Source organism: Macrobrachium nipponense, chromosome 32 (assembly GCF_015104395.2).
Source record: "Macrobrachium nipponense isolate FS-2020 chromosome 32, ASM1510439v2, whole genome shotgun sequence".
NCBI classification, from domain to species: domain Eukaryota; kingdom Metazoa; phylum Arthropoda; class Malacostraca; order Decapoda; family Palaemonidae; genus Macrobrachium; species Macrobrachium nipponense.
In genome coordinates this window covers 31220353-31364531 of record NC_061094.1, presented here as the reverse complement: position 1 = coordinate 31364531, position 144179 = coordinate 31220353, and the positions used below count along the sequence as shown (strand labels likewise).

At 39.9% G+C, this 144179-nt stretch overlaps 1 protein-coding gene and 1 long non-coding RNA gene across 2 annotated transcripts; one reads left to right on the top strand and one right to left on the bottom strand.

The window, feature by feature from the left end:
- Positions 1 to 29701: 29701 nt before the first annotated feature.
- LOC135207110 (uncharacterized) lies at positions 29702 to 111195 on the bottom strand. Its single transcript, XR_010312880.1, has 4 exons — positions 111139 to 111195; positions 93104 to 93243; positions 59829 to 59858; positions 29702 to 31225 (listed from the first exon to the last, which is right to left on the bottom strand). It is a non-coding gene; the product is annotated as an uncharacterized LOC135207110 (long non-coding RNA).
- On the top strand, positions 69346 to 85505 carry LOC135207312 (glutathione peroxidase 2-like). The gene is made up of 5 exons (XM_064238999.1): positions 69346 to 69506; positions 81428 to 81597; positions 83042 to 83170; positions 83778 to 83929; positions 85199 to 85505. Exons 1-5 carry the CDS (start codon positions 69458 to 69460, stop codon positions 85257 to 85259), a joined length of 561 nt encoding a protein of 186 aa, XP_064095069.1. The 5' UTR covers positions 69346 to 69457; the 3' UTR covers positions 85260 to 85505.
- Positions 111196 to 144179: the final 32984 nt, after the last annotated feature.

Genomic DNA, 144179 nt, shown 5'->3' with positions numbered 1-144179 from the left:
GTCTTGTTCATATTCACTGTCACCTTGGAAGTGTATTTTTCTGATGATCAAGAGAACAGGACTTCTACCAGTCTTCCAGTTCTAGTATCTTTAAGGACAGCAGGAAATGTTCGTCTGGCATTAGGGGATCCAATTCTGTACCCCTACCGGTGTTACACATTGCACTTTCATTTGAGGTCAAATTCAGTGGGCGCTTGCAGGTGGAATGAGCTATTCTAACATTGATAACTATGGTGCAACTATTCCAGAAGAGGCTAACACCAGAACATTCCTGTTATGCTGCATCACACTAGCTAAGAGAAGACGTGTTGCAAATGTCTATCTTCTATCATCTATTTCATCAGAGAACAGAAGACTTATACTATGTCAACCAGAATAGCGACTGTGTTGAAGAACTGAAGTTATTCTGGTACAAGCTTTTGCTCTTTCACAATTTCTCTTCATAGGTTATGATTTGTCATCGAAAATCAAGGCATACTGGTTCAAGAACCTGTTCTCTGTGACTTTTGATTTTTTATTTGATTTATATAGATTTTTGGCATTATGCCAAGCACTGGGGCAACTGAGTCCATTCAGCGCTGAAACGGAAATTGACAGTAAAAGGGTTGAAAGGTGTTACAGGAGGAAAACCTCAAAGCAGTTGCACTATAAAACATTTTTTAGGAAAGGTTGGACAGTCAGATGGAAAAAAGAGAATAAGAACGGAGGTACAGTACAAGGAATGAAATTAGTTGCGGCTAGGGGTCGAAGGGGCGCTGCAAAGAACCTAAAGTAATGCCTACATTGCACCGAACGAGGTGCACTGACGGCACTACCCCCTTACGGATGTTCTCTGTGACAAGCACTGCTTTGTTAACTACTGCTCCTGTTGTTGATTTGTTGTTACTTCTGGTCACTAGGAAAGAATTGATTAAAGGCGGCTTCATAATTCACTTTTGAAATCGACAGTTTGTGGACATGAAAGAAAATTAATAATGATAAGATTCAATGGTTCGTGTGAGTAAGGAAAACAGTAAATTCCAAACATGAACTTCGATGTCAGGATGCGAGAAAACTTCCAATCAATCAATCAATCGATCAATGAATCAATCCCAACATGAAAATATTACTTTATAAATTGAAGCAGTACACTGTAACGTGAAGAAGGCGAAATAAAAAAAAAAAAAGAAAAAAAAAAAAAGGAAGGAAGGTATAGGATAGCGTCAGAGTTCTGTGATTCAATCAACATTTAGAGTGAATCAACCCAATTCCCATCAACTTCATTAGCATATGCAATAAGGAGCATTGCAGTAAAAGTATTTAAGTTAATTTTGGCTCTAAACTCCGTGAGATTGCACAAATTGATAATTACATGTTTACCTTTTGTGGAACTAATCCGTTAGGGGAAAAGTATCACACGATTCATATAGATTTTCTCAAATTAACACGGAATTACAGACGTTCCGTGAAATCTGTGGTTACTCTCATTCCTCGCTGTAGAATATATTTAGTGATCATTTTACTCTGTCAAATTCGCTGTATTCTGACTTCTTTTTCTAAAACCAGGAAACCTTTCACACACACACACGCACATATATATGCACACACACACACACACACACACACATATATATATATATATATATATATATATGTGTGTGTGTGTGTATATATATATATATATATATATATATATATATATATATATATATATATATATCGGGGCCCCATATAAAAATGGAAACCAGCTGGGAAGAAAAAAAAAAAAAAAAAAAAATATATATATATATATAATATATATATATATATATATATATATATATATATGTACGTATGTATATATATATGTGTGTGTATCTATGTATATATGTATACAAATATATTTATTTATTATCGTTCATGATAAGAAGTGATATAAATAACGCCCACACACATAAAAACACACACACACGCACCACACACACACACACACATATATATATATATATATATATATATATAGTATCATATATATATATACATATATATATATGTATATATATATATAATTATATTAGTATATTATATATTTATGATGATGGGAGAGAGATAAAATATATGTAATTATGACGCAATCTGAACTGGATTAATTAATTAGGAAGAGTATACAAAAACGATTCTTGTTATTCTACTGCGTACACGACATTGGAAGGTTATCTCGGCTGTATACAATGCCTCATTATTCTGAGAACCTGAGCGAAAACACCGGCCCTTTTTCGTACGTGATCTAGCTGGCATCCCGGGAACTCATTACTGACACTAAATTGATTAGAGGCTGAAGCTCAACATAACGAGACGTGGGAGGCGCCGTTGCAAAGACATCTTCGGCAAACGATAAATCGACATCGATATGACCAAGGCCCTTTGAGCCGTTTCAAAGGCATATCCCACCTACTACTACTACTACTACGACTACTACTGTAAATATATTGTGAGATATGGCAATTCTCGGAAAGGCCGTCGCGTAACGTGCCTTTCAGCATATTAAGAGAGTTATACTTCGGTTGTCAAGTTATATTTCTACGATGCGCCATCGCACTGATTGACCCCATTCCACTTGGGTAGCGAAAGTGGCGGAGTCTGTCATCAGATCACTATAAAACATTCATTCTGCCCTTTTCAATACTGAATGGAAAAACCCGTAGCGAAATGGAATTTCTGAATCCTATGCATTCGAGACTGATACTGGTCAGTAAGCAGACGCTGGATTTCCAGGTGTGGCCACTAACAGGCTTTCCCTTGATGGCTCGGTCGACGCAGATACTTTGTGGTGACGATGTTCTAGATCTAGGCAGAGGAATTCGCATCTTACTTGTGTGTTTGTTATGATTTAGAGCATCATCATCTTTATCATCATTACCATAATCATTATAATTTGTCACATGATACCCCTTTTTGTTCCTTTTAGCTCGTGTGTCACTATAGTCAAGGAAGGTCAATTTGCCTAAGCCGTACTTGAGATGCTGTATCACGCTCTTGCAGAATCATGAAGCTACAAAATTCAGTCAGAGAGATCTATTTTCTTTGTTTTAATAATGCATAACGGTCAACTTGCATAATGCTGAGTGCGCAGACACTTCCTTCAAAATGTATCGACTAACCTCGATCACAGGGTTCGGACGAGATTCATTTGTACAGGACAGCTATTTCTGACTGACCAAGTGTATAATAGAGTACGGTATTCAGTCCTCTATCGGTTGAGGTTCTCCCTTGTAGGAGGAATATGCCATCCCCATCCCTCCCCTCTCCCCCCTCCATGAAAGCTAAGCTCTGATGTCAGGATGTGGGGTGTTTGTGTGCTAACATTCACACATTCCTTTCAAGTAAAAATTCATCGATATGTAATGATCGCTAATGACTATATATATAAGTATAATTCTGAAGATTATTGTTCACGTATTTCAGGGGGAAAGTCTTACAGCTTGCACACACCATAATACTTCAAAACAAGACTTGGATTTCATCTTGAACATTGAAAGGGACAATATCATTAACGTTTCGTTTTGCTGGCCCAAAAATTGAGTAAATAAATGACATACAGTTAGGGATAAGATTCGTAACGATATTTCATGATTTTTTTTTTTTATATCTCATAGGAATCACTACAGCATCGGTGATCCCAAGCGGGGCACTGCTGTCAATCTGGTGCTGATCATCGCTCCGTAGGTCTCTCATTATAGATGTTTCTCCCATTAGCATTATCCTCAGTAGATGCTCTTTATACCAAGGATTAGAACAAAAGGATATTTTTCAAAATGTTCCATAGAGTTGTGTAGATAATCCCCAGTAGGAACAACCAGTTCACTCGCAAGTAGAAGAACCAGAGAGAGAGAGAGAGAGAGAGAGAGAGAGAGAGAGAGAGAGAGAGAGAGAGAGAGAGAGAATATCTAAAACGAATGCTCACACGTTATTAAGGTTAGTAGTTGAGCATGATCATGTGATGAATCCTCATCAATGCTTAGCTACGTAAGAAGGAACAGAGTTTAACCCCATTCGGTGGAAAGAATTTCGAAGATTTCCAGAAGAAATGCAACCGGAGAGAGGAAAGACGTTACATCGATTTCAGGGACCGCGAAAGAACGTCTAATATTAATTGCCAATGGAAATTGTTTTCAGAATGTAGGTACGAAATGAGGGCATCACTTGTTTTTTTTTTCTTTTTGCTTTAAATGACTTGTCGAAGACGGGTATCTAACATAGCACATTTCTAGGTCGGTGAGTAAGGACATCGGTTGGTGAACGCCCTCCCCCGCCCAACTCTGTTCTTTCCCATCCAACTTTAACCTTAAGTCACACTGCCCCCGCATTCATAAACAGAAAAACATGCCAATATATAAAAGTAGTACGTGACGATTAACTCTTTCGGTTGCCTTCATCAGTAAGATTATACTATTAGCATGGTGTTACCAATGTGATCCCTGTTCTGCTGTATTTGCTGTTATCATATAATATCTATAAACTGCTGATATATATATATATATATATATATATATATATATATATATATATATATATATATATATATATATATACCTATATGCAGATATGTACGCTGCTCCACGAAAATCACTGCGATTCCCAGAAGTATTTTTGTATTCTTGGTAGATTTTCTATGTACACAGTAGCGTGAGTCAGAGAAATGATAGTGGCGCATGGTTATTGACCAGAAAGATGAAAATAAGTATCTGTACCTTAACATCGATGTTATGAATATATTTATTAAATGTGTATAAAAACTTTTTTCTTTTCTTTCCTTATCCTTAGTGAATGAATACATTCTTCATTATTATTATCATTATTTCTCAGCGGATGAACCCTACTGAAATGGATCAAGCCAACAAGGGCCATGACTTGTAATTACGCATCCAAAGAATATGGTGTTCATTCAAAAGAACTAACAGAGGGTAATGGGAAATGCAGAAAGAGGAGACCAGTTACTAGGAAAAAAGGTAAATTTGCAAACTAATAGATGAATAAACCAAAATTAAAGTCAAATATTAAAATACAAGTTGAATTGTATCAGGGTAGTCATGCAGCATCTTCGCTTGCCCTTCTGAAGAAGTTCCAACTGCACGACATCCTCTTAAGGGAGGCTGTTCCACATTCCAACAGTGTGAGGAATAAAGGACCCCTGGGACTGAGAACTTCGACAGGAAGACGTCTATTGCAAATAAGTGTATAGAAAAAGGTCGTGACCTTGTCTGTGTACGAGGTAATACGCGAGTTCTGTAGTCAAATCTATTTAGATCACACGTGCTGCCTTACTTCAAGAATATGTTAAAACTTTGACATTTTTGTCTTATATTTGCATAATATTGATTATTCAAAGTTCACTTACTGATATTACTGATATAATATATATATGTGTGTGTGTTTGTATATATATATATATATATATATATATATATATATATATATATACTTTTACCAATATTAAGCCACAAATATCGTTTAATATCCAATTCACTACGCATCGGGAATAAATTATACCCAAGGGGCATTATAATTAATAAACTGCTTCATTACCAGTAGAGTTCGAACCGCTGCCTGGTTTAGAAACGATGATAAACAGGAACTTTGACCCATGAAACAGTCTTAATTTCCATCAAGAGAGTCTCTCTGGTCAAAGTTACTGTTTATCATTTTTTCTAAACCAGGAATGGTGGTTTGAATCCCACCGGTGTCGGAGTACTTACCAACATCAATTCCAATTGGGTGTAGGTTATACCTAAGGCAAAGTGAAATGTTTTTTAAAAGTAAGTTATTTATAGTTTAATGTTTGTGAATATAAAAAATGTCACGGTTTGTGTGATTACACATATATATATAAATATATATATATATATATATATATAATATATATATATATATATACATGTATGTGTATAGTTTTGCCATTTATGCACGGATGACTATCTTTTTTGTCTTAACAAATATTAGGTAATATAAAATTTACTATACTTCAGAATAACTTGCACGGATAACTTACACCGGGGGGAATTATAATTAATAAATTGCATCTGCCCCGGCCAGGTGATCACCGTGTCTGAGCCAACAGTCCAGGTTCGAACCTGGAACAGATGCTCTTATCAATTAATTGTATAATTCTCCTTATGGGCGAATTGTCGAATTATACCAAAGCTAGAGTGAATTCTATATATAAATGATATTTTGATATTTGTGGTATATATATATTATATATATATATATATATATATATATATATATATATATATATATATATATATATATATATATATATGTGTGTGTGTGTGTGTGTGAGAGAGAGAGAGAGAGAGAGAGAGAGAGAGAGAGATATATGCTTATTTTTTAAAAAGAATAACAAAACTAAGGAATTACGAAAGAAAAAATTACAAGAATGCATATTAATGAATGCCACGATCTGTTATGAAGTGGAGAATCTAATATCGGCGCCAATTTTATGGTGAACCAATAATACGATAAATCGACAAAAAATTCTGAGCAATAGAATCACTCGTAAATCCCTTGACATAAACAGTACGCTAAAAGGTCTCCAAACTCTCATCCAGCAATATAGTTTATCCTTTAACTAAAAGAAAAATGTTGCAACAACAAATATCTGTAACAACGATGCAAAAAAAGTTTCGCTGATATTAAAGGATAGTTCACTGAAAATGAAAAAGATTAATAAAAAAAAAATTTTTATGCAATAGTGGAAGTGCCTTAGTTTCCAAAGGACTCAGTGAATATAAGTGGTTGGAGTTCAGGAGTGCATGACATTCCTGTCATTCTTGACATTTGCCGAAAGGAAATGGAAAACATCGGCCACAAAATAATTGAAGATGAAACATCGTTACGTTCAGAAAATAATTGCTGTGTTAAAATTCTACATTAGAAATATATATATCTAAATATATTATATATATATATATATATATATATATATATATATATATATATATGTAAGTGTTACATAATAAAAATATGGAATGTTAGTCCATATATATAAAAGTCTAAAACTAAAGAGGTCAACCAGATTGCTTGCAGGAATGTGATCAGACTAGAGACGCTAAAAATGACGTATACAATAAATATGTAAGCTAAGATAACATGCCGTCACCTGTAGTCATTCAATTGTTTATAACATTAGTCCAAGCTCCCTGCTTGAGACAACTACCCCGACCTATTATTCAAACGGCCTACGTGATCTGTAGCGTGTCTCATTCGATTGTGTGTTCGTATGAAAACTATGTCATCTGATAGTATGTTCATATGTTCGAACTACTGTCTGTTCCTTCATAACTTGTAACAGAGATGGTAGACGAGCAGAACAGAGTTAGCTATCGTCATTAGAAAGACCTGTACCTCTTTACCTAAGCTTTATCATGTAGAGGAATAGGATTAGCCATCATCATTGGCAGAAAGCGATCAAGCTATCGTCATAGAAGACTTTTTGTACGATCATACCTGATCTTCATCATGTAAAACTTCAGAAGATATACTATTTTTTATACCTTGTGTTTTTACTAAGAACCTCACCGAACCATGAGTTTAACACATCGTCGTAAAGATAATACCGACTTCGTAAGTGATCTACAAAACCCCAGACACTCCATTTGAAGATGGAAGTGCAATACCAACCGACTTAGCGTATAGATTATCGCTAGTCTAACATTACCTCATAGGGCGCCTTATCATACAAGGCACAAGCCCTAATAATTGGTGGATATATATATATATATATATATATATATATATATATATATATATATATATTAATATATTTATATATCACATATCCACAGGTGAAAACTAAGAGGCGAGGTATAGGTCCTGACCGGTTTTCGGATACACAGTATTAGAAGTCACAAATATATATACTACAGAGACAGTACTGACGAAAAAAAAAAAAAAAAAAAAATATATATATATATATATATATATATATATATATATATACTATATATATATATATATATATATATATATAGTTTTTCTCGTGATGAGTGAAGGTCACACCTTGTAACCAGAATACCTAATTGCTTTGTTATGCAATGAGGGAAGAAATTAGAAATTAAACGACATTAGGTGTACCAGCCACTGGATTAACCTTTCGGTTTTGCATTTGGCACTCGGTAGTTATCTACAGTAACTGAAACCGAATTAGTAAAAATAATATGGTCAATAAAACTCTAACTGAAACAACTCCGGTGATTTGTACGGGAAAGCGATTCCAAACAATGGTCACACAACTACTTTTAGTCGTCACGTTCACTTATACCATGTTGGAGCTATTTTCCAGCGTTGTATCGATATTCATATTAGAAGACCTAAGTTAAGTCAGTCGTTCTTCAGGGAGGAGCTGGAATCATCCATCCTGGGAAGCCTCTTTGTTCTGTAATAGCTGATAGTGTTGAACGCCATACAGAACCCAGCCATTTGTATTCAGACATCACCAGATTAATGACATTATCCGCCGGACAGCAACGAATTCCAGCGAACACAGAACAGAGCAAATCCCGAGGCACTGAATATTAGGAGACATACTCTGTCATTTCGGAGACTGATTTCCTTGTAGCCTCTTGACAAGACACATAACTGCAGATACCACCGATCCAATAAATAGTTCAAGGTTTTTGTCTGTGTTGTGGTTATTATTGCAAGACTAAAAACAAAGCCAAACTAACAATCAGAAGTCTTCTGATCTAGCCTTTTTAAGGAAAATTTTAACACGAAGGGAATCCTGAAAGATAAGTGACATCAATGTTTATCCTGTTTAATTTGAACAATAAAGTATGGGTCTTAGATTTAACATCGAATATTGAGAACTTTGGCTGTTAGATGGCATCAATTCGTAATAACCTGACGTAGGTAATCTTAAAATGGCTTATATCTTTCATGATCCTAAGGGGAATATGACGAGAAAGGCACGAGACGGTGTGGCACGGAAGTATTTCTGTAGATCTACGCAAATGTTAGGAACTCTCTCTCAACTCGGCTTTTGCCGAGTTCTGTGACGGTGAATAAAATGAAGGATGAAGTCGTATTTCTCAAATTACTGATGTTATCGTTGTATATCATATACAGCACGTGGCAACAAACGTGATCTACGATGGTTGTGAGGGATGAAAAAACCCTCTTCTTGTTTACTATGTATATATGGGCAAAACGACCACATTTTTTTTTTTTGTGGTTTGAATGCATTATCTGATTCTCCAAAGGCTCAAAATAACTAAAGTGAACAAAGATGCCCTTGGATGAACTGGTTGCAAAGCGTAACGCGCAATAACGTTACTTCAATCAAGTTACAGTATATATACATTTTTTTTTATTACCCAAGTCAAACTTGCTGTTAAATATTACGTTTCCGGAACAGGTGAACAAAAGAAAATCAATGTTCCTTGACATTTCACTTCTAGATGAACTTAATTACAGATTACAATTCCTTGAGAAGTTATAATTAGTCAATATTGTATCAAAGTTTTTCTGAAATAAAAGTCAGTTCCCATAGACAAAGACTATTTGAAGCAAGTTCTCATTATAAATTAAAGCTGATGGCTATAACCTTGAAATTCACTTGTGGTGCATTTTTGAAGCCTTATGGAGATGAATCGGCAATTTCAATTAAGATCTCTTGCAGCCATGCCTGTTTCCATTCCTCGTCTCTACTATTCTCAATTTAGTAAACATTTAATAGCTGGTCATAGATGTTGCCCAGAATTTGTCCAGTGTTAAAAAAACTAGAGTATTTGAATATCATTTACATTTTTAAAAATGCATATTGACGGATGACGCTTATAAACTTGCTACTGCATTTTCATTATGTATATTGTCACGAAGTTGTAGCTAAACAACAAGAAACAACAACAATGCCCCTGACGATTATCATCATTATTATAACTGCTGTTGCTGCCATCGCCATTGATACCAACAGAAATGCTCCCAGTGGGTTGCAATTGTCAAAGGTAAAACAATGATCAAGTCGAATGACCCATACCTCTTGTTCTACTTTTATCCACAAATCAAGTCTCCAGGGCATCAAGAGAATGGAATTCAAAGGACCTCTTAGAATGAAGAATAAACGCGACTGCCCCCCTTCTTTAATCTCTTGACTCATTTCCCGTTTCCTCAGTCAATACTCACATCCCCTAAAGGGATATGACCTAAGGAAAGTCACAGTGACCTCTCGACGCAACTAAACATCGATTTCACTGTAGAAGTGATCAAAGAGAACATCGACGCTTAGATTTACTCACAGCAAATCCTAACCACTACCCGCAGTGATATTGACAGCCTGCATAAAAAGAAATTAAAAAATTCATTCTATCTCATATGGCAAGAATCTTTAACAAACAATGACAATGCAAACATCTTCAAACCTGCCATTGTTTTCTTAAGCCCTGTTCACACTAGCAGGCACATTGTTCCCATAACCCGTTCCACTATACTGACGGACAGAGTATGGAGCCAGAGCGATGCGTTCGTACCCAGACATTTCATTACCGGACATTTCGCAACTGGACAGTTCGTTACTATAGTATAATCACATCAACCGTGCATTTGATGTCTAGGCCCTTCCCTTACGACGTTTCCTGATTGGCTGTTGACAAGCCAATCACAGGGCTGGAAACTCTCAGTCTCTCTCTAGAGAGTTCACATAGGTTGGATGTATGTTCCACCTCTCCTGAAAGACGTATACCTCAGGAGAGATGGAAAATACATCCTGCCTACGTGAACTCTCGAGTGAGACTGAGTTTCCAGCCCTCATTGGCTTATCAACAGCCAATCAGGAGCGTCGTAATGGACTGGCCTAAACATCAAAGGCACGGTTGATGTGAATCTAGTATAGGAACCTTAGCTAGTAGGACAATACGCTAACTGTATAATTATTCAAATACTGAATACCTTGTTAATGTAATTATACCAGCCATCTATCTTGTTTCATTTACGAACCACGAATTTCCCAAATTTCTTAAATAATAGATACTTTGTTATTGTCGTTATACCTTCTATCCTTATTTCATTAGGTATCCACCAAGTCCTTTTTTTAAATGTTATTGATCAAGTTAGTAGATGATTTGAATTATACAGTGGACCCCCGTATTCGCGTTCTCCAGATTCGCGGACTCACACATTTGCGGATTTCTCTCGGGAACGTTTCCCCGCATTATTCGGGGAAAATTCGCGCATTCGCAGTATTTTTCTATGATAAATATCCCCAAATTCCTGGGTTTTTTTAATGAATTTCATCATAAAATGCACTTTTTGTGATAAAACTATTAAAAAAACCAAGTATGAAAATTTTTAGTGGGTTTTTCTTGAGTTTTAACTAACAAAATAGGCTGTTTCTAGCATTTTTATAGGGGTTCCAAACATTCGCGGGTTCTAACTATTCACGGGGGCGGGGGTGGGCGGTCTCTGGTACGCATCCCCCGCGAATACGGGGGGACCACTGTATATATATATGTGATAAACAAAAGCAAAATAGTGACAGAACAAAACAACAGTGGATGTGTGAAAATCGGAGATGTAAGGCAAGAGTGCACACAAACATAGAGGAGAAAAATTACATGATAATAGAGTACCGTAACTGTGACATCGCAGGTCACGTGCTGGGCCATCTGGCTGTTGTCGCTCCATAAGAAATTAAAAGGCCCAATGAAATCGTTCATATAGGGAAGTTAGCATTTAGACCCGTATAATTTGATTGAGAAAAATAAAAATTTATAAAATGTTTATAAAATATGCTGTTTAGTTATCATTTAAATTTTTTTATAATCAACAATTATTCTTTACATACTATTGTATAAATTTATATTTTTCTCAATCACAATATCTATTGGATAAATTTGTATTTTTCTCAATCACAATATTTGGGTCTCAATGCTAACTTTTATATATTAACGATTTTCTGGCCGTTTCAAATTCGGCCCCATTAATTTCTTATGGAGCAAAAACTGACAGGTGGCCCAGGGTGCGGTGGTGATTGCGTCACACTATGGTACTCTATAAAGGTAGTAGGTGAGCATCATCTGTCAGTGCAAAATGTCCCCAAAACCGAACAAAAAAATAAATCACTTGGAACCCAGGATTCCTCTCGTATTTTGCTTGCTACTGAATTGAAGAATTGGCATGAATGTGCTGTAGCTGAACTTCCTTCTGTATCACATTTAAGCCGTTGGAAACGAAAGGAAAATGAATGTCCTCCAATCCCAAAAACACGGCATGGTTATCTGATTCCTGGAGAACGCCAGACTGAGTAAATGAATGGGTCGTTATTTCCGCAATACGTATGACAGTGGTGAAGATGATCTTGAAAGGATTTTAGTATTTGCATCTGAAGATAAGTTAAGGGATTTGAAAAATTTTAAATAATGTTTATTGCATGGCACCGAAAAGCAAGATGAACTTCGACCTGGACAAACTTCAACACCTACACCTTGAAGATGATATAATTTCTGACAACCTATCATGGTCCAGTCACAATATCCAGAATCATAATGAACTGCTGTAAACGGTCAGCATGAATACTGGGAACATTTTCAAAAGGACACATCAGTGATGTGTGTACACTACAGACGACGTTAGTTACACCGCCTAAAGACAATTACCCACTGGCATTGTCTCCCTATCCTACTAAATACATACATACACAACAACCTGAGGATGTACCACTTAGTTTCACTGATAGAAACAGGACACTTGCAAGGCCTTCCTTGTTCTTGGTAAAAACGATGAACCTAAGTAGCATCGGGCATACTCGGACGCTATAAAATATCGCAAATTTACAAAGCCAAGGAGAGCGCTTGGTCCTATATTCCCTGGCAATTCCCTCCAAACCAGAAATCTTTGCTTTTCATTAACATCTCTATCGTAGAACCGGTGTTGCCCTCAACCCCAATCTACACCACACCATAAGCCAGCCCAGATTGTTCATGATGCGCCGTATATATTCACGGACTTTGATTTGCATCTCTCTCTCTCTCTCTCTCTCTCTCTCTCTCTCTCTCTCTCTCACACACACACACACACACACACACACACTTCATTTCTTAGCTGGGAGAGTCAAGTACTAAGTAAGTATTCCATATTTCATGAATAATAACTACGTAAAGCCATATCTTAACATATTACATCGGTAAGCACAAACAAGAGCAGTTTATCCTGACACCTCGGATGGCAAAAATTTGTGAAAAGGAATAACAAACCCCGAACGTTCACAAGTAAGTGCAAACCAACTCTGTATGCAATTCTGACAGAACATTTACATTGCAGATTTATTGATCGAAGTTTTATTTTATTTATTTATTTATTTATTTTCTGGCTCGTAGGTTGGGTGTGCGCACCAGGCATCGAATCCACAAAGACTATCTTTTCTTTTCCTTTTAATCATGAAGGCCAATGAGACGAAAAATCTAAGGCCCTTTTCTAGCCCTGGCTCGAATTAAAAATTTTAAGAAACTAAAAAATCTAAAGAAAAGTGTACTCTAACCACAGAGAAAGAACGGACCTACTTCTAGAAGGAAGAAAGAACATAGAAATCAGAAAAAACAGAAACCGTTTACCAAAGCTTGGTAATGGAAGGAAATAAACACGCACCAACCATGCTGTTTTGCCGTCCATATAATGTTTTCTAATTAATATTACTAGCCTATTTCTATTAAATATGTTCGCCATTATGAAGAGAAGTCCAGGTGCATTCTCCTCTTATCAATGATTGACCATGTTTTAGGCAATTTTTGGGGTCATGGTCTTTGGGAAAGATCAAATGAACTGCACTGTTTTCCATATTCATATTTGGAAGGGAACTTGAACAGTTAGAAGTTCAACTTTTAAATCTGTTGGAGGCTTCGCAACGTACAAAGAATAACCATATTGATTTTAATTCTTCCATCCTTACAAAGCGGTTAATTTTCATAGCGTTTTCTTTATCTATAGGTTTGTTCCTTTGATAACTTTACAATGAAGCCAGTTCACTTTATCTGCCTTCACCAAAGAAATTCATCAGCTTTAAAGTCATTATAAGGATATAAGTATGAAGTTGATGTAGAAACATTGTGAGAAGAAAACTAAATGGGAAACCAGTATCAATTATCGGAATAATTTTTAAAAAATCAGGATTTTGAGATCGTGCCCATGATAACCAAGCGAAGAATAAACAGTGTCTTAATTTTGCAAGTTATGATATTTTAAAATACGAAACAAGCAAACCCAACTAAAATCACAGAATATCTTTGACACTGTAAGCTTTGTATTTTGAGATGTAATTTACTGGTCACAATCACACACTAAAAAAACAAACAAAAAAAGAAATTTTAAACGTTCCTCAGACATTTTATATACTACTACTACTACTACTACTACACTACTACTACTACTACTACTAATAATAATAATAATAATAATAATAATAATAATAATAATAATAATAATAATAATAATAATAACTGTAAACTATCAAGTGAGCAGTATATTAATCTTATCTCTAAGCTCTATAAAATAAACAAAAGATCAAATTTAAGCTCGGAGCTGATAAAAAGACTTAAAGTTTCGGAAGAAATCTTAATTTCATGGAATAAGAGTAAGAAGCCTTAATCTCACTCCATAAAAACAAAAACGAGGTTTACATTAAAAAGAAATTATTAATCTCTGCCACAGGGAGCTTAGAAATTTTTATTTCTTTAATAAACTCCGATGCATCTGAAATTACGGAATCCATGTAACTATAAGAGAACAAGAATCAGTTCTCAGATACTTTCACTCATATCCAAGAGCCGCAACTCAGTGGGTTCACGAATTAGAGTCACACGATGTTTAGATGGCATTTTGAATTAAATGAGTGAAATGATCCATATCTTGATGGTACATAATTACACAGCTGGAAAAGGATTCAGACACTTTCAAGGTAGGATAGTTCGCCCAATTCACTTATTTATCAGAGGGTGGTTTGAGGAATTCAATGTGATCCTGGAATCAATCCAATTTCGAGTACCCCATGGAAAAATGACAATAGGAATAACTTATTTTACATGAATGTGTTTGAAAGCCTTCATTCTATTTCTAGCTGAGTGCCTGTTCAGCCTTTCTGATTACCAGAAAGATTATGAATGTAGCTGAAACAAGAATGAAAAATAAATTTGATAATATTCTTGAAGCGTTGTTTCCGTTTGTTCTACGATTTGCTACAAGTCACGATGTTGATAGTGAATTCTGTAAGATAACCAGATGCGTTTTCTCTCTCTCTCTCTCTCTCTCTCTCTCTCTCTCTCTCTCTCTCTCTCTCTCTCAATTGGTTAGCTAAAAGTTATTTGTGACACAAGCTAGTAAAGGAAGGACCGAATAATGAAAATTTATTCAATCCAAAGAAAGCAAACATAAATAATATCGAAGAACCATACGGAGTTGCGTTCAGAAGTTTTTGGTCCGGGTAAAATTTCGGGGGTAAAAGCAAAAGAAAAACTACGCAATTTTAGATCCGCAAACAGCCAATCTAGGAGAGATTGTGTTAAATTTACTAAACCTTAATTTCCTTGAGAGTCGTTCTAAAATCTTAAGACGCAGGAGATGCATACATGAGCTGCAAAGTTTTATAATAAAGAAAGCCCGATTCTTAAATAAAGAAAGCCTGATGCTTAAATAAAGAAAGCCCGATGCTTAAATAAAAAAAAAGCCTGATGCTTTATTAAAGAAAGCCTGATGCTTAAATAAAGAAGCCCGGTGCTTAAATAAAAAAAAAAAAAGCCTGATACTTAAATAAAGAAAGCCCGATGCTTAAATAAAAAAAAGTCTGATGCTTTATTAAAGAGAGCCTGATGCTTAAATAAAGAAAGCCCGATGCTTAAATAAAGAAAGCCCGATGCTCAGACAAGTTCTTTTACTTCATGAACTAAAGAATCAGCAAACATACACAATGCGTAAGAATTATGATACACTTACTCAATGTGTTTTTAAAAATACTCCCCGTATTAAAAAAATAATCTGGGTTCATATAGTTTGCTGTTAGCAAACTATCCTATCATGAAAATATCCAGTGCATCGTAAGGCTCTCTGATCATTACCTTATTCACAAATCTTACATACGTAAAAAGGTTGGCATTTTACTATCATGGCTTAGTGCCGAAATCTCGTGAGTTAGCACAACTGAATAGCTTACTTCGTTTTTATATTAAAATATATTCAGTATATACAGAACATCAAATGAATGCGATATAAAATATCGTTCCTTATTAAGATATTTTTTATTACTATTACATACAAATGGTAATATATGCGTCATATATATAGTTTGTCCTAATTTCACTTGAAAATAGTACAAACTAAATTTCAAAATCAGGATAACCGTAGGGAAATCATCGAAAAGGCGCTCGAGTTTCTGCTACAGACTTCACTACCATGAAGAAGGCCATCGTTACCATTGCAAAAAAAAAAAAACAAATAAATAAATAAAAAATCTACAAGAGTTCAGGAGAAGGCACACTTAATTCATAACAATCGTAATTCATAAGTATCGTAATGTAACATATAAAAGTAAGACGTTCCAATTTGTCCTTTTGGATCAAATAAGACCTTGAAACTTTTTCAGTCTGTCTCTCTCTCCCTCCGAATAAATGGAGATATAATGGACTGGCTGATAGTATGTGTCAGCTTGAGAAAGGAAGAAACTCTCTTCTATTTAGAATACCCTACCATTATTTACTTTGGATCGCATGTAGCAAATGGAATCACGGTCACTCTCCCACCATCATCACTTCAAAATGTGTCCATAGCAATTATTTTACAAGCGCTTGACGAAAGTATATGGAAAGAAACTTTCAAAACATCGATTTTTTTTTGCCAGCGTGACCAGTTGCTCCTGGAACTAAACTGAATTAAATTGAATATAGAAGTTAGGACAAAGGCCAAGCACTGGGACTAATGATGTCATTCTGCTCTAAACGGAAGTTAAGAGTAAAATTTTGAAAGGTATAACAGGAGGAAAACCTTGCAGTTACACTACGAATCTGTTGTTAGGAGAGGGTGGAAAGTAACATGGAAGAAAGAGAATATGAACAGAGGTATAGTAAAAGGACCGAAAGAGGTTGCAGCTAAGCGTCGAAGGCATGCTGCAAATAACCTTAAGTAATGCCTACAGTGCACCGAATGAGGTGCACTGAACTCACCACCCTTCTTCGGGGAATTGTTCCTCGCATCTGACCCTAATGAGGTTTTTTTGCAAAGTTCATTAAACGATTCCTGTTAGCTAGGAAATATACCAAGTCGTTTCCATTAAATTGGGAGATATTATTATCAAGTTGTTGACTCGTTGGAACTCGGTTACAGTTAGCGAATATCACGCGAGTTTTCACAAGGAGAGGGACAGTTGTTTATAAGTATCCGACTCCTCACTGCTATCGACAAACATTTATACATTTATTGGTCACAGGAATGATGCAGGGCATACGAGGTCGCTCAACACAAAATGTTACAATGTACATTTGATACATGCCGCAAGTCATCGCTCTCGCTACATATATCTTCAGTTTTTATTTTTCCGATAAATGATTGTCACGAAAAACCGCCAAAAATGGTAAAGGTGGAATTTTTTGCAAGGAACAGAAAAAAAAAAACTTGAAATACAGTAATAGAAGATTTGTACAGAATAACTCTCTTTTCTGGTCCGTTATAGTGGCCAATAAATTTTTTTTTTTTAATATAGTTCTAGAGAGCTGAATGAAAAACAGAATTTCTAGAACTATATTTGCACTGTCTATTAAGCATTATTTGTTTTCTCTCAAAGTCTACAGACAGTAATTACCTCATTCCTATAGTTCTACGACTATCAATAGGTGTATTCTTCTATTAGCTCTAAAGTCCATTTCCTGAATCCTAATATTTTAAATGTATCGTGACTCTCAAGATTAGGATGCCTTCCCGAATAGATATATCACGTGTTGTATATATGTGGGGAATTTTGAATATAAATCTGTTATGCAACGACACAGTCGTACGTAAATATTAACACAGATGAAGTAGAATGTAAAAAGGAAAAATTCACTTTTTTTTTTCTTTTTTTGGAGAAAGGATATTTTTGTTATGGAAACATTTCGGATTCACCTTGAAATTTTTAAAACATCCATTTGAATTTTCTGCTTCACATTTGATCATTTTCAGTAATGGAGCAGCCGTTCTAGAGGCGTCCCATCACATTTTATGAAGGTTACATCTGAAAGCATCACAGACGCCAAAAGTGCATGCACTTTAGGATGCTGTAGCTAAAAGGTTCGGATTTAAACAAACGAACACTGACGTACCTGCTTCACAAGTATTTGTTCAGATGCTCTGTCGTGAGAGGAATGTAATGAGGTTTCAGATAATGAAACATACAAGCATCGCGTTGAAATACATAAGCTTCTTTCTCCACACTAGCGGCCATGCCGTCGGGCACCTGTTTACATTTACTTTCGCTTCTGTAGCAGTGTTACCACCAGACAATCGCATCGTTCTGGCTACATACTTGGTCGGTTATTATAGTGGAACAGGTTGTTTTTTTTGTTTGTATGGTGCTTTTACGTTGCATGGAACCAGTGGCTATTCAGCAACGGGACCAACGGCTTTACGTGACTTCCGAACCACGTCGAGAGTGAACTTCTATCACCAGAAATACACATCTCTCACTCCTCAATGGAATGGCCGAGAATCGACCACCGCGGTGGGACGTGTTTGCCCGTCGGGCAGCCCCTGCCAGTATGAACAGGGGTCTTATACACTGGGTGGCTCTGGAGAAGGAGTTCAGTGTATCATCTATCTATCTATCTTCTATAATAATAAATTATGAGTGTATCTTTCTCTCCAGGTTCCAGCTGGCGCCATCAAGCTCGTATATATATAATAAACAGGCATCACCATCGAAAGTTAACATAGAAAATTCGGTTTATGTTAAAGTAACGGGGCCTTGCCTTTGTAACAGCACCTCTGCCACGTTTGCATTGTTCGTCAGTTCTTTATACTGAATGCTCTAGTTCTATAAGGTGTTTGCATTCACATGTAAAAAAATGCTGGTTTTTCCTGTACTTTATCTTCAACGGAAATTAATTTTCCACTGACTTCGCAAATGTAGTCCTCGTTGGGATCAGGAATTTCTCTGTTCTCATTTCATTTTTCTGGGTAAAACCACAAATTGTAAAATATACTTTCTCACATTATATCTTCTATCTATGCTTTCAATCATAATAATTGTGTTTTTCGGACTCTAGGGAACATTAATCTCTTCTTTCAGATCCGCCATTCTTTTCAATCTATTTTAGATTTACTGTTGCCATTTCATTCTGTCTTCATCTCTGTTCCTTTTGTTGGAGTTTCAAATGTTAAGATCTTATCTTTAAATAAGGTTTTGACCGCTATTTGTATTTTCTATTTTAGACATATTTATTTGTTTGCATGGTGTTTTTACGTTGCATGGAACCAGTGGTTATTCAGCAACGGGACCAACGGCTTTACGTGACTTCCGAACCACGTCGAGAGTGAACGTCTATCACCAGAAATTTAGATATATTTAACCAGTTGTCTTTTTTAATACAGGAATAGCTTATGTCCTGTTTTATCCTACCTTTTAAATACAATAACATCATTCCCCCCTTGCCTTTTGCCAGCACTATCACCTCGTTTTTGTCAAGAGCTCGCCTTTCGCCATCACCAAGGCAACATCAGCGAAGAGTTGCCCGAGTTGTTTTCGAAACCTTCACCTTCCTCATTTATCTTCTTCATTATCATATATGTTATCAGCTTCATCACTAGACGCTTCTGTTATGTTATTTGTTCAATAACTTTCAATTTTTTCTCATGCTCGCTATAAGTGTCAGCTATTATTTCTGAAATCTTTAGATGAATTGTATACTCTTCTTTTACTTTTATTAACATTTCTTTTTTCTATGAGTCAAGTGCTGCCCTAACTTATGTTGAAGAATGTTTTTATGCATAATTCTTACTCATTGCCCTTGTGTTGAACAATGTTTGTATGTTTGTCTTTGTTCATTAACTGATGCTTGTCAATATATTTTCAGATCATCATGATATATACCTTATTTGATATATTCATGAAATATGCGATATTAGTCTGTAGAGCCGGGATGAAAAAGGAAAAGCGCAGACATAGACAAATGTCAATGTCATTCAATGAAAACGTTAATTATAGTTTTTTAGGAACGATGCAACGAGAAAACTCTTCAGAAAGTAATAACTCATTTATATCATGGGCAAGGAGGCAAATTACATACTGGAAAACTCAGTTATGAATTAGCCAAATACTGAAGGATTATACTGTATGGGTGACAACAGAACCCACGTAATTTGGACGAGTAGAAGGAGCTCAGGTATGAAAATAGGTCAAACTGATGGATGGTACCAAGAGTAGAAGAGTGTAACAAACAAAAAATAATAATCCAACTGAGGATCCGGAAATAAATATGGAAAATTCAATGCTGAAAAGGCTGAAAGCGAAAAAGCAGCAGGATCGACATGGAATGACGCCTCAGTTCTCAGAACTACAGGGCAATGGAGGTCAATACTTAAGCAAAACGGGAATTTCTGTCATTTCTGGTACCTTGGGAGTCTCCTAATACTGTCCAAGCTTCTCACTTGAGTTTCTCATAAACATTCCTGTCTAATTTTAATAACTTGTCTTCCCCTTCTCTAGCATCTCGTGCGGAAATATGGAACATAATTTCACAAGGCACTGAGGACTCTGCACTTGACACAATGCATCTTATTTTTCGCTTCCACCTCTCATTCCGTCCTGCTGCTATTTCTGGACGACCTCAGTAACTCTACATTTTCCTCTTAAATGTCCCACTTTTTCTACTTTTCTTGTATCTCAACCCAGAATTGTTCTACTTACCTTTAATGGGTTTCTGTTGAAAAATATATTCGTATTTAATATACAATTATTTATAATATCTGCCACTGTACTCTGTTTTTTCCATCTGTCCATCCGCCTGTGGTGTTTGCGCATGGTAACACTGCGTCCCGGGCTTTAAATAATATCCTATTTCGAATATTAACCGTGTAATTCGCATACAGTAATTTATTGAAACACTTTTCACTTGCAATGTCGACCCAGATATCCTTTTATTTACCTAAAACTTACACATAGAGTAACTATCTAAAGCCCGGGACGCAGTGTTACCATGCGAAAACTCCACAAGCGGATGGACAGATGGAAAAAAAACAGAGTATAGTTGTTTTTATGTATAGCAGACCCCTTTCATATACGGGGATGTCTCTCCTGTTGCATTTTTTATAAACCTTCTCCCCTTTGTTCTCTAACGAAAGTTTTCATTCCCACTGCGATATTTTTTTCCTTTACCTACCACCACAGTTCTCCATTACATTGACCCTTCCTTGGTAACCTGGCGTATCCCTTCTCTTAACAGGCTAGATTTGGCAGTATTTATATAAATTATGCTATGAAGTTATTTACTCTTTGAACATGCATAATGATTTTTCTAATTATTTCCAATTTATTTGTTTAATAATATCTACATTTGACCAGCTCTGAACGAGATTAAGGCTGCACACTTCATTCAGTAATGGCCCAGGTCACCCGACTTGTCTGCCTGACCCACTGACTTCTGCTCTTTCAGGGTCTACGAAAGCGAGGTCGTCATTAAAGTTTCCACTTTCCTCGTCTTCACTTTCTTCGAGGTTTCCTCCGACACAGCAACAACTGCACAGGTTTCCCTTTTTCTCTTCCTCGCATGTCGTTTGAATTCACTTCGCTACTTCCTCCGTGAATTTCTTTGGTGAGACATTTGTTTCTGTCCTGAGATATATACATAGATCCTCTGTTGCATCCGTTATCATGCTAATTCTGTCCATTTGTTATGTGGTTCGGATCCCACAATAAGCTGTAGGTCCCGTAGCTAGGTAACCAATGGGTTCCTAGCAACGTAAAAATATCTCATCCTTTGGGCCAGGCCTGGGAGAGCTGTTAATGAGCTCAGTGGGCTGGTTAAACTGAAATAGACTTATGCTTCTTTCTGGTTCTTCCACAAAACTAAATGAAGAATTATTCGTCTTGTTCGTCACCAGTACTCTATATACATCCAAACTTACTTTGGTAGCAAGACAGAAATAGCAAGCTGGGCCATGGATTAGATTACATGCGTTCATGCTAATGTCACCTTTAGACCTTAGTTCTCAGCAAGGCTTTGCATAGATCCCCTCTGCTCTTTCAACCATTCTGCATATTTGACTTAACGGGGTTCTTACCTCCTTTTCAATATACTTTCTTTTTATCTTATTGATCAAGTTGAACTTTCAATTTCACTGTTCTGTCGCTTTGCTTAGTTAAATTCTTGGTCCATTTTAAGACTTAGGAAATGTAAATAAACGACCAAATTCTTTACAAAACCTGAAAATATGTTCATGGATTTAGAATGCGCCACTACTGGGTCTTTTTTGTGCCTATGACACCGGTGGATTTAATATGTTGTAAATGATTTCCGAATTTACATTATAAGAAGATTTTGATTCCGTACCTTCAGTTCAGGAAAATAATCTTAACGCGAACAAGTGTACAAAACAAATATTGTAGCTAATCTTTGTTCCTCGATCGTCATGAAGCGAAAGCTTTTATCTTATTTTGTCTCGTAAATATTTTCAGCTTATATTCATGACAAGTCCATTCAGTTTCGACTGCAACTAAAATTAAATCTTACGATCAGTAAAATGGACTAGAATCCTTCAGCTCTTATCAATGGCTTTTTCATACTTTTATTTTCTTTATATACGATTGTTTTTCAAAACAAAGTACAAAATAGAGATTAATTATTTGGTGATAATTTTCATCCAAAATCATTTTCCCGTGGTTTTTATAGTTATTGAATATTTACAAGATTGATCTTAGTCGACAATTGTCTTTCACCTTCATCACTAAAATAATAGACTTGAAAAGATAAAATTATATATATAAAAAAAAACTAAAAATAATACCCTGTGCTGCATGAGAAGTAGCTAAAGAAATTCAACATTCAGCGACGGACGAAATATTCACAGAATATTCGCTATCTAGAATACTAGCATTAGTCTACAGAGAATTCAGTGGGTGGGGGTTGGGGGGGGATTACAGTGAATTTTTCTTTCGAAGAACCTCGATGCAAGTGTGAACCATTTCAAGTCAAGCGTCTTCCTCCGTCTCATCCTCTTTATTTGGGTCACGGGGCTTGCTGCTGCTTCCATTCTCTCTCTCTCTCTCTCTCTCTCTCTCTCTCTCTCTCAACTTCGTTCTCACAGGTCGTGTTTACGTATTCACAACCGGATATCGCCAAAGAGACCTCTCTTCACTTGATAGGATGTGCTTTGACAGTATTTATCCACTAAGACGAAAGAGATTGCGAATCGTCGGAACTGGAACAAGATTCCTATAATCCAACTGGTCCAACGTTCATCCCTGTGTCTGGGTTTTAGCAGGAGGAAGATGGTAAGCGAAAAGAGTCTTATATCCGTTGCTGGTAAAATGCGTAGGAGTGGAATGAACTGAAGGGATTTTAAACCACTGTGAAATGTTTTCAATTCGCAAGGATCATTTGGATTACCAGAACAGAATGCTTTTGAATATTTCTTCAAAAATGGAGTCTGACATGAAAGAGCCTCTGCGTTTAGGTCCAGAAATACGTAACAAACCAAAAAAATTAATAAATGTCGAAAACAGACTAAGAGATAGTACGGATTTATACCGTAGATATTAGATTAAGATCCCACCGCAGCGATTACTGTTTGTTTGACGCACTGCTTTCCCGAACAAAAGATGTAAATGTAAATCGTCACCATTTTTTCTGTTTTACTTTTTTGAATTTGAGGCAGAGAACAGCAAAGTTATTAATCGCACATACCGCAGCCGAGTTGCCAGAAATCTCTTCAGTAAAATGCAAAAACCAAAACAGGTACAGGTTTTTTTTTTTTTTTTTTTTTCAAAATGTCGAGTATGAATATAACTGTACTATTTAATCTTGAAGCATATGACCATTTGGCGAAGGACGTAAAACAACGCTAGAACATCGCTTAAATGGTCAAACCAAAGCTTTCAGTTGATCACACAGAAAGTAAATCGTAGATGCCGTTATAAGCGGAGAAGACGAGGAAAGAGCTCTAGCCGACCTCAGCAGAAATGAATAATGCAGAGATTCCCCCAATCCCCACTGCTTATAACAAACCTGTCTGCTATTTCTGTGACGTCATACAATCTCGGGGACAAATATTAAAGAGGAGAGTTCCGGAGTATAAAAGTGGGGAGAGAGAACAAGGACAGGTGAAACGAGAGAAAGATAGAGTCCGATTAAGGGAACAGCTCAGGTAAAAGAATCGCGATATATATATATATATACTATATTATATTGTCTATATATATATATATATATATATATATATATATATAACATATATATATATGATTTGTACCTGGGGAATGAACAACTGTTGGGGATAACCTTAATCTATCTGACAATGACCTGGACAGGGAGGTGTAATCATATAACAGATACTACTTAGGCTGGGCATATGGGTTTAATGGGGACATATGGGACCCGTAACACAGGTAATGGTCAGCATTAGATTAGATCTTTAAGTAGATGAAAAGGTGGCCGGTTTTCCGGACACGTGGCACGTAGTAGACACAAAGAAGCAAAAGTTTCTGGAGCACACAAGGCAAGAATCTAGAATCCACAGCAGCTTAATGGGACTGGAACGTTTGCGTAATTATCATGGAGAGAACTTATACCATACAACGGTAACACAATACAATTAGGACACAACACAGGAATTGCTCAAGAAGATGAAAGGGAAATTAAGTCAGAGTGAGATAAACTGACTGCTATAACCTTGCTCCTTACATATTACCTTTATCGGAGTTTAGAGTTCGTCTTCCTCAGGGACGAAGACAGGGAGGGAATATTAATTCACGACAAAAGTGCATGTGGACTTAGTAGCAGCCTGTCTCAAATGGGACAGTGGCTTAGGAAGGAGCGTATGTAAGACCAGCTTGTCTGAAGTTGTGAAAGTCTAAGATCGTCCAAAGCATGCACGCACCTTTTATCAGATTGGAGAAATTTCGCCGTGTGTGTATGTGTGTGTATGTGTGGATACATACATACATACATTATATATATTAATATATATATTTTTATGATTTCCTTATTCCTTTAACCATTCAGTAGAGTAAAAATAGGCCCAAGACATGCCTTCTCACTCTCTCTGCAAGTTTCCGATTCACATTTTCCTCTCTCCATTTTCTGTTCTGCCGTTTCTCTTGTTTTTACAGAGAACGCCCCATCGGCCCTCTAATCCAAAAATCGCCCAAAGGAACGACCGAGGCAACAAAAGCATTGTCTCACTAACTCATCTTGCCACTTGCCCAACTCAGTCCCTAGAGCGCGGCCCCAATACGTTTCCTTTGTCATGCCCCTATGCTAAAGTCACACATTCACATATCAATGCACACACGCCCACGCATGAGCAGAAATTGGTAGTTGGCAACATCTTACGACAGTAAACCGTAAATGTTCCATAAAACATATGTAAAATTGTGGACATACGGTGACAGGTCATCTGGGCCCTAAGCTCCGCCCACTGGGGCGTCGTAGCCCACTCCAGTTTTGAAAAGTTCAAAACAAGCCATGGGTGGTCACACCAAATGTCACCTGACGTAGCTCCAGGCAATGCACGTGGGACCCACGGTGACTGCAACAGGGTAGGCACTGGGGTCACCAGCATTGTCTGCCACCGCTGTTTTCTTCCTGCCACAAAGCACGTGGGCCTCCTAATTGCGCTGTAGCCTACGGGGAAACCGATTCGCACATTTACAACCCTGTATGATGTGGCAGCGCTTGTAGTGGGGTATAAAAGTTCAGGTCGGTGCCCTCAGGACAGCTGTTGTTTCCGTCTCCGAGACTAGCAGTCTCCTCCAAGTCCTCTCCACAATTCCCTTCAAGATGCCAAACCTCACAAAACGACCAAGGAAGGAACCATCAACGTCACATCTTTTTGCAGGACATTCTTTCGGCCCGGAGAAGACTCCTACAGCCACTCCTGCAGACACTAAGGATGAGGGAAATGTCATCTTCCACCTACAGGAGTCGGAATTGGGTGAGATACAGAGTGATGACAGCGACACAGAAACTCTCCATGAAGCTACCCCCATTGACGACGGACAGAACGTTCCCTTGATCGAGACGGAGAACAGCCAAGACGTCAAAGACAACATCCCACCGGGCGTAAGAAGAACCTCTGTGTCATCCTGTTGGACGAAAATGAGAGGTTGGTGAGGTGAGTGGCTTGATCATGAGGCCCAATTCATATACAACAAGGGGATGACTGCCTACAAGGACAAAGCCAATGGGTGGAAGGCCTTTGATGACAAGGGTAAGTCACTTAGGCCACCAGTGACTGGCAACGAGCTCCGGACGTGGTTCACGTCCTTTAGGAGCTGCTTCAGATGCCTCACCGCCGAAAAGAGTGGCCAAGGGGTGAGCAGACGACTGATGGACCAGGAGAAGTGGATATTGAACATATTCCATTTCCTCAAGCCCCACATTCGTCCTTAAAAAGAAGCCCAAGATGTTGGGACTACCAATGGTATGTATATTATAATGTCTGACTTAATTTTTTTTCTATCTGTTGAAAATATACATTATTTTATGGTACATGCAGAATTCTATCAATGTCAATTTACAACCTTGATTTTCAGAAGTGCAATGTTTTTACATTCTCTCATATATGTTCCATTACTTTACAGTCTGCTCTGTTTACAGGCCGGCCCTTTTGTACCCTATGGCCCCACAACGGTGGGCATGGTACTGACATGAAGTTGACGTACATAGAACGTTACACTATCGGCGTAAGTTAGTGCGCCGTGCTTTGCAACGCAAAATCTTGGGGATGTGTAGGACTTTGCCGGGCCAGTTCCAGGTAGGCGTCCGATCATGTTTGCATTGCGCGTACATTTGCGGCACAATTTACGGTGCTGGCTTTACGTCCGTCAGCCCGTGTCCTGTTTACCAGCGTTCAAGGTCATTTCACCGCGATGATGCCCACGATCCACATACATGGGCATACGCCGTCGTGACGTGTGAATGTGTGACCCCAGCATTAGTCTCACACGAGCTGCCCTGGACCATCGCCGACCGATTTAGACAAAGACCCCCTATTGGCACCCTTGAGAAGTGCGATCCTACGATCAAATGTTAAGGTAAAGTGCGGGTTTAGCGGCAGTCCCTGTATCCTCCTTCCGTATTTCTTTCTGTTATTTTCCTGTCTCTGGGCTTGTGCGATCGTTCATTGTTACTCCTCGTCAATCCCCCCACAGCTGTGCTCCCCTGTTCTATAAGCTACTCTGATTTAAGAGCTGTGGTTCCCTTGAATGTGGTGTAATGGGGCTTATTGTTTGATTGACCTTCTGATATTACAAATGCTAGGAGAATTTACTGAGGGAGATAAGTCTGTGTCTATGTTCACATCCTCCCCCTCAGTAATGTCCTGAGTAATAATTCATTCATTCCTTACCCACAGAGGAAATTCTGAGGACGTAAGATTTATATTAAGCAAGTCTAAAGTGTTGGCGGCATCACCTCACATGTTCAACCCCTTGTTTGTTGCATACGTGTTTAAAGAACATCCTGTGTTACAGATACCCAGCCTTATCCATCACTGCTGTGTAAGGTGGACCTCTTATTCGTTGCAAGAAGCTCTGGCTTATATTTCGCACTGGAATCCCATCATGTGTCGGCCCCTCCGAACACATGTGCCAGTGCTACAAGCATCTGTTTTCAGTACTAAGTCAGACCAGGAGGGTCATTAGCACCCTTGCTGACGCCTTGTATACGTAGAGTAACTAGAGGGTAAATATATCCCCTGTAAATTTGATCCTTAGAGTTTTCCTTACACTTTTCCCTTGAGTTTTCATCTTGGCCCTCAGCCGTATAACTTCTATTTATAAATTGAGCTCGAAAGCGGTCTTGTGAGTAGTCGCTTGCATTTTTTTACCCGTTGTGCCAGCCCCTAGAGTCTCAGAATTGTAAAAATATACACATTTGTACATATATACATACATATATATATATATATATATATATTATATATATATATATATATATATATATACATAATAATGATATATATATATATACATATATATATATATATATATCATATATAATATATATATCTATATATATATAATATATATCATATACTATATATATATATATATATATATATATATATATACATATTAATATTATTAATACTATTATATATATATTATATATACATATATATATATATATATATATATATATATATATATATATATTATATTATAAATATACAAAGGATTTTTTTAGTGCCACACAGATCTTCATAAACTGCTAACACTGCTGAAAGTACTGTAACAACAGAAAAAATAAATCGAAACCAAAACGTTTACTTCAAAGAAAAAATAGTTTTGTAATGACACCACAGCCTTGAACGAAAAAAAAAGTGAGTAAACAACTTCAGTAATCTAGCCAAATCGAAGTGAAGTGTTAGTTGGTAGTGTGCAATTTTAATTTCTTAAGAGCCTCCGTACATGGACTTACACGGACTATCGATTGCTATTCAGAGTCCTCAATGCATCGAATGGCTCTCTTTGACTGATTAACGATCAAAAGAAATCCAAACTCAGACAAATAAAATCACAGTATCTGATAAGGAACATGAACGGGAGTCACTGGTTTACTGAAGACATCATCACCCGAGTGAGAAATAACGTGAAAATGAAATCAGTGAAAAAGCAAAGAAATGAAACAAACAGGAAGAACAATCTTTAAGGGAAACCTTCATTAAACCCAGCAGGGAAGGAATAAATGAAGAGAGAGAACTTCAGTACACGGTCCGAGATGGCAATTTCCATATTCATAAGATCTGTTCAAAGATTAATCATTCTGGCCAAAGTCTTCGCTTCCAGGATGAAAGGCCTGCTCTAGCGACCTCCTGCTCTACAAGGAAAAGCGTAGGTAAATATTTTTCTCTCAGAATCAAAATTGAAAACTAAAGTAGTGTATTTCATATTAATGACAATATTAGATTCTGGTACGAAATTTCCTACTCGTAGATCTACATTTAGAGGAAATTTTTTATCCCTTTTTTTTAAACTTTTTTTTTTCTTTTGTAAGTGTAAGCGGCCAGCTTCATTTGAAGATCCACAATGAAATACCACTGTAGTATATAAACGCTGGAATGGATGGCACTCTTCACTATAATGGGGGAAAAAAGAAATTATAAGTCTTACAAGATTTAAAGCCTCTACCTTTTACGTACAGAGCTTTATACAACAGATATCTATAACATCATAAATATACAGCTAATGCAATCTGGAGAAACAATCTTAGTGTTTAGCGCAAGACCCTTGTAATGAGTGAATGTGAGTGTCACAAAAATCCCAACACTAAAACACGTTAACGAATCTTAGTTCAGTGGAAACTTGAATGGACAGCAAAGACGTTGGGGTAAATGCAGAGGCTTAGATACCTAGAAACATTGGCGTAGCTGGCATTCCATCAGACGGGTGGTGGTGGTCGTGTGTGGGGGAGGGGGGCGGCTAGGGGTGGGAAGAAACTTGCACAAAACTAATGCACCAATTCTGTAATTAGTAAAATATACCATTCTCGAATGTATATATCCCTATGAACGAAGGAAAATAACAGTATAAGTAATTAGTAAACCTGTATTTGAAATTATAGTGCTCAATTTTCCATTAATTTTCATTTCAACTTTACTATATGCGAATGTATCAAATACTGTAATGGAAATGTCCTCACAACCTTACATTCAACTCTAGCCCCATTACTATTATCAAGTTTTATTAATTTTCAACTACAGTATAATACCCTTGTTAAGTAAATATATCAATATAGCGAATATCATCAATAACACAAAAACTTATGACCCTCCAAAATCTCAACCTATCCCATTCCCTCTTCTTCTTCTCCTCTCCCTGGAAATTAACTCGAAGCAGCATTAGCAAATTGCATTGCACTTATTCAAAAGTGTAACTATAGTTTTGATCATTTCGTACATAAGTTGATAACATTAAGTTGGAGCAAAATATCAAGAATAAAAAAGTCAATTGTGTTAAAATCCTATAATTATAGCAATGAATTTCTCAGCTCTATATAGTAAGTTGTAAAGGTAACAAGAACCAAAATAAAGTTGTTAGATATATAGTACAATTGCAAAAAAACAAAAATATTTCAAATACTTTCTCAGCTAAAACATTCCAATGGCATGTAAGTAGATCAAATAGAGAATATTAATACCATTAGAATGGTTCAGATCCGATCAAAATAATTAGCAGCAGCACGTGTCAATTGTGATAAAAAAAAAATGAGATCGCTAGGCCGAGAACATATGCTTTTGACCACTAGAAGGTTAAGTAAAGGTATAAAGGGACTTTCAACTAGGGGGGCCCCAAGCATCTGACTGGGAAGGCCAGGGCCCCTCCATAACAACCCCATGCCTAGAAACTGCCATTCGGTTCTACCATCTAGTCCCGCGTTGCAGAGATGGTTGGACGAGGGGAGACTCGTACCCGGACAAGATCTCTGCTCTTCACAGATCTATAATCACTCATATAAGTTCTTGGATGTCACTGGGCATAAAGCTGAATTCCATCCAACCCCTCTCTGGACAACGGGTCAGTTTAACATATGGCCAGTTTCGCACTCTCAGACCTGTCATCCACAAAGGGGGTGAAATGGAAATCTCTCTCAAACTCCCGAACATCCATGAACTTATATGAGTGACTGTACATCCTAGATTCTCAATAGGGCTATCTTACTCTTGGGTGGATAATGGGAACCTAATTCCTAGGGTACTTGGGACTTGATATTTGGACAGGTCAAAAATTGTGTTGAGACTTGTTTGTTTATCTTGCTGTAACATTATTTGTTTATCTTGCTGAACACTGTCTTATAATGCTAAACAGAGGAATCAAAGTTGCGTTACATACAGGTTTAGGTACCATTTGTTAGCAATTTCACTATTTTCCACCAACAAAATAAGATAAAATCGTTGTGATTCTGATTCTGGTTCTAGTTATCCATACAGAAATATTACCAAGCTGTTGACATCCCCTGCCGTTTTTTCTAGCGCATTGTAAGTTGAATTTTACAATATGTCGAAGTGGGTAGAAGTGCATCATGGGGCAATCCATCAGGGTCTGGAAAAGGAGAGAAGGCAAGAAACATTATCACACGCAATGCATTTTTTTTTTTTTTTCATATTTCGCGTAAGTAAGTGAGAGAAGCCTTGCAAAAATAAGCGGAAACTCGAAACAGAACACTGCAGTCATATTTCTTTACCATTCCTGTAAAACGCCACGATGCACTTTCCCCTAATAGTGTTGCTTTTTTTATGCAACCACCCGCTAATGGGACAGCAACTTGAAACGTTGTCTGTCCCGAACATGAAGGAAAATAAAAATGAGGGGAGACGGAGAAGCAGTTGGACCTAAAATGGAGGATATACTTCACATACAAAAGGGGTAATGTTACATAAACAGCCGGAGGGAGGGAGGGGGAGGATGAAAGGATGAGGAGGGCCTCTGCCATTCTGTCTGAGGAACAGTAACCAACACAGAACCTGAAGAAATGCTAAGACTTTGCCCACTGTAACAAAGAGTAAGTCGAACCAGAAAGGCTGCGAAGACACGAAGCAAACTGTCACTGATTCAATCTGGTCAAGGTGGAAAAGGCAAATGTCTCACATGTGAGAAACTACTCCTTACAAAAACTGTTCTAAACAATATAGAATTTTAGTAATTTGGATAAAGAAAAACCTTTCATAATCGATATCACAAGAAAAATAATGTATAGTTTAGAGCAATTTGAGAACGCAGACCGTTGACAGAGGAGGTTAGTTTATGCTGTCGTCAAATAAGATAAGGAAATAGGATGGAAGAACAGAGAAAGAAATAAATATGGTGTTTTAGAGGCTTTCAAGTTCTCCAAATAAAAAGCTTTCCATTAACGTACACTCTAAGATCAAAGACAATATAAAAAATAAGGGTAACTCGGACTGAACGTGGAATATGCACGACTGTAAGGTGAGTGGGGTGGCTGTGAATAATCTACATTAGCATTTAGATTATAACAGAATTTATAATGAGGACTGAAAAAGCTCGGTGACAAAGAGGAAGGAAAGAGAGAGTAAACACAAAAAGCTAAGAAATACAACTAAAAATACCCTATAAGCAGATGCTGCAGTGCCAGCAACCAAATATAAATAAATAAATAAATAAAAACTATACATGACTTTGTCTAAGAAAAGAGTAAAACCATAACCACGTAATTTGGTTAATACAAAAGCCTGATTCTCTTGAATACTAAAGTTAGTAAAAGATGAAATAGATAAATGGGTTCCCATAGACGTTATCTTAATTAGTAAGAGAGGAAACATCTGCTAAATAGATAATAAGGTTCTCCGTAAAAGTTGCCCTAGGAAGTTTTACTTGTAGTCTGGAAAAGTTAGAAAAAAAATTACTTAAGAAAATAAGAAATGAATTAAGATTGATGTGCTTCATTAATATCAGAAATTAAATTAAGAGGATACAATTTTGAAACGGATGAATTAGCAAATGTCTCCAAAACATTAATATATTCACAACACAAATATGCATTGCTTTTCTGTCGATGAATTTCAGAGAAAGGTATTTTCCATGACTTTGGAAAGCGACGAAACGGAAAAAACTATGAATATTTAATAGCTGAAACACCAAAGGAATACGAAAGACTATTTTCCCTGCCGTATCTTTGATAATAATAATAATAATAATAATAATAATAATAATAATAATAATAATAATAATAATAATAATAAAATAATAATAATAATAATAATAATGAAACATGCTCCCCAAAAACAAGAACACAAGGCATTTTCTGAAAAAAAAAATAAGACGAAACACTTTCTTGTAAACATGTTGGTCTTGAAGAGAGAGGCAATTACCGTCTCCTGAGAACTTTGCTAATTAAATTCAAAACTGATTTGACCTGAGGCTTTCCTTACAAGATCGAAATTGGCTTGCACATTAGAACGTCAGCAAGCTCTCGAAATACTTCAAACAACGAGCCTCTTTGATACTTATTCTTGCAGATGCCCCTTGTAAAGCATATTAGAGAAGATGCAATGAATGAATTAAAAAAAAACGCATTTATTGGATCGTATATGAGAGTACATAAAACGGATGGTGGTTTAGGAAAGAGGTCAGCCACAAGATAGTTGAAGGAAGTACGGTAGTAAAATCTCAGAAAAGGGTTTGGTGGTCAGAGGAATGTCTGTGGAAGCACGAGACAGAATGACCAAAGGGACTGTTGATTCTCTTTTATGAAAGTGAAGCGTGGGTGTTGAAACTGAATGAAAATAGCTACGTGTGGGATGTTGAAATGGATTTCTTTGCATTGCAAATAACGAGGAGGAGGAGGGAGAAGGGGAGGAGGATAGGAATGAAGGAGGAAGGAGGAAGGAGAGGAGGAGGAGGAGGAGGAGGAGAAGGGAGGATGGGAAGGAGAAGGAGAAGGAGAAGGAGGAGGAGAAGGAGAAGGAGAGGAGGAGGAAGGAGAAGGAGGAAGAAGGAGGAGGAAGGAGGAGGAGGAGGAAGGAGAGGAATTAGGAGAAGGAGAAGAGAAGGAGGAGGAGGAGGAGGAGGAGAGGAGAAGGAGGATGGGAAGGAGAAGGAGAAGGAGAAGGAGGAAGGAGAAGGAGGAGGAGGAGGAGAAGGAGGCTGGGAGGAGAAGGAGGAATGGGAAGGAGAAGGAGGAGGAAGGAGAGGAGGAGGAGGAGGGAAAGGAGGAAGGAGGAGGAGAGGAGGAGGAGGAGGAGAGGAAGGGAGAAGGAGAAGGAGAAGGGGAGGAGGGGAGGAGGAGAGGAGGATGAGGCGAAGGAGGATGGGAAGGGAAGGAGAATTATGTGGATGGGAAGGAGAAAGGCGAGGAGAAGAAGGAGAAGGAGAAGGAGAAGAAGAAGGAGAAGAAGGAGAAGGAGGATTGTAAGGGCGAGAAATGAAGGTGTATGAAGAACTGCTAAGGATTTTAGCAGCGTAGTTAAAATGGATCAATGTTCTGGTTTGCTTGGTTTGGTAACAGGCATTAGCTTGGTGAAAATATATTATTCGGAATGTATCATTCAGAACTTGTTTGAAGGCCTGAAAGAAGTGAGAGGAGACTGAACAAGAGCTAATTAGCAGACTTGGCGTTAGACTGGGATGCAATATGTAGAATGCACAAGAGACTGGGAAAAGTAAAGTTGAGGAGCATAATGAATGTCGAGTTGGCCAATGTACTGCTAATGGCCCCTCTGCTTAGTTGTACGAAGTGGTTAATATGAAGGATGTTTTGCTAAAAAGGTTCAACCTCGAAGAGGCACCTGAAAGGAGAAATATGGCAGTAATATATATATATATATATATATATATATATATATATATATATATATATATATATATGTATATGTATGTATATTATATATATATATATATATATATATTATATATATATAATGTGATGAAGTGCCAAGTATCTGATTACTACACTTACCATTCCTTAACTGTTACCTCACAACAGCCAGACACCTGAACCTTCATTACTAAACGACTGAATACTCTAAAGGTAACAGTGATCCTTAAACAACTTACCAGTATTGCATAAAATCAGACTAAGTTAATTAAAACAGGTGTGAGGTAATCTTGTAAGAAATTAAATTAATTAAAGGGCATCACTCCATCAACAACTTTAAAAGTCTAAGTATTTCCTTGATTTAAAAAGTCTAAGTACTTCCTTGGTTCTAACTCACTTCAAGTTTAATAATCATATAAATGAATGTATACAGGTGAAAAAAAAAACACTTATAAAAATTTTAAATACAAACATTTATTATTAAACTCAAAAATTTATAAGTGAAATTTACAATATCAGGGAAAATTACTGTTACTTGAAAACAAAGCAAATTTTAATTAATTCTTGAATTAATGAAGTAAAATTAAATCAAAATTAATTTATCACAAAATTCAAGAAAATTGATTCAATCAAAATTCAAACGTGTTAGGCAATAATTAAAATTTGAAAATTAATTCACAAGTGCTAAACAACAATGAAACTTGAAAAGAATTCTAAGTAAATGCAAATTAATTCGCAAGTGTTAAATTCAATTAAATGTGCAACGATTAATTAATGAAAACAACTAAGTTAATTAAATTGTGAATGCAAATGAAAACAGAGAAAAATGTGTAAAATACCAAAATTGCAAAAAGCACTAATCACACACTTCAATAAAAAAAATAAATGAATAAATGCACACATACAAAAATCACTTCAAATGAAACAAACAAAACATAAAAATTTGCAATGTGTAAAAATTTTAATTGTTTCACTCAAACCATTGTAACTATTAGTTGCAACTAATAAACTTTCGGTAATACACATTACCCTGGTACCAATTTCTTTCTGCTGCAGCTTGTTTCACAATTTCACCACACAATATTTCAAAATTAAAATGGTGCCATTACACACTTGTATAATGTTTGTTCAGATTCCACAAAAAGCACTAAATAAGACTAAATAACTCTAAGAAATCCAAAATCTAAAAGTTACGAGTGACTACTTTACGTTACGTTAATATGAACTCAAAAGTGGCGAGAGAGAGAGAGAGAGAGAGAGAGAGAGAGAGAGAGAGAGAGAGAGAGAGGGAAGATCTAAACGCCAGGAAATCAAAGTCGGTAATGAAATGCTCTCTTTCTCCCTGTATGGGCACTTCAAGAGACTGACGGGCTCAAAACGTTTTGGACACGTGAAAGATGGTGCAATCATCCTAGAAGCTTCTAATATGACGTAACTTCACAGAAAAATCATGAAATCTACATGTGTTTTCGGCAAAGACGTACGCGTATGAAACCAGTCTTGAGTAAGTAAGTATGATTGACATGTTATGAAAACAACACGGAGACTTCAAGGTCTTTAATCTCGAGGCGATGAAAAGTTGTGGAAACAATTCTATCTTGGAACGGACAAAGTTAAAATCTCTCTTTTCACATTCTACGTTTTGTACTTTTAAATCATGTTATGTGAAATCTGTACACACATTTTAAGATATCCTGTAACTCTAAACTAGCTAAGGAATCTGAAAAATTTTGCAAAACTCTGTATATAACATTTCATACAGTCTAGGAGAAGATATATGCATTATTGAAATACCAGCATATAATAATATATATATTGTTCAAGATTTTAAGCCAGAACCAAGGAAAGTGAAGATTTCTTATAACAAGATTCATTCATCCTTGTCTATTTGCAAGTTGCCCCGTTGAACTGAAAGCCTCTGTTCTCTAGAAAAGCTATCTTTGCTCCCATTGGCTGTCCTGAATTTACCCCCCACAGGGAAAATCCGGATTGGGGGCGGCGCTTACCGGGAGAAATTTTAAAAGGGGAGGGACCCGTTGGCTTGCCCTCAGAAGCACCTCAGATCTAGGAGAGGTCAGAAGCTCCTGTTACCTCGCCCTCCAGACACCACTTCACCCCTTTCTGCTCCCCCTGCCTCCTCTGGGGAAATCCCAAGTATTTTTATACTTCTATAGTGCACAGAAATATCAGCAGATAAGAAGACTACCAAGCCCAGGATTTCCAGGTACTGTGAGAGTAAATTCCATTTCAGTCAGGGAATTGTTTTGCCTTTTGTCTGTATTTCATTTCCATTCTTCCAAGGCGACTTTCCCCCTCCTTTGTTTAGCTTCTCACTCCCCCAATCTTGGTTCAATGCTGTGATTACTTCTTTGTGATACTAGTAAAAATACCCTAGTTAGTTCAAACAATGTAATAGTTCCTTCTGTAAACTCGCAGTCATTTCCCTCTGAGTGGTTTGTAAATTTTTTTTTTATTGAAAGCAAGTAGTGTACAACACTCGCCCACGTGTTCCCCTGCCTCAGTACTTATGCTAGGATACAATCTCTTTGCAGGCAAACACAGTGCCTGATTGTGGGAGACTTTGGGAACCCTTTGAATAAGCCTTGCATTTCAATAAACCATTTGCACAAAATTCTGAACTCCTTGTCTGGTTGCCCCAGCCATGTGTTTCTGGTGGATCGACAATCAACCACCTTATTAGTTCCTGGACCTATGTAAATTAATGTAAATATATTGCATTTCAAACTAAAGTCCAGCTTTTATGTAAATTCCTCCTTCCTCAGTAATATCGCCCTTCTGCCATAGTTTTTTTCTCTTTTCTTTGTTGTGATCTCTTGTTCCTCCATTCAAGGCCAATTGTTTTTAGGGTTAGATTACATTTTTCAGGAGTGAACGAGAAGTTCAGAACAATATATATATGTGTGTGTGTGTATTATATATATATATATATATATATATATATATATATAATATATATATATATATATATATATATATATATATATATATATATATATATATATATATATATATACTAGCTTTAAACAATATAAGCTGGTGACTATGAGTCTCTTCCAGCTCTTGCAAAATGTATCTGAATTCGACAGATACATGTTTGAACGGCAAGAGACTCAAATCGTTTTATGTGGCCAAGGACATCAACTTAGTCTCAGCCCAACACAAAGTGCAGCAAGTGCAGTTCTCCTCAAACGAAGTTGAGGTTTCTTAATTTCAGATTTAGGGCTTTGAAGTGACATATGTAATGAAAAAGTTTGCAGCAATTTAGAAGTTGAACGGTAAGTGTGGCTATTGAAAATACACACACACACACATACATATACTATATATGTGTGTGTTTGTTTGTTTGTTTGTACGGTGTTTTAACGTTGCATGGAACCAGTGGTTATTCAGCAACGGGACCAACGGCTTTACGTGACTTCCGAACCACGTCGAGAGTGAACTTTTATAACGAGAAATACACATCTCTCATACCTCAATGGAATACCCGAGAATCGAACTCGCGGCCACCGAGGTGGTACGCCAACACCATACCGACCACGCCACTGAGGCGCTGTGTGTTTGTGGGTATGTATGTTTGTGTGTGTGTATGATAGTACCAGCTGGGTAAAACCTACCAATTTCTAAGCATGCCTTTTCTCGACCCCACCAGATGCTGGTTCCAGTTCACAGCTGGGCGGACTATAGTGGGTAGTAAGCCTGGAGCAAACCAGTGACCAAGCAAACGTGAGCCGACATTTTTCACTCATTTGCTTTTCCCATAGACTCTCCTTCCCTAAGTTTGTTAGCGACCATAAAACTTTTGAAACTCACAAGGCTGGCGAATCAAAAAGTTCTTTAAAAAGCATTTTTACAGACCTCACAGAGGGGATGTTGTTACTTCTAAAACTCCATTTCTGACAGGCTGAACGGCCAGACGAGTGAACAGCTGATCGAGATATTTTTCTCCCTGCCAGCTTCTCACTGACGTACTGGTGTCCTGAGTATTACCGTGGTTAGTACTTTGGCTTTATTTTTGTTGTTCTTGTATCTTTTGTTAGTTGCTGTTGTTGGATGTCATTAAAATTTTCCATTTGATATCAGAAAGCAATGTGTATTCTGAGGACTTTTGTGCTCTGATTAGTGACTTTTGTCGAGCAACCCTGTAACAGCCTCCATGATTAAGATATTCCAATCTTGCCTCTTGGGTAATGGTTTTGGTTCTACCTCAAGTCATCGGTGGTGTGACTTCAGCGTGTTAGAAATGACATCTTTAAAACCTTACCACATTACACAAAGGCAGCGGCCACCTTTGGACAAAGGTCCGTGATGTCACAAAGCCGGCTTTATCTAAACCAGCAAACCAATCAGGCTCGTTTCATTTTGTTTTTTTCTTTCTGTGAAAGCGCTTTTATTCTTCATCGTCAGGAATGGCATCAGCTCGGTCACAAGAAGCGATAATTTTTGCAATTATTGTCTTTACTGCATCCGTTTTCTCCTTCGCTTCTCGGTAAATATGAAAACTTATGCGTATTCTCTTTTTCCTACGAGGATTTTTTCAAATGATGGCATTTTGTGTTTGCTTTCGAGTATCACTGAACATCAAAGGATTGACGTTGTAATTCTTGGTATAATGACAAAAGAATCTCGTCTCTAAAAGCTCCTTCATACTACGATAAAAGTCTTAAACCTGATCGATTTACCTCGTCACGTGCGGACCTTTGCCATGTCGATAATGGCAGGGATCTGGCTAAATCTAATATCCTTCTCAGAAGGCCTCCTTTCCATCTTGCATCTACCTCTGGGAACTTAATTTCTTATGTCCAGTTTCCTCGAAGCGCCGGAGGAGTGCGTTCGTCTGCCAGTCATCCGCCGCGGATAGTGTCCCCTTCCGGGATCGAATATAGAACGGAAAGTGTACCACGCGTACTTGCTCAGATGCAATAACCTCTCGGAAGATGGTGTGGCAGAAGAGGTCTTCTCTCGAATCTTAACGGACTATCCTGGCGAATAACAGCTTTTGATTTCTCACCAAACTTTCCTTTATTATTTTTCTGTATAGAAAACTATTGAGATGGTTTTTTTCGGCACTTTTTCTGTCCGCCCTCAGGCCTTAAAAACTATGGAGGCTAGATGGCTGCAAATATGGTATGCTGACCATCCAACCTCCAATCATCAGACATCCAAATATCATCCCTCTAGCTTCGGTAGTTTTTATTTTATTAAAGGTTAAAGTCAGCCATGATCGTGCCTCTGGCTACGCAACAACACAGGCCACCACGGACAGCCGAGAGTTTCATGGGCCGCGGATCATACAGCATTATACGGCGACAGCCGAGAGATAGCTCTAATTGCGGTGCCCTTGATCATAAGCTGTACAGAAAACTCGATTCGAAGAAACTTCAGCGCATTTTTTACTTGTTCTTTCTTGTCCTGGAAAGACACTTCTCTCCTGATCATATTATTATCATTATTATTGTTTTCCGCGTGGCAGACTCTTCATGTCACTGCACGTGCGTGTCACATTTTAGGATCATGGTTTGACATCAGTATTTGCCGTTAACCTTAAAGCCATCTAAATGTACGTTTGACGTTAAATGTGATGATCGAAATCACCATTAGCGAGGGAAGTAACTAAAGGAAAAGTTCTCTCTCTCTCTCTCTCTCTCTCTCTCTCTCTCTCTCTCTCTCTCTCTCTCACACACACACACACACATACACATACACACACACTCACACAATGCCGCTGACCTTTAATTTTGCGACGCCAATTTTACCTAATCCTCTAGCTACGAAAGGCTGAGACTTTCCTACAGTTAGTGGCTTTGACACGTTTCCCATCTTGCCAAAGGAGGTATTTAATCCTAATCCAAAAAGGTGCATCTTCAGGATTAACCTCCTCGATGTTAAGGTTAATCCCGAGAGTGGACATATTCGAGCGTACTGTCCAGCTATTTGCTTTCATTCACACGTGGTTTCGTTTTAAAGTAATATATGCCTTGTATATGCATGCTTCCGTTAACGTACCTATACCTACTAATTTACATCAGCAAGGTCCAAGTAGCATAATGTTTTGATCTCCGTGTTTTGCTTTTGTACCAAAGTATGGAGGGAGGTGACAGACAATCCTCTTATACTGTGACCCTTGGCGGTCACCTCCCTAAATTAATCATCCATACACGAGGAAATGGCAGCGCCGCTCAAAAATCTGCCAAATCCACCAAATTGTCACCCTTTTTTCTGAAAAGTTTGAACGAATTTAAGAAAATATGGCACAGTGTTAATCACCCTCGAATCTCAACCTTTCGTGGCCAGAGTTATAGACACCCAATCTTTTCCGCTTTTCTCTCTTTCGTTGATCTTCTTTAAGATTTTTATTGATTGATTGATTTTGAAATTTAGGTCTTGATGACCAAGCGCCGAAACCCATCAGGATTATACAGCGCCTTAAGATTTTTATTGAACTTGAGTTATTCTCAATTAAAATGTTGAAGAATGAAAAAGACAAAAAAGTTTCTTCAATGCAGCCTTGTCATCCTGAGTTGTCAGGTCATAATGCATGGCACATTTGAAACTGCTTGTGGTGGTGTTTAGATTCAGCTGAAAATTAGGGAACTGTACGGAAAGTAGAAGAATAATTGTTGCTTTGTATAATGGCAAAGGTGATCCTAGTGACTGTAAGAAATAAAAAGAAACAATATTATCTAGTATAACTGAAAGTAAGAGACAGCTTACCGATGGATTGACGGGGGATAGAACAGAAACAGTTTTAGACTGGGAAGACAGTGTTGGATAAAGTATATGAGAGAACGATGGGATTAAGATCAACAGTCTAACCCAGAGGTAGGAAGAAAATCACCAAAATTTTGTCCATTGCTAGACAGACAAATCAATCTCTTTCGTCTACAACAGGGGATAACTAAACGTTTCTCAGCTCCCCAATAGAGGAGTTCAAGAGGAAGTTCAAGTCACATGCATATCATAACTAAAGTTCGACAGATCTAAACTGATAGATTGTTTTCGTCTTTGGGTAAAAACCCTGTTGCCACATTTACCAGTATCCAGTTTTAAATACCTTACTTTATAACACATGAGTCAATAAATCGGTAGTTTAAAGTTTCTAGCATGTTTTGTTGGACTTAAGCGTTCACATATTGTGATTATAATTTTATTTTTAAATAAAATGAGAAATCGCATTTATAAACGTGACAGATGTTTCAAAAAACGTTGCCACTTTTCCTGTTACCTTTGACAGGTGATATGCAGGTGGGCCAAGCCTATTAAACCATGAAATTTAAAGGAATTATCTCTTAAGCTACCCTTTGTATAAGCCCCACCGGCCCGGTCTAGTGAGAACTCTAGCGCCAAAAAGAAATGACTTCTTGCTTTAACAATAGTCAGTAGGAAAATGAATTTACTCCTACAGAAAGCACGCTGGGAAACGGGCAAATGCAGTTAAGCATTCCGAAAACTTGCAAACAGGCGATGCAGCAAAAAGGATAGCTGTTATTAAAGTAAGATCATCTGACGACGAAGATTCTTCGTAATTTACATTTTGTATAGAATCATATTATTACAATTCTTGCGATAATTATTGTAAATAATTTTTTTTCTCCCAATAATGAGTTTATGTGCAACAACCTTATTAAAAGTAAAAATTGTTACACGCATTAGACCGTGAGTGAAAAGGAAATGAAATTCAAGTAAATCATAACTTGATGAATTAGAATGAGGGGGAAACCTAAAATGAAGAGCAATGAAATTCAAAATATTACAAACTTGTTTAGGAAATGGATAGTATGGCAGACGGAAAATTCAAATAATAAAAAAGAATAAATAGAAGTAATCTACTGGCAAGATTATAATAAAATGTCATAATACATACATACTGAATGGCAATTGGCGAATTTTATTACTTTTAATGAAAAACATCATCATATACAATATGTAATATAATAAGCAAAAGTATAAGTGTATTAGTCATAACAAATATAAAAAATAAATAGTCTTAAAAGTAATAACCAAATAGAATAGGGATCGAGTTTACGGATTAGGATTTATACGGTCAGTTTCATTAGGTACTGTCCCAAATATTGCCTCCCTGGGAGATGGGTGAGGACTCAAGAAGGGGATGATTTAAAGGTTAAGAGAGAACTGGCAACAGGGTTTTTCTCAAGGAAGTAAACAATCTATCAGTTTAAATCTGTCGGACTATAACACTAAAACTTTGAGAAAAGGGATAAACTTTAAAAGGACTGATTCCCTTCACCAACTCGATACCTGAAGGAAGCTGACCAAGTGAAATCTATGGTGCTAAATCTCTGTAAGCTTTCATTTCAGTATTTTTTCTTTAAGACGTTTTCAGATATCACTTGCCACCATTATCAAATGATTTCGTCCGGTTTAAGGTTGGGTTGTAGACCCTTCAATTATCACCCAACATCCAGCAGCCACTGTTAATTTAATACCATGATGATTCAATGTGAGATAATCAGCAAACCCTACCATTTCCCTCTTTTAATCTAAACTGTCCTTGAGACATCTACCCGAAGGTGGGGTCAGATGGTCTGACAGTCTGACTATATAAGCTAATTTAAAAATTTACAGTGGCTTGTTTATTGTCTAACAAGACACATATTGGAGTAAGGAAAAGAAAAATCTTTAGTATATTTTAGAAACTGCAGAAGATGGAAGAAAGGTGAGGATGTGGTACATTTTACAATAAAGGCCGAGTCTAAGTTGGTACTATGAATTCAGGAGGTCTGGTTGCTATGCTACCCTAAGGCTCATGACTGAAGAATATAAATTGATGAACTTGGGTTGTGAGCAAAACACCGGTCAAGGGCAACCAAAATTGTGGGATCCAGACGTAGATGACCTTATGGGTCTTAATTTAGCAAGTCTTAACTTAGTACTATCTCTGGCTGACATGTCCCTTCTAAGCCTGGCCACAGAAATGTACGAAGGTTTTGTGGGCTGTAGCTTTATTAAATCATCCAAACCAAGAGGGAAAGTTTACACGAGTTCCCCATATTATCAACACCACATTCATTGTCTCGTTAATTTGGTGTGATGGGATACTATAGGATTCTGTGAATACTCCTTTTCATTGCATCACCTCAAACAAACCCTCTCTAAGTGAAATTTAAAAAAAAAAAAATGTGCCAGATTTACTCTGTGCTGGGAAACATTTGTGTAACTGTTCTTAAAGCACCAGACTCCAACTTGAAGCTTGAAGTACATTAGATAACACAGTGATTTGGAGGCTTGTACCTTATTGCTGCAGAAAGGTAACTAAGCATCACTCAGCTTGTTGCATATTACCTTAAGAAATTTAACAAGCATCAGCCTAACTACACTAGTTGACTACTGTAAAAGACATTAGCTGTAGTTCTTTATGTCAAATTTTGCACGTATACGTATACACAAGGTAATAAATCCTTTATGTTCAAACTGACCATAATCCACCAGTATTATTTGAATGAATGCATACTGGTCTGTGGTAGGTCCTGAACTATGACTTCCCTTGTTGCATCCAGTATATTCCTAGAGATCAGTTACCAACTTATCGCCTACACAAAGGAAACATGAGTGGAGTCTTTACGTCAACCCCTTCAGTTCCTCAGGTTTTTCATCTTATTAAGAAGATAGCCTCCTTTCCATTGTTCTGAAAATCATTTCCTTGTTAGGAAGAGCTAGGGGACTGACAGCTACACTCAATAACCATGGGAACATTTCTCCTTGTCCTTCTTGCACTCGAGTATTATTTTAAATTTTTAAAAATTCACAAGCAGTAAGAGTTGTTAGCAAGTCCATCTGTAAATCTAATACTTTCATAGAACATATTACATAATTCCCTCTTTCCATCTTTATTGTATTGGAATTAAACTAGGACTTGACTATCCACAAGCACTCGACAACTGCCTATTCATGTAAATTTCTCCCTCTTTTTCTTTTTGTAGGCTCCTGTGTAACTGATGGTTTTGAGCTGACCTCACAGCAACTTGCTTAGTCATGAAAGGGATGTCATTTGGTGAGCAATTGCTGCCTCCCAAGGGTCACAAGTCACACCTCTGACCTGCTGACCCCTAATGGCTTGAGATATACGTGAAGGTCGACCACCTTTCGGATGTTTTACATGTCCTGGACACCGTCTCCATGCTGCATCCGTGACCCTAAACAAACTAATGCCCTTTATTTTTGCCCGTCTCCCTGTGCTATTGCCCGATATCAGGGGTGAGACTGCATCCACATTTCCAGCCAACAATGCACTAAGAGACTATGTAATCTTCACATATCTTGATGTCCTACTTCACTACTATATGATTAGACTGCTGCATTTGAGAAACACAATTATTTACGAAAGAATTCACAGAGCCATCAAATTTGGATCCTCGCCCGCTATACCTGACGTAGGGAACCAACGTAAGTAGCAAGAACTTGTTCAAAGAGTGGAAGTCGAACAGGGTCATTAAAGTTGAGCTACTGAGGCTGCAAGCAATTACTTTCCTTGGATAGTCGTTGTCACTATAATAAGACTACTGGTTTCACTTCAGAGTTCCTTTGCTAGCGTCGATGTTTTTTCTAAACTTTCAGTAAATTGGGAAAAAGTTATTTAATTTATTGATTTAATGGTTAACACATCAATGTCAAGCTTCTTATTGAGAAATTAATTTTTTGAAGGTTAAATACTCAATTCTTTATCAAAACCATAAGCCACTGTAGTAGAGCTACTGGTATTTAGCGGCATTCTTGACCCTTTATTTACATGTAAGGTCTGTCATATAATTAACGTTATGTATGAACTTTCACGGGTAAAACAGACATCCAAGAAATAATATGCCTCCCTGCGATGCACTCTAGGCTCACTTTGGATGCAATTGTGATGATTCAGAATATTGTTCATTGATATTGCTCAAGATGATATATGAACAGTGTTAGAGAGTGATTAGCAACATGATCCTTTCGCATAAAAACTATTATTCATTATGAACTGTGCTGATGTGATCTGGCTACAAAAACAATCAGAAAATGTTAATCAAGTACAAACATATGAACGCCAAGAGAAAATGTGCGATTTTTGTGACATACTTGGAAAACGAGGGAACTGGATGAATAATTATAGTTCAAGGTACTGCCTCGAAAATACAGATTTCATGCAACAACAAAATGCTGGCTTAGTAGAACTGGCAAAATTTATTCCATTGTATTCATAATCAATATGTGAGCTGTAATCTAATATAGTAAATTTTGCTCGGTTTTACTGTCCCTGATCTTTCATTTTTGAAGGCTTACGTATCAATCTTCATTCAATTTGCTTTTGCTTGTCATGATGGATTTTTCTTTAAATTTTTTATTCTATTATTGACTTTAGTTTTATTTTTATTTCATTTTGTATTATTCAAAATGTTCTCAAGTCATTGTATGAAACCATTTTTAATTTCTTTCGTGTTAAATTCGTTACATAAAGTATATTTTCGTTGTTCCTTAGGACTGCTTTCGTGCATGATTGGAAACGTTGTTATTGCATATAGTGAAGATACTGAGCAATGAATTTTGAGGACAGTTTTTATTAAAGTGATGGAATTCAGAAACAACACAAGAGTATGCAAACTTTAGTAAGTTACTAAGCTCAGGTTTTGACAATGACTGGTAAAAATAGATTCTGTGAAGAAGGTAAATGTAAACTTAATCTACACTCATCTACGTGACTGAGTAGCAAGATGCACTTCACTAATTCTGTCCACACGTTTTATACATAAAAGAAGCTGTGAGAGTCTTAAGATACAGGAACCAAAATAATAATCACAATATTATATGAAAAGTCACGTGTCAGTAAGTGACAAAACTGTAGTAAATATCAAGGTGTTATAGACGTATCAATTAGCAATCATGGTGGAGATGGGCTGATTACAATGCTAAGTGCAGGATGGAATATGAAATTTAGGCACTACGACCCATAGGGTCATTCAGCTTAATTTTGTAAGACTGAGTAGCAAGATGCACTTCACTTTTTGCTGTCCACACGTTTTATACATAAAAGAAGCTGTGAGAGTCTTAAGATACAGAAGCCAAAATAATAATCACAATATTATATGAAAAGTCACGTGTCAGTAAGTGACAAAACTGTAGTAAATATCAAGGTGTTATAGACGTATCAATTAGCAATCATGGTGGAGATGGGCTGATTACAATGCTAAGTGCAGGATGGAATATGAAATTTAGGCACAAAACTAATCACTACGACCCACAGGGTCATTCAGCTTAATTTTGTAAGCTTAGAGCCTGGATTCGACAGGAAAAAGTAGAGCAGTGTAAATCAACCTACATCTTTGTTGATAGCTGAAAGGATAAGACCCGTTCTCCTCTCTAGAAACCTTAAAGGTTCACTTATTATATGTCTTTCTATGGAGTCACACCCCCCCAAAAAAAATATATGACGTTCGACTTCTGGGGTACTGTAGGAGGATGGGCACCAAAACCACATGGTAATACTATTATATATATATTATATATATATATATATCATATATATATACATACACATATGTATACACACATTATATATATATATACTATATATATATATATATATATATATATATATATATATATATAATATAGAGATAATATATATATATATAATATATATATATATAGATGAATAAGAGAGATAAAGAGAAAGTTTGACAGACAATTACAGGAAACGCCAAAGTTCCAATTAGCTTTGGGAAGGCATATCTTCGCTGCCACGCATAGAATCTAAAGGAGATTCCCCTAATCTCACCTGTCAGACACTGATTGGGAGGCGAGAGCCGATATTGACAACAAATTGAAGCGGGGAAGGAAAAAAAAAAAAGTGTTGAAACGGAGAGGATGGAGCCAAAAAAGAATTATAACGGAGGAAAACTTGAATGTGATTACAAAAGAAGTAAGGATACAAAGTAATTACGAAAGAGATTTGGTACATGCACGCATATAAAAGTACAGGAAGATATGGAATGTGATAAGAAGTAATACTGCATTACTGGTCATATTATTCAGAGAATTCCGTCACAGCTAATCAAGCGCTCATCAAGGGAAAATAACTTCGCATATTTCAGGTAAACAGCAAACAACCTTGAGGTAGAGATCTCGAATGAATGAACCATTTGTCCCCTCTAATGAATTAAACGATAACGAAATCCTAGATATTAGTAAAACACTTATCAATTCCAAGCTAATCAAGGAAAGTACATAAATATCAGACCGTCCTCTTCCAAAACGGACTGAGGAATGTGAGGCTATTCCGAAAAGGAAGTGGGCCATGAACGTCACTTCTCATATGGCGCAGAACAGGAGTCTATGAAATCAACATCCTTCACTTCTGTCACCTGGAGCCTAATCTGGCCAGGACTCGTGGAGGAACTGTCACATTTTCCCCGGAAGTAGTGACTATTGATTCCCCACTCGAAATGAAGTTGCCTCCTCCAACTTCTCAGAAATGGCAGAAAACGAGGGAGGAGAAGATAACGATGATGATGAGGATGGGAAAATGGGGGGTGGGAGGGGGGAAGGGGTGATGGAGCAGCAGCCCCGAACGAAGGGGGGAAAAGACGGCGAAATCGGAAAATCACATCACAATTTACCAAAGACTAAAAAATGAACAAGAGTAAAGGGAGGAGTAAGCACAAGAGATGAACGGGGAAAACATCACCATCTTCTTCAAACTGACCAGTAGGTGCATGGAAATCAAGAGTGGAAATAAAGTAAAATAAGGAAGTAAGTCCTTGAACAGGGCTTTCATCAGATTATCCCGTTCTGTAGTGTGAGCTGGATGTCACAGGAAGTCGACTAAGCCCCAGCCATTCCGAGAAAAAGAGGTTTTCAGCTACTTTTCCAGCAGAAGTATAACATTTTTTCCTTCAGAGGATTAATCAAAATGTCAAGCAGTCTTTATACATTCCTAAGAAACCGTACCATCAGGGTTGCCTTTTTGAGGAATTTTGTCTACAAGTGTGGCTTTCTGGTGACCTCTGGCAACCCTCCGTGGCTTTTCCGACCACAGGCCATGGCACTGAGGAATGAAATTCTTCACTTTGCCTTTTTATGTTTTATTATGAAAATAAAGTTATAAAACATATCCTGCTTATTTATAGAAATGAATTTATTGAAATCCTTTATTTTTCTTTGTCAAAAATACTTAATGTTAAGAAGTGACGTGTTGTTTTTTCACGTCACGGCAAATGATTCTACATCGGAAAATACGCATTCTAACCATTAACTCATAAATAACGTTAAAAAAAATCAGAACTGCTTATGGTAACACTGCTAAAAGCCAATGTTGTGAAGAAAAAACGGCATCGCTGTGTACCATCATCGTCGTAGCCTTCAAAGCCTTTGCTGGGCTTTTTACCGTCTACAAATCTCCCCTCCTCTTCAGTTTCCCTTCTCAGTATTCATTCAAGTAAGTCTGGGTCGTCCACCTTCGCTGGTACCATCTGACACTACCACATACTATACTTATATTCTCCCAGAGGATGTGTGAAGGGAATGTCCAAGCCCTCTCAACTTACCTTCCATTAATATTCATAATACATTTTAACACTTCCTTACCATTCCTAATTCTATTCTTCCAGCTTAAACTTAAATATTCCTCTTTATTCTCAAATCTACAAAATCTTTAAGATTTAATTAACTATCATACCATCACACATGTCCGTGCAGCAATACAGATCATACTAGATTCAAGTATAATCTAACTTTATTATACAATTTCAGTCTATTTGATTTTCAAATCTTATTCAGCCTGCCCAATCTCCTGACTGCAGTTTTTAACGAAATTCCAACTGAATCGATGCTGGATTACATATTATTCCTAATTAATTAAAGAAACGGGTCTTATTAACCTTTTCTCCATCTAAATTATTTCAGTCCTCTTACATACCTACTCTGGCTTCATTACTTCGGATTTTAATATATATATATATATATATATATATATATATAGTATATATATATATATATATATATATATATGTATATAAAAACTTGGTATACACATACATAGCTTGCTTTTGGCTGCTGAACCGCAGACTGAATATGTGCAAACAGCGCCAAAGACGTCATTGGGTACACCCAGTTTTACATGATAGACATACCTTTGGTTTATTTGTAACACTGTACCCATCTTTAAGAGAACATGAAGAAAAATATTTTTTATTATTTTAGAATGTCTATGAAATCTTTCGATGATCTGTTAGACCCAATCAAGATAAACATATCGAAGATGAGGGAACCCAGCTGCCCAAAACAAAAACTTGTCATAACTTTAAGGTGAATCCTTTATTATAATCAGTTTTGTTGAAGGAAATATGTTCTATATATAAATCAAACGACTATTTCCCTGGAAAAAAATGCCATGCATTTATTCATTCTATTTCCTTGTAACATGCCGTGTTTTTTTAGTTTTTAGGAGTCAAACATATCAATATATTCTGACTGTGTATCAGAAACTTGGCTAACAGAGTCTGGGGAAGGAATATTTGGATGGACTGTTGGTGGTGGTGTCGGTGTGTTGCTATAGTGTGAGGTGCTTGCATATGGTTGCATATTCAGGTGTGCATGGTGAACTGATTGAGTGTCAGAAACTGTTTGTGGCAGCCGGTGACGAAGTTGTCTGATGTGCACTGACATGAGGTGAGTGTGGTTGAGTAGTCTGTCCTGGATAATGTTGGTATGGTTGACTATATGGGAGTGGATGAGGGTGGCTGAATGGAGTGGTATGTTCCTAATGTGAGAGCACAATGAAGTACATTTAGCAGCTCAATTTTGGTCAGTAAGCGGTGTTATTTTCTGGCACTTTTTCAGTTCTTTATAAAATGACAAGCAAAACAGTTTATCTTCTTCTGTAGCTGTGCTTCTGTTTGTCTTGCTCCTAAACTCTTTTCTAAAATATCAACAACATACTGATCACTAAGATTCTGCTTCGGTTTCTTCTTAGCTGGTGTGACTCCCGTGTTACGATATTCCTCTGTTAAGTCAATGTCATCATCATCTACTTCTACTCCACCCACATCAATGATGCTGGTAGTTTCTTTGTTAGAGATGGAACTTTCCAAAATTTGTAATCTCCCGAAATAGATGTATGTGTTGCTTCTTGCCTTTGATCCACACAGTAGATTTTTCTGTTTCCTTAATTCCCTTGCATAGTTATCCCAGGACATGGTGACCAGGGTTGCTATGGTAATGCACAATCTCTTTTTCTCATTGGCTGACACATAGCCAATGATGGCACCAGCTGTCGTCTAAAAGCATGGTTCACTGCTGTGTGTGAACGATGTCATTCACTTGTATGTATCTCGACATGCCTGGCAACTGCACACTGGTGAGGGGAATCTCTCTCCCATGACGTATTGGAAACCCCGCAGTACGCCGTGGTTACATGTGGACGATTCCATAAGCTAACATTGAACAATCGACAATGCATTTCTCACTTTGCAGTTAAAAATGCCCTGTGTGAACCTACCCTAAAGGAATTAAAAGCAATGAGACTGGTCAGCTGCCGGAGGCTGAGGAGAAGTATCCTCGACGGGTAGCTTCGTGAGGAAGACTCAAATCTTGCTTTGGCACTGGCACGGAGGCCATTTCTGGCAGAGTGAGAAGACTTGAACATAGCTCAATGTCTAGGGGGACAGAGCATGGCACTGCCTGGTACCTTCAAGCAGCACTGGCTGTGTAGAGGCAGGTCTCTAAGGACTGTAGAATTGGTTTGGAACTAGACAAGGGCGGGGGCCTTGATACTGTCCAAAAGTAGGAGGAGGCTTAACATCCTGTCCTAACAAGATGTCATAGTTTCTGTGAATATAGGTAGCTACTGTCAAAGTACATATTTTAGAACAGTGAGGTCATTTGATTCTCAACTGGACGGTAGGAAAGACCATTTTAACATGGTTGAGGCTCTCAATTGTGATTAACTTATGCCTCTCAACCCAAGCTCCATGAGGAATTTTATCCTCCTGAATTATGGATAGCTGCACACCAGTCGTCGAATCTTCGGACTTTGTGGGCAGGATAACAACCTCCTGGAGGTGCAACGAAGATAGGGCCTTGAGCTGCAGGGCCTAGCGTCGACAGACTCATCACTGCCATTGCAATGGAAGTAGCAGCAGCTTTCCTGGGGCAATGAGCCCATGAAGAAGTGTGCTCATGCACTACACATGCATCACAGTAGCTTTTGCTGAAAACTCTCCTTAACCTGTTCTTTCTATTCCAATGGTTGTTATTCTTATTTTTCTGTGGTGCCCATTCTGTGGTATAGCAGGAGCCTACTGTGGAGGTTTTGCATTAGAGTGACACTGCTCTGTGCTGTGCCCTGGTCTGTGACAGTGTCCACACAAGGGCTTCCGTGGTGGATTATTTGAACATTGGGTAAACCGAGAGGTGGCTGCAGGGGAGAGAGGGAGAGCACAGCTACTCCTCTTCTTCAGCGAACTCTGCCGTAGTTGGTGGGTGTTGTAGGCATCAGCCCTCCTACTGCACTCCAAAATGGTTTTAGGCCTAAGGCCTCCTTATCCACCAAGTCCTCCAGTTGAAAAATTTCTAAGACCTCAACGGATGTTGCTTAGGAGGCCTTCGTCCACCTCTGGAGGGCTGGCATCTTCTTGGCCACCCACTCCGTCCATTTTTGGTTAGCCTCCTTTGGTATGCTCCTCCACATCTGCCTCCACTGGTCTGGGGCTAGCTCGTAAGCCCCAAGGATTGCCTCTCCGACAAGGGCAAGATCTTGTCGCTCGTCAAGGGGGAGAGCTTGGAATGCAGTTCGCCCTTTGTCAGCAAGATGCCTACTCAGGAAGAATGAAATTCCCAATCACCTGCTCGACATGATCAAGGCAGGTTTTCAAGCTCGCTATTGTCCCAAGCCCTAATGAGGGTTCCCATGCTGTGGAGGTGAGAATGTGAGGGAGGGGGCGTCACACTCGGGGGTGCTTGGGTGGCACTCTGGACTACCATACCCAGCAGATGTGCTCTGTCTGCGGCTGCTCTTCTCTCTTGGGTTTCTCTCTCTCTCTCCTTCTGCAACTTCTCTTTTCTTCTGGGCTTCTCTCTCTGCAGTTTATCTTTCCTTCTGGGCTTCCCTTTCAGCAGCTTCTCTCTTCTATTGGGCTTCCCTTTCAGCAGCTTCTCTCTTTCTCTTGGGCTTCCCTTTCAGCATCTTCTTTCTTCTCTCAGTTTCCCTTTCATCAGATTCTCTTCTCTCTTGGGCAGCTTCCTTCATCTTTTCGCTCACCCATTTGATTAGTTTTGTGTTCTCCAACCCCAATTCCTTTCCAGCTGCGGTGAAGGTCCTAACCTCATCCAGCGCTGCATTGCTGGCCATTTTGACCGGAGTAAATGCTGGCAGCACTAGTCTGAAAAGTTAGGTATAAGCTAAGCCGCATATGCTGAAAGTATAGGTGGTTTCCCGAAATGGGAATTCAGGCACCAAGAAAGAGTAGATTTATCTTAGAAATCGTGAGTTAAATGCAGCAGAAAGGCAGAAAAACGTCGCCAGTCGTGGAAGTACACTGGAAAATATGTGCATTCCCAAGTTAGGAATTTAGATATCTAAAAGACTGAAATTGATCACATTGCCAATTGCGGGCGTATATTGGAAATATGTGGATTCAAGAGGTGAAATTCAGATGTTCATAAGACTTAAATTGATCACAGGGATTGTAACTTAAATGCAGCAGAGAGGCGGAATAAACCGTCGTTATTTGTAGGTGTATAGTGGAAAATATGTGGATTCTCAAGGTGAGAATTCAGAGGTCCATAACACTTAAATTTATCAAAGGAATTCTTAATTGTGACAAAAAGGCGGAATGGATGTTGCCAATCGCGGGCACATGCACAGTCGTATACCTGAAGGGGAAATCTTACATTGTTCAGAAGGAAATGGTAGTCAAATACTGGTGTTCGGGCTCCAAGCAATGCAGATTACTCGGTTAAATTATCGAGGAACCAGAAAAATATAAGAAAATGGAAGTCCTGGTATGGGACTGCACGCATTCAGATTTTAGGCTTAGAAGGTTAAGAAGTGATAGGCTTGCGGAGTGTCGATATACAATACAAATACATGGGAAAATTACCAAATAAAATTTTACTCAGCCATCCAGTGTTCATTCACAATGATAATGTGGGTACAAAATATGCTAATAAATACAACAAGGTCTCACACCCTTCGGCATTACTGAGCCCTCATTCCACACATTACCATATGGGAAAATTTGGCCACTGGCAACCCAAATGTTTACCTCGACACCTAAGCACAAGAGGGTTTTACCTGCGGATTGTAGATGAGGAAAGAGGGAGGGGCAACTTTCTTCTTAACTCACGTGATTGCAACTTACATCTCTAGTAAAGAAGTTATGAAATTACTTATGATTTGCTTGAACAGAAATGGATATGTTATCCTAACTTTTACCTTTGTTACATTGAAAGGGGGAATATCGGGAATATTTTCAATGCCACGTTGCTGGAGCTTCGGTTAGAAGAATCCTCACATAAAAGATATTATTTTTCCTATCATTGCCTATCGCACACAATCAGCACTCTGAGACTCACTTGCTAAAATAAAACCATGCAAAGTGGTATTTGTGGCTCACTAAAATAAACAACGCAGAGTGGTCTTTACCCCTAACTAATATGTCATCTCTTTCGACACGAGATTTTGACGATTCCTTTGTTTCACAGAAAACCTGGCAATACTTCATGGTAAATTATAACACTACCTAGCTACCTCGTGCTTTCATGCATAGCGCGCGCACACACACACACACACACAAAAACTAAAGCTAGTGATTGAAAAACCTCTCACAGCATTCACACTTCTAATTTTTCCGTATCACTACTCTAACGAGAGTCAAATATTTTACCCTAACAACAAATACCTAATATACACATTGAACTCTTACCTGTTGAGGAAGTTGGATCTTGTTGTGTGCTCTTTCGGGATTTTTCTGCGCTCTGGATTTCGGTTCTTTTAGCTCTTGTGATATCAGTTCTTAGCAATCGTCGTTATTGTAAAGAATTTCGCACGATTCTAACACAGTACACTGTTATGTTTGTGGTTCCTTTCAAGAGCAACGGATCTGAGTTGCAGTAATTTAAAGCCAAGAAGGAATTAAGGAACCATAACACAAATGGAAATATTAAAAGATTACGGCTTAGGACCGACCGCCGGTTTCAGAGTGAAGGAAGTTAGGTAAACTTAGAGGTCTAATGTGCTTACATATATTTCATTACTCTGATAGAACTAAAGGCGGTGAGAACTGCTCTGTGTTGTAGACTGGAGTAGAAGACTGGAATACTTGGTCCAGATGGAAATAAAATAGTGGAGATATGATGAATACCTGAATCACGTGTTACAAGAATCCACTTCCCACAACGAGGCACATGGTAGGGTATCTGTAAACTGATGTTATGACGACATCAATATGGAGATCGGAAAATGCTTTGAAGACTAAACACGATCCCTTTAGCGGGACTTATGTTAATGACTAATCACAAGGGTGTAGGACAATGGCTTACACAAGTTGAATGTAACATCCTGGCACTATAGCAAAACAAATCACTGCGGGACACTTAATGATTCAAAAACACCATGGGAGGACACTCACAGCATCACCACACTCAAAGGGGGTAGCAGGTTACACAGTACAATGGCTGGGAGTGATGCTTGGGGAGTGACTAAGTACCATACATTGCTTGTAGCAATGGAAGTAAAAGAATCAGAAAATGTAAAAAGGAGAGATTGCCTTACCATGAACTTTGCACTGTACCTGATAGCTTAAGCTCGTTCATCTTCAATGATGGAGTTGGTAGCGGGAACACCATGGAAAGATTCAATCAACACGTGGAGCAATCTCAAGGAGACATGGAAAAGGGAGGGGAGGTGGGATCGCTAGGCTCAGGTCACTTGAGTCAGACTTGACCGTTCTCTGGATTGGGAGCCGACCGTCTAAGAAGAATCTTGTTGTTGCTTTACATTAAGCTGGTCTTATGCCAGCACAGGCTCTTGCTCACAGGACAGCCTATAGGACAGAATAATATTCTGCCATGAGCAATTTTATCATCTTCCACCCCTGCTTCCGATCTATCTGGTAGATGGCAGATGTTCCGTCTCCTTGTGGCTTTTTTCAAATTTTGCGTGCCTCACAAGAGGTTGGTACAGCTGGTTTAATCCTTGGGAGTTGCTTAATCAGCTTGGTAATCTGTTGAAGAAAATGGTCGGCAGCAGTGTTTGTGAAAGAAAAAGCTGAGTCACAGATCTTTCATAGAGGTAGTGGCAGAATCATAAAGTGGCCACTGTTTTATGGATTTAAATAAATATCCTATGTTATTTTGACGAGGGGTTATTCATATATATATATATATATATATATATATATATATATATATATATATATATATATATATATATATACATATATATATCATAATTTAATATATATGATTAACAGATTAGCCCTTTGAATATGGCTGTGACGTATACGGTACGTTTACTAATTAAAGCAGCCCTGAATACAGTTGTATCGTATATGGTCACTGGTAATTTTCTTTTATGTTGAAGATTGATGATAGAAATACTGGCCTCTTTTTTCTTGATATGGTTACGATCTGCCAGTTGTCATACAGTAAAATCATATAAATGCACGTATTTCCCTAAAATTCATTAGTTTTCATCAATATATCATAGGAGGAGTCAGGTGTACGACATCCTCGAGCTGACCGCCAGAAGATCGAGAGAAGAGCTCTGGATGAGGATAATTATTTTGTAGACTTTCTCAGTTAATTTTCTAGATATGAAAATGAATGGGATTTAGAAGGAAATTAAATGAATAATTATGATCCTGGTGCAAGACACAGTGATGAAATTTCAACCGCAGTGAAAATTACGAAAATCTGCCACCTAATGAGAGCAACTGTGTCTAAAGAAGTCGGAGACAGCGAAGTGACCCAGGCAATGAGTGGGAGTGGGTTGCCAGTAACGTCCAGCCCAGTTTTCGTCAGGGCAACAACTATATGGCAGCAATGGAAACTCCACTGGGTGATAAGGATGTAGAGCTACAAAGACTAGCTGATGCGGCAATTCACTTCAAAATAGGAAAGAAGCAAAAAGGCATAACAGAATATGGTCTAAATATTGCCTATTAAAGAAAATCAGGCTAAATTAGACCTGGGGCTGGTTCAGTTAATTATGAAATAGGCTGTGAAGCCTACTTCCACTGGTGACACCTTTCATAAAAAAGCAGGACACTGGTCGAGGCCTATACCAAATTGTCTACCACATGGAAATATTTTTTTCTCTCTTATATTTATCAAAAGATTTGGACTGGCAACGGTCTACAAATAACACCACATGGTCTAACAATGAAATGAATTAGGCCTATATACATAGTTTATTCACATTCTAGCCCGAGTGGCTGAGATCCTTCCCAGATGAAATCCAGCGGCAAACTGTCATAAAATCGTTGGTTACACGACCACACGTGCGATCACCTGTCAGTCAGTCGAAAGACCTTTGGGTGATTCCATCAGTGCATTAGTTTTGGTGAGTGAACTGACTCCGCCCACAAACTGCCGTCCACACATACGTTTTAACGTCAGTTTCGATGAACTGACAGGGAGACTGACAGGCCCCATACACGCTCACTCCAAACTGCCAGTTGGAGTGAAATGAAAGACTGAAGAACTGCAGTCCTATCCACACACTATTCTCTTCGGCTTGCAGGTATAGTCTCAGTTCTTCTTGTGATTGTGTGGTGAGAGGACACCCATGGCCACTCCTCTTACGCCAGAAGATATGGAAACACTTTGTCTGAGCACAGCTGGTATGTTGGTAAATGATGTTAAATTAAAAAAAAACGCAAACGAGAAAATGCACAAAAGACTGGTTGTTGAAAAGACAAAAGCTATCTCACATGAACATTTTGTCAGAATTATTATTTGAGAAAGGCGACTGGTTTAATTATCTTAGAATGGACCATGAGACTTTTTTGGAATTGCTCTCCATAATAAAACCCTTCATAAAAAAAACAAGATACATGTATGAGATTGATAGCCACACTGAGATTCGTCGCAACCACGGTCTAGACCGTGGTCGCAACTGGACGAAGTTACGAGGATTTAAAGTTCACCACCATCATTTCTGTGTATACATCCATTATATATACACACACACACACACACGTGTGTGTGTATGTATATGATTTATAATATAATGGATGTATACACATGATCATGTGAAGCTTAATGATAAAAATTTTCGGTCAGCTATTATTATATATGTTTTATATGTAGTTTTTCAATTGACAATAAATATTTGTTTTTTATTTGAAACTTGTTTCCTTCCGCAGTGAAGTCCATATTGCTTGGGACGTTTCAGGTATAATTTTCCCTAGTGATTGGGCAGAAATGATGGTGGTGAACTTTAAATCCTCGTAACTTCGGCCAGTTGCGATGAATCTCAGTGTGGCTATCAACCCTTTCATGGCCTGATATGGATTTTCTCATACATGTATCTTGTTTTTTTTTATGAAGGGTTTTATTATGGAGAGAAATATATATATATATATATATATATATATATATATATATATGCATATATATATATATATATATATATATATATATATATATATATATATATATATATTAATGGTTTTTTGCCACGAAGGAAAAAATTGAAAAAACGAGTTGGCCGAGTACTCAAGTTCATTCATATATATATTTATATATATATATATAGTATATATATATATATATTATATATATATGTATGTATGTATGTATATATATATATATATATATATATATATATATATATATATATATATATATATATATATATATATTCACAGACACAACCGCACTCTTGAAATGTTAGGCCAAACTGACAATATACTTTACGCCTCACCACACATGATGAAAAAGGTTGTCAATACGACGATTGGAGTGAGCGACTGAGCGTGTATGGGCCGCCCCCTTAGGCTGCGTTACACCAAGCGAGTTGAGTCGAGTCAAGACGACTCGGAGTCAGTGACTCTGGTGGACCCAATTTTTCATCAGTCACGGTGAGTCCGCTGAGAGGAGAGCACTATGAATCCTTAAAAAATGGCCATTCTTTCCTCAACTGAAAGTGCACGTCGGTAATTGGTGTTTTGCTTTCTTATGTCTAGTGCATTTGATTCCACTAATATTTTACATTGTTCAGCTGTCATTCTGAAGAAGTCATGAAACTTATCAAGTCTGGCAATAGATGTCCGTGGCTTCCAAACTCTGACCTTTTAGCATTAATCTCATGAATCCATCATCTTTGACACCTATGGCTACTCCTTCGCCGCCTCAGTCACAGCAATACCGCTATTTCAACGAGAGAGAGAGAGAGCGTTTGCGTCCATCAGCTAGTCCCTGTTGAGCAGCTACTTGAGCTTGATTCTGTCTTTCTGACTCAGTCAGTGGGAACGGCGCCGATTCAAAATGACTCAGGTCATAAGACTCATCTTGACTCGCTTGGGGCATACACAGTCTTTAAATGTATATCATGAATGTGGCGTCACGCTTATGGAACTATAAACATGGAATGAACATGCGCGAAATCGCCGTGCGCAGCATGCCGCCATTGCAAAGGGTGGAGAGAGAGAGAGAGCTTTCTATCACAATGCCCACCCCGCCATATTGGAGTGTAATCTGTTAACATAAACAGTAAGAATCCTGATAAGGATCAATATCATTACTGAATTATGATTAATAATAAACCAATTTGTCTAGGAGTTCCTATAAAACTGTAAGTGAAAAAGCATAACAAAGTGAAATCTTGTGATTTGTGTTCAGTCATGGTATTGTTAGGGAACCTTCGTTTTGTGTACTTCAGAGAACTCTCTTGTATAGGAACGCTTTCTAAGACGCCCAAACTAATATCATCAAACTTTGAGCACAGGCAGGGATGACGAGAGAATACTAAAGCACCAGAAAGTCCGATTTTGAACAGAAAGAAAACCCAATAAAACTGAAAAACTACCCAAGGTAATACACTTCATAAGGAAACTGGAAATAACTCCACAGAAAATGACTTAAAGAGCCTAGCAATAACAGAATACATATGGAGAATTTGTGCATCTAGCCCTCCCTCAGTGTAAGGAAGATGGCCATGCAACCTTAGAAGCAATGACCATCGAAACCGCCAAGTGTGAGCCACCAATTACAAAGACCAAAATATTTATTTATTTTTTGTTTTTTTGTTTTTGCAAGTTGGCGAGATATTCGTAACCGGGACGTTTAAAGATTTTACAAGTGTTTAAAACAGCTGTATATAATTTATGGTTATAGAAAAGGGCATTATACAGTACTCACCGCCTGCTGCTGCTCTTCCGTCTTCCGAATCTGAAATAAGTATACAAAGTATTTAAAATAAGTTTGCAGTAGCAAGAAAACATGAATTCCATCATTTAAGTCCTAGACTGTGCACATACACTGTCTTTGAGATGGAATTTTACATTTGAAATTATTTTTTTTCAAATACCAGGATATACAAAGCCGTTGCTTCCATTTAGGTCGGGACTAGTGGATTAAAATACAAAAACTTAACCAAAGCGTGAAAGGATAGAGAATGTTTCTCAATTCTTAATTCGAGCTATATTCAGTATTGCCCTGTGGAAAGTCTAATCAGAAGGTATCCTGATCAGTCCAGTTTTTGTTTGTGAACTATATCCTTGATTTGACCTCACTTATAGTTTCCAACCAAAATTGTGTCGTTTCATGCTCACTGCCATAGGTGATTATACGGCTCATCCGTCTCATTTTTTACATGTAATCGTCAAGATCCAATAACTGATTACACTAAACCTAGAACCACTCATATACCAATCACCATCAGATGATTAAAAAGGGGGGGGGGGAGCTAATATATTTAATGGATCACCACAGTAAGTTTCAAGCTAATGATTAAAACTAACTAGGTATTTAAAACTATTGACTCAAACAAGAACACGTATAATTGAGCATGAATTAAACAAAATAGTGTTGAATCATAATTATTCTAACTCAACTTTCATAAGGCTTTTTGTTTGTTTGTATGGTGTTTTTACGTTGCATGGAACCAGTGGTTAATCAGCAAAGGGCCAACAGCTTTACGTGACTTCCGAACCACGTCGAGAGTGAACTTCTATCGCCAGAAGTACATCTCTGACGCCTCAATGGAATGTCAGAGAATCGAACTCGCGGCCACCGAGTTGACAGGAAAAGAATAAGGCTTTTTGTGTCACTAACCTTTCTGTTTTTTTTTTTTTTTTTTTTTTTTTTTAATAATATCATTGAGTATCTTTCAGTTAGCAAAACAGTCTTCTCATACGCCCACTTTCACCTTGTCGTGCGAAAAGGCAACAGAAATCGCTTAAGAGCTGACTTCTTTAAGGTTAACGGAATTGACAATATCCACAGAAAACCCCATAATGTTAGAAATGAGAAAAAGATCCGAGTTTACTTACATCTTTAATCAGCGAAAACGTAATGCTCTTACCTGTGAAGAACTGTGATTTCATCTTCGCAAAAATAATGTCGATCTTTGCCTAAGTATATAATGTATTGGTGTGGTCGAGGACTGGAAAACAGTAAGAGTGAAAGAGAACATTTCGGAATGAGAGTTTGAATTTTGCACTGATGAGTTTAAAGAGAATAATGGAGTGGTTGTGTGGGGCTCCTTAAAGACAAGACCTGTAGGCAATTGGAAAGGAGGCGATGTCATCGGACATTCAGTTATGCGACACCCTCTCCCTCGAATGAAAAATATCTTCAATTACCCTTCCTGGCTTCCTTTCACGATACCACTACAATTCCTATTTCTGCTGTGTTTTTTTCTTATGTCTTCTCTGACCATACCAGGAACTGCTGATACTCCTCACAATCTGGATGAGGCAACAGTGGAAACGCAAAGTTGTTTTCGCTTGTTCAGAATGTGGCTATATAGTGTATATATATATATATATATATATATATATATATATATGTATAATATATATATGTATAATATATATGTATATGTATATATATATCTATATATATTTAAATGATATATGTATAAATATTTATATGGCTATTTATATTTGGTATATATTAGTGAGTATATATATTGTATTTTATGGTATATGATAATATATTATATTAAAAATATATGTAATATATGTGTGTATATAGATATATATATATATATATATATATATATATATTATATATATATATATATATAATTAAGACAAGAGGGAAGGACAGAAAAGAAGCGAGGAAGGCATATAAGAAAAAAGAAAGCCCATTTGAGTGAAAGATGCCGTAGCGGAACAGCTTTAAAAGAAGATTAGGAAAATTCAAGGATAGGGTCCCGGAGACGGCAGCGAGTTTCGCTGGTGTAAGTGTGCAGGGACAAGGAATTAAAAGAGTAAGTGGAGGGATGGTGAAAACTGAATGAAACATTCCAGAATGCTTTTGGAAGTGACTGTAAAGGCTGTAAGGAGGGCTGTAACGAAATGAAGATTGAACAGTGCAAAGAATTAATGGGATTACCAAAGATGCCGCAGCCTGGTGGTAATAGTGTGCTTTACTGTTGGCCTTGTTGCAGAAATTATGTATATTTGAGACGAAATTTCCATATTTAGGAATGGATGAATAATTATCAATTTGTAATGATGTAAGACATAGCTCGGAAGGTGTAAGGTAAAATTTATATTAGTAAAACAATATGGAGCACCGAATACTTCACAGAAGGGAAGGGGGGTTTTGACAAAGAGGAAGGTATGTTAATCAAGTGTTGACAATGAAAAAGTTGCATGAGAAGTCCAAGAATAAAATGAAAATTTTTTTTTTTTTTTTTGGGGGGGGTGGCTAGCGTGGCACTGAAAAAAGCTTATAACAGAAATCGACATGATGCCGCGTGAGCAGAGTGGAGGGTGTATGGTGTAGATGGTGATATGCTGAGAACGATTAAATTTTTTTTTTTCTATAGGGAAGCCTTTGTTAGATATGAAGTTATGCTCGGCAGACACATGAGTGTTGCCTCCATAACAGCCTAAGATTACTTTTAAAGGTGGAGTCATTAGAGGAGAGGGAGAGAAAGAACAGGAATGGGCGTTGCAAAGTTGTGGAGCAAAATAAAAAGTGAAGAAAACGTGGAGTAGATGATTATCAGCTACTCATACCATGTTAGCTGGAGAGAGTAAAGAGCAGCTACACAGATTGGCAGAACTGTTAGAAACTTTGGCAAGAGTACGGTAATGGAGGCTACTGGAACCTAAAAAGTAAGATTACAAATTTACTTACTTGCAAAGTAACTGGAGATTCCATTAAACATAAATGCAGCTGTGACACTTTTTGGGGATAAATCAATGGAGGGAGTAATAAACTTTCAGATTCTAGAGAGACAGGTGGGGGTCTTGTTATTCTCCTAGTAGTCATAGGATGTTAATTAACAATAAATGATGGGGGATTTATATAGAATTGGAAATAACGTAGTCCATCCTCTCTGGCATCAACACTGAACGAAATTTCAAGCTGCTTCAAATCGTCTTGGGGCTCCATGACGGTAATGGCTGAATATGAATGTAAAATAATACGAATTTTTTGTCTGTTTCTCAAATTCCTCCTCCTTCCTCGGTGGTTAATTGGAATGGCGTTATCGTTCTGCGATAGCAGCAGTTCGTCGTGTTTAACAGAGCGTTCCAGCTTTTGCTATCTCCACTCTAGATCCACCTTTTCTCCGCTCAAGATCCACCTTTTCTCTGCTCAAGATCCACCTTTTCTCCACTCAAGATCCACCTTTTCTCCGCTCAAGATCCACCTTTTCTCCACTCAAGATCCACCTTTTCTCCGCTCAAGATCCACCTTTTCTCCGCTCAAGATCCACCTTTTCTCCACTCAAGATCCACCTTTTCTCCGCTCAAGATCCACCTTTTCTCCGCTCAAGATCCACCTTTTCTCCTCAGCAAGGTAGATTCACTCTGTCCCTTTAATACTATTTTGGTCACTGACCCGTTGAGTTGAAGCAGAGGCCCTCTTTCACTCTGTGAAGGAGGTCAAGCCACCACTTTGCACATTCATCCTAGGAAATTGCCAGTCTCTATATCTTTAATAATCCTTTATCAATATAATAATAATAATAATGGTGAAATTCACAGCGGTGTAGATGTAAATATACATTTTACATACATATAAACATATAAAAAATACATATTTACATCTACCCCACAGTGGATTTCTTCACCATTTTAGTGACTCGTGGTATTATTATTATTATTATTATTATTATTATTATTATTCTGGATGCCTGTACTGAATCATTAAAAGATGCTATCGACAAAGCAACAACATGTCAAAGCAGAAAGCTCTGACATTGAGTTACCAGAACTCCAGCTTCAATTTTTTCTTTCTTTTGACGCAATACAGCAAATAAGTAAATGGCTGAGAGGCGGATAACTCTCGAAAAGGCCAAGATAGCCTCGAGCGACCGACCAAATTGGGAGAGTGGACGTAAATCGAAACATCATTTTCATCCGCGTGTCCCTTTACTTTTTTTTTTTTTTTTTTTTTTTTTTTTTTTTTTTATGGAATCAGACTTGACCAAAATTGTACGCGAATGTAACTTTACGTCTCCCAAGGTTAATAAATTGCTCGTAAGCATGGCACAGAGAGAAAGGGAAAAATAACAATCGTTTCTGTATCTTAATAATAATAATAATAAATAATAATAATAATAATAATAATAATAATAATAATAATAATAATAATAATAATAATAAATATTTTCACTGCAGCAAATTGTCATATCTGGCCAGACTTCGAATGGTAAAAAAATCAGTAAAGAAAAGTTTACTCTCTCTCTCTCTCTCTCTCTCTCTCTCTCTCTCTCTCTCTCTCTCTCTCTCTCTCTGACGCATGCAGCTGCCTTATACTAGATACGACCAAAGCCGTATCTTTAAATGTTGAAGGTGGCTTAAGGCAATGTTTCCTTTGGAAGCCGTAGGCATGTGTACGTGAAGGCATTTCCCTAGTTTCATTGCAAAGCACCGAAGACAGGAAACAGATACAGGAATCTTCCAAATACCTTAGTGAATTTGTAGGAGGAATGCTGAGGATGATCAATACACGGAACCCATTCTGGGTCTTCTTACGATTACTTATCGGTGATATTCTCTAACCCAAAGATTACTGTTTAGTTCTTGCTCTGAATCTTCAGTAACTTTAGGTAACTTTCCAAGAACCGCTGGAGTTCCCTGCTTTGGCAATTCTACCCTTTTATTGCTTTTGTACTCTAACAGCAAGTATACCATCACTGCTTCCCTAACGCCATGAGAAATCGTCATAGCGTCATGTGACCACATGAAAACCAATGACGGTACATACCACTCCCATTAACTTGCAAAGACTGAAGTGAGGACAAAAAAGGCTGCCACGAGAGCTTTGCAAATATACGGTTGAATTACACGTTCCATATCTTTCGTCACCATAGTGTCCTTGCCTAGCCTGGGACTGAAATGCAGGGAGAGAAGGAGAAAAAAAGGTGTGGTCTTTTACCGGAGGAGATATAGGTCAGTCTCCTAAACTACGGAGAGACTTGAATATTTGGCGGTGGAAAAGGGATGAATGGAGTGTTGAAAGTCTGCTAAACGTTAAGTAAACACGGTTAGTTCATTTTGAATTACAATCGCAGGTGCCAAGCCTAATGTACCCCTCTGAAACATATTCATCAATATAATACAATGTTCAAATCATCATCAGGCAATTACCGCTCAAAATCATGAGGTCTTTATAAAATCAAATAATTATGGCCACTACAACACCCCGTTGGATATCGTATAAAAATGACACAGGCTGAGTGTCGACTACACCCTTTGCGTGGGAGACATCAGAATCATGAATTCTGTAAATCAATAGACATTCAGGCAAAAATTACGACAAAAAAACAAAATAAATTTATAAAATTGATCAACTAACAGCACAGACAGAAACACACACGCGCGCACACACACACATAGGCGCACAAAAACTCAAATCTTCCATAAGTAAAGATAGAAAAGTCCGCAACAATCACAATCAAGACGTGCGGGCAAGCCTGTTCGACCAACAAGGCGGTTCAAGCGATCATAGGGAGATGAGATCAACCCATAAGATGAAGAAAACGCAGTAAAGTAACACTACGCTTCGAACCATTTCTGTAAGTAGGAAGAAAAATACAGAATTTAACTGCCAATGACAAGAATAGGCCACCACTGCAACAAGTGGTCCCTCACTCCCTTCCCGGAAGGCAAAGATGCGGGAAACTGAAGACTGCTCAAGGACATCATGCAAACAGCAGTGACGTGGGACATGCTGCTGTGAATATCTGTTAAAAAGAATTGTTTGTGAGAGGAGCGTCAGGATGTGATCATGCTCAAATGTCTGTGTATGTGCTGCGAGGCTTTATTGCAAACAAAACATTGCCTGATTAAGATCAGCTATTTATTCATCTGTTTACCTACATGTGTTCTTCCCTATTGGTGGTAGGCCGAGATAAAGCCGGCCCTGTCCGGATCGAGGCACTGTTGCAAGTCGTTAAAGAGAACAAGAGGTCTGGTGTGGACCTGCATTTTCATCTTAACCAACAGAGATGATCTGTCATTTCGGCATTTAAAGACATCCTATCCCAGCGCGACGCTCATGCAGTGGAGGAGGAGAAGGAATCCCACCTCACCCTGACGCGAAGGTTACCAAGTATTGATAAGTCGGTTCACAATGAAGCTTCACTTGTTACTTTGCATCTGTTCTGAAATAATTGAGATGCTTCGCTTTCTATTTGACGCCACCAAAGCAAGAGGTGTATTTAAAAAGAAAAAAGAAAACGAGCGATCTAAAATTCTTACGTGTAGCGCTGACCTTACAGACGGAAAACCGACGGAAATGCCCACGATTTCCTGCGTCCTTACGTTGATATCGACAGGTATTCGTGCCACGGAATATTGCTAACGTTACCACCTCCTCTTGGCGTAAGGAGTTCCCGTCTGTGTGTATTCCGAAACCAAAGACTATTTAGTGAGTCACGCTTGAACCCGGAGGGGGAAACTATAATGTTTGTTTGAAATATTCTTAACGTATCATAGCAGCACTTTCATCCATAAATATTCAGGAATGAATTGACAGAGATTTGGTTATACCGAGGCATTATATTTTCAGCATGTATTTTCAAACAAACACACACACACTATATATATATATGATATATATTCTATATATATATATATATAATATATATATATATTATAATAGACTACATACATATAATGATCTTTGGGTCGTTTTTGGTTATAGTGAGGCATTATATTTTCAGCATGTGGTTTCACACACACAAATATGTATAGTGTGTATATATGTATATATATATATATATATATATATATATATATATATATATATATTTACTGATCCCTCACATCTTTAACTTGTTTGTAGCTGACTAAAAATAAGCGGGCACGCCATCGACAAGACATTCCGGTGTTTGTCGCGTGTTGTCTGATTGCTTGTTGGATAGGACTTGCACGAGATAAGATTAGATATAACCAGAAAAGGACTTCCCATTTCCGTGCATTGTTCTGCAACTTGCTTTTGCACTCTTTGCATTTGTTTCATCCGCCAGTAGAGAAGGGAAGGGGTAAAGTTTTCTTTCCTGTGTCCTTCAACAAGCAAATTTCTCGAGAGCGAATGTAGGAGGAGGCTTGATTTAATGACGTCTTACTTAGCTGGAATTGTTCCCTTCTTTTGTCATAAGTTTTTGTTTCATTCAAGAACCGTTGTTTATTCGTAAGAGAAAGCCTTCTGTATATATTAATTAATCATGCTACTATGTAAGCATCCGTAACTGATACACATTTACACACACACACACACACACACACACACACACACACACACACATATATATATATATATATATATATATATATATATATATATATGTGTGTGTGTGTGTGTGTGTGTGTGTGTGTGTGTGTGTGTGTGTGATCGAATTCGCTAAACCAGCTAAATATATACTATAGACAAGTTCTGTCCCATGAAGTAAGGAAAATGATCTCTCGCATAAGGAACGGTTTGACCCGTGTTGAAGCAATTATTATTGTTTCAGTATACGGCGCCTATTCACATGGAGCAAGCCCATAGGGCCACTGACTTGAAATTCAAGCTTCCAAAGAATGTTGGTTGCAACCTTCCACCACAGATCCCACACTGTAGCGTTAGCTGATCATGGTACACAGAGCCAGTGATTTTTCGCCGTTCTGGGGGATGGGCGCGAACTCGCGACATCTGAGCGGCGTACCACTACTCGGTATAAAGCACCGATTAATCATTTTTTATTGCATTAGTTTCTTCTTTATTTATTCAAGCAAAAAAGTGCGAGTCTTTAGAGGCAGGATAAAGCATCTGAATAAATCCAGTTCCCCCAACCCCCACCCCCAACCACTTGCTCTATGCGGCTATGAGCAAAATCGACCACAGAAAACGTGGACATGTGACAGTGACTCAGTGACTTAAGTATTTTTGTACCCTCCATAGATCTTGAACATATGAGCGTGCATACTCAGCCAAGTGTCGTATGGGAAGAAATAATAACCTACTGTTTCTGGCAGTGAAAAATTACATACTATAATGATTTAAATTTTAGCTTTGGGCCCAGCGGTAAAATGAAAATAAATGCTGGTTATATGAGGGACTACTCTGAGTGGCAAGACACCATCATAAAATAAAACCATAATTTTAAGCACCAACAACTGAGATCTCCTAGCTTATTTTCACGAAGCTATCGAAGCAGGTAAGTAAATTACAATGACTAAAGTAATATGTATGTAGATATAGTAGGCTCCACTTTCTACTACTTTAAAAAAAATTACAAATTTACAATGTTCCAGTACCTCTCCAAATTTGTGGGAATAAGAGACATTTTTTCCACATAACTTCTTTATAAATGGGACTGAATAAAGTAATTTCATTTTTAGAGAATGGAAGAACAGTAATGAAAAAAAGAAATAAAATAAAGCGAGATAAGTCGCATTTTGACGACCACAATAGGCTTTTGGTATATGTCATTCCGATACCGACGACATTTTTTCCATTTCCTAGTCATTCTGCTATTGATATCATATACATCATGATCCCGATTATATTTCATGAATCATGTTATAGAATATTACTTTAGCTATGAATATTCTGGGTAAAGTGGCAAGTTGTATCGTGTAAAATGTTCATAACCCATTAAACTTGAAAGAACTGCGCTATAATTATTAGTTAATTCTCCCTTTGCGGTCATCATACAATCGTCGAGAATAATGGGCAATCTCTACACACCTTGATCACTAGGGCAAGTCACGGTGAAGACCCAGAAAATCCCCTACCTTCGTAATCCACGATGAATAGAAAAAAATACTATAAACTCGTTCACATCATAGCAGCTAAAGGAACAACATTCTTTTCGCGTAACATTTTTAATTCAAATCATTTGCAACAGACAAACTCGTTTTTTACTGTAAAAGTCAAACAAAAGAACAATATCTTATTGTTAACTACTATTATCAAAAGCCCTACGATACGCTAAGCTAGCAACCGAGCCTCAACCGTTGGGTATGGCAATGAAGTTACCACAAATCTATTTATCGCATTAGTTATGCATCAATATACTCACGGATAACAAATTACATTTGTTGGATAACAGACAAACGTACAACATATCACTAAAACTGACACAACTATCATAAAATCTTTTTTTGCAAGATGAAACCACAACCATAGAAATCGGCGCCTTATAGTGAAGTTGGCAACTGTCCCACTTTTATAGACGTGGGATAAGCCGACAGATTCCAGCGAGACTCTACCCAGCGGGACAACGTTACTTTGCCGTCAACTGTCTTGTGTAGTAGGTGTTTCTTCAGGCGAACAAATTGTAGACGCATTTCTTCAACTATCATATCAGGAAGATGAGCGCAATCAAAAGCATCTACGAACTTAGTGCCAAAGCACTGTCTGGTAAGTAATAATAACAATTTCCCCATTTTATTTTGAATAACAATGCTATAGGTTGTTTTACGTTAAAACCGCGCCCCCGGCTGCTGCGTATTTCGTAATGGATATTTTTTTCTTTTCCGAGAACATGGTTTAATTTCAGCGAATTATACAATTAAAATCTTTTAAACTATTCTTACACCGAAATCCTTGGCATATGTTTTATCTTGATTTCTTGAGTAAATTTGAGAATTAGGCCTATCATAAAATTTTTGTTTATAATCAACCGTAACATTCATCGGAAATTACTGCACTGAAACATGTCCGAAATTGGGTATCGTCGGATGAGTGTAGTCATAGCAAAAGTAGCCGATGGCAAGCGACGGTAACTGCGTTGCATAACCCTGCGAGAGGAAGGTACCGGTATACGCGCGCTTGTTTGCGCGGTCGCTATGCTTATGCATTAATAACCAATTTAACTAAACTTTACATGTTCCTAATATCTTTTTGTCCATTATTGTATGCTCCAATTCCATTTCACTTTGTTTACATTAGTCATAACTAATTTTTAAAAACCTGTGTAAATTAGAGCATTTCATGAAGTCATTGTGAAAAATGAAGTTTGGGTGTTGAAGTTTAATATGAAAAAGGCTGCTCTTCTTAAGATGAATAGTGGCAGTCGGTGAATAGTGACTTTCAGGTCCGTAGGATAGAACGGCAAGAAAAGGTGGGATACGAGTGTGTGATGAAAAGATATGACTGGGCTAGGGTTTATATTTTTCACTTTCTTTTTTCGGCAATGTAGAGCGATAGGAACAGGGCGCGTAATTCAGAAGTCTTCGACGGAAGGAGACCTAAAATTTGCAGTGGAAGTAGTAGAATGAGGTCATAACCAGGAAGCGAGCAAATGCATGCAAGTGAGAATGGCTCGGAAAGTAAGGTTAACTGGGCAACGTCAAGAAACGACCGAGTTGTTGGTGCTTGAAAAGACTTGGTCAACGAATTTAGCAATGTAAGATGGTTTCTCAGATACCATCACCTGGATTTTATATATATATATATATATATATATATATATATATATAGATATATATATATATATTTGGGTATAATTTACTGTTCTTGGTTTTTATATATATATATATATATATAAAGATGGTATATATTATGTTTCTATGGTTTTCATATATATATATTATTTATATATATATATTATATATATATATTAATATATATTATAAAATGTATGTTAGATATATATAGGCCAACCAATACAGATATCTTTAATAAACTCCTTAGTCAAAAGTACTTATATTTCTGTTTAAGACAGGAGTACATAAACATATTGAACAGTTTAAAGAAATAAGGCCCATTGAGAAAAGACACTAGTTCTTGCCTTTATGTAAATCGGCTGTCAAGTAAGGTAGACTAAATCCGATGTGGTCGGTGATGTAATTTTTAAATATTTCCGTTGACTAAAGCTCATTAAAATGAAGTAACTTTACGGTGAAACAACACCAAACGCGAAGATATTTTACGTTTAGTAACAAATGTACAATTCAGTATCAAAATTGTGATTGTCTTAAACACGGCCTAGTGTTTGATTACCTTGGTTACAGCCATGTCATCGATCTGCCTTGGCATATACAACGGTCTCGTGCACTAGGGAAGGGGGGTGGGGGTGACTAAAGGGTCTTATCTTGTAAGTTATGGAGCATCACATCCTGGAAATTCCAGAGGAGAATTTCCAAGAGACTGCTTAAATCAATGAACTGTTGTCAGTTGTTCACAGAAAATCTGAGTCTTAACTTCCTTCGAGCTGCAGTTATTGTTAAGGATTGTCAGAAATATACTTACTTTACATATATATAATGTGTGTGTATGTATGTATGCTGTACAATCTGCAGATCTACTTGAAGTGTCTTGTCAAGCATTATAAAGCACGTTATTAGTGTGTTGAAACCGTAAACGTGGCCTTGAAGACATTTCCTTGTGACTCATGAGTTGCCTCTATCTTTTCTTACTAGTTTTGCCGCCTTATACATGGCTTCGTGGGATGACGTGTATAATAGCCTTGGGGCGATTTTTGGATGGTATAAATTAGCGGGTAAGGGGGGGAAAGAGAGATGAGTTTGATGAGCTATATATTATTTATATTATAATTAATAAAAGGCAGGGTTGAAAGTGTACCACCACTCCGCACGCAGTTCGTCGAAACGCCTCGGACACGACGAAACGAGTTCTTAAACATTGTCCCCGACCGATGCAACTTGAAATGAGACCCCATCACGGGGTGGGTGGTTGGGGGATTTCTGGATGTGCCTAGGGATTCAGGGGGAGGGAATGGAAGGGTTGTCACCAGGTAACAGACTTGTGATCAAAAACCTTCCCTTTGCAATCATGACAAAGGCCCTTTTAATATATACTATATACATATATATATATATATATATATATATATATAAATATATATTTAATAGTTTTGTATATAGGCATAGGTTAGCCTATAAGCGGGACGGGACCAGTTTTAACAGTTTATTGGTGGTGATTGGTTGCTTCAGCCATTGCATAATCGACCTGAATTCGACTTAACCTTTATATATAGGTTCTCATTCAATTTCGCGGTATTGTTGGATACGAATCTCCCTCTAAGCGTAGTTGGATACGGTAATCTCACTAACCAGCGGTCAGGGTTTAGAATCCCAACTAAGAATGGGGGAAGATTCATCTATTTCCAATCGAATTAAGATACATTGTAGTCTAGCCACATAGTATAGATATATAGAAGTTATGTCATTTTACTTTACATGTGTATTTATTCATGTATTTACTTTTGAATGAATAGATTTCTACGTATATACGATTATTCTATATTATGAAGTGGACAGGCAAAGATTACACCTTAGACTAGGTTCCAACAACTTTTACAGCAACACCCGAACGCATCGGATTTTACACTTTTTTTTCCATAGGCACAGTTGGATTTGAGATACTGTTTGCGTTTTGTGACCGCATGGTAACGGACGCCTTTGTGGCGCCATCCCAGTGACTACTCCATTGTTGCTACGCACGTGGGCTTCTCTCCTCAGAAAATGCCTATAGTAAAGCATCGTTTTTTAGTTGTAGAGACTGAAAAATTGATCGAACTAAAGCACCACCAGGCTATATGACCCGAAATTGTCCCCCTACAACGGTGTAACAGTGGTCAATACCACATGGAAGACCAGTGCTGATTTAATGGGATGAAATTTACGTTCACAAAAAACAATTTATAAATAGTTTATATAATCTAACTGCAGTAGTATTTATTGGTTTTATACACCAAAACGTTTCTCACGTTTTGTTTTATTAGAATTTTTATTTGGGGAGATACTCCTGGTTTATCGCAGTCCACAAATTAGGATTTTTTTCTAAACGTACAGGTTCAAGAAACCAACCTGAAGGATATATCTTAGACTGCAGAAATATTTATTGGTTTTATATGTACAGGTACAAGAAACCAACCTGAAGGATAAAAGTTTTTTTCTAGTTCACTACTAAGTGACATAGGCCCAATCAGCCTACTTAGCAAATGCATACAACAATTATTTTGTCTTCAAAGATTTTGTGGGCATGAAATGTGAAGACACCCATCCTTACCCCAGCCTCATTTGTTATGTACATAGGCCTACTCTCCATGTTATGTCATCATCAAGACTAACAATATCATAACTGTACAACAGCCTCCCTATAGTCAAAACTGGCCTAGGCTACTTGATGCATATTTTCATTACACCAGCCTTTAGAACACACAAAATGCTTACCATATCCGCATATGGACAAAAAAGGGTAAAGTAAATCCATTAATGACTACAGCAATTAATTTCATCTGCAAGGACTTTCTGTATCACCCTCATGAAAAAAAAACCAAAGCAGCAGCTTAATTAATAGCAAGATACGTAATAATACGTAGTTCATCTCGCCCATGAAAACGTCGTAATGCACAGGGAGCTGCCACCATAACGATGGTAATATAACCGCGACTGTACTGGACATTGGGAAACAGCTATCCGTTTTTTAGCCTTATTTTTTAAAAGCAAAGGCATACTGCAAACGCATTAAATCCTAGCCTTAGTCTAAATATAACTAATGAAACTGTCGATTTGATAGTTTCAAGAATATAGTCTGGTGACGAAATATTGAGAAATGAAACTTTAAGGAAAAGGAGAATTACGGACATTAATTAAATAGATAAGGTTGTTATGAACGGGAGATTGAAATCACATGAACACGATCACTGTAAACCACCTCCACCTCCCCTCACCTTCCTTTCTCAGGATAGTGCATGCCGGCGTTGGCTGTGGCTCCTGTGGAAAGTTGAAGACCCAGACCTACTCGAATAGGAATAATAAATGAGTTGGATGGAGATCAGAGGAACATAAGCATAAAAAACTATATAACACATATATATGTAATAATAATGTAGTATAATCATTTTCTACCCAATCTTACATAAAAAGACATTAACTAATTAAAAAAAAAAGTATTCAAATTTATTTGAGACGATAAATCAATCCCCTCGAAGAATGCCGAGTTTTTCTCGGCATGAACAAGCAGGCCGATTTTTTCTCGGCATTGAAGGTCTGGTTCTCCGCCTGTAGAGTTTTTTCTCGGCAAATCGGGGGGAAATTCGGCATTTCGGCAACGCTGGACCACAGGGCAGGAAAGACCTTGTCTTTTCCTAAGTAACACCACAAACTCGCCCTACCAACAGATTATCCTCTTGTGAAATTATTCAGTCTTGAATAATATATTCTTTGCTGCTGAAAGTAGTAATTGTCTAGTAATAAACTAAAAATAGAGGTTTTGGTGAGGCTCCCCTCATACATCAAGCAAGCAAGCAAACAAATATATACAGGTATATATATATTCATCTACCGAACAAAGGTAGTTTGCAGTCTATTAATGAATGCAGAGTAACTCTGTCATATACTCTATATAGACCCGGTTGTTACAGTCTGTGGTCTCCTTTTACATTAGGCAAATTTTAATTGAGGTTATACACACATATATATTATTTTAATAAATCTTGTGTAGTTAGGCCAAGAAGATAGTTGATTGTGTTTAGCATCATTAAATATTCCTGAGTTTATGTATAACATAGATTATCTTGGTTTCAGTTTTTTTTTTTTTATGAAATAGTTTGAAAATAGGAAATCACTTATCAGTGTGACCACTTGAGGGCCAAAGCTACAAGTCATTCTAAATATTTGAATATTTACACTATGTACAATTGCACCATCAAGTGTAAACATCCCTTTCCAATGGGTTTCGTTCAAGAAGTAATTGGCAGTACTTTTATGATGTCATAATTTGTATTTGAAGTGCTCATCTCTGTGCAGTTTAAGTAGGTAGTGACAAAATGTAAACTAAATAAACAATAATTGTCGTACCTTCTGAAAAGCTTGTGGATGGGAGAAAGAAAAAACGAAAAAAATTTGGAAAGTCAACTTCTTCGTTCACGAGAACAAGGCAGGTTTTATAGATGCTTGGAAACAGCGTTAAACCACCATGCGATGAATCACATTCACGCCTAAATACGTTCATGTGTGCATCTACAGTATAGCCGTTTCATATAATGCAATTTGGAACGTATTGGCCTACAGACCCAGGCTTCACTTACGATAAACGATTAATTTCACACGATTTCTGTAGAGATGAAGGCATTGCATATAATGATGAAAGCTTCAGTATTTAAATGAGACTTTACTCTTCCATATGACATGACGCCATAGTAAGTAAACCTGCATGATCAAAATTTTAATGGTAGAATAATAAATTTATTTTATTGAATTAATTTATTTAATTTTTTAAGATTTAGATGGAGAATCTTAGAATTTAAAAGAAATTGAAGTTTGTGGCAACTACTCTGGTTAATAGATGCCAACAATACTTTCCCCTTCTCTCTTTTTAAACAAAAGTGATGGGTAGTGATTTACGGCTTATTTATGAAAATGATACGGAACGTTAAGGACGTAAAACTATTTTCTTTTATATTCACAAGTTGGGAAGAAATACTGGTTATGGCTCTAAATAAATTTCGAGGAAATACTGGTTATGGCGGGATAAGTTGCTCAGACTCTCATTGAGCGATGGATCGAAACGGTTAGGATTCAAACGGTGTGAAGACGAGAGGATGAGAGTGCATTATAGAGAAAAAACCATTAACATTAAGTCTGTGAAAATAATGGTTGTTGAAAGAAATAATGTAATAATAGATATTTAATCATATCAAATTATTCCCTTTATCTTGTATTGCACGTCGTTCGTGTGAATATTCTCTCTCTCTCTCTCTCTCTCTCTCTCTCTCTCTCTCTCTCTCTCTCTCTCTCAAAATAGTGTCTGAAGAAGTTAATGTAGGGGTACTTTTTAAATTTGTATTGTTGGGTTGAATTGCGTCGGGCTTCTTTCTACTGGTTCATAGGATCCTACTAAATTTTAGTACCTACTTGGTGTACATTTTTGTAATTTTTTGTAATACCTTACTTATGTAAATGACATGTAATATTTTTCTAATAAAAGTAAAAAAAAAAAAAAAAAAAAAACAAAAAAAAAAAAAAAAAAAAACTTGGTCTCTTCCACTTGATGAAGATAATTTGGTTTCGCTCGAGCTTTTCTCTGCAATAACTGAGTGACGGTAGCAGCAGCAATAATGCTTAATGAATCGATACCCTTAATCTAATGACTAAGCCTATAGACTACCAATTTCCTCATGCACTGGACACTCACGTTGATGGCCTATATGTTGATAATCCTATTTTTTACGAACATTTATGAGGCTAAAACTTGATTGGACAACATACTGTCACATCTACTATTCTTACTACCTACTGGTGTGTGGATAATCCTCTTTGCAATAAAACATTACAGAAGGCTCATCACCACACGAATCTACACGTTGAAGCTTTCATCTGTCTTGCACACTCCATAGTTTCATGTTCGTTACGTAGGCATTGATATCCATTCTTTCCATATGACAATCATCAGGAAATACCCTGCACCATCCATTCAGTTATGCTAACCCTTTACTAAGGCCATAGGTTACTCCATATTTCTCACTTGTTAATTTCTTTATACACATTTCCCACACAACTGATTCATTTTAAAACATTTGAATTTCTCTTCCATTCGGCATCCGTACTTCACTTTAATGAAGGCCAAATAATTATGCATCCCTACCTTCATGAGCATCTAAAGAATTTCCCAATTATGTTGCATTTCCCCTTGCTACCTTTCTTGCTTTACTTACTTTGTGGCTTCTTTTTTTACAAAGATCCATTATTGCTCCCAAATACCTGTATGAATCAACTTCCATTTTTCCACCATCCATTTAACCTTTTTAATAATATGTTGTGATATATATATATATATATATATATATATATAATATATATTTGATATAGATATATAACACCCACACCACACACACACCACACACACACACACACACACACACACACACAACACACACACGTACGTACTCTGGTGTAACCATACTCTAAAAATCAACTATAATATGCTTTGCTGTTTAATGGCTGAAATAAATAAACACAGTATTCGATAGGCAGTTTATCCTAGTTTTCAGTGGCGTAAAAATTTTACAATTTCTTATCGATTATTGTCCACCATTATGAATGAATGAAAACTATACTTGCGTTTGGTATAGGCTTCATTTATATAATAATTTTGACCTTATATATTTGGTTTGCATTTGCACCGAGTCAACCAACAACTATCTGGCTCGGTAATGGCACCAAATTCAATATCTTAGAATGAAAAGTAACAAGACCCACCAATGTAGGAAAGGGGTTCTTTCAAGGTGTTCTCAGTTGAGAATCACAAGTTTGTGCATAGCAGGACTTTCACTGGAAACAAATGACCGAAGGAATGATAGATAGAGCGGGAAACTGGTCTTAGACGAGAAAGGGAATGTAGGAGTCAAAAGTTTCTTTCCTTATGAACCAATTTGGTAAGAAGTTGAGAGGAAAGGGTTTAGAAAGCCTTGTGTGGCAGACAAAGAAGCTTGTGATAAAATTAGAGGCTTGTGATAAAATTAACTAAAAGGCAATGTGGAGGAGGATGTTCAAGAATGCGCGATATAGAAGAGTTGTTTTAAGTGATTTACAAGATTTCACGCAAGTACAGAACAAGTGAATGTAGACTGGAGACTCGTTTCGTGTAATGGGATTGAGACAAGTGCGTGCTAGGGATCAATGGAAACTTAAAAAATAAAATAACAATGCAGTAGACATATTATATATATATATATAATATATGTATGTATGTATATATATATAATAATAAAGATTACGGTACAATTTCTCTTATCTGCGTCTGCGTCTACCGCATTGTTATTACTTTTTATAGTTGCCATTGTTATGGTGTTGACGTTCGCACCCCAGCGACTGTCTTGCTATTTCTTATCAGCCGAAGGGTTCTTTTTTATTTTCTCTCATTCTTCCCCGCCGGGGGAAGTTCTTATCAGTAACCTCAACGTCACAAGGTCAAGAACTTTCATAACATCCTCTCAACATTAACACTGTCGTTGAGTATAGTTTCGGTTTGTGTATTAAAAAAAATAAAAGTTAGTTACAAACTATCACACAATAAAATACACACACACTACATGAATAACAATGTTGTTAATCACCGTGGTTACCTACAAGTCCAGTGTATAAAAAATTGTCGTTTCAGTCATGACAGTGTATAACAGTCATGGTTTTTATTAATGCACTTTATTTCAAGCATTATAATTTATCCCTCAAATTTGCTTGATACATATACATAATCTTTTACGAGCTCTGCTGCAAACGACCATCACAGGGCTGGAAACTCTCAGTATCGAGAGAGTTTTTACATGGGCAGGATGTATGTTCCACCTCTCCGAGGGTGATCGTCTTTCAGGAGGGGGAAAAGGGGTGGTGGACACGCTTAATTTCAAAGGGGAAAAGGGAAGGGAACATGCATCCTACCTATATGAACTCTCGAGAGACTGAGAGATTTCAGCCCTGCGATAGACTTCTGAACAGCCAATCAAGAGCGTCGTAAGGGACTGGCCTAGACGTCAAATACACGGTTGATGTGAATCTACTATAGTAGCTTATATAGCTTGACTACGCAGTATGGAGTTTTACCCACTTCGCTTAGGCTTAGGCCCACTGAGACGTGTGAACGAACCCGAAGGCCATTAGTTGCATTAAAAAGAGCCTCATTCACAAACTCTTCCATTTAAATAGTATTCCTCACATATATTAACATTTATTTTTGTTTGATGAAAACCAATTTCATTTGGGTACACAAAAAAATGCAACTTTCACATTTCATGTAAATTTAATTTTCATTAAAATGCATATTTGTTTGATGAATAATTTCTTTGTTCACTTGTACGGGATAGCCTATGGCAATCTGCTAGCATCACTTGCCTGGTATAAACGACTGTTGAAGTGTTTATTCTTGGGACCAGGTTTTAGAAACTACTCTGGGGAAGCCTATAGCCAAAGGGTGAAGTAAGCAACAATTTTCTCATAACTGTAAGGAATCCTGGTAGACTCTTCTCTCTCTCTCTCTCTCTCTCTCTCTCTCTCTCTCTCTCTCTCTCTCTCTCTCTCTCTCTATATATATATATATATATATATATATATATATATATATATGTGTGTGTGTATATCGTGCATGTGTGTAAAATGTCTACAGCGCACACCTTTGGAAATGCAATCGGCTAGTGGATACAATGGGCGAATGGTACAGATGTTGGTTTTAAGTTTGCCAGGTCCATTGATGGCTCAGGGCTTTACATCCAACTGTTAAAAAGTGTCAGCCTCAGCTGGGGTCAAGAACAAAAATAGCGTGGGAACAGCAAACTTATTTTTAATATTTACTGAGAAGCCAGAACGCCCTTTCTAATGCCAGCCTATCCCCTACCCCTTCATGCGTACACGCAAGCACACACCCCACAGGGTAAAAAGGCGATTTCCCATCATAAGATCACCACCAGTACTATAATTCTCTCTCTCTCTCTCTCTCTCTCTCTCTCTCTCTCTCTCTCTCTCTCCACTTCTAGAACATACTTTAAATATAAAGTATCACTTAAGCTCTCAAAATATATGAATTAAGTAGCTATAAATGTGCTTATGCTTTCACAAGCAATTTCCCTCTCTCTCCCCGCTTCTAAAACATACTTTTAAGTAAATATAGTGACTCGGGTACCTACAGATAGGCCTCTGTTTAGCTAGCTCTCTTTCTATCTCTATCATAATATTGCATTCATTCATGTACAGTTCCCAACGATTTCTACTGGTTATTGCCCAAATTTTACAATAAAGAATTTACCCATTATTTAAGATTTCGTTTCCTATTACGCGTGAATTTTACAACATTTTAGTGTCATAACATCTATGAAGGAGGTTTCGCGGTAGGTTTTAAATAAGGTTGGTCGATATTCCACTCTGAACTGACGTTACCATGACCAACTTTAACGAATAATATAGCGGTTGTTACTGCATTCAGCAATAATTGATTATAGGATTTTTACATTATCTCTTTGGTATAAAGTTACTGGAAATCTAGAAAGCAACAAACAAGAGGACTGAAGCTCAGCCCCTTTTCTAGAGTTGCCAGGTGTGGTATTATTAAGCAATGTGTCCGAAGATTTCAGAAAACTATCTTCAATTTTCTTGTTGATAATTTGTATGTATAAAAACGCGTGTACACCATTATTCCTCCAAGGTGTACATCTGCATTTGTTTGTCGTCGTTTTTTGTACTTAAGGCACCACACAAATCGGCATGAGGTTTATTAGCCAGCTTCCTTCCAAAGGTCTTGTAGTTATACAATAGACTTCAAACTCACTTGGCTCCATTGATTAGGTAACAGGCGAAATCGCTTATAACAAAAGATTGCATGTTAGGGTTATTTCCCCATATAACATATTCACCTACTAGGGCATACATGCAAACAGACAAGTATCTTTGATTCAGCCCTCGCACTCCATATTGGTCAGAGCTTTCTGTAGTTTCCTGTGATCTCTAAAGCATTCCCGCAATAGGATCGTGTAGTGTCAGACTAACCTAAAGGTGTGGTTGAAGGCCTGATTCTTGGCATAGTGGGCAGGATGTTTACGAAACTTCAACTTAACAAGTGCTTGTTTTATCTCTGCTCTTCCTCTTGTTTGGATCTCTACGCTGCATGTATGTCTACCTAAGGTGTGTAGGTTATTTAATGAGATCATTGTAATTTTCTCTAATTTCTCACTTCAGCCAGTATAACGACCCGTAATCTCTTATCATCAATAAAGGCAGTTCAAGCTAAGTATCTTTCACTCGAAACTAAACATAAATACTTGAAATTCGAGTGCAAGATCTTTGCTCCTACATAAAGGACGTGGCAGGTCTCCTTGGACAACAAAGATCCTTGAGCTCCACAGTTAAGTGCTTATGTACAGAACCACCTAATAAACATGACCTTTGGGCCTCTCTGGAAAGCACCAAAATGCAACCCGGCAACTACAGGGATCCAAGCTTCCCTCCGGAATCTAACCTCTATTTATCAAATTATGATTTAGTTTTTGGGAGAAAGACGTCAAAGTTCCATGTAGTGCAGGACATCTTTAAAGGTATATATTGTATACCTATGGTAATATTTTCAGAGAAAGAAAAGTTCTTTTTGAGTTTTTTTTTTTTTTGGTAACTGGACTGCCAGTGAGAACTCAACTTAGTTTTTCCTTGATTTAGTTGATGTGATTCGATGTAACATAGATCCAAGCAGGCATCTGTCAAATAATGGCATTCAAAAATTCTTTTGGTGAACATTCGTAGTTGAAGAGGCAGCAAGTTATCGCGTAGAACATCGTTATGTGAATATGAATAGGGCTAAAATATAAAGCAATTGAAACTTGTCTTCTATTTCAGGTGAGATGGTCTCGTTCAGCAAGTATAAAGGGAAGGTGATTCTTGTGGAGAACACTGCCTCTCTCTGAGGCACGACCACCCGGGACTTCCTCCAGATGAACGAACTTAAGGATAAGTTCGGCGATGCTCTGGAGGTCCTGGCTTTCCCCTGTAACCAGTTTGGTCATCAGGTAAGGCCTTGAGGCTGTGTGTGTGTGTGTTTGTGTACTAAAAGGAGAGACGTGCTTAGTACTAATGTTTCTGTCGGCAACTCTCAGCGAATCTTATTCACGGAGACCATAATAATTTAGACTCAAGGGGTTGTTAATTGTAGTTACTCGCAAAAAAATTATGAAAAAAATCCTAATATCCAAATATTCTTTCAGTCCGTTATAGCCCAACTGTATAATCAATTATTAGTACTGCCATTAGTAACCAGATTGGTTAGAATAGTATTAAATTGAAGAATAATAATTATCGACTATTTACTTCATGTCGGGAATAACTATCGACTGTTTCTTTCGTGTCGGGAAGCAAAAAGGACCTGTTCTAAGCGGTTCACACTAGCGTGAGTACGTGCTTATCCATAATTCTACACCTGGCCAACGCTGATGAGAGGTTCGTCGAGACCCGGACAGTTTGTAAGCTTTGAAGTTTACAACGTAATAACACTATCAGACTGTGTGAATTACCTTGCATTGTCGTTGATAAGCAAAACCGTTACCGGTATCAGTTAACTGCCCATTGTTTTAGATTTAGAAAATTTAAAAGGATTAACTTGAAGGTAACAGAAATCGTAGCTCAAAATGTACTAGTAAGTGAGGATAATATAAATATCCAATTCTAAATGAGGAACATACGAAACAACCAGAAAAGGTCAGTAACTTGCAGAGCAATTAAGCCTCTAATGAATGGGATGGCCGTGTGTGAAAAGTGAGGAAAAATAAATAAATAGAAGACAGTGGAGATGAATCAACAAAAACAGGTAAAAATAAGTCTTTGGTGCATGACACTGCAAATGTTATAACCTCTCAAAATAGAGAGCGTTGACAGTCATAACACTGCCAGTAAGCGTGTCACAGATTGTTCAAGCAATGAAAGTAACGACAGTTCCCTTTTGAAATGGATGTTTACAGGCCTCGCTGCGCATAGTAATACCTGCTTTTCTTGACGACCTCGGCGAAGTTTCAGTTGTCATTTACACTGCTTTCGTGAAAAATAGGCGTAACCTTTTGAGGTGGTGAGGATTTTAATGCACATTACGTGAAATGTTTGGCTAATTCGCTCAGTTGTTTTTACAGACATTGTGAACCTTTGTTTTTATATAATAGTCACCCTCAAGGGATAGTTTTTAATTTAAAAACGCATGTAATTATTCGCAGTTGGGGAATAAATTGAAAGCCAGCTTTAGTTACAAAAGACTTGAGTTCACAGTAGGAAAACTGAAGGAGATGAGATAATGGAGATGATGGTGAATCAACCACTCGACAGGTTAAGAAAATTAAGAAATATAAGAAAAATGTACGACACTCTAGTATCAGTTTTTGTGTGCATCTGCTTGGTTACGTTAGTAGTGCTTGCACTAAATCCAACGTGTGGTGGTGTTTTTCATTGAATACCGATTTCTTTCTTCAGGAAAACAACACTGAAGAAGAATTGTTGAACACATTGAAGTATGTTCGCCCAGGGAACAATTTTGTGCCTAAGATGGAGATCTTCGGAAAAGTGACTGTTAATGGGTCAGAAGCTCACCCAATATTTAAGGTAAGGTTTAGCCATTGTGTGCGTTCACAAATGTGCTGGAGAAGCTTATTTATCTCAAATTTTAGTCAATGTTTGTATGGGAACTGAAAGGTAAACCATTCAGCCTTAATCTTTATCTTATAAATTACGTTTTGATGATGACGATAATAATAATAATAATAAAAGGAAGCGTATACTTTATACCCCATTTTAATTTCTTCAGAAATTGATTGTCGGGAAAACAACTCATAAATTAGACTGGTAAAGCTCAACATGCCTAACTCATGTCCGAAATCGTTAACCTCTCTCTCTCTCTCTCTCTCTCTCTCTCTCTCTCTCTCTCTCTCTCTCTCTCTCTCTCTCTCTCTCTCTCTCTCTCTCTCTCTCTGCAATAATCTTGAGAACATCCAACACGGCGATTTAAAAGAAACACTTTGAAAGGGTACAACTAAGACTATAATCGAATGAGCTTTCTGGTGTTGATTTGGAATGTGTCGTAGCCTTTTTGCTGCTGGTTCATTCCAAAAATTCTGACATTCTAGATTTTTTTTCTTCAAAAGACTTTCATAATATTCAGGGAAGAAATAATCTTGCACTAAAGATATTTCCATTCCTTTGTTCTATGCAGTACCTGAAGGAACGCCTTCCACTGCCTTCGGATGACTCGGTCAGTTTTATGAACGACCCACAGTGCATCATCTGGAAGCCGGTCTGCCGTACGGACATCGCCTGGAATTTCGAGAAATTCCTGATTGGCAAGGATGGACAGCCTTTCAAGAGGTAAGAGATTGCATGCCCACGTAGTTGGTGCTGTTTACTTGGTAGCGTTGGTTTCGTTTTGTTTAATTAAATGCAAAAGTGGAAATGGTTTTCTTGTACATGTTGGCGGGAGCATGTAAGAATCATCAATGAAAGCTTATTTTGGCTCGGACCATAATTATAAATATAAAGGAAATGTATTTCGAGATGTAACTACCAATGTAGAAATAACATAAATGCAAATATTCAAAACACTTGTTTTAATGAGTTTCATTTCAAGTACTGTTTGTAAAGTTTAAATTGAGAGTTTTAATGAGTTTCATTTCAAGCAGTTTGTGAAGTTGAAGTTGCGAGATAATTAAAAACCTTTGAGAGATGTGTGTTTTGACATTGAGTAATGCAAGATGTGTCATTTAACGCTCTGTTAAACATAATTTTGAATAAATCCAAGGGCATTCTGATGGTCAGGTCTATACCTTTTGGAAGAAGGAAAGGAAAAAGTTGAAAGCGCATAAGGGAGTGTTATGCCACTTTTTACAAAGAAAAATTAAAGGATTATGGGAAATGGAAATGAGAAGAGAATCTCAAAGCCTTTGCAGGTTTAGATTTCAGTGACTATAAAATTAGGGAATATGGTGATAGGTTTCCATATGTCACTGCGCTCAACATTACTTGCAGTGAATGATGTTATTTTCTGTTACCTTGACTCAATTGTAATATAAAGTATAATATATGAACAATTTCCTCTCAGTGTTTACCTGACTGACAGGGTATCAGTGCCACTATCCAAGCTATCTCAAGGTCAAGGGTCACAATGATTGTCTTAGGGCAGGGATCCCAGATAACTAATGGTCTTAATGACGGTCACCCATACTCTCAAGTTTAAAGTTCATTAATATTAAGGTGCACTCAAACAGACTTCACCAATACTTATGCATAAGTGTGTGAATACACAACAATATATATATATATATATATATATATATATATATATATATATATATATATATATACTATAAATTCGTGAGTTAGTCTGCTTGTATGTACTAAATGTTTGAAATAATTTTGTAGATGTGTAAAAATATACAGTATTTAATTTTTCAGCTTGACCCCATTTATTTTTTCTTTTCCTTCTTCACCCCAGAATCTTGCGGTAAAATCAGCAATCTAATGCAATAACACTTAATGGAATTCATAATATACTGTTGTATAATTCAGTGTATTGAAACTTATAAATTTTATATGAATGAATGTTATGATTATTTAACGGTTTTCACTTTTTCTCCACAGGTATAGCAAGAAGTACGAAACCAAGAATATTGAGGAAGATATAAATGCGCTCTTGAAATAAGTTTTTATTTTTATTGATGGTGTGAAAGCAGGATAGATTCCAAACACGAACCCGATCCTTGGAAACGCTATATGAAGAGCACCTGGGAAAACTCTGTTGCAGGTGCTTGGAAGTCTTATTGAAAGAAGTTTCCCAGAGTCTGGTTGCGGCTGAAATCTAACAGATGCTTTTTCACCTTAATTTTGTCAGAAGAAATGTTTCGAGGGTATATGAGATTTATGATTTATAATAAAATGTTTGAAATATTTTGGTTTATGATTAAAGACCTCGTAGTCTAAGGTGGGTGAAAGTGAAGTCTGTTATCATATTCGATTTTCTGGAATTCATAGTGCCTTAGTTGATTCACTCTAAACGATTGACAAACATACCGAACAACTAACTATTTTTGTGTGTGCGGGAGTCGTACCACTATTATGCTAGCAATTTGTCATCAGTCACATCACTAATTATGCTGAAGCGCCTCAGTGGCGTGATTGGTTTGGTGTTTGCTTCTCACATCGATAGTCGCGGGTTCGATTCTCGGCCATTCCATTGAGGAGTGAGGAATGTGTATTTCTGATAGTTCACCCTCGACGTGGATCGGAAGTCACGTAATGCCGTTGGTCCCGTTGCTGAATAACCACTGATTCCATGCAACGTAAAAACACTATACAAAAACTAATTATCCTGTTTGAATCGGCAGCATATTATTAGCATTGTTTTTATTATAAAATATGCCATACAGCCAATTGCCTATACAACTATCTTTCTTGTGGGCTTCAGCATAGGACGCCACCGCGTAGAATTAAGATCACGGAGAAACTAGGCCTGTTGGATGTGGAGTGATGAAGTCTACCTTTGTGGTCCGAAGCTGCAGATTGGCGACTTCGAGCTTCCTACCTTTACATCACTTGGGCACGACATGATTTCGAGGTTCCATTGTTTTATTTTTGAACGACCATAAAGCTAATAGGGCATAATGAGGTAGCGTGTGTTGGATGCATCTTGTCTGTTATTGGACGAACTTACTATGGTAAGTAGATAAACTCAACAATAAGTTTAATGAAACAGGTATTTGGGTTTCTCTGGTCGACTTTCGATTGCAATATAAAGTCTGCACTGAATTTTAGTGGGAATTCATATAAACTAGACTTAACAGAGTCGAATACAGGCTAGCGGCTAGCCTATGTCAAACAACTCCTAGTGTAGCCTACTATGTCAAACAACTTAGCCAGGTAAGTTAACCAGCATATAGAATGAGTTGCCAACATGCAAAGAAATGGCACACATCAAACAAGTAATCATTACAAGGGTAAACCTACTGCAAGCGCAGAGCAACCCCAAAAGAAATTTAGCAATGCATGCTATAGCATACATGTGGTCAAGAGGATCATTATAGCAATGACTGGGAACACAGGCCCTACCCCTGTGTCAGGTAAAACTTCTAGTAACGTTGCAAACATTATACCTAGCTGTGTGATAGAATCTACAGACAAACTCGAGAGTTACAATGGCATGGACACAAAAATTAGTCGTAAGTACAATAGTCGGAGGTAAGAGCCAAAGCTTATTGGGCCTAGATTGGTTAAGGTGAATAAAATTATCCTAGAGTATTTTAAGGGCTAGGGCCTACAGGTACAAAACAAGGCCCTACAGAAGAAACAAATAACTAACCTAACCACATTGCATAATGTTTCAATGTTCACATATACTTGTAGTACAAATATTAAAAGACCATCTTTCGTCTTCCACAGGTATAAGTTGAACACAGATTAATGAAATAACATACTGTATGCCACATTGCCCTTACCTACAGTTAAGGATAACTGCATAGTATATGCATTTGTTCATGTCGCTGAATCACTTGGGAAATATCAAGATTCCTACAGAGATTCATGATACGAATATCATTAAGTTTTATGTTTGTTTGTATGGTGTTTTTACGTTGCATGGAACCAGTGGTTATTCAGCAACGAAACCAATGGCTTTACATGACTTCCGAACCACGTCGAGGGTGAACTTCTATCACCAGAAATACACATCTCTGACCCATCAATGGAATGCCCAAAAATTGAACTCGGCCACACAGGTAGCAGGCCAAGACCAAACAGACCACGCCACTGAGGCAGATATTGAATAACTTGCAGAGAGCTGACATTGCTGAATGTACTTATAAGACTGCAATAGCAATGCTGTTATAAAATCAGTTATTTAATTTTTGGCAATAATTTTAGATGATTAGTCAAACACTTTCCTGTGCTGAAATTCACATCACTGAAACAGCTGCAGTTCATGGCTCTGAATAAATTTTATTATTCATCAAAGCTGGTAATATTGTCTTGATTGTTATATAATTGTTCCCCTCAATGTTACTCTGCTATCAGGAGAGAGTTTTTCCAAACAGTTCTGCCCAGCATCAGAACAAAGTGACTCAAATTTTCTGTTGTACATTAAGAGCGAATGTCAATCATGACTACCCAATGACAAAAAACGTGATACTGATGGTGGATGAAACTCACTTCAACCCATATTTTCCTTCTAAAGGCAGAAATAGTTGGTTCAGCCTTTAACAGGAAGTGATGCTGCAACAAGTGCATTTGTCTATATGTTGAACAGGTAAAGACTAAATTCAAAGAGGTTGTACATATTCCCACTAAAAGCATGAAAGCTGATGTTCTACACTGCATACTGAAGAAAATACTAATAGGCTTATGAAAAATAGGTTTCCCTGTGTTTTGCTTTGTAACATCATCATGCTATCAATGGGAAAGCAATGTCCTATTTTGTCAGCCCTCCACAACTGTCTATAATGTATCCCCTTCCGTTTCAGAAGAACAGAACCATTTTTTCGTGTGTTTCAGTACATTTGTTGAAATGTATCGGGAATAACTGGCTTGGCCAGAAATAATAAATAAAACAATGAAGTTCCCTCAGTTCTCCATTGATGTAAATAATATTTTAGAAAACGAAATTCATTATGCTCCATTCAGCCCTTTGAAAAACCTCATGAGATGGACAGTGGCGGATATGTAGGGACGGCTGTTCACGTGCAAAACAAACAAAACAATCACATGCGCCCCCCCCTCCCCCCATTACATATGAATGATAGAACAATTTTCTTTCACTAAATCATTATTAACTAAAATTTACTTAGTTAATGGTTATTTCAATAATAACTACTACTGTGAGTATATATACATGTGTATGTGCATACATATATATAAGTATTGATATATATATATATATATATATAATATATATATATATATATATAATATATTATATGTATGTATATATGTGTGTGTGTGTGTGTGTGTGCCGTTTGTGTGTGCATGTTACACACACATATACATAGTGTGGTAGACAATCCTGAATGTAAAATCCCCATTGAAAAGTCAAAGGTTAACCAATAAATATGCCACAACAATAATTAATGAAGGTCATAGTACAGAAAAATTAGCAAAATTAATAATATGGGCTTCTACTAACGTTTTATTGAATAATTGTTGTTCCCGAGAAAATAATTACATTGTAACCAACAATAACTTTATGAAAAAGAGAAAGTTAGAAACTTTAACTATCAAATAATGGCTGTATACAAGAGATAATTAATTATTTAATTCACATATAGTAGAATAAACCATGGTTTCTTGAACTTCGATAAATACTGTATTGTAACTAAATAAATTGTTTTGGTTCAGTAGTTTATATTAATCTCCTAATAGTCCATGAGCCAGACCCTCCAATTTTGAAAATCGCTATCAAATTAGGGGCAAAGTTTCACTATGATTTTCAGATAGCTACAAGTACTATATACATAGGACTGGAAAATGTATGATAGCCCTGAATATCTTCTACTGGCTAAATCATATCTTATGAGCATCTACTTAAATAATTGCAAGACCACGTCAAACGCATGAAAAAGAATTCTTTTGCATTTTACGCCATTTATCTGCCTCTCTGTCATTGAAAAATGGCCAGAACTGACCAATAATAATATAATCTGCTTTGCCTTTAAAGAATCATTATTCCAAGTGATGGTATGATGACTTCTGTTGATTAAAAATCCATTTGATTTGAATATTTCAAGAAAAAAAAAACTAATTTTCTTTTACACCAGATCTACCTGTGAAAATTAAGAAATAGATACTTCTTAAGACAACCACAATCTTTGTTGTGAAGTAAACCATGATTCGTTTGATGATTTAAATAAATAAAAATATCCGTCATCCCAAGCCAACAACCTTGACAGATAAGCTTCGCTCAATATTGAAATTAAAAGGCACTCAAGAAGTCAGGGAGGTAAAACTTTACTTTAGTTACGCGGCCTGATTCCCGCCAGGGACAGGTTCCTCATACACAAATGTCAAGGATTCCACCAAAAACAACATGAAAATAAATATGCTAAAGTATTTAGGGCATTGTTCATCAGTTTATCCAGATAACAATGGGAAGTTATTGGTTGTATACATCACACGTTAACAGTAGAGACTCATTAAGGAAAATCAAAATTTACAGGCAGAGTTAGAAATTTGAAGGACCAATCAAACTTAGAAAACTTAATGATCTTGCCCAAACCATCCGAGAAATAAGATTAAGAATGATCTTGCAAAATCACCATGGCCACGTCATCCGTCTGATGTAGATTCTCGGTCTCATACAGTACCTGATTTTCCTTTAGAGGTTTTACATGTGGTTTCTTACAGTGAATGCTGCTAGTGCAAACCCATCCCCAAGAGTCAACAAGCTAATACATTCATTTAGCCAGAATTTGGTTTATGCCGTGACTTGGAGGCAACAAAAACCACCCAAACATGTCTTGCTCACGTATGCTGTTGAAACATTTACATGGAATATTGAAATAATTCATTCCCTGAATAAACCTGGTCATTGGATATCTTATTCACAACTTGAAGAAAATGAATACATTATGTATGGAGAAACTTTCTTCTGGATATACGTACTGGACAAGCGATCGTGCACAGTAATATTCAACCTTATCTTTTCACAAACCTAGTTTGGGACAACATAAATCGGTTAGAAGAAACATTAACTGGGAAAGGAACCTCTCATCGAGTAAATGGAATTGCAGCACAACAAAATGTATTTGGTACCCACCTTCCAAGGGTACCATTTGCAACTGTAAAAAAAAAAAAAAAGCAAAGTAGTATAATAACTACTGATGAAGAACTTTCTATATGTAGCAGGTGAACAAAAGGGCCCAACATTTTCTCCAGAAAAAGGTTCACTTGCTACTTTTACTCTAGGAAAACAGCAACATTTAACATTGATGAACTAAGGTACCATATGCTTTGTGCCAAAAAGGGAGAAATAGAGAATCATATGTTGCCACAATGTTTAGACCGTTTGAAAAAGCAATCAGAGAAGGCCAATTATGGAAAAGAAGCTTACAACCAGATTCAGGTTCACCAACTCCCATTGAAGGAGGTTGGAAACTGATTAAAATTTATGGAAAGCAGCAACTTGCTATAGACAAGATGGACTGCTTGCCAGCCACTGAGGCCTTCCTTGATTTACTTGGATGCACTTGCTCCAAACATTGTAAGTTACCCAAGTGCATTTGCTTATTAAATGGAATGAAATGCAGAGACATGTGTAGTCTTACAGACTGCAGTAACCAAGCAGTCACTGAAACCGTAGATTACCAGCAAGATATGAATGATGAATATGAATTATGTAGCTGTCGTTGTTAGAAAGTTGATTAAAAATACATGAAAAATAAATCCTATTCATTTAAACCAGAGGTGGCCAAACAGTCGATACCGTTCCCTCACAATCCTATACTATAAACAAACAAAAACACAAGCATATATATATAATATATAGATATATATATAATTATATATAGATATATATATATATTATAATAATATATTATAATATATATGTGTGTGTGTGTGTGTGTGTGTGTGTGTGTGTGTGAGACAATTGTACTCAAGTTTTATCGTACTCTGGCGCTATTTGAAAAATTTTACCCACGCAATATGTGATTATGTAGTATGGTAGATCGCAAAAGAGTGTAGATCCCAGAGTCCAAAAGTCTGGCCACCCCTGATTTAAACCAATGAAGCAAAAAGACGATGCAGATGGATCTAAGGCCATATTTAGGTCACTGAGCACTCTCTGTGGAGGCATAAATTTTAAGGTGACAACTCCAAATAGTTAACAAGAAATCTAGTCAATATGAAGCAATATATGAGTAAAATTACTCAATATGGTACCTACAGTGTAGAGATAGAGGCTATGAATACAATGAAACTTTTATAGAAGCAGCGCTACAGGTCACAACGATGCTCTCTTAAGGCCAAATTATGGTCCTAGCACTTAAAGCATCTTACAGAAATTTTAAGAGGATAAAAAAGCTTAAAATTTCATTTTGATAGTAAAACAATTAATATAATGGTTTAATTATAATTCGTTTGATTTTATGATAATATTGCCAATTTTATTGAAAAAAATTATTTTGTAAACAAAATAGGGCATTAACAAGTTGTTGTAAGTTACTGAAATTAAAATTCTGCACGTTTCTCGTATTTCTCATGTTAATAGTTCGTAACTCTGCAAGTTTTACGGTTCTATATAAAAAACAGAGCATCCTACAAAGGTTTTTGTATACCGCGACATCGTCATTTGCGGAAATATGTGTAATATGCAAACTACACTAAAACTCTGTTTAAGTTATATATCAGATAGGTACCTAAATGTCCTAATACGCCTGTCCAGCAAAGGCTACTTCGTCCTTCGACCCTTGCAAAAAGTGCATTATGAAATAGCAATCTCGAAACGAATACAACATTTTTCGTTGACTCTCACGATTCCTCGAAGTTCATCATCAGTTAAAACTAAAACACACAAACTTGAGGTCAACATGGCCTGGGAAGCAGCTCACCTTGAATATTGTTTAAAACTCGTCATAACGATCCTCTGCTTCAAATAATCCTAGACTATACCCAAAGACTTGGACGATTAACTACGCTGTACTAGATTAGTAGGTAAACTTTATCTTGCCCATACTCCTGAGATGCAAATACCACTCGGTTTTCCCAAAGATTTCCAGGGTATAACCAAATTATGACACTATCTTCCTAATCTTATCGTTGAACTAATTAAGTTCAAACTAGGTGGACTTTTTCAGGAGGCTGAGATGAGCCCCTCTTCATAGTCCCTTTTTAATTTTTTTTGTAACTTTACTGAGATGAGTCCCTCTTCATATTCCTTTTTTTTTTTTTTTTTAGCTTCATCTTATTTCAGACGAGAGGTTGACTATTTATGAGACAAAGGAAAGGCATGGGGCTTTGAGTGGTGTTGGAAGTGATGACGAAAATTTTAGATTATCTACCCAATTTGTTATTCCTTACAATTTATTGCCATATGACTCTCAATTGTCTTTTCCTTCCTGGACTGTTTTTCTTATTAGGGCCCTTGGGGTTGTAGTATTCTGGGTGTCTTGATCTTCACCTCCCGTCAAACTTCAGAATTATAGTATGCTACTCGTCAATCTAGCATCCTCCATTCTTTCCGTGTGACCGAACTACTGCATGTTACGACACACCAAGCTTCGTACCACTTCGCCGTTATCTTCACATTTATTACGCTTCACATTCTTTGCATACACAACGTGAACAGTTCACATTTATTACGCTTTACATTCTGCATACATAACGTGAACAGTTAATCTCATCAGTTTCAATATGTTTTCTTGCAGTTACATTCAACATCCACACACCACGTCTATAAAGGATGTTAGACAAGAATTACCATTGTCATGCAGATCTAGATGTATCCGAGACTGTTATAGACCAACAGTATGCATTCTATAAAAATCGAGAAACAAGCAGACTTACCTTCAGTCGTCGTTGGATTGGAGACTGCATTGTAGACGAAGAAACTATTGTAAGGCCTATTACAAACAGTCGATAAAATGGAATGGATCGAAAACGGTTTTGTCTGATGTGGCAAGTCACACCTTCAACATTTCGGCACCCTGGAAAAATAAAAATATTTGAAAGTGGAGCAAACAAATGTATTTCACCCAAATCGCCATCATCAGCAGAAAAGAATGACTTTCCAATGGTTCAATTGTAAGATAATAATAGTGAAAAAATACAATGGATAAAAAGTCCCTATAATTATGGAAGCTGTTTCGAATTGTCCCCTCATGGGAATGGGGAGAAGGGTTCGAGGGTGTCAGATGCAGCACAGATTACAACACCCACTCATGCATGGGGGGTTGACGTCTTTTCCGAGACCTTTGACTCAGTTTGAAATTCGTCCCACCAACTACAGCTTATTTGTTCAAATCAACTCCACTTAGTAAGTGCAATGCTAAAAGTATGACGAAATGATAATATGCCGGTAAGTTTTGATCAATTTCGGTATTAAAAACAGTACTACATAGTTTCATTGGTTTCCGTAGACTGTTATTAGTGTTTGTTTTTCTTATTTGGCTTGCTTGGTTTTACATTTAGATATTCTATGTCCATTCTTTCACTATTTGGTATCTGAACAAGTTTACTAAAAAGACCCCAGAACTCATCCCTAAAGGAGAAGGTCCTCTTTTTTCTGACTAATGATTACAGTATCAAGTTCTATATAACAATTTGTTTTCTAATCCTTATCGTCTACGGATTTCCTTTAACAGGACATACCAGCTTCCATTGTTTTGCATCTTTTGATTAAAATTGCCTCTTGCTCCTTTGATATCCCCGGAGAAAGCAAACCCTGTTCTTTCATTAGTCTTTGTCACACGAAATGGCATTGATTAGTCTTTATCCTTTAAAGCAGGGCCGTCCAACCCATGCCCGTGGGGTAAAAGTGGCCCGTTTGATTTTGAAAGTGGCCCGCGAGAGAAAAATAAGTCATAGAGATGTGTGTAAAAAGGGTGGTAGCTCAAGCTAAGGCAAGGGCATATGAAGAGGTTTATAATGAACTGGAAACCAAGGAAGGGTTGAGTAAGATGCTCAAACTGTCAAAAGTAAGAAATAAAAGAACAAAGGACATCACCCATATTAAGCAAATGAAAGATAGGAATGGTACTGTCGTAAAAAAGGAAGAAGACATCCTGAAAAGATGGAAAGAGTATTTCGAACAACTGCTAAATGAAGAAAATGAAAGACTTGTAAGAGAGGATGGACAAGTAAACATGGGAATGGTAATGGGGATATCTAGGGATGAAGTGATACGAGCCTTAAAAAGAATGAGAAATGGGAAGGCAACAGGACCTGACTTAATCCCAGTCGAAGTTTGGAAAGCCTTAGGAGAGGAAGGGGTAGACATCTTGTATGATCTGATGGTAAAAATATTCGAACAGGAAAAGATACCAGAAGAATGGCGGGAAAGCATATTGATACCTATATTTAAAGGTAAAGGTGATGTCCAGGAATGCAGTAATTATAGAGGTATAAAACTAATGTCTCACACGTTGAAGATTTTGGAAAGAATCATAGATAGCAGGCTGAGAGAGGAAGTTAGAATAGGGAAGGAACAGTTAGGATTTATGAAGGGAAGCGGCACAACGGATGGAATATTTTGCATAAGGCAGCTAATGGAGAAATTCAGAGAAAAACAACGAGACCTGCATCTGGCATTCATAGACCTTGAAAAGGCCTATGACAGAGTGCCAAGGCAAGAAATATGGAGATGTTTGAGGAAGAAGATGGTGCCGGAAAAGTATGTCAGAATTATTCAGGAGATGTACAGGAATGTGTATACTAGAGTGAGGAGTAGTGTTGGTGAGACGGATGGATTTGAGATAGGAGTTGGATTACACCAGGGGTCAGCACTTAGCCCATTCATCTTCAACATCGTGATGGATGTAATGACCAGGGATGTTAGAGAAGCAGTGCCATGGTGCATATTATACGCGGATGACATTGTGTTGTGTTCAGAGGGGAAGGAGGAGTTGGAGGGGAGGTTGGAGAGGTGGAGAGCAGCACTTGAGGAGAGAGGAATGAGAATAAGCAGATCAAAAACCGAATATATGTGTTCTAGTATTACTGAGGACGGTGGAAGTAGTATAAGATTGGGTGGGGAAGAAATAAAGAAAGTACAGAAGTTCAAGTACTTAGGGTCCGTATTGGAGGATAGTGGAAGCATGGACCAAGAGGTGAGACACCGAATTCAGGCAGGATGGAATAACTGGAGGTCTGCATCAGGGGTACTCTATGACAAGAAGGTCCCTCTGAAATTGAAAGGAAAGTTCCATAGGACGGTGGTCAGACCAGCAATGTTATATGGAACAGAAACGGCAAGTATGAGGAAAACAGAGGAGAAGAAGATGGATGTAGCAGAAATGAGAATGTTGAGATGGATGTCGGGAGTAACAAGGGAAGATAGGATTAGAAATGAGTATATAAGAGGATCAACAAAGGTAGCTGAAATATCGAAGAAAATACAGGAAGGAAGGCTTCGATGGTATGGACACCTGTTACGAAGGGAGGAACGTCATGTTGGAAGACATACGATGGAAATGGAAGTGCGGGGTAGAAGGAAGAAGGGAAGGCCAAGAAAGAGATGGCGTGATTGTGTAAGGGAAGATATGGAATTGAAAGGTATAAATGAGAACGAGGCACAAGACAGAAATCGATGGAGACAACTCATTCGTAATGGCGACCCCATATAAAAATGGGTTTAAGCTAGGAAGAAGAGATGTGTGTAAATTGTCAGTTGTAAGCAAAATCCATGTACCTTTGTTTCAAGAAGAATTAATTGAAATGAAAACTAATTACCCCCACCAAGATGTGAAGTTCGATTTTTGGACACAAATATCCTGCTCACATGATTACCCACACATTTCTGATTGCATCAAAACTATTGTGAATGTTTGGTTCAGCTTGCTCTGTGAGAGCACATTTTCATTCATGAAGTTATTTAAGTCAACACTACGATCCTCAATTAGTGACGTAAATCTTGAGTCCGAATTAAGATGTGCCCTCACTGATTTTCACCCTGAATTTTTAAAAATAATAAAGTCAAGCTGTTATCAGCATTCCCACTAAATTTACCTTTGTTTGCCCTCTTTAAAATATATTTCTTTGAATTCCTCTGAAATAAGTCCTTGTAATTTTCAAATCGATCATTTCTAAGTAATATATGTAAATATATATATATATGTATATATATATATATATATATATATATATTTATAGGATATATATATATATATATATATATAGATGTATATATATTATATACATATATATATATATATATATAGTATATATCTTATATATATTATAATATATATATAGATGACATATATATATATATATATATATATATATATATATATATATATATATATATATATATATATATATATATATGTATATATATATATATCTTATATATATATATACACACTTATATACATAAACACACACATACATACATACATACACACAGGTGGCCCGCATGACTTTTTGTTTTTTCAAAAGTGGCCCTCAGACTAAACAACTTGGACGGCCCTGCTCTAAAGGTAGCTTGACCATTCACACAGTAAACAATGTATGTTTCCTGCAAATACCACCATAGTACAATAATACAGATATCGCGAGCCTATTCAAGTGGATACATTTAAACCTCTCCGACTCTTAAACAAACATTTGTGCAAAAAGTACCTGTTACAGCTTTATGTTTGGATTTTGCATTTGGGGAAGGGTAGGGTAACTGATTTAGTTAACCCTGTGTTGCGTCTTATGAACATAAAACGTCTCGAAGTAAAGCTTAATGCACACTAAATAAATACGCCGGACTAGTCAAATTCATGAAAAGTCAGTGGATCTCGAAACTACCGGCTGATGACCCGACAACGGTTAGCCTGTCTCCAACTATTAGGCCCAAGACCCAAGGACCCCTACCATTTAACTCGAGTTGAAACCTCTCACAAGGATCGGATCCTTCAGCATTGCGCCTTGTGCGGCCACACGCAGTAGTAATTCATTTGTCAGTGGTAAAATACGACTGCCTTGTTTATTCTCTCGTGAGACTATTGACTTGAGTTATTCTCTGAGTCTGATGAACTGACATCCCTCAACAACCCATGTAGTGGGAGTCTGTTTCAACTCGAACTTACTGTCATTAAAGGTTAGATCCTAAACTCTTTGCCAGTATATGTGTACAGCCAGCAACAAAACCGGCGTCGCCCCGCCAAACCTGGCTCTGATAGATCATGCCCTTATTGCCCTGAAAGGTGGCCTTCGTTCAAACAACCAGCCATAGTTCGAATGGGAGGAGGAGGAAATACAATAACGAATCAAATATATGGACAAAAGACAGAGAGAGAAAAAAAAAAGAAGAGAGAAGAGAGAGAGAGAGAGAGAGAGAATACGAGGAACGGTAACGAAAGAAATGGGTACAGTTTATGGAGAGAGAAAGAGCGTGCGCTTTTATTCTTATTAATTATTAATCTGATGGATATATTTGAGACCTGCTTTAAGAAATATGTTAATGTATTTTTTTTGTAAATAATTATGAAATCTTATCTTATAGTTCTGTTTTAAATCGTTATCATATTTTCTATGTAAAAAAAGCCTTAAATATTGTTGGAACTGACTATTCATATTAATATTATTCAGACAGAAATACCTTTTTTCATTATCCTATAAGCAGCTGTATTCTCTCTCTCCATCTGTCGTTCTGTCCTTGATCTTAAATCACCTGGATACACTATTTAAATAATGGTAAACGTTTAATGTTATTTGGATGTGGCCAAGGATCACGAAACCGTAAATCCCTACTCTACCAACTTATGCTGGGCTGTATCTTTTTTTGCTCTAGATTGACTGGACTATAATTACCTGTATTACCAATAATATGCAAACTAGTCACAAAGATGTTACACACCAGGTTTTAGAGCAGTGGGTTGTGTGAGCCATCAATGTATCAACTTTGCAAAGGTATTATTTTATTAATTAATCTACGCTAAGAACACGTTATTGGATATGCTACTCTAGTACTACAGGATTTATATTTATGGCATAACTTAGTTGAGTTACCAGTATTTGAGTGTGATGGGCCACTTGGCTCCGCCCCTCGCAACCATCTAAGTTACTTATAGAAAGTATTTTAATTTGCTATATTTCTCATATTATATTATATTTATTACAGTTTCTGAAACTCTTGATGAAAATAAATTATGTGAAATGAAATGAAGTGAATGTGTGAATCGGTGCATTAATATAATGATGGTAGGGTATAAAGGATGCAGGTGTTGCAAAACCGTATGCTATTAACATATTATTTATTGTCTCAAATTATTGGCAGATCGGTTGCGTCTTAGCTATATGTAATATATGTTAACTGATGGGCAATTCTTAGTTGATAATAGTTTCGTCGGCTCCTGGGCGCGAACATTGGAACCCAGAAATCAGGACGTACAGTGAAGCGCCTTTAACCAGACAGCTACCACGAGAGGATATGAGTTAACGCCGCCTCTCACCTTCAAATCCCTGTCGCGCCCAGGGATTCGTTGTTTTGGAGTTGTCAAGGTCGAGGAGGGTTAATAACAACTCCAAAACAACGAATACCTGAGCGCGACAGGGATTTGTAGGTGAGAGGCGGCATTAACTTATATCCTCTCGTGGTAGCTGTGTGGTTAAAGGCGCTTCACTGGACGTCCTGATTTCTGGGTTCCTACGTAGGTTCGCGCCCAGGAGCCGACGAAATTATTACCAACTAAAAATTTCCTTTCAGTTAACATATACGAAAATATATTAATTCTGAGGTAGAGCGAATTAGATATTAAAGGACATTTGTAGCTTAACTCATACATAGAACTCAAAAAAGGGTTGTTGTTCAGACATATAATATATATTATATATATATATATATATATTATTATATATATATATATAATATATATAAGTATCTATCTATATATATAATATCTCTATACATATATTGTACTGTATGTATATATACAAAATTATTATATGTATAAAAATATACACATATACATGATTATATATATATATATAGATATATTATATATATGTATGTATGTATATATCATATATAAGGTATATATATATATTATATCTACTGTATATATCCCCTATATATATATATATATATATATATAATTATATATAATGTCACTAGGACTATTGCCACTGGGTAAACTACCACTGGGAAAATTGCCCATCTATATTGCCGTCCATTGACATATTTAAAAACACATTAAATGTGACTGCATTTGATTGATGATAGTTAAAAAAAAATATGGGTGACAAAGAAAACTAAATAAAAAGCCCATAGTTTATTTCAAAATAGACATTTGTAAAATGGCACTGTAAAGTTTATAGTTTACATCCAAAAGCAACCATTAAAAAAAAAATAGAATGGGACTTATTAAAAGTATGATTGTTATAAGCAATAAAATTTAAATTCTTCATTTTATCATCCCAATTACTATAGTTTAGGACTATATTTCTAGTCTTGCATTCAAGTCTTTGTATTCATTGTATCTTGAGGCCTGGCCCTAGGCCTGCTGCAGTTTTAAGTCTTAACGAAGTGTTATGCTGTTATTTACCATATTATCAATAAGTTCTTAAAGCCCCATGTATCAACTGAAGTTGATCTGCCAGAACACTAAAAGGTAGTAAGGTATTCTTCAATTTTACCATTATCATTTTTACCTTAAAAGAATACTTCAAATTCATACTACATTATAGTTTTAAATGTAAACTGTACCAACTAGCTCATCTACAAGTAAATTTAACCAACTAGCTGGGCCACAAGTGAACTTAACAAACTACTATGAGAATCAGGGTCTCTGTAACACGGTTTTTTGGACTTTGCTCCTTGTCAAAGCATCGGATGTAGCTGAAAGTTGACATATGTATATTTTACAACCACACACAAATTTTGTCAGCATTATCAATAACCTAAACCCGATGGTTTTGATTTTTATAGAGTAAAAATGAACTAGCCGACGCCACGGCCAATGATTACGAGCCAAGAGTCGAAAAACATTCATTACGTAAGCAAGGTAAACAAACACCTCTTGACTAAATGTTGCCCCGCCCATCCACCAGACAGAAATTCCATCGGCTCTGAAACCCAAAGACTTTATAAATGGCGGAACGATACATAGATGTGGATGGGTATCAGTGCTAGTGTAGTAATACTACTGTAGCAGTAGTGCCGCAACAGTATAGCAGTAATATACATGAATTAAACGTTTAGACCAACTGCTGGGATCCTTGAGGATCATTTAGCACTTCTTACAACTACTCGAGAAATTAGTTTTTATAGCCAGAAGTTAAATTTTCTAATCCAACAATGCCCATGGTAGCCTTCAGTGTTATCCTGAATTATAACGAGGCGAAAGTGGGTGGAGCCTCATGAAGTCACCATTCTGACGATAATTATTGGTGAAGGTTTAAAGCCAATATACGGTACCGGCTATTTTTTTTCAGTAAATAGGTAGATAGCCAATAAATAAAATTGCTTGACATAGGATATAACAGTTATCAAATCAAGCTTGTCTACTATGTTTTTGGTAATTACCAACTATTCCCTACATCTTGTCAATCTGATTGTGACCTATAAAGTAGACTGTAATTTCTTTGGAAACTTATTTTGGGAATTATACTAATAATCGAAGTGTTTTTGTATTTATTAACATATATTGTTGGTTTGTTCATTATGACAATTATCAGTGGGGAGGTTCCAGAGTTCATAAAGGTGTACTGCTTTGCTTGTATTTAAATTTGTATGTCATTGTTGCCAGAGGTTTAGCCTTCGTTAGTATAGCCAATCATCCATCGAGAAACAGGGAAGAAATGATGTCATAAGTTACGTAACGAGTGCGTTCGAAACCTTTTCTCTGAGTAAGTTGGCCCGTCTTCAAAAAAGGTCACTTTTACATTATAAGTACCAAATTTATTCAACCTACGTAGTGCAGAATACACTCAAAATTTATGTGTTGATATAATATGTATTCTGAATAAGCGTTATATTTATGAAATGCATAGATAAAAAGTTATTGCGAAAAAACCGTGTTACAGAGGCCCTGAATCTCATAGTAGCTGGTCTGCATGTAAACTTTACCAACTAGCTAGTCTACCAGGGTTGATCATCAAATAACTAAGCCTTAGCTTAGCAATAGTAGCCTAACTTAGCAACCTTCAGGAATAGTTTATTGTTTTCATTTGTCCCTCTCCACAGCTCAAGTCTTGGCTGGTTATGAAAGTTAAGTTATTCTTACAAGCTAGCCTACCTGAGACTGTACAATGTAAATAAGCATGTTGAATTATAGGTCCGTATAACTGTGGATTGTTACATTGCTTTATATACTTGGGTTGTCCGTATTATAAGGTTCTCAATGAGCTGCAGTCGCAAAACGCTGTTACGCGGGATCCGGCGACACTGGAGTGTAGTTTGGTCCCCCCTCTCCCAGCCCCCACCGGCGAGCTGTCTTTGACGCTCAGCCTTGGCTTGGCAGCCGATAGAGATGGAGCCCCCACTCGCTTCTCCCACCAGGTGCGAATTACACTCTGTGATTCGTTTTTTGTGTGCAAAAAAACACTGCACTGGTGGACATTCATTCCCAACTGTGTGAAGTCTATGGAGAAAAGTGTATGAGTGTACAACACGTGCGCAAATGGTGCAGAGAATTCAAAGATGGACGTACAGACGTCCATAACACATTTCAGAACCGGAGAGGAGCTGAAAGAAGAGGTTTTAAGCTACCTTTGCGGAGCGGCGGGAGAGTTCTATGATTCAGGCATAAAGAAGATGGTACACCGCATGCAAAAATGCATTGATCTCAACGGCGATTATTTCGAAAAATAGGAAAAAATCTGAACTTTCCCAAAATGTATTATTCAATGCCAATAATCATGTTTTTCATTGTGAAAAATCTTTGGGAACCTTCTTTTACAGACAACCCTCGTATGTACCTCCTAGTAATAATTGTACTTGAAAATGTTCAAAAAGCTTTGATGTCATGGTTCAGATACCTTGATTTAGTTCTGTAAAGTACATATGGTGCCCTCTCCCTGAATCACAACTGTATGAATATGAATTCATGCAGATTGTAATTAAATTTATACTGTAATCAAACAAATAGTTTCTTTTATAAGATCTGTGAGTGGCCCCAAACATACCTTAAAAATGTCTGCAGGTCAGTGCAGGAAGCCTGTCGTTAATAAATGTGACATGTGAGATTCAGAAATAATTTTTGTGAATTTTGTGTTTAAGATTTCCTGACAAGAACAAAGAGCAAGACCACTACCTTACTTGGGTTAGAAACTGCAGAAGAGATAAAAAGCCAAACTGTGGATCACACATATTGCAGCAACCAATTAGGAGCCCTTCATAAATTACGAAACTCCTTAAGGGGGTATAGTGATGTCTTAAGAGTTACCAAACATATTCAGATTTTTTCTGTTTCTTTTGAAAAGATGTAACTGTAGAAGGACAAAAAAGAGAGTAAAGATTCTTAAATAGATTTTCATTATATTTCAGTAATACTGACAAATGGTATTTAATCTTTTTTATATGTTTAACAAATATCACAAGCTCAACCCTTGTTTGTACGGGAATATTTTTTGCTATAAGTATTACATGACAGAATAATATGACAAACTCATCCCTTTTCTGGAATTATAAAATTATTACAAATCAAATCAATCTTCTTCAAATCTTATGCATAGTCTACTTTGTGTATTACGATAAACTCAAATAAAAATACCGCAGACACTCTCTCTCTCTCTCTCTCTGATAAGTTGTGTGTGTATGTATGTATGTATATATATATATATATATATATATATATATATATATATATATATATATATATTATGTATATATATATGTGTGGAGAGAATAATAAAAAAATCTTTAATTGAAGGCATTATACACGAAAAAAGTTATGGTAAAAACATTAGATTTCTTGGTCCAAACGGAGTGATTTCACATATATACCAATACACCGTTTTTCTGCGCTAAAATACAATCCATCTCTCTCTCTCTATTCCTTAATACTCTAAGATTAAGCTTGTCACTGCAAAGCGAAAGAGAGAGAGATTATTTCAGCAATTTATAACACCAAGAGACCCAAAACATTATCCAATTCTTTCAAAACACTTCCTGATATATTTTAACAAATCGAAATATCTCTCGTGATATATAGAAACTCAATGAAGAATCAAGAGAGAGGAGTGTGTGTAAGAACTGGGTATGGCCTCTGCAGATATGGATTCCAGCTTGAAGAAAATATGGCCTTATCTGGTGTCGGCAGCAGCTGTTGTTAGGAAGTTGTTGTCCACATGTCCAGCGATTTACTGAGAGAAGTCTAACGCAGGAATAGTCATCTTGTTTGCTGTAGCGGCCTATTCGCTGGTGAGGATGTAGATCTCTGATGATGGAGCTGAAGAACCCAAGGAAAAGGAACTGGGCGAGAGAATTGAGGCCTTGCGAGACACCATCAGCAGGTGAACTTGACATAATAAATCGTCTGTTGCAGCAGAGGTCGACTACTATGAAGGCGTTGGACAGATCACTCATGAGGTATCGAAACAGAGAGGGCCCACTCGCTCGAGACTGAAACTTTGTTTCTGGAGAAGGAGAACGATAAAGAGGGAGAAACAACAGCTGGAAAACAAGATCCTCAAGATCACAGAAAACAATCACCAGATGAAGTACGACGCGAAGGAAATTGGGCAGAAAAACGATGCATTATGTGAGGGATTTGTCTGTGCAATTAGCAAAGCAAACTGCCAGCTTCAAAGGTCTGAGAAACTCCTACGACAGAGGGAGAAAGCCAGCAGCTCAGGACTGAATAAGCATCGCGGATGGCGAGGCTCATCCAGGGACAAAATGACGCGACCAAGGCAGCGCGAATCCGAGAGGAAAGACCTCGAGCTCAGATTCTAGCGCCTGGTGAAGGAAGTGGAAGACCTCACGAAGGAAAAGCGTCGACTCCAGTGTGAACTTAAAGGTGGCGGAACTCAAGAGGATGAAAGGCTTCCCAAGTCCTCAAGAATCCCAACGGGAAACCGCCCTTCAAGACACACATGGAAGAGGACGAACGAACGAACACGCTGTCTCCAAGGAAGGAGGAAGACTTCGAAATCGAGAAGAGACGAGTCGAAGCCTCCGACAGATTCTCAAACCAACCTTCTGCTTCAAGCTCTTTTCCTCACCCGCCACGAGAGTGTCTGCCATCAAACACAACAAGAAATAAAAAGAAGTTTTTGGAGGAAACCAATGTCTAGTACATATATGGAACCCTACAAAATGTGAAAACAGCACAGTACAAGCCGTCAGAGGACCGTCCACAAACAAGTTTTTCTTCAAAAAGAAGTTGAAAAGCAAATAACACCATGCCAGGAAATTCTAAATTTATATATAATCAGAAATTCTGAATATATATAAATTCAGAGGTAGAGCGACACAAAACTTCAAGAACTACAGTACAAGCTGTCAGAGGACCGTCCACAAACAAGTTTTTCTTCAAAAAGAAGTTGAAAAGCAAATAACACCATGCCAGGAAATTCTAAATCTATATATATTCAGAAATTCTGAATATATATAAATTCAGAGGTAGAGCGACACAAAACTTCAAGAACTACAGTACAAGCTGTCAGAGGACCGTCCACAAACAAGTTATTCTTCAAAAAGAAGCTGAAAAGCAAATAACACCATGCCAGGAAATTCTAAATCTATATATATTCAGAAATTCTGAATATATATAAATTCAGAGTTGGAGCGATACTTCAAGACTTACAGTATTTCTTTTGGTGAGCAGTGCCAATGAGCAGAGGGAAGGCGCTCATTGCTGGCTAAACAAAACCCCTTTGCAATGATTTGGCCCTGTGATGACACCCCAGCAGTGAGGTATCATGCCGTTAAAAGCGCAAGGAGAGAGAGAGAGAGAGAGAGAGAGAGAGATAGAGAGAGAGAGAGAGAGAGAGCGAGAGAGAGAGAGAGCGTTAAGAAAAATTTCAGAAGCAGATGGACGAGATAGGCTACTTTTGCAGGTGCAGGACGGAATACTTCTGGAGGAGTTAAAAAGGAATCCTGAGAATGCCAAAGACGGCATAACTGCCCACTTAGAAAAGGCAGAGGACAGGAGGCTCCAGGAAGGCAAGAGATAAAAAAGAACGTTCCTATATGTACTAAGACGAAATTCAGATGGCATTAGTTGTAGATACTGATAGAAAACAGAAAAAGGATGCATGAAGGTCTGCAGAGAAGATACAAGGAGACGAGAAATAAAGGAAGACTGGATACACGAAGGAGTCCTGGAAGCGGCAACGAGAGGAGCCGGAGGAAAGCGAGATAAACCAAAGAGAAGTCAAACGGAAGGATAGCAAGAACATCGATAGAAAAAAAAACTCTGATTTCCTAAGAGACAAAAGAAGATCAAGCAAAATGAGAAAGAAGCTATTAGAAGATCATCAGTAAACCGATTTTGTGCAAGGTGAAATGTCAATGCTCATTTGAGGGATCCTCCGGAAGACAAACTACAAATGGAAATCTGTTTCAAGGAATTCTAAAAAGTGTTGTTATGGTGAGCAGTGCCAATGTGCAGAGGGAGGGCACTCACTGCTGGTTAAACAAAACCCTTCTGCAATGATTTGACCCTGTGAAACGTGCAAGGAGAGAAGGAGAGAGAGAGAGAGAGAGAGAATACAGCTGCTATAGGATAATGAAAAAGAAGGGCACTTCCGTCTGAATAATATCAATATGAATAGTCAGTTCTAATAATATTTAAGGCTTTTTTTATATAGAAAATATTAACGATTTACAACAATATGATGTGATAAGATTTCATAATAATTATTTTCCAAAAAATATACGATAACATTTCTTAAAGCAGGTCTCAAATATACCCATTAGATAAATAACTAAACAGGAATAAAAGCCCAGTCTCTCTCTCTCTCTCTGTACACTGTATGCATTTCTTTCGTTACCGTTCCTCATACTCTATTTCTCTCTCTCTCTCTTGTCTTGTCTTATCTCTTTGTCCAAATATATTTCATTCATTATTGCATTTCTTTGCCTGATTACCGTAATTTCCCTCCTCCTCCCATTCTATGTACTGGTTGTTTGAACATGGGCCATCTTTCAGGGAAAGAAGGGCATGACCTATCCGAGCTAGGTTTGGTGGGGCGACGCCGGTTTTGTTGCTGGCTGTACGTACATCTATTGCATAATAGAACGTATAAAATAGAGGAGTGGTAAGATGGTCTTCATTTTATAGCGAATAAACATGTTGAAAATTAAAATTTTCCGTTATTCAGGGCAGTCGTGCTTGCATTCATTCGAACGGAAGAATGAAAGCATAGCCAATTATGAACGGATTATGCACGATTTTATTGGTTAACTTACAGCACTGAATGTGGTGGATGTTTGGTTCAATATATCGGTACTAACCAGTCATAGTATCTATGTATAGTGTTATGCTGTGTTTGCAGTAAATTGGTGTTGATATTTTTAATCACAAGCAGTTCATCTCCTACGTCACAAGATTTATACATTTCAATGACTAGTGCACACTACTACCATTGCAGCCAACCATAATCCCTTTGTATGTTATACCGAATTGGTCATTATTTATTCAAATGACCCATTAATTATGACACTGTTCTGTGGTCAGAAGAGACAAATGCAGCTCTCGGACATTTACTGACCATCACTACCATCCCTACATGTTGCCAAAGCTGACTTAATCTTATTCTAGAACGAACGAAGTTCAATGAACTTCCACCGAATATCGGCAGACTTTAATTTGTAATGGTATTAGTCAAGTCAGGGTGCTTCACAATGCATATTGCAATATGCAGTGCGACGTTCACGGGGTCCATAACTGCATTCCCTGGTTCTTTCATTTCTCATCTGCAACAATTTCCTTCCCCTACCTTTCCTACTCACCCCGCTTTGTTACCAAGTTTGAGACTAATATCCTGTACGATTATTTCGTTTTAACAAATGCGGACATTTTCACCTTCATCAGTAATATTATGTCTTAATAAACAGAAGAAGGATTCAAAGATGTAACGGATTGAAAGCAACTACCGGTATGAAAACTTTCTAGGAGTCTGCTGGCAGGATAGTGAGAAAAAATACCATGAAGGAAGTTATTGAAATTTCTTTTATTTTTATGCATACATGTGTGAGACAATGATGGACAGCACGGAAAGACGAGACCAGAAAACTTCACTGGGGCCCTTTGCGTTCCACTTAGGAGACTCAAAGATGATTCTAGATACGAAGTAATCCTCATTATATGATTAAAAAAAAAAACTCTTATTCTCATATTCAGCATTAGGCTAGGCCTATGGCACCTGGGCTACAATATCTATGAAAAAATTAGCATGCACCATTCTAAGTAAAATTCAAATTGAATATACACATTTACTCTAAAATAAATTATACGGCTTGTCACAATGTGAAGTAACTCCACAAATAGCTTATCCAAGTCACTACTGCAAGAAATAATACCACAGGGTAGTATTTTTGCATGCTTTATTGGGTGCTTGTGTATTTCCCCCCCTTTTAAGAGAGGGGTCTCACCAAAAGGGTGCAGCCCTATGATTTCTAAGATTATATTAGGGTGACCAGACGTCGCCAGAAGGGCATTGACCCGGTTTTCAGTGGACTGTCCCCGGCTACTGCTGTCCCCTGTTTTCTCTGTGACTGAAAGAGCCGAAATTGGAATACAAAAAATAAATAAATAAATAAATAATAATAAAAAAACGTTGACCTAACTATAAATAGTTGCACACCGTTCTACTCGCACTGTACAGTGTATATAATTAAGGAAATGATAAACAGCTTTGCACGGCATATTTTGCGGATTACCTTTCATGAAAAAAAGAAATTTCCCGCCAAACCATCGTCATGCACCATGCACGTCCTTCACTGACTCCCCTCTTGCCTTCCCGCCAGCAACCAGCCACCACCACTCCGCATTCCAGCGTTGTTCCAACCGTATATAATTTTCATACTGTTCAATTATTGGTAAGTAGTCATTAAATTAGAGCCTACCTTCATTTAATCAATTGAAAATTTATACAAGTACTTTGCAATTTAGGATAAATAGGGTGAGAGAAACATTTGAATGCTGCTTTATGAATGGTAAGGGCAGTGTCCCCGTTTTAGTTTTTCAATGACAAAAACACGTCATGTTTTGTAGGTTTTTACGCCTCTGAACCGAAAATGTCCCCAGATTTTGTCTCAGAAATCTGGTCACCTTAGATTATATATATCATATATGTACGTATATGTATATATATGAATGTTTATGCACATATGGCCATGTGTGTATATAAGTAGACATGTATATGGATATATGTATATATGTACTACATATATGTATATGTATAATGCATAATTTAGCACATCATTTCTTCATTTGGAGAGGGTAGCGGTAGAACTGTATATATGTTGCTAGGTCATTTCACATATTCCCTAGGGATTTCGTGAAATCCGATTTCACATATTCCCTGTAACATCTACATGCTCTTGGTTTTCTCAGCGGGTCATAAAACCCAGTTGCCTTATAATAAATAACACCAATTGACATCAAGTAATGCCTTACAATACAACCAGATTAATGTTAATGCCACCCATTAAACGACATAATACCGTTGAAACAAGACCATCTTACCTCAATTGAACACATTCAACTAAGAGGAGCAAGTTTTGAATTAACGCTTTCAATATCTACTAACAGAGACGTTTCATTTGATATATTAAAAGTTTTTTTTCCCTAAACGCTTTTTTTAGCCTTAAACACCTTCCCATGATGGGAAGAAAAGTGCTTTCGTAATCTACAGAAGGTGACCTCTCATTTAAATGTGCTACATGACTATCCAATTAAATTTCCATTTTGAATAGACAAAAACTGAAATTTAATCGTGACACCGACCCTCAGTAACACTATAATCTCCCCCTGGGTTTCAACCCCCATCCCCCCACCCCCCAATGGAGACAAGTATCGCAAAAAGGCGGTAGAATACGCACACTATGACACAATATTACAACTGATAACTACCATTTTAACACTGACTTTAATCCAACCCCGACAAAGAATGGCACGGAAGTTCATGTAGTGTCATAGTTACACCCATTTTCTAAAGAACCTTCGTTACACCAATAACTTTCTTCATAATCGACACTCAAGAGACCTCTCATTTGATACGTTATGTGTTTCCCAATCATTTACAATATTTACTCCCTAAAACCTCACTCCAACCCAAGATGATGGAGTGAAATTAATTTTTTTCTTCCGTAATTTATTCCCGATGACCTTAACATTTGCTATAACATTTTTATTTTGAAAAAATAAATGTAACATACATCTTAACATTATGCTCTTATTGTGGACATAAAAGAAATCTGTAGGCCTATACGTTTTTTTTTTCTTTTAACGAAGTGGATATTTTGCCGTGTCATTTCCGGTGCATATATGCTCAGTCGATTACTGTCGAGGATGATTAATCACGAATATCTCCGACGTGTTTCGCGCCATTAAAAGCCAACGACGTCGTCAAAACTCGTCATTTTGATCCGTACTACTCTTGGTGAAAGGTTTTCTTGTTTCATTAGGTTAGGTTAGATATTGAATAACCAATTAGCGAGGTCGTTTCACGAACAAGTAATCCTAAAACCAGCTAAATACCACTCCGTGCTGGTTTGCCGATTTCACGGCCAATTTACTCCAAAACCGACGAAATTGCGTGTGATATCTTGCCGGCAGTACAAAAGCTATGCGCGTATCCCATTTACATGCTACTAGATACCAGAGTCCGAAAATAATCGATTACGCATGTGCACCGGAAATAACGCCCAAATAGTCAAATATGTAGCCTGCTGTGACAGGGCAAAATACCAACTGCGCTTTTCTAACTGGTCTATATCATTACTACTAATATCTTTGGGTAGGCAGTTTAAAGGTCCAAACCAAACCTCATTCTTTTTCGCACCTTAGAGCAAGGGCCCATGCTAGCATAGGCCAATTAAACATACGTAAATAATATAGAGCTTTAGTTCATGGTGCTGTCAGAGCACCAAAGGTTAAAAGTCAAAAAATCAAATGCATCACCGTCCATCGATCAAAGCGAAGTACAGGTCTTCCAAACATTCCTCTTCCCCCCGGCCCGACTCCCACACACGCTTAAATTATAAACTATCGGTTAATAAATTGTGGTGATAACAGGCATTGGTTTCATCGGATAGGCCTTCCCTGCTGTATCAGTTATCTCCATCACAGTAGAACCTCGATTAACCATCACCCATGTTGTAGGTCTGCGGCCAATAATTAGAGAAAAAAAAAAGTGGAATGAGTCTAGAGCTGCTCGGCCTAATGGTTCACGGTGCAGGTCTACGAATGGCGGCCGTCATTGTGTATACAGACCTAAATATGGAAAAGCTACAGCAAGTAAACTAGCAAAGTTTAAAGTATCACACAGTAAAGGTACTAAACAACATTAGCCAAAGTTGTACAAAATCAACATCGTGAGAGGGAGCGAGCTGAACACTTGCAAACTTAGGCTACTCCTTCCCAATCGCCAAGCTTTGGGATTAGCTATCCACATATCGTAAGGTTCCCAATAATCAATGTGCTTTCACGTGCATTAGGCAGTGTCATTTAATCTTGCGCAGTGACAAACGGAGTTTGTAATAAATCAGTTTATTACATTCTTGATCCATACCCGAAAGAAAGCAAATGAGGGTTGCGTTACCCGCCATTATTGTTCCAAATGGTACGGTAGTCTATACCTATTACCCCGGGGTATGTCAGTTAACTAACTGAACTACGACGGTATAACAAGCTGTAAATAAACATGCATGCAATAAATTATGAACTCCGCTGTTCAGTCACAGCAGTACATTTGTTTGCAGTAGCTTATCAGATCCTCACCAAGAAAACCATAGCTGAAAAGTGATGTGACAGGTCAGCGACACCTTCACATTTCACTACAAAATAGTAACTAACCGCCACAGTTACTCTTCGCTGCCAATTGAAGTACTCATCCGAAAATGACATATAATAATATCGTTGTCTGTATGCTTTAGTATTCACTCTTAATTTTATTACTTATTTGTCGAAGTTGATTTTTATAGAGGTGATTTGTCGAAGTATTTTTTTTTTTTACAGAGGTACATATATGTTTAGACTAATAACTGCAATGGGACAGCAGTCCCTCCATGCTCACTGTTTATTGACGCCATTAGATACTTAGATAAAATATTTGGAGAATTTGCTGGTCACTTGTTTACTAGATACACATGCAACTGTAATAGCCACAATGTCCTCTTAACTTATTGAATTCTTTGCTATTTCTTAGATACGCTTGTCACTACAAAGCCTGAAGATCCAAGTTCAAAGAAATTAAAAAAAAAAAATTGTGATGTCCGGTACCGGGAAACGTTTGTGCACATATATACGTTTTAAGCTTCATTTGTTTCTGTTGAGTGTGCAATAGTTGATTTTATAATAGTCTCGTTGAACAGATTTTTTTGAATTGACATTGATATCCGTCGCAACGTTGCGATATTTGAAAGTATATAGTATTTCATGTTTTACTTTTTACAATTACTGTGCAAGCTCCTCGTTGATGCAGATCGTCCTGTTTTTCTGCATCGATACCGATTATTTACCGGTGGCTATTGAATATCTTAAATGAGAATTTTGGTAAAATTAGTGCAATGCGAAAATTATGGTAGGTTAAATTTTTTTTCCTTTTTTTATTAACGGCGGATGAAGATAAATCGTAGCAAAACTTCAAGTTTGTTTGTCAATAGGTATATGGGTCACCAACTCCCCCTTCGGGATCTTCTCGTTAACAGTACCTATTTCTTTGACTACATGCATCTCATTTAGAATTCTAAGTGTTATCTTAGACTACGTATATTAATTACTTAATATACATAGCCCTACCTTGACTTCTGCGAAATTCAGTACCACATCAACCCAGTTTATCGCCTTTGTAACCAAACTGTGTAATGATCTTCATAACCTCGTGGTTGAATCTGTTAATTCTGGCTTTGTTGAGAAAGCTGACAGGCGTCTTATATATATATATATGTATGTATATATATATATATATATATATATATATATATATATATATATATATATATATATATATATATATATATATATATATATATGTATACACACACACACACACACACACACACACACATATATATATATATATATATATATATATATATATATATATATATATATTTAAAAGACACCTGTCAGCTTTCTCAACAAAGAGGGTGTCTGCATCAAGCGAGAATTAAGAGATTCAACCACAAGGTTATGAAGAGCATTACACATTTTGGTCACAACGGCGACAAAATTGCGTGGTGGATGGCCTACTCTGGAAAGATCTGGGCTAGAAGGATTAGAATTTAGAAAACCTTCCCTAGGGGAAGGGGAATCAATGGTAAAAATTTGGGAGCGCTAGCTTTCATAGTCTGGGCGTGCATAACGGACAAACACACAGACAGAAATTACCTAGTTTCTGAAGAAAAATAAGTCTTATTCTTGTAATATGGCTGACGTTGTCCACATCATTTTTAAGGTTTTGCTCTCCTGAATCCAAAGAAAAATAAATTTGAAAAAATGCTGAAGTCTAATCACCGATATAGAGTATATATATATACCTATATATATATATATAAATATAGAATATATAATATCTATATATATATATATATATATACATATATATATATATATATATATATATATATATATATATATATATATATATATATTGGTGATTAGACTTCAGCATTTTTTCAAATTGATTTTTCTTTGCAATCAGGAGAGTAAAACCTTAAAAATGATTTGGACAACGTCAGCCATATCACATGAATAAGACTTATTTTTCTTCAGAAACTAAGTAATTTCTGTCTGTGTGTTTGTCGGTCTTTTCGTTATGCACGCCCAGACTATGAAAGCTAGCGCTCCCAAATTTTTACCATAGACTCCCTTTCCCCCAAAAGAAGGTTTTAGACAAAATCTGAAATTCGAGGGCCGTTTCTAAGGGGGTCATAACCCCACATTTTATGCCCCTGATTTTTTTTTTTACAAATTTTGGAGTTAGCATCTAGGGCCACCAAATTTTTAACATAGGCTCCGTTCCTCTCCCACCACTAGGGTTTAGTCAAAATTCGAGAGCCGTTTCTAAGGGGGTCATAACGCCCCTGTTTCATACACCTCATTTTTCACAACTTTTGGAGTTGACAGCTAGGGCGACCAAGTTTTCATAGACTCCATTTCCCCCTCCCCCAAGGAAGGTTTTAGTCTAAATCTGAAATTCAAGAGGCGTATCTAAGGGGGGGTCATAACCCCTCATTTTTTACAACTTTCAAAGTTGACAGCTACGGCTACTAAACTTTTATCATAGACTTCCCTCCCGACCGCCCGCCCCATATCCACCCAAGAAGGTCTTAGTCAAAATCCAATATCCGATAGTAATAAGGGTGGTCATAACCCCATTTTTCATACCCCTGATTTATTACAACTTTCAGGGCTACCAAATTTTACCATAGACTCCCCTAACACCATAGAAGGTTTTAGTCAAAATCAGAAATTCGAGGGGTATTTCTAAAGTGGGCTTCATCCCTCTATTTCATACCCCCTCAATTTTTACAACTAAGTTATGCACGCTCACAGTTTTGAACCAATTTTGATGGGATTTGGAAAATGAGACCATTTCAACTCCGGAGAAGTTATGATGAACTTAGATTTTAAAATTTTATGTTGAATTTGTAAAATGAAAAAAAAAAACCATAATAATTCCATTGAGTTAGGTTGGATGGAAAAACTAGGTCATTGTGTGTGGTCATAAATATTTACATGAGATTCTGCAAGTAATCTTAATCTGATTAGTGTTTAAATTGAAGTAACTTTAAATACTGCAATTGTTATTATTAATTTGATATAAAAAAACATAATAAAAAAAAAACCTGCCAGACGGGTACAGCTGCTCCTTAGATTATGTAGTACTGTACCGTTGTTAAGTACATTCGGCAGTGCCTATTGGCGGTAACATCTATTTCGATTTAGCAATCCATGCCAGTAAACCAAGTCAGAGCTGCTGGTACACGTTATGCTACGTTCTTTGGTATTTTACGAGCTTGTCGGCACACTGGAACGGCGCTGCTTTCTCCTCTATAATTGCCCAGTTATAACTTATAATGTTATATGCACCGCAGAATTCTCGTTATTTGTGCTAAGATGCTCATGGGTGTCATGTACCTAATATCTATAGTAACAAAATCCAAGTGGATCTTGCTATTCTCCCCTGGGTAGGGGAAACATGATGACACAGCCACCATCCCCTGCAAACCGGTTTGTCTATCCCAGGTAGGGGCGGGGTAGGTAGAAGATATACCAAATAGTCGCCTATAGTAAGAATTTTTTACTAATGGACGACCAGACAAATCCCGAAAATTAGCAGGAATTATTCAGAAATGGAAACGTTACCCTTGCAGTAGAGTTTGACGTTCGTTTTCATTTAGAGGAGAATTCGTTAACGCTGATATTTATTTTGTCTTACTGACTTAAATACTAATGGGTATATGTTTATAAGTTTATTATTACAACATAACATTTGATCGAATTAGATAATAAATTAATATCAACATTTAGTACCCAACACACACTTGAAAGTTCAAAATAAGTGTTTCATTAACTTTGTAAATTTTCATTTACAGATTTCATGTTACATAGAATGTAAATAAGTGAGTCTGTCCGCCGCTCAGCTATTACCCGATCGTGGATTAGCCTAAACGTGGACAGTGACAGAATACCATAAGTTTGCCAGTAGTAAGCTTACATATCTTGTTTAATTTCATTCGTTTTTACAATACCTAGCTATGTCTTATAATTATAAGTAGACTACAAACTAATATAGGCCTATGCATGGTGTTAGTATAAGAATCTAGTGTAAGTAGTAGTACTATGCCCAGGCTTGTTGAAAGCATGTAAGAAGGTTAAATAGATTAGGCCTAAGTGTTTTAGGCGAGACAATAGGCCTATATGGATGATACTTCAAGGTGCATGCCAACACACAACAATGCTTGTCAACAGTCTACACATTCAACGTAACCCTTATCTTAAGGTAACTAACCTACCAGTAAGTTACCTAACTTGGTCATGAAATTATCCTCGTTAGGTAGTATAGTAGCTAATCATAGAATTTTGAGTCTACAGTGCTCATTTTGATAATGAAAATGTGTTATATTGCCCTCAAATCCAACTATGAGTTTTGGCTTTCGGGGCTCTACCCCAGAACCTGCTGAGGAAGTACTCACCCCAGACCACATAGCTTTACCTAACTAGCTATGCCTTGCGGCTATGGTGCTCGGCAGTAGCCTATAGCTATTACAGATCATAATATCCATCTGGTTGCCCATCGAAATTTCCATAAAATACTATGCACAGGAATTCTGATGAGTGTTTAGGTAGTACTACTAGTAGTGTACAAATTGCCAGTTTGCCAGATTGAGTGGAGATTGTGCCAATGAATCATAGTTCAGTTATTTAACTTAAACTCATTAGCCTAGTATCTTTCATCTCTACCTAATTGCAAATGTTACTTAATGTCTTGTTTTTTTTCTCTCTCTTTTAGTACTAAGGGTTTCCTTATAAAACTCCCGTTGCTGAATTGTTTTCTGATTCCATGCAACGTAAAAACACCATACAAACAAACAAACCTTATAAAACTAGTCCATTGGAAGAATTATCATAATTCTGAGAAGAATGATCATAATTCTGGTTGAGAATAGCCCTATATCAGCCTTTCTTAAATTTATTCTCTGGCGGCTGATATCGACAGCTCGTTCATTTTGTGATTAGGTACTATGTAGGGAATTGACTTATCCTAACTGTTGTCTATGTAATTCCATGAAGATTTTCCCATTGTATCTTGATCCTTCGCAAACTTCCAACTCAGTTTGCTGTTTTTTGGGCAAGACACGCATATTCCCAGTAATAGCATTGAGTTTTACCAAATTTCCCTTGTAGCCAGTGATCCTTTGTGATACCAACAAATTCCTACATTCCATCTTTTATACTGTTTTGTGTGCTATGATCTTATTGAACAGTAGGCTAATAATGATGAAACATGCTTTGCAGTCTTTTCCTTTGCACGATAATTTTGTTTATCTTTACGGTAAGAGGGTAATTTAGAACATTTAAATTGAAATTGTTTATTCCTTTTCCAGACTCAAGATGGAGATTATTGAAGGCCCAAGAAAGTCATACGTAGAGGTATGTTAATAATTGCCACTGCTTTCTTTCAGTAGACTGTTTACCCACTTTTCTTTCCTGGGAATATGCGTGTCACATTTTCTAACTGTTCAAAAGTATTATATGTAGTATTGTATTGTTTGCATTTGTTCACTTGCTGTTGGAATGAAAAAAATTAATGGGGATATTCATTATATACTAAAAAAAGTGATTAAAAAGAAAAATGCTAATGGGAATAGGAAACATTAAGGAATGATGTTAGTCACCATTTTTTTTTTTTCCTTTTTTGAGAGAGCGAGAGAGAGGTATTGTATGTTCTTCTAATGCCAAATTTGTGATAGTTTTATTAGCAGCTGACCAATTTAATGATTGTTGTTTATGAAATGCCATCATAATGGTTACCACCAATCCATTGGTTTGGCGAATGACCTCATAGGTAATTACAGTGCTTGGCCTTCAGCCTAAGTTCTATATGCTTCTATTCCATTAAGTATTTATCAATACTGTGGAAAGATAGAAAAAATAAATAGTTCCCAGAGCATAAAATTGAAGTCAGATAACTATAAATAGAAGGAATGGGTCTTTAGTAATTTTCTCCTATTTGTATTATGGCCTGAACAAATGTGTCATAACATTGTCACCACTGACTGAATCGCCACTCACTCGTTTCTAATGTTGTTATCTATTGAGGCTGGATCAGACATTTACCACCCACCTCTACTACAAACATTCTTGTTTTGAATTTTTTCTAGTTTAGGATGTAGCATTACTTGCATGAATGGGAATAGAAATGGTGCTTGTTTCACATGTGCACACACATTTCATATATATATATGTATATATATATATATATATATATATATATATATATTATATATATCTATATATATATATGATATATATATATATATATATACTATACAGGCAGTCCCCGACTTACGACGGCTTCAATTTACGATGTTCCAAGGTTACGACACTTCAATTATATTCGTAAGAAATCATTTCCAGGTTTACGAGCATGTTCTAAGGTTACGGCGCCAATCTAATGGAAGAAATATGACTCCAAAAATGCAAAATAATCAATATTTGAAGGTTTTTTTTTTAATGAAAAATGCAATAAAAATGCAGTTTACATTGTTTTTAATACACCCAAAGCATTAAAAGTAAGGGTTTCTTAGGATTTTTGACGATTTTCCGGCTTACGATGATTTTCAGCTTACGACATGTCTCAAGAATGGAACCCCCGTCGTAAGGCGGGGACTGCATGTATATAATAATAATAATAATAATAATAAATGGGTGCATGTATGTGTATGTGCTACTTACTTTGAAACATTGAGGAATTTCTCTCAGACTTAGAATACATGACTTACCACCTGGGAAAGAATTCTGGCACCAAAGGGAGTGTGATGTGGGGAGGGGTGAAACATAAAAATAACCCAAAATGACGGATATTAGTGTCAAATCCATAGTTTTCAAGGTCACTGCTATGAATGGTGACACTCCTATGCCCTTTAAGCCCAAGTTCAGCCCGGATAGGAAGGGGTGGGAAGGTGGTGACTTGTACAGATAACCAAAAACTACAGATGTTAGTGTCTAATGCATAGTTTTATTTATATAACTTACCAAATAGGAATTTTGAAGTACTGGTAGCAAAATAGCGAGCAATTACTTAGCTAAGAATTTCTAAGTACTGGTAGCTAAAATATCGCTGTAGCGATTCTTTGGTTTCTTTTGGTGTATGTTGGTATCCCCGCCCACTACCAGGGGAATAGGGAAACTGTAGCAAACTAGTTCAATTTATTTCTACCGCAGTCAACGAAGGTTGTCATGAGTAGCTCTGAAAATTTGAATCTTTGTTTACAGGTTGTTCAGGATATTGGTGAAGTACCATATATTGTTTGTTCCGATACGTAATACAAACCATCGGTCCTTTAACAATAGGAATGTAACTTGCGGCAGCTGGAACCGGTCGTAAGCTTCGAACAAGGGAGTACGGTAGTTAACTGCTTGTCCGAAGTCGGCGCACCGCGCGACTGGGAGGTGAAGAACCACTTTGCTTTCGGCTGCGCTGGGTGACAGACGTGTTTCTCCACTTCTCTCTGCCCGCCTTTCGTCGTATGCTTTGTTTTCTCCTCTCCAAATCTTGGTTTGCTTTTCTAGTGTGATTGTGTAAAATATTGTAAGTACTTGTCCTTTTGTATTTTATTATCTTTATTATGGATCGAGAGCTGGAGAGTTCCCCACGCCCCCCCATTAGCCGCAGACTCTGCCCTGGTGTGGAGGGCCGTAAGTGTGGGGCCTTCCGCTCCTTTATGGAGGTTGACCCTCATGAATTGTGTGCTCGGTGTCGGGGGCACGAATGCTCTCGCACCGAGCCCTGTGATATTTGTATTTGTTCCGACACGGCATACAAACCTTCGGTCCTTTTACAATAGGAAGGTACTAGCGGCAGCTGGATAGGTCGTAAGCTTTCGAACAAGGGGTTCGGTAGTTAACTGCTTGTCCGACAGGCGCGCGCGCGCGACTGGGAGGTAAACAAATCACTTTTGCTTTCGGCCTCACAGCGAGTGGACGTGTGTGTTCGACGCTCTCTGCCCGCTTCTCGTCGTTTGCTTTCTTGAGTATATGGTTGTGTTTGTGTATGAAAGAATTCATTGTAAGTACAATCATTTCTCTCTTTTCATATTAATTGAACTGCAATTAATTAATGATGGAATCTCCTCGCCTCGCTACCCCACGGAGACTATGCCCGGAGGTTAAACCGCAACCTAAGGGCGTAAATGCGGGAAGTTCCGCTCTTTCCCGGAGATAGACCCTCATATTTGTGTGCTCGGTGTCGGGGGCGCGAATGCTCCCGAGCCGAGCCTTGTAATGTGTTTATTAATTGGTCGGAGGCGCAGTGGATTTTGTATGAGGGCAGGAGGAAGCGAAGGCCTGCAAAGGAGTCGTCGGAAAGCTCTCCCGCGACTCCTTTGGTGACGGACACTTCGTCTTCTTTCCTGCCGCCCGCTCAACTTCCACGTCTCGCGCCTTCCCCTTCGGGGGGGGGGGGGTTTCTAGGTCCTTCTCCTCTCCTGACTGGTCGAGTGTGGAGGAGGGCGCTAGATACCCTGACGTCGAGTTGTACTCTGGGTCCTCTATCCGTTCGTCTTTGCGCGAACGGGTAGAGGATCCCCCTAATCACCCACCCGACTTTTGCCTCCTCAGGTGCGGTTGCCGCGAAGGATGACCTCGGACAGGTGTGGGCATCGTTGGGGCTGCAGGGCGTGCCGAGTGTCCAGGGGCTGCTCTACCATCTCGCTGGCTCCGTGGCGGTCACCCATGCAACGGTCACGACCACCACCACGACCATTACAACACCCGGCTACGCTTCACCTCCTCACCTGGTGTACACCCAGCACGCGGTCTCTGTGACACCCACTACATCGGTGCAGAGGCCAGTCGCCGTAACTCGGGGGAGTGTGATGCCGCCGCCTGTGTTTGCCGTGCTGCCGCGACCGGACTTCGTGTGCCCGAAGAGCTCGCCCCTGGACCTCCCACCGGTACCTAGGATGTCTGTGCAGCTGGTCCGCCCTCTAGACCGCCTCACAGTCTGCCGTACCTGCCATACCTGCCCAGCTGCTGTCCACGGGCGTGACGTGGACCACTGCTGCCGTTCCTGTACCTGCTCCTGCGGTTTTCTGCCGTTCCTGTGATGCCTGCACCTGCTGATGTTGTTCCTGTTCCTGGCGCCGCTGCTCCCGATGCTGATCTGTTCGGACAGGTGCGTCCGGGCCCTGTTGCTTCGGCAACAGCAGCCCCGGCTCCGCTCTGGATGACAGATTTGACGTCGGTCCTGAGAAGGTTGACGAAGAAGAGGAAGAAGAGGAGGAAGGTGTCGTCGTCGTCTTCATCGTCTTCTTCGTCTTCGTCGTCGTCTGCCGCCTCTTCCCCTTCGTCTTCTAAGGCTCCCCTGCCGAAGAAGAAGAAGGTCGCCTCCCCCCCCCCTAAGAAGTCTCCTTCGGGAACTTCTAAGGGCCCGTCTCGCTCTGGTGAGACGGGGGGTTGGGGCTTCCGCTGGTTACCCAGCTCCTTCGGGGGCAGGACCCGTCTCTTCTTCCGCAAGGAAGAAGACTACGGGACCAGAGGAGTGCCGGCTAACACCGGCACTTCCTCACCTGCTGTCAGTGGTTCGGCCACAGCAGCAGGGTCCGTCTCGGCCTCTCGTTCGCGAGAGGTACCGAGTGTACGGTCGCTTACCAGCGACCGTGCAGCCAGGAACCAGACCTCTGAGTTCGCTCAGCGTCAGGTTCACGGCACGGAGCGGAAGACTGGTGACAGCCGCTCACGCGACTCTCACCAGACCAGCTCTCGCTCTCGCGGCGAGCAGCTGGCTACCCGGGCGGACGTGACGGTCCATGACCGGCCCACGGGCTGAGGCGGGGAAGAGGTCCCCCCACGTTCGCCGGCACCAGCCACGGCTGGTACCAGCGAACTGACGCACCGTGAGGATACGCACCGATCTCACCGTGACAGTGGAGCTCGCCGGTCGCCTGACCGTCACTCTCACAGAGAGCGATCGGGTACGGCGACCAGCACCAGCTCCTCTGACACACGAGACCGGGAGCCGCTGTTCTCGGTCCAGCCGTTCTCCACAGCGAGACGGCTCGACTAGGTCGTGCAGCTCGATCGCCACCGCGGGTTGGCGATCGCCTGCAGTCTTCCAAGCCCGCTGGTTCTGCCAGCGAGCGAGGAGGGAGCGTCAGGTCTGCCTCTTCCATACCTTCAACCTCCTCGGATTACACCGGGAGGGGCGAGGTATTGAGGAGTGATCGTGAGGGGTGGCTCCCCTCAGGATCCCACCACGGCGTCGTACGTACCAGGCACGGTTCTCGGACCAGCCAGGTCGTACGCACAGGTGGTTGGAGCAGACGAGAGGGGTCTGTCGCTGTTCCTCTCCTTGAGGGAGGAGGGTCTCGGGAGTTGCCCCTGTTGAGGGACTGGACGGTCCGACTCCGCAGGAAGCAGTCACTCCTGAGATCCAGAGGAACTTTGCGAGGTTATTGCGCTGATTCGTCAGCACAACGACCTCACGGAAGGATCGCTGCTCCCACCATCCGAGCCCACGTCCTGGCTCGAGTCGTTCTGGGGCCCGAAGAGGGAACCCAGACCGACGGTGGGTTTGCCGCGTTCTGAGCTGCCGGACTCAGTGCTGGACCAGGTTGAATCGCTTGTCTCCGGACAAGACGGCTCGCTCAAGTCTGGCAGGTCGAGCAAGCTGCTTCCACCTCCTCTGCTGCGACAGCGGCGTTTTTTATTTTAACGTGCCATCTGAAGACCCGATGCCGCCCAAAACAGGTGAACCCGGAGTTAGCCAGGCTGACTTCGGGTGTGTCTCTGCAGCAGCTCCTGTCCGAGAACCTGTGGTTCTCGCAGCAAGAGACATTCGGCCTGGAATCTACCGCCATGGCAGCTTTCCAGGCCGTCTCCTGGCTAGATCTGTGGTCCCTCACAGTATCTAAGGTCGCAGCCAACTCCGGGGGAATTTCTCCCGAAGATGACTCGGCCTTCAGGAGACTTTTGCCAGTCTGGGGGAGGAGCCATCTCCTTCCTTGCCCACCAGACGGTGAACCTGTGGGCCAACCTGGTTCTCCGACGAAGGGACGCTGTCCTTACTCGGGTTTCCAGGGCGGCCGGGCGTGAAGCGGCGTTGGGACTTCGCAACGGACCTTTACGGAGTTCCACGTCTCTCTTCCCAGGAGAGATGGTGGACGCTGCGGTGGACAGACGGCGCACTGACGACAGTGACCGTCTGGTTCACCAGGCAGTCTCGAAGGCCTCTGGGCAGCCTTGGACTGCGGCCAAGTCTAAGAGCTCGGCTAGCGCTTCTCGTGGCTAAGACGGTAGCTGCGTCGAAGCCCCGGGGGTAATGACTCTGTCTTCTTCGACTTCTAGCAAGGGGAGCTGTAACCAGCCCTCCTCCCAGCCCTCCTCCTCCCGTGGAGGCTCTGGGAGGAAGTCGAAGAAAGGGGGGAAACGCTAGGGACGGCGTTCCCCCCTCACCTGCTGCCGGAAGTGCCTGGCCAGCCATTGGGCAACTTGGCAGCGCTACGGCGCCGAGACCTGGATTGTAGATGTCCTTCGGGAGGGAGATCTATTACCCTTCGAATCTCGGTCACCCCTCACCTCCAACCCGGTCCAACAGCAGGCGTACGTTCCAGGGGCATCGAAGGACGTAGCATTGAGACAGGAGATCAAGACCATGCTGAGCAAGAGAGCTGTAGAAATCGTCACGGATCAATCACCGGGCTTTTACAGTCGACTCTTCCTGGTGGAAAAGTCTACGGGAGGCGGCTGGCGCCCGGTGATAGATCTCTCTCCCCTGAACCGGTTTGTTCGCCAGACCCGGTTCACGATGGAGACGGCACGCTCAGTGCTCGACTCTATCAGGGGAGAACGATTTCATGCTTTCAGTGGACTTGAAGGATGCGTATTTCCAAATACCCATTCATCAGTCCTCCAGAAAGTACCTCCGCTTCATCCTCGACGGGACGGTATACCAGTTCAGGCACTTTGCTTCGGTTCTCTCAACCGCCCCACAGGTGTTCACGCGAGTGTTCACTCTGGTGTCGCTTGGGCCCATTCGCACGGGATACGTCTGATGGGGTATCTCGACGATTGGTTAGTCCTGGCGAGCTCCCACCGCTCGCAGTTGCTACAGGACAGGGATCGACTGCTTCGAGTTCTGTCGCGATCTGGGGATCGTTGTGAACTTCGAAAAGTCCGATCTCGAGCCCAAGCAGAGGATGAAGTACCTGGGTATGCTGATCGACACGGTAGCAGGGCGAGTCTTCCCGCAGACTCGCGGATTAGCAAATTCAGGGAGGCAGCCAACCAGTTCCTGTCTCGGCAGGAACGGGTGAGCTCAGCGATGGCAAGTCGTGATCGGACACCTGTCGTCACTCGGGAAGGCAGTCCCTAACGGGCGTCTTCACCTGCGGCCTCTTCAGGGAGACTAAAGGAGAGTTGGTCACAGGCGACGGATCCCCAAGCTTTCCATTGTCACTGACACGGAGGTGAGGCAGGACCTATCCTTGGTGGCTGGACGACAGAACCTCTTAAGAGGAGTGCCTCTGCGCACTCTCCCCCCGGACATGCAGCTGCTCTCAGACGCATCGACCGAGGGATGGGGCGCACACCTGGAGGAGTTGCTGACTTCAGGAGTGTGGTACGAGAACGACAAGCACCTTCACATCAATGTACTGAAACTCAAGGCAGCGTTCCTCGCTCTCCAAGAGTTTCCAGGACCGCTTGATGGGACACTCAGTGGTGTTGATGTGCGACAACACCACGGTGGTGGCTTACGTCAACAAACAGGGGGGCCTAGTGTCTCTCCCGTTGTACCAGTTGACTCGGCAGGTGCACGAGTGGGCCCGAGGCACAATCAATAGAGCTGTCGGCACGCTACTTTCCAAGGAAGGAATGTAGTAGCAGACACGCTCAGCCGTCGGGATCAAGGGATAGGGACCGAATGGTCTCTACACCAGGACGTGGCGGAAAGGCTCTTCGACCTGTGGGGGCGACCAGTCGAGGATCTGTTCGCCACCCGGCACAACAGGAAAGCTCCAGGTGTTCTTCTCGGCCGTGCCGGACCCATGGGCAGCTGCAGAGGAGGCTCTTCAACACCCGTGGGACAACCTTTTCGCCTATGCCTTTCCCCCGTTCACCCTGATTCGCAAGGTGATCAGTCGGCCTCTCGTTCGCGAGAGTACCGAGTGTACGGTCGCCTAACAGCGGCCGTACAGCCAAGAACCAGACCTCTGAGTCCGCTCAGCGTCAGGTTCACGGCACGGAGCGGAAGACTGGTGACAGCCGCTCACGCGACTCTCACCAGACCAGCTCTCGCTCTCGCGGCGAGCAGCTGGCTACCCGGGGCGGACGTGACGGTCCATGACGGCCACGGGCTGAGGCTGGGAAGAGGTCCCCCCGTTCGCCGGCACCAGCCACGGCTGGTACCAGCGAACTGACGCACCGTGAGGATACGCACCGATCTCACCGTGACAGTGGAGCTCGCCGGTCGCTGACCGTCACTCTCACAGAGAGCGATCGGGTACGGCGACCAGCACCAGCTCCTCTGACACACGAGACCGGGGACCGCTGTTCCTCGGTCCAGCCGTTCTCCACAGCGAGACGGCTCGACTAGGTCTGCAGCTCGATCGCCACCGCGGGTTGGCGATCGCCTGCAGTCTTCCAAGCCCGCTGGTTCTGCCAGCGAGCGAGGAGGGAGCGTCAGGTCTGCCTCTCCCATACCTTCACCTCCTCGGTTACACCGGGAGGGGCGAGGTATTGAGGAGTGATCGTGAGGGGTGCGCCCCTCAGGATCCCACCACGTCGTCGTACGTACCAGCACGGTTCTCGGGCCAGCCAGGTCGTACGCACAGGTGGTTGGAGGAGACCGAGAGGGGTCTGTCGCTGTTCCTCCCCTTGAGGAGGAGGGTCTCGGGAGATGCTCCTGTTTGAGGGACTGGACGGTCCGACTCCGCAGGACGCAGTCACTCCTGAGATCCAGAGGAACTTTGCCGAGGTTATTGCGCTGATTCGTCAGCACAACGACCTCGGGGAAGGATCGCCGCTCCCACCATCCGAGCCCACGTCCCGGCTCGAGTCGTTCTGGGGCCCGAAGAGGGAACCCAGACCGACGGTGGGTTTGCCGCGTTCTGAGCTTGCGGACTCAGTGCTGGACCAGGTTGAATCGCTTGTCTCCGGACAAGACGGTTCGCTCAAGTCTGGCAGGTCGAGCAAGCTGCTTCCACCTCCTCTGCTTGGACAGCGGCGTTTTTACGTGCCATCCGAAGACCCGATGCCGCCCAAACAGGTGAACCCGGAGTTAGCCAGGCTGACTCCGGGTGTGTCTCTGCAGCAGCTCCTGTCCGAGAACCTGTGGTTCTCGCAGCAAGAGGCACTCGGCCTGGAATCTACCGCCATGGCAGCTTTCCAGGCCGTCTCCTGGCTAGATCTGTGGTCCCTCACAGTATCTAAGGTCGCAGCCAACTCCGGGGGAATTTTCTCCCGAAGATGACTCGGCCTTCAGGAGACTTTGCCAGTTCTGGAGGAAGAGCCATCTCCTTCCTTGCCCACCGACGGTGAACCTGTGGGCCAACCTGGTTCTCCGACGAAGGGACGCTGTCCTTACTCGGGTTTCCAGGGCGGCCGGGCGTGAAGCGGCGTTGGACTTCGCAACGGACCTTTACGGAGTTCCACGTCTCTCTTCCCAGGAGAGATGGTGGACGCTGCGGTGGACAGACGGCGCACTGACGACAGTGACCGTTCTGGTTTCACCAGGCAGTCTCGAAGGCTTCTGGGCAGCCTCGGACTGCGGCCAAGTCTAAGAGCTCGGCTAGCGCTTCCTCGGTGGCTAAGACGGTAGCTGCGTCGAAGCCCCGGGGAAAGACTCTGTCTTCTTCGACTTCTACCAAGGGGAGCCGTAACCAGCCCTCCTCCCAGCCCTCCTCCTCCCGTGGAGGCTCTGGGAAGAAGTCGAAGAAAGGGGGGAAACGCTAGGGACGGCGTTCCCCTCACCTGCTGCCGGAAGTGGGGGGTGCCTGGCCAGCCATTGGGCAACTTGGCAGCGCTACGGCGCCGAGACCTGGATTGTAGATGTCCTTCGGGAGGGATATCTATTACCCTTCGAATCTCGGCCACCCCTCACCTCCAACCGGTCCAACAGCAGTCGTACGTTCCAGGGTCATCGAAGGACGTAGCATTGAGACAGGAGATCAAGACCATGCTGAGCAAGAGAGCTGTAGAAATCGTCACGGATCAGTCACCGGGCTTTTACAGTCGACTCTTCCTGGTGGAAAAGTCTACGGGAGGCTGGCGCCCGGTGATAGATCTCTCTCCCCTGAACCGGTTTTGTTCGCCAGACCCGGTTCACGATGGAGACGGCACGCTCAGTGCTCGACTCCATCAGGGAGAACGATTTCATGCTTTCAGTGGACTTGAAGGATGCGTATTTCCAAATACCCATTCATCAATCCTCCAGAAAGTACCTCCGCTCATCCTCGACGGGACGGTGTACCAGTTCAGGGCACTTTGCTTCGGTCTCTCAACCGCCCCACAGGTGTTCACGCGAGTGTTCACTCTGGTGTCTGCTTGGGCCCATTCGCACGGGATACGTCTGATGAGGTATCTCGACGATTGGTTAGTCCTGGCGAGCTCCCGCTCGCAGTTGCTACAGGGACAGGGATCGACTGCTCGAGCTTCTGTCGCGATCGGGGTGGGGATCGTTGTGAACTTCGAAAAGTCCGATCTCGAGCCCAAGCAGAGGATGAAGTACCTGGGTATGCTGATCGACACGGTAGCAGGGCGAGTCTTCCCCGCAGACTCGCGGATCAGCAGATTCAGGGAGGCAGCCAAACCAGTTCCTGTCTCGGCAGGAACAGGTAGCTCAGCGATGGCAAGTCGTGATCGGACACCTGTCGTCACTCGAGAAGCTAGTCCCTCACGGGCGTCTTCACCTGCGGTCTCTTCAGTGGAGACTAAAGGAGATTGGTCACAGGCGACGGATCCCCCAAGCTTTCCAGTGTCACTGACACAGGAGGTGAGGCAGGACCTAGCCTGGTGGCTGGACGACAGGAACCTCTTAAGAGGAGTGCCTCTGCGCACTCCCCCCCCGGACATGCAGCTGTTCTCAGACGCATCGACCGAGGGATGGGGCGCACACCTGGAGGAGTTGCTGACTTCAGGAGTGTGGGACGAGAACGACAAGCACCTTCACATCAATGTACTGGAACTCAAGGCAGCGTTCCTCGCTCTCCAAGAGTTCCAGGACCGCTTGATGGACACTCAGTGGTGTTGATGTGCGACAACACCACGGTGGTGGCCTACGTCAACAAACAGGGGGGCCTAGTGTCTCTCCCGTTGTACCAGTTTGACTCGGCATGTGCACGAGTGGGCCGAGGCACACTCAATAGAGCTGTCGGCACGCTACATTCCAGGGAAGAGGAACGTAGTAGCAGACACGCTCAAGCCGTCGGGATCAGGTGATAGGGACCGAATGGTCGTCTACACCAGGACGTGGCGGAAAGGCTCTTCGACCTGTGGGGGGCGATCCAGTCGTGGATCTGTTCGCCACCCGGCACAACAGGAAGCTCCAGGTGTTCTTCTCGGCCGTGCCGGACCCATGGGCAGCTGCAGAGGACGCTCTTCAACACCCGTGGGACAAACCTCTTCGTCTATGCCTTTCCCCCGTTCAGCCTGATTCGCAAGGTGATCAGTCGAGCACTGGTCACCCCGAATCTCAGGATGATCCTGGTGGCTCCCAAATGGCCAACAGGCCATTTGGTATCCGGACCTGCTGGCTCTTCTCGCAGGAGAACCGAGAGAGATTCCCCCTTGGCACAACCTTCTCGCCCAGCCCACACGTCGAGCGGTACCACCGAGCAGTCCAGTCCCTACGTCTTCACGGCTGGCTGTTATCCACATCTCTTGCGAACGAGAGGCTTTTCTTGTAGCGCAGCAACAGAGATGGCTGGAAACGTCCGTCAGTCCTCTGCACTGTGTACCAGGGGAAGTGGCCGTCTTCTGTGGTTGGTGTCGTAGACGGGGTCTATCTCCTCTCAGAGCCACTCTTCAGCAGGTAGCGGATTTCCTCGTTTTTCTTCGCCGAGAAGAAGCTCCTCTCAGTCCCCACAGTCAAAGGATACAGAGCCGCCTTGGCGCTCGTCCTGAAACTGAGGGGATTGGACATCTCGAACTCGTTCGAGATCTCCTTGCTTATGAGGAGCTTCGAAGGTCTTGCCCAGGGCCCCAGGGAACTCAGGCCCCCTGCGTGGGATGTGACTCTCGTACTTAGGAGTCTGACTCGAACGCCGTTCGAGCCACTCCGAGAGTCGTCAGACAGGGATCTGACCCTCAAGACCCTCTTCTTCTGCTGGCCCTGGCATCGGCGAAGAGAGTAGGGGAACTTCATGGTCTTTCCTATGATGTACGACACTCCAGGGGATGGGGATCCGTGACGCATCGATTTCGTCCCGAACTTCGTTGCGAAGACTCAGAAACCGTCGATCCCTGACGACAGGTTCGAGTCATTCACGATTCCCTCCCTAATGGACTTCACCGATAATGATGCGGATGAGATGCTGCTTTGTCCTGTGAGGGCGCTACGGCGCTACTGAAGAGAACTCGACACTCAGGCCTGAGTGTCGACGCCTCTTCGTTAGCACCGGGGTCACCAAGAAAGAAAGTATCCAAGAACACTCTTTCATTCTGGCTGCGTGAGGTCATCAGGAGGGCGTATGAAGCTGATGGTAGTGACGACATCCGTACGTCCCGTCCGAGAGCTCACGAAGTCAGAAGTATTGGCCCCTCGTTGGCGTTTTCGTAAGAACTTCTCCGTGGCGCAGGTCCTGAAGGCAGGGGTCTGGTCTAACCAGACTACCTTTACGTCCTTCTACCTTCGGGATATTGCCCACAGGTCCTTGGATACCTTTTCCTTGGGACCCGTGGTGGCTGCTCAACAAGTTTTGTAGCTAACCCAGACCCTCGCAGGCTGAAACAGCATCGAGTCCTGGTGTGACTGTGTGGATGGATGTGTGAATGAGTGAGTGACTGGCTCCCTCTTCCCGTCTTTTCCTCCTCCTCTACCTGTGGGCAGAGGGCCACGGTCGTCACTACGCTGGATGAGGACGAGATGCAGGTGAGCTATATGACAGATCCCCATCCTATCCCTTTCACTAGGGATAGGACAGAATATCCCCACTTCCTTCTACAAGGGGGGGAAGTGGATGCCTACAAGAGTCAAACCCATGACTTTATATTTGCTCCTGTACAGGAACAAGTTCTTACATTGCTGGTACGAAGAGATACGCTTGCCTCTCTCTTAGTACTCGGTCCAGAGGTCTGACCATTGATCCTGCGGTGCACACCCCGATCAATCGGACAGAGGCTTGGATCCCTCCCTCGCTCTTACGACCAGGGAGGCTTCCAAGGTTGGGCGAACACCAGTCTGTTCACAAAAGACTCAGATTCCTCCCACCAAGAAGTGAGTCTTCCTATTGTAAAAGGACCGAAGGTTTGTATGCCGTGTCGGAACAAATGACAATTTGTCCAAAATTGCATTTTTCCTAACTATACAAACCTGAGGTCCTTTTTGTTACACATAGCCCCACCTCATGCCACCCCTCACTCTGCAGTTTTTGCTTGGGCCAAAAGCAAAAGTGATTTGTTTACCTCCCAGTCGCGCGCGCGCGCCTGTCGGACAAGCAGTTAACTACCGAAACCCCTGTTCGAAAAGCTTACGACCTATCCAGCTGCCGCTAGTACCTTCCTATTGTAAAAGGACCTCAGGTTTGTATAGTTAGGAAAAATGCAATTTTGGACAAATTGTCATTTTCGCGGCACACGCTGCAGGTAGGTCAGGTGATCTACCGTCCTGCCCTGGGTGGCAGGATTAGGAACCATTCCTGTTTTCTATCATATTTTTTTCTGTCGCTTGGAATGTAAACAACGTTTGCAGTTCCTCCTGACTTGATTTTGGATTTCATCGCCATCGATCTTCTGGGCTATCTTTTGCAGGGAAGTACTGGATCTTTGGTTCGGCATACGCATATTAATTTGTTTTGATAACTTTGGCTTCGAAAATTTCGAAGAATTGTTTACGTGTAACTACCGAACTTTTCGGTAGACAATCACATAGTTTGCAAGAAGGAAAATTTTAATATTTATTCATAATAACGTGTAGTAAATGTTAGATTGATTGAGCTACTTCTTCTTGACGATGTAAGGAAAGAATAGTTACGCTTCCTTTAGAAGTTTATATAGCTCTCGTACTAACGAGCAGTTAGAGCATTAACATTACTAGTAGTGTGGTATCCTCATCTCCTTCTTACTTCACAGAATCTTCAAATTCATATTGCAATTTGAAGACAAAGGAAGGTAGCTCTAAATACGAGCTATTGAAAGGTAAGAAGTGATTTTACTGTTAGTGCAGTGGAGGGTGCGTTCTGTTCGGCTCTGTTTCGCTCCCAGGCCTAGACCTCTTCCAAGCTCACATACCCAGAGGAGAAGGAAAGTCGAAAGCCTTACGGAGGTTATGGAGTAATCCCCACCGATCAGGCGTCCCTCGGCAGGATCTGTAGATCGTCCCAGACTGCCAAGTTCGCCATTGGAAAGGCGTCCTAATTAGTAGAGGGTGCGTTCGATCGGCTCTGTCTCGCTCTCAGGCCTAGACCTCTTCCAAACTCACAAGCCCAGAGGAGAAGGAAAGTCGAAAGCCTTACGGAGGTTATGGAGAATCCCCACCGATCGGGCGTTCCCTCGGCGGGATCTGTAAAACGTCCCAGACTGCCAGGGATAGCCATTGCAAAGGCAGCCTTTAAAAGTGCGTCTGTTCTTCCGTTTCTTCATCTTACATCCGAAAAGACGAAGAATGTACATGTTAGAAGTTCGACGATCTGGCTCGTTCTCTGAATAAGAGAACACTGACTCACTGAGCGAGAGGCTGAGAGCCAGCCAGCAAGCTAGCGCGAGCCACGTTCCAACAGCCAGCAGCGAGCCGCGTTCCAACAGACTAGCGCGAGCCGCGTTCCATCAGACTAGCGCGAGCCTCGTTCATACAGATAAACGCGAGCCGCGTTCCCAGGGCAACTGAGTGAGAGCCGCGTTCCAGAACTTTTTCTTGGCGCAAGGCGCCTTCAAAAGAGAAACAGGCGGCTTAACTAAGGAGCCTTATAGTAGAATGGCAATCAGAAGGATGCTTCCATTGAACGTTTTTCTGGCAAGAGGCTCGTATAACAAGAACTAGAGGCGCTCGGATCTATTAGGGCGCACGGGACCTTCCACGCAAGCGGAACGTTCCAGGAGCGAGTCTCCTTTCTAGCGTGCGGAACATTCCAGCGCGCGGAACTATTCAGACGCTAGGCGCTAGGCGCAAGGATCCAGACGCCAGGCGTCAGAAGATTTCAAAAATCTTCATTAGAGAGAGAGGTCAGTCGCGAGACTCCTCTTTGAATTTTTAACTGAACAACTTTCCCCTGGCAAATGTGCAAGATGTCGCACAGGCGGCCGTTGCTTTTGTCAGAAGGATTCTGATACTAAGAGAAGCCCCTTTTCATTATTCAGAAGACTCCTTTGTTAGGCAGTTCCTCTCAATGCGGACTCTCTCCTTCATCCATGCTCTTCCCTCGTTTTGAGGAGGCAAGAGCTTTGGGAGTTTTTCTTAATAAGGATCTCATCGATGTTTGGGTATGATGGCGGATAGAAAATATCTACTTCCTTCCGTAAAACCCTAGTGATGAACAGGAATTCTGTCTCTTCCGCGATTTATGAGAAATCACGAAGATTTAAAGAGTTCCTTGATTAACTTCGTTCCTTAAGGATATATATATATATATATATACTCTTTCTATCGTTCTATTAACGAAAAGAACGAAGATAGTAGAAGGTAGTAGAGTTTCTGCTGTATGAGAATACGATACGGTCCAATTCATAAACACATACCGTAGTTACTTCTTTTCTGTGCAACTCAATTACAAGTATCCTTCTACGTCTTCCTAGGAAGGACTACGCTTAAAGGGATTGTTAATACTACACCTACTTAGCTTCTAGATTTATCGAAGTCTTGTTTCGCTTAAATATGCTTTAATAAGAACTTCCTGAAGTTCGATAATAATTTTATTAAATTCCTTTATTAATTGGAGTAGCTGGCAACTCTGGAAGAGTAAGCGGGGACTGCTTTCGCTGAGAGCCTGAGACCAACGCAGTACGCCTATGCCAGTTACTGTCAGTACCATAGGTGTCAGTCATGAGCGGTCGGGCGAATCTCTCTCTCTCCTGACGAGGGAATAACTTTTCCGTATCTCTCCCCTACAATCGCGGTCTTAACCTCGGATTGAGGGGATAAATAAGCTAACATAAATAAATATGTATGCCTTTTGCTAAGAAGCTTTCAATAAGAGAGATAGTACAACCTTTCAATGCGGTTTACCGTAGGTAACATTATTAAAGGATTCTATCGCAGCAGAACATTATATTATGTAATGCTCTCAGGCTTACGAAAGCATAGCTTATTAGAGTACCTGCTCAGAAGAAGATGGATGAGTCGGATGGGTGAAACATTCTCTTTGGGACAGAACTTGTTTCCCTGAATGGGACTATACTACGTATATAAAGTTTTTTTCCTACTAAGAACGGAATTAACATGTGAAAGGATGTCGGGTACCATAAAGGCACAGCTGTTCTGGCACATAACATAAAAAGAATTAGAAGAAAGCGCCAGTCTGGCGCAACGCGCCAGAAGTACCAACCTGGCGCAATGCTCCAGAAGCGCCAGCCTGGCGCAAAATTTGCGCCAGAAGCGCCAGCCTGGCGCAGTGAGCCAAGAGCACCATCCAAGATTTTCTCGTTTTAGCGAGTTATTAACCTAGGAGTCCAGTAGACTCTCGGACACCAAGCTCGGTAACGGCAAGATTCGTTCCTGATTTCGTTACCCATTTTAATTCACTTAGGCCATTTCCACGACACTCTCATATCGCATAGAGCATCGAGAATCTCTTTTTTCGCTCCTATTCGCGTTAACAAAGAGATCCTTCTCGATCGACGATAATAACTGTTAACATGTTTTAACATTTATTGGGAAGAGTTGTGAGAAGACGAACAGGCTTCCTATAGACTGCTTCCTTTTTTCCTACTTCTCCCCCGATTGAAGATGACGTGGGAAAAGCTCAAGGAAGATTATCTTGCCAGTACAAGAGCAACTGGCCTCTTTGGTGGGAGTGTTAGCGCCTCGTAGGAAGGACGTTGCGCTTCCAATCAAGAAGTCTCGGCCTCTCTCCCCTGCGAAGCGAGAGGCGTCATGCAGACGTGAAGCTTCCAAACATATCGCAGAGGCTTCGGTTTCGAGAGCGAGATCGGGAGAATCTTACGGAAGACACGTAACGCCAGAGAGACGTGAGACGTCGTCAAGACATGAATAGTCATTTAAAGCTGCTTTTAGACGCGAGGCTCCAACCAAAATTTTGGCGCCAGTTAGGACGCCTTTTGAGAGCGAAGCGTCTTACAGGCGCGAGGCGTCATCCAGACGTCAGCAGCCACACAAAAGGGAGGCGTCAGCCAGGACGCTTGGCTGACTAGAAGCGTCATCCAAGCGGGAAGCGTCATCCATTTGGAATGGAGAGAAGCCTGGGCTGTTGGCGCCTTCCAGGACTATTAAAGCGGGGAAGAGGAAGGAATATCATTCCCTTAGCCCCTCTCCTTTAGGAGTTTGTCTCCTCCAGAGGAAAGACGTACTGAATTAGCAACGGAGACTCATCTAGACCCCGAGTTAGAAGTAAACTCGGAGGAGGAGTTTCAAGGAAGAGAAGGACTGTCGAACTATAATGTTTTGACAGCCTTGCTTCTAGAGGAGTATGGAGACGACTTGACTCCTGCCTCTCCTCCTTCTCCGCGCTCTCTTTTCTCGAGTGCAAAGACGAAGAAATCTTCGTTTTTTCTTAGAATGAAGCCCGCCATTTCGATGAAGAGGGCTCTTCAGTCTTTAGACTCTTGGATGAAGTGAAGAAGGTGTTAGTTAGAACGGTCTTCTGCATGCCTCCAGCGAGACTAGCTGGTCGGAAAAGAGGCATTGATATCAGACGGGAGAGAATAGGGGTATTTCTCTTCCGTCTACGTCAGAAGCGGACTTTTCGACCTTAGTTGACGCTTCACGTAGACAAGGTTTGAACTCTGCCCGTATAACTTGGGGCATTTCAGAACTGGACCATCTCCTCAAGGGACTCTTTCATGTATTGGAAGTTTTCAACTTCTTAGATTGGTCCCTTGGGGTGATGTCCAAGAAAGCCCATGATGTTCTGAAGGACTCGAACCAGAAGTCCTTCTGTGTATTTTGTCTTGTATAGACAAAGCGGTTCAGGATGGCTCGGTTGAGATCTCCTCTTTGTTTGGAGCAGGTCTTCTTAAAAGAGGACAGTAATATGTGTCTTTTTAACCAAAGCGGTCTCCCACGCTCAGAGGGCAGCGCTTCTGTACTTCGCCTTTGTCTGACTTTTTGTTCCCTTCTCAGTAGTGAAGGACATTTCTCGTTCATTAACTGAGAAGGCGACTCAAGACCTTCTGACACAGTCATGTAAGGAAGAAGAAACCTGCAGACAGCCCCAAGAACATGTCATTGTCTGATGAGGAGAAAGACCGGGCCTACAACCTGACACAGATGCGCTAGATGCGAACATATAGGACAGATAAGAGTGTCCGATGTGGACATTGCCAGACATCCTCTGAGACTCTACCAAGCTCGAAGCTCCGGCAAGTGGGGAGGAGCCACCCAGGCGCGAGGCGCCAGGCAGGAGCGAGGCGCCAGCAGGCCGCAGGTACCAGCCAGCGGCGAAGCTCCAGGCAGGCGCAGGCGCCACTCCAACCGGGCGCGAGACGCCAGCCAGGCGCGAAGCTCCAGGCAGGCGCCAGGCAGGCACAAAGCGCCAATAACCTGGCGCGAAACGCCAGCCAGGCTCGAGGCGCCAGGCAGGCACAAAGCGCCAACCTGGCGCGAGAACGCCCAGCCAGGCGCGATTGGTGCCAGCCAGCCGCGAGGTGCCAGCCAGCCGCGAAGCTCCAGGCAGGCGCAAGGCGCCACTCCAACCAGGAGTATGACGCCAGGCCAGGCGCAAGGCGCCAGGCATGCGCGGGCGCCAGGCAGGCACAAAGCGCCAGCCAGGCGCGAGGCGCGAGGCGCCAGCCAGGCGCGAGCAGCAGCCAGGCGCAAGCCAGGCTCTAGGCGCGAATCTCCAGCTAAGACGCGAAGCGTCATCCAGATGCGAGGCGCCAGTCAAGCGAAAGGTACCAGACAAGCGCTAGGCGCCCAACCAAGAGCGAAGCACCAGCCAGGCGCGAGGTTTCCTGCCAGGCTTCAGGCTTCAGTCGGGTGAGATCCATTTCAAGAAAGCCCTGGTCTTCTTTGAAACATGGAGATCTCCTAAGCACTTCATTAGTGACTTGATTCCTTCAAACAGCTGAGAATTAAAAGCGCAGGAAGTGCGCGCTTTTGCAAATTCTGTTCTTTACATAACAATATGTCCATATAAGACATATTAGCTGTGTTGTACGGTAGAGGCAACTCTGTGTTGACTTCTCATTACACAAAGGATGTCAAGTTAACCTACGAGAGATCCTTCTCTTTTGGTTTATACGTTTCTGCGGATACGTTACTGGGATAAGGAGCCGACACTGATCCTTAACTTTGAGTTAAAGTTTTTTAACTTAGTGAAATTATTGGGGTTTTTGAAAGGAGTGTGGGGATAACTCTTTCCAATTTTGAGCGCGAACCCTCGTGTTAGGATCAGGTGATCAAGGGATCGGTGTTGCGCTCCTTCATAAGGTGATTGTCATATAAGTGGATCAGCACCCATTGACAAAGTCCTTTCAGGCTCTGCCGAGTAAGTGGATAAGACCCCTTCGGCAGACCACAAGAACTCTTGGCCATAGATCACATATCTCGCTAAAGTTTTCTTGAGGTGATGCAGACTACTGGGCAAACACCCACGAAGTCTACCACCTATCAGGTAGGAACCAAGGTTTTATTTATACCTACAACATATGTTGTTTACCTGTCTATTCCATATAGTAGCTGTCTCTTACCCTCACCGAAGGGTGCCAATCAGCTATGTATATATCTGACAGGTAAGTTGATTGTATGAAAATGATATTGTTTATGATACAATAAAGTTTCATACATACTTACCTGGCAGATATATACGATTAGGGCCCACCAGCCTCCCCGCAAGGAGACAGGTGGAAGAGAAAAAATATGATAGAAAACAGGAATGGTTCCTAATCCTGCACCCAGGGCAGGACGGTAGATCACCTGACCTACCTGCAGCTGTGTGCCGCGAAATTTGAATTTTCTGTCGGGGACGACGGAGTCTTAGCTATGTATATATCTGCCAGGTAAGTATGTATGAAACTTTATTGTATCATAACAATCTCATTTTCAGCGCCACTACCTCGCTACAGGTAGGTTCCTGGTGATCTACCTCCTGCCCTGGGCGGCAGGACCAGGAACCCATCCCCCGTTTTCCTATCATATTTTCTCTGTCGCCGTGGTATCAACATTGTTGCTATTACCTCCTGGTCATTGTTTATGTCGGCTTTTTTTGGTGACGTATTCTGGATCGTGTTTTTGGCATTCGCTACTGTGGACTGTTTTTTGTTTTTTTTGAATTGCTTTTTTTGGATTTTTTTCTCAGTATGTCTGATTCAAATGTGAGTGTGAGAATGTGTGTGAATGTAGGCTGCCGGGTGAGGATACCGAAAGCTTCGGTTGATCCTCACACTGTATGTCGTAAATGTAGGGGGTGTTTCAGTGTTCTGCTACTAATACTTGTCATGAATGCGAGGGATTAAATGCAGAAGAGTGGAAGACTTTAACTTCTTATTTGAAGAAGTTAGAGAGGGATAGGGTTAGACGTCTGAAAGGTGTGAGTTCAAGGCCTATTGAGCCTTTTATTGATACTTATTCTAATCCTAATGATTTAGATTCTCCCTATGTGTCTAATTCACAAAGTGTACTTTCGGAATCGGCCTCGGAAATCGCCGATCTGAAAGCTACTATTCGAGACATGAAGTCCAAAATGGCGGACTTACAGGGTAAGGCTAGTGACAGTGAGACATTACAGTGAAGTGAGTTCTCCCAGTGTTGTGAGGGGGTGCGTTTTGATCGTCCCTGCGACGCTCCCAGGCCTAGACCTCTTCCAAGCTCCCATGCCCAGAGGAGAAGTAAAGTCGAAAGCCTTAAGGAGGTCGTGGGGAATCCCCAACGTCAGAACGTCCCTTCAGCAAGCTCTGTTTCGTGGCAGGCTGCTCAAGGGTCGCTTTTAGAAAAAGCGTCCTTCGTGAGTGTTTCTCATCCTCTCCCTCTCCCTCACCTAAACGAGGGTGGAAGGAGTCGGATTTATCGAGGCCTCTGAAACGGCATTTGAAAGAACCCGAAACAAAATTGATTCGAGCCCAGAGCGTTTTCTCAGATGACGCTCCCTCTTCTATTAAGAAGGCGAAGGTGGCGTCAGCGTACCCGACGAGGACGCAGAAGAACCCTTTCCTACTTCTCCCCCGATGGATGACGAAAGGCGTCATGCAGTTGAACGTGGGAGAAGCTTCAAGGAAGATTATCATGGCAGTACAAGAACAACTGGCCTCTTTGGTGGGGAGTTTTAGCGCCTCGTAGGAAGGACGTTGCGCTTCCAATCAAGAGTCTCGTCCTCTCTCCACTGCTAAGCGAGAAGCGTCATGCAAATGTGAAGCTTCTAAACATATCGCAGAAGCTTCTGGTTCGAGAGCGAGATCGGGAGCTTACGGAAGACACGTAACGCCAGGAGATGTGAGACGTCTTTTAGGCATGAAGCGTCTTTGAAAGCTGATTGTAGACGCGAAGCTCCAACCAATATTTTGGCGCCAGTTAGGACGCCTTTTGAGAGCGGAGCGTCTTCCATGGCGCGAGGCGTCATCCGGACGTCAGCAAACCACGTAAGCGGGAGGCGTCAGCCAGGACTCTTGGCGGACGAGAAGCGTCATCCAAGCGGGAAAGCGTCTTCTATTTATGGAGAGAAGCCTGAGCTTTTGGGGCGCCTTCCAGGGCTATTAAAGCGGGGAAGAGGAAGGATTATCATTCCCTTAGCCCCTCTCCTATTAGGAGTTTTGTCTCCTCCAGAGGAAGAACGTACGGAGTTGGGAGCGGAGACTCATTTAGATCCCGAGTTAGAAGTAAACTCGGACGAAGAATATCAAGGAAGAGAAGGACTGTCGAACTATAAAGTTTTGACTGCCTTGCTTCTAGAGGAGTATGGAGACGACTTGACTCCTCCGCCGTCTCCTCCTCTTCTCCGCGCTCTCTGTTTTCGAGTGCTAAGACGAAGAAGTCTTCGTCTTTTCTCAGAATGAAGCCCGCCATTTCAATGAAGAGGGCTCTCAGTCCTTAGACTCTTGGATAAGTCTAAGAAGGACTTAGTCAGAACGGTCTTCTGCATGCCTCCAGCGAGACTAGCTGGTAAAAGAGGCATTTGGTATCAGACGGGAGAGAATATGGGTATTGCTCTTCCGTCTACGTCAGAAGCGGACTTTTCGACCTTAGTTGACGCTTCACGTCGACAAGGTCTGAACTCGGCATTATTACTTACTTGGGGCATTTCTGAACTGGACCATCTCCTAAGGGATCTTTCATGTATTGGAAGTTTTCAACTTCTTAGATTGGTCCCTTGGGGTGATGTCCAAGAAAGCCCATGATTCTGAAGGAATCGAACCAGAAGTCCTTTTGTGCATATTGTCTTGTATAGACAAAGCGGTGCAGGATGGCTCGTTTGAGATCTCCTCTTTGTTTGGAGCAGGTCTTCTAAAAAAAGAGAGGACGGTATATAGTGCCTTTTTACCAAGGCAGTCTCCCACGCTCAGAGGGCAGCGCTGCTGTATTCGCCTTTGTCTGACTTTTTTGTTCCCTTCTCAGTTGGTGAAGGCCATTTCTCGTTCATTAACTGAGAAGGCGACTCAGGACCTTCTGACGCAGTCAGCAAGGAAGAAGCAGCCTGCTTCTACACCTGACAAGAAAGGACCGAGTACATCGGTTCAGCCCTTTCGAGGTGGCCCTACCTCCAGACCTCCCGCAAGAAGGAAGGCTCCTGAGAAGAGAGGTAGGTCTGCCTTTCGTCCCTTTAAAAAGGGAAAGTGATGCTTCTCTCCTCCAAGCACCAGTAGGTGCCAGGCTCCTGGGATTGTGGAGGCCTGGACACTTTATAAACGCAACGCGTCATCGTTTGGCTGTAATAAGGAAGGGATATCGTATCCCTTTCCTGAACACTCCTCCCCTAACGTCAGTACACAGGAACTAACAGCCAAGTACAAGGATCCTGTGCTGAGGGATACTCTTCTATCGATGGTGGAACAAATGTGGGACAAGAGAGACGATAAGAACTAGTACTGGATCAAAACAAAATCCCCTCCCCGGGGTTTTACAATCGCCTTTTTCTGGTTGCGAAGGCCTCTGGGAGGCTGGAGACCAGTACTAGACGTCAGCTCTCTGAACAAATTTGTTCGGAAGGAGAAGTTCTCGATGGAGACTTCTGCCTCAGTCCTTGCGTCATTGCGACAAGGAGATTGGATGGTGTCTCTAGAATCTCCAGGACGCCTAGTTTTTCACGTCCCGATCCACCACCCTTCATCGAAGAAGTACCTCCGTTTCATGACGGGGGGAAGGATCTTTCAGTTCAGAGCCTTGTGTTTCGGCCTGTCCACAGCTCCTCAGGTCTTCACAAGCCTGATGAAAAATGTGGCGAGGTTTTTTTCTTCACCTCAAAGGAGTAAATATCTCTTTGTATCTGGACGACTGGCTCATCAGGGCCAGATCAGAGAGACAGTGCTTGGAGGACCTGACGTTAACTTTAGATCTGATCAAAGCGTTGGGATTGCTCGTGAACTCGAGAAGTCGCAGCTGACCCCCAGACAGAACTTAGTCTATCTGGGGATTCAGATGGATTCTCGGGTTTTCGAGTATTTCCTTCACAAGAGAGAATCGCAAAAGGTTTGCAGATAGTCTCTCTCGTCTAAGGAAGGAACAGACGTCGGCGAGGGAATGGTTGAGCCTTTCTAGGGACCCTTTCCTCGCTCGAACAGTTCTTCCCGCTAGGAAGACTTCATTTACGTCCGCTTCAATTCTTCCTCAAGAAGTCTTGGAGTTGGAAAACGGGACAACTTTCGGACGCCTTTCCCATTCCAGTGGAGATAAGACCGCACCTGGAATGGTGGTTGCCCCTCTGGAAAGAGAAAAAAACAAAGGGATCTCTCTAAGAACCCAGAACCCAGACCTAGTGTTGTACTCCGACGCGTCAGAGAAAGGTTGGGGAGCAACATTAGGCCTCGAAGGAGGTGTCAGGCACCTGGGAACCAGCGCAGGTGTCTTGGCACATAAACTGCAAAGAGCTCTTCGCCGTCCATCTGGCTTTGAAGAGTCTAGAACCTCTGGTGTCGAACAAAGTAGTGCAAGTAAACGTGGACAACACCACCGCACTTGCCTACATTCGAAAACAGGGAGGGACTCAATCCTCGTTCCTTTACGAGCTGACGAGAGACCTTTTGCTTTGGACGTCTCACAGGAACATCTCCCTTCTTTGACAAGGTTCGTTCAGGGAGTAAAGAATGTGAGGGCGGACAGACTCAGCAGGAGGAACCAGGTCCTTCATACAGAGTGGACCCTACACGAGGAGGTGTGTCAAGATCTCTGGTCGCTGTGGGGGACACCTCATGTGGATCTCTTCGCCACATTCATCTCCAAAAGGCTGGCAGTCTTTTGCTCGGTCGTGGAAGACCCAAGAGCTCTTATGGTAGACGCCTTCCTGCTAGATTGGTCTCGCGTAGACGTCTATGCTTTTCCTCCATTCAAAATACTGGGACTAGTACTAAAAAAGTTTGTGGCGTCAAAGGAGACGAGGATGACATTGATAGCCCCCTTTTGGCCGGCCCAAGATTGGTTCACGGAGGTGGTAGAGTGGATCGTAGACTTTCCCAGATCCCTACCAAGAAGGATGGATCTTCTCAGACAGCCACACTCAAGAGGTATCATCAAAACCTCCCCGCTCTCGCTCTTACTGCCTTTCGACTATCGAAAGACTCGTCAGAGCGAGAGGGTTTTTCTCGCGAAGTTGCAAGCGCGATCGCGAGAGCACGCAGAACCTCCACTACGAAAGTATAATCAGTCGAAGTGGGAGGTTTTTTTAGAAGGTGGTGTAGAACTAAGAAGTTGTCCTCCTCCACTACCTCTATAGCGGAAATTGCTGATTTCCTTCTATTCCTAGAGAGCAATCTCATCTAGCTGTATCCACAATAAAGGGATACAGAAGTATGCTCTCGGCAGTCTTCAGGAATAGAGGATTAGATCTGGCAGATAATAAAGGATTAGATCTGGCAGATAATAAAGATCTCCACGATCTCATAAGGTCCTTTGAGACTTCAAAGTCGAAGGAACCCGGTCCCTCCGAACTGGAACCTAGACGTGGTTCTCAAGTTTCTTTCATCTGAAAGATTCGAACCTCCTCATCTGGCTTCGTTTCGAGACATCACCAGAAAATGCCTATTCCTATTATCTTTAGCTACGGCAAAGAGAGTTAGTGAATTACATGCTCTGCAGGATAAAGTAGGTTTCAAGGGAGACTCAGCTATTTGCTCGTTTAAGACCCTGTTTTTAGCTAAGAATGAGAATCCCTCGAATCCCTGGCCTAAGTCATTCGAAGTCAAAGGCATATCGAGTCTCGTAGGAAGAGAAGCAGAAAGATCTCTATGCCCTGTAAGAGCTCTAAAGTTCTACATTCAGAGAAAGCATCAGATGGGAGGCTCTAGACAAGGTCTTTGGTGCGCAGTAAAAGACCCCACAAGACTGATGTCCAAGAATGCTCTGGCATTCTTTGTGAGGAACGTCATTACAGACGCGCATAAGGTCTGTTCGACGAACAGTTGCGACTGTTGAAAGTTAAAGCTCATGAAGTGAGAGCAGTAGCGACGTCTCTCTCGGTTTCATAAGAATATTCGCTTAAAAACATCATAGATACGACATTTTGGAGATGCAACTCAGTATTTGCATCTCATTACTTGAAAGACGTTCGTGTGACATATGAGAAGTGTTTTTCTCTGGGTCCTTTCGTATCGGCGGATACGATTCTGGGTACGGGAGCCGACGCCAATCCTTAAAAGTATATACTTTTCTTCTTTTTAGATATGGTCTGGAGTCTCTTCGAACAATGGAGGACTTGGTTTAGCACGGGCTGGCCGTCTATGTTGTTCAGTAAGAGAATCTTGTCATATCTAATTAGATGAGTATAATTTTTTTTTTTTAGAAATTATGTATGTGTGCATAGTGGTTTTGAGTTACGGTTGTTGTGAAGAGTTCGGGGATGGGATAACTCGGAACAATCCTTAGTTCTAACATATGGTTAGGATCAGGTGGTCGGGATTGGTTGTGTGCTCCTTCATAAGGTGTATTGTCATATAAGTGGATCAGCACCCATTGACAAAGTCCTTTCAGGCTCTGCCGAGTAAGCGGATAAGACCCCATCGGCAGACCCACAAGAACTCTTGGCCATAGATCATATATCTCGCTAAAGTTTCTTGAGGTGATGCAGACTACTGGGCAAACACCCACGAAGTCTACCACCTATCAGGTAGGAACCAAGGTTTTATTTATACCTACAACATATGTTGTTTACCTGTCTATTCCAATATAGTAGCTGTCTCTTACCCTCACCGAAGGGTGCCAATCAGCTATGTATATATCTGACAGGTAAGTTGATTGTATGAAAATGATATTGTTATGTTACAATAAAGTTTCATACATACTTACCTGGCAGATATATACAATTAAAGGCCCACCCAGCCTCCCCGCAGGAGACAGGTGGAAGAGAGAAAATATGATAGGAAACGGGGATGGTTCCTAGTCCTGCCGCCCAGGGCAGGCCGGTAGATCACCTGACCTACCTGTAGCGAGTGGCGCGAAATTTGAATTTCTGTCGGGGACGACGGAGTCTTAGCTATGTATATATCTGCCAGGTAAGTATGTATGAAACTTTATTGTAACATAACAATATCATTTTTCTACTCGGCTGTGCCGTACCCATGGGCAGCTGCAGAGGACGCTCTCCAACACCCGTGGGACAACCTCTTCGTTTACGCCTTTCCCCCATTCTGTCTGATTCGCAAGGTGATCAGCCGAGTGCTGGTCACCCCAATCTTCGGATGATCCTGGTGGCTCCGGTATCCGGACCCGCTGACTCTGCTTGCGGAAGCACCGAGAGAGATTCTCCCTTGGCACAACCTTCTCTTCCAGCCACACGTAGAATGGTACCACCAGTCAGTCCAGTCCCTTCGTCTTCACGGCTGGCTGTTATCCACCATCTCTTGCGAGCGAGAGGCTTTTCTCGCTGAGCAGCAACAGAGATTGCTAGGTACATCAGACAGTCCTCTGCAGCTGTGTACCAGGGAAAGTGGGCCGTCTTCTGTGGTTGGTGTCGTAGACAGGGTCTATCTCCTCTCAGAGCCACTCTTCAGCAGGTAGCGGATTTCCTTGTTTTTCTTCGCCGAGAGAAGCTCCTCTCCGTCCTCACAGTCAAAGGATACAGGGCCGCCCTGGCCGTAGTCCTGAAACTGAGGGGAGTGGATATCTCGAACTCGTTCGAGATCTCCCTGCTAATGAGGAGCTTTGAGAGGTCTTTCCCACCCAGGGAACTCAGGCCCCCTGTGTGGGATGTGACACTCGTCCTTAGGAGTCTGACTCGAAGCCCCTTCGAGCCACTCCGAGAGTCGTCAGACAGGGATCTGACCCTCAAGACCCTCTTCTTGCTGGCCCTGGCATCAGTGAAGAGAGTAGGGAACTTCATGGCTTATCCACCTTCCTGTCTCACTAACAGAAGGCACTCATATTATGAAACTGGAGAATCTCCCTCCTTGGCCGGTTCTGCCTCAGCTCATGGAGATTTTTCCGGACTTATTGACTCTTCTAGGAGAGCAGCTTTCGCTGCGGTGAAAACCATGTTTCCCTCTGCCAAAATGGACCATCTTCTTTTTAACCGTTTTAAGCTATTCATAGTAGTTAGCTTCATGGATTCGGGAGGCATCTTTGATGTCCTCAGACACTTCCTTTGATCTTCTAGCATTCCTCTCTTGCCTCAATAGAGGTATTAGAG